This window comes from Pagrus pagrus (assembly GCF_965226575.1).
Source record: "Pagrus pagrus genome assembly, chromosome: 1".
Lineage (NCBI taxonomy): Eukaryota > Metazoa > Chordata > Actinopteri > Spariformes > Sparidae > Pagrus > Pagrus pagrus.
The window spans coordinates 13381313-13506913 of NC_140185.1; the positions used below are offsets into that span (position 1 = coordinate 13381313).

The 125601-nt window shown below is 40.0% G+C and overlaps 2 protein-coding genes across 2 annotated transcripts; one reads left to right on the top strand and one right to left on the bottom strand.

Annotated features, from left to right (window-relative positions):
- Nucleotides 1–43480: 43480 nt before the first annotated feature.
- On the bottom strand, nt 43481–101301 carry kcna4 (potassium voltage-gated channel, shaker-related subfamily, member 4). Its single transcript, XM_084356730.1, has 3 exons — nt 99823–101301; nt 95672–99509; nt 43481–45074 (listed from the first exon to the last, which is right to left on the bottom strand). Exon 2 carries the CDS (start codon nt 98869–98871, stop codon nt 96790–96792), a length of 2082 nt encoding a protein of 693 aa, XP_084212856.1. The 5' UTR covers nt 98872–99509; nt 99823–101301; the 3' UTR covers nt 43481–45074; nt 95672–96789.
- An 11822-nt stretch (nt 101302–113123) lies between these two features.
- Nucleotides 113124–118026, top strand: LOC311271646 (gonadotropin subunit beta-1-like). Its single transcript, XM_084377422.1, has 3 exons — nt 113124–113218; nt 115830–116013; nt 117751–118026. The coding sequence occupies exons 2-3, from the start codon at nt 115855–115857 to the stop codon at nt 117952–117954; spliced, it is 363 nt and encodes a 120-aa protein (XP_084233548.1). The 5' UTR covers nt 113124–113218; nt 115830–115854; the 3' UTR covers nt 117955–118026.
- Nucleotides 118027–125601: the final 7575 nt, after the last annotated feature.

Sequence of the window (125601 nt, forward strand, 5' to 3'; positions counted from 1 at the left end):
CATTAATGTCAAACCAACGTGACAGCGAGGACGAGTTGCAGTACTATTTTCTACACACTTTGTTCCCTGTTGTGCTGCGCTGTCAGACAACTATTCATATTGAAAGTAGTTGTGACAGCTGAACTTTTACTAACAGTTACATTCCTTGAATGTTTTACGCACGCAGGTGGTGTATCGTGGCACAAGCATGGACCAGTGCGGATGTCTGGAAATGTTAAGGAGATGTTTTGTAGTCTACTTTGAACTGCAAAAGTGTAAAATCTCTTTATATCTCACGGTCACGTGATACAGTATGTATAAACCCAGCCACAGTCCTAGTAGTCTGGACCAATTTGCTCCCAGGGCAGTTTTATCAGGTTGAGTGCCAAGCAGTGATGTAACTTGGAGCTGACCTCACTAACACTTAGTGGCAGCGAGGGAAGCCTACACGTTCAGCCAGCGAGCTGGATGAGACCTGACATCACTGTATTAACCTGTCACGGCTAACTCTGTACATTTTCAAGCTTCAGTCAGTCTCTACCATTAAAGACCTGAGTCAGCGGTGATATTTGGCGTATCCACCAAACATATAGGATCGAGAGCGTGCAATGATGGAAGCAATTTATATATCATTTTAATAATTGATATATTACCATGAATGATGCCATGAATAGCTCTATTTGGAAAGAACATATCAGTCTAGAATTTGCACAGTAGCACATTTTGTGCATGAAAAGCCTGCATGGCACTCACAAGAACAAACTTCCAGTGATCCAAGAACCCTTAGATCTGCTCAGTTATGTGATATCAGATATACTTCTCATGTCAATGAGGAGTTGAAAATTCCTTTTGGATAAAGCAGCAATAAAGTTGTAGCATGACGTGCTTGAGTTCGTACACCCACGTTGCCATGTTGATGCTGAAACAATATATTGTTGAGCCCTAATTTTGTATATAATTTATAAAAGTTGCTGACTGTCCACTCCTTTTCTCCGTTGGTTTGTTCTAGCAGAGTGTGTGGGGGTTTTGGGTGAGAATTAAGATTGATGGATGGATTGCAGGCTGTAATTGACTTTTACTATACGGCTCATTATTCGGAGTCTCGGTGACTGTCCTCTGTGATTGTAATCTTTCATTTTTTTATTTTACTGTAGTGCAGTGACAAGAGTAAACATGTAAATATACATATGTTATGCCTGTTTATGTAACAGCTAGTGGCAATAGTAAAGAATATGGCATCTGCGTCTGTACCCCTAGAAAAGGAATCCACTGAAGCGTGAGAGGTGAAGGGTCCAAGTTTAAGATACCCAGCTTTATGCTTTATTTACTTTGAATCATGTATCACTGGTCAAATATACACAGATGTAGAAACTACCAGGTTGAACTTTTGTTTGACTTTTTACAACAAGCCTTATTACAAAGGAGGAGAGATCCGAACAGAAATGTCACAGTATATTCAAAGGTTGAGCCAATCATCATAGTACACAGGAGAGAGAAAAAGCTCAATTTATTTCCTTATTGTGCACGTCAGTGACAACATGTCGTGTACACAGCAGTGCGGTCATCTTAGGTGGAGGTCAGAGTGAGAGCATTGGTCCAGACACGAAGTATCAGTCATTGTTTCACCACCGGACTTCATGTATGAGCAATTTAGATGAAGTCTGGTGGCAAAAGTGTGCTGTGTAAGTGCAGTAGGATACCTGTAATTTGTACTTCAGATAGTTTTTTAAGGGCACAGTGGTTGATCTTGTGCACTATCATGTAAAATCCCCTAAACAGGTCACCTCTGTGCTGTCCTGGTGGCTCAGATCTGCTTCGAGCCTTTCATGCCTGTTACTCACCATCTATTTTGTATCTGTGAACTATTTAATGAAGCGGAACTACTGAAGAAAATGTCTTTTAAAGAAGTGCCACTGGGCTCTTAAGAGAATGGTGGTCTCCGGGGAAGGATGTAGGAAAATCTGCTTGAAGAACTAATTTCTAGTGACTTTACTTTGTTATTTGTAACAGTGGCATGTCATACTGTTAAAGAAAAAGAAGTGCAGCAGTGTGTTTAATTTTCAAAAGCAGGACCTTGAAAGCGGTTTGAAACAGTGGGCTGTGCCACCAAGAAAACCTTGAATAAAGCTGCCATGGCCGGTTTTAGCAGGGTAATAGGGATACAGAGCAAGAACCAAAACAGAGGAAGGACAGAGGGAGATCTGGTGGAGTTCAGAGATTTGATATTTGATTCAAATGTACAAAGGCTTTCGAGATGGTGAGGCAGGCAAGGGTCAAAACCAGGGAAGCAGTCCAGCACCAGAAAAGATATCCGATAAGGAGCAGGCTTGAATCCAAAGTCCAGTGAACAAGCAAAAGGTCAAACACTCAGGTCAGGAAGGCAGACGCAGGCTCCAGATACAGGTCTCAGGGTAGCAAATCAATAAAATACAAGTATATATATATTTAATGGTTTTCATCATCAAATTCATTGATTTTTGTAAATAATGTATACTACTGAATTTGATGCCAATGCTCCAAAAACACCTGGTTCATTGATAACTGGTGATAGTATCATGATTGGGTATGAAAGGGGCATCCTCGAAAGGCTCAGTCGTTCACAAGCAAGGATGAGGAGTGGTTCACCACCTTGTGAAACACATGATTGTATAAAGGATATAACGACATGGGCTCAGAAACACTTTGTAAGACCGTTTTTATTTATGTTCAACACAGCGTCCTGACTTTTTTCAAACTATTAGGGATTTTTTACATCTTATTCATATTGTTGAAACACGGCTGAAAAAGAGACTATTGTCTGTGTTACATACAGTTTGATAGAGATGATCCAATACCATTTTTTCCTTCCCGATACCAATTCCAATACCTGGGCTTTGGGTAGCATTTTGGGTAGCTTAGAGTATCGATCCGATACCAGTGCATGTTAAAACAGAAAAAGAAGATTTTTTTTATCTGTATACTGCTAACCCTGTATGGATGTGATATGATTGCTATCATTGTTTGCTGAGAATGACTGCCATACAACATTCTTTCATTATCTATTTTGACAGTCAGTCATAACTGAATAAGAAAAGATAAAGAAATCTAGGAATAAATAATAGTTCCTTTCAAAATTGCGAAAGTGCAGCCACTTTTTAAATAGAACAGTTTGAAAGAGTACTGCAACTTAAATAAATCTAGGAATAAATAATTCCCTTAAAACTTACTCACGGACCCTGCTACTTCCCAGTTAGCTCTGTTAGCTCTACTTAACATTACACACCAGAAATCAACTTCTTCTTCTTCGTTGCTCTAAAAACAGTAGTAGCAGCTTCCTGTGTTTGCTTTTAGAACAGGGAAGAAGAATTGATTTCTGGTGTGTAACGTTAGGCAGAGCTAACGGAGCTAACGGGGAAGTAGCAGGGTCCTGTTTCTAAATTACACGATATAACATCGGTGCATCAGATCGTACTTGCTGATACGATACCTGCATTTTCGGCAGTATCGGAAGCATTTCCGATACTGGTATCAGAATCAGAACAACTCTAAATTATGACATTAATTTTACTTGACCTGGTGTTGGATGAACAATTGAATGAGTGAAACTACATCTTCAGCTTTAAAGCTGATTGAGTATTCACTGACATTTTTTACAGAAGGTGGTTTTGTAATTGATCACTCATGACAAGATTACGTAATTTTAAAGCTCTCCTTCCCATTGTTCTGATGTCCTGTTTTTGAAACTGTAGACCTGCTTCTCTTTAAGATTAATATAGGATCCAATGAAAGATGACAGGTATCAAATGAGATGCAGCATGATGATATATGAATTAAATGCAGTGTGAAATTGAACAACTTCAAACAGAAATGACTGTGGCTGTTAATCAGGATAGATTTAAAGAACCATAACAATGTCTTCGGATGTCTTAGCCTTTTTTAATCTCATAATTATAATTTTACATTACCGTTGCCTCTTCTCCAAAGCACACCGTAGTATTTCACATTTATTTCATGATGAGCTTTTCAAACCTTTGAGGTTTTCCCTGGTTTCCATTTATTTCTGTAAAATATGAAAAACAACTTTTAAAGTCCTGAAACTTGCTTGAGGCAATCCATCATAGTGAAAAGCAGATCTGCTTTTCTTGTTTGTTAAAGTTAAATTCTCGCTGTTTGAAAAATAATTGCAGACATTTTAAAATCAGTATGCCCCTGCAACTGCATTGTGATAGTGAAACTTTGATAGCACTAAAGGCAGCACTATGCTAGAAAAGATTTAGTATGTCTGACATGTCATTCAAACAGAGATCAAGTGCTAGTGATGCAACATGTCAACAGATCCATCTGTATGACAACTGAGCACCACCCAATGATGAGAAAGCTCTCGAAAAGCATGTTAGTGGATCTCGAGTTGGAACTGATTCCTCAAACTATTTCAAAAGGTCTATAGAATGAGCTCTCATGTTTATAAGGCACAACAATGATGTATTAAATGTTGAGTTATCGCCTAGTATACTGTAAAAGCTTAAACTATACTTAGCTGGTCAACAAAAATCTCATTGGTTTTATATCAAAAGCCCACTCTTTTCACTTCCTGGAAAATGTTTGTGTTTCTGATAAAATAAACTTATCCAATCAAATGTGATTTCTGGCGACCAGCTAAGCTCATCAACTCCACAACTGTTAGCTCGAGGGTTGCAGCAGAGTGATGTCAGCTCCACATCAGGTTTGCCATGGTAGTAAGTGTTACACGGTGTTTTGGACACACAGTACGCTGATTACATTACTTGCCTATTGCCCCCACCGTCGTGTTGCCTTTTTTAATCAATACTTAATCAGAAGACGGAGTTACAGTTACTCATTTGCTCCATGAAGCAGCAGAGTCGCAGCACAGAGTAGCAGGAGACAAATTTGACTTGTAGTAGCGCAGAGCGGAGCTGACTGACAAGATGATGAGGGAGGACCTGCTGTCAAAGCGAAAAGCAAAAGTGCCTATTTGGCGATATTTGAATTTTAAACCCCATGCTTATAGGAGCCTGATAACGTTAATGAGGGAAAACGAGTCGGTCACCTCACTGAGAAGTTGGAGTTGTGCAGCCTGTCTCCTGCAGCTCTCAATTTTTCATATTTCCGTCAAAAAATGCCAAAAATGACTGTTATTTTGCTCTGTAGATGCATTTTTGAGAAATAACAGCTAAAATCACTGAACACATTGTATTTCCTGTGACTAGCCTCATTCAAAATAAAAGGAAACTTGTGTTTCACCAGTTGAATGCTTTTAATAAGAAGCTGCAGCAGTTTGAAATGTTTGGTTTGCATTACCAGTAAATTAATACAGCGCTCTACAGATAGTGAGCAAAAAGCTTTGTGTACCGGGTAACAACGGAGAATCATGTCACCACGGCAACCCTACTCCATATGGCATTGTATTTGATAAGCCATGCCCATTTTTGAGAGATCCCACTCTGTTAGTAACCTTTCGTACCCTGCTTGCATACTGCATTTCATTTATAAACACTTCACATTACGAAAGATAAAGACGCTGCACCTGTTGTTGCAAATACGACTTTGAAGCAACACAGATGAGAAGTCCTACAAGAGCGACAGTCTGGATGAAATCATAACGCCTTCTGAGCCCCGTTTCATCAGAGCCATCTCCACGGCAACTGATTGACCTCCATCCCCTGATTGATACCATGTGATGTGGTTGAAAGCTCGGGTAAAGTTTGTAAACGGTGCTTAAAGTGGTAATCTCAAAGAATTTCAGAAGCGGTAATTTCAGGTGTTTTTTAGAGCCTCACTGTTTCCCAGAGATCCAGTGTCGCCTGTGACGTCTGTCAGTTGGCAGTTGGCAGCTTTGCCACGCCTCCATAACAACACCACATGAAAGCGAAAAGAGAACGATGTCTTCTGAGACAGTAATTATAACACTTAGTATTTACTGAATAAAAAATGGTTGTTATAACTGTAACGTTATGTACATAGTTTTTCACTGTCTAACACTGGGCTAACTTATTCTGGTCATTATGATGCAAACCACCTCTTGCACCTCTCTGGCCGACCAAACACTGCTGGGTGAACGCGTCACTAACTGTGCGCCACTTGTGATATTTTCCGGGCAAGTCGCCACCAACACCCAGTGTACATCTTTGGTATTACAGCGAATGCAATGGCTTTCATCAGTGGGCCATAGGCTCAATCATCATTGTGTTACCTCATTCGGTGATAGATAGTGACTTAACAGATATTTATTTACATGAAAATCTTCAAGGTTATTACTTTAAGTTGTAGTTTTGCGAGTCTAGGAGAAACATTTTAACATTTCAGGTGATCTGCAGTCAACTGACCATTCATTTCTATTTTACACGACAAATTTGGCCCCAAGACATATAAAAAAGAATCGCACTGTATGTACTGTATCTCTGGACAGTTGTCTGGCTATTCAGTAGGGTTGCAACTTTATGAGATTTTGACTGTACAGCCCATCTCAGAAAATATCACGTTTTCAGGGTAACACCTAATCCTAACCCTTAACTGATATACACTGCAACACCACTATTCAGTCACTATTCTAAAACTGAATGCCAGCTGAGCCAAAAACTCTTTTTTTGTTCAGGAGTTACAAATGAATCTGTTCGGCAGCCTAATTATGCTAAAGAAGTTTCACTTTATTGATTGCTTGGAATGCATCTGTGAAAAATCTCTGATATTCAAAAGCAATCACTCTTCCCTCGTCAGTGTTCCATTATTATACAATCTTGTAATTGCTTTGGAATACTTGACTTTCCATCATGAGGAGGAGGTTGATGTTTTTCTGTCCATGTGAGGCAGTCTGTGTTAAAAACAACAGTGCGGTGTGTCTCATGTTTCAGATTACCTTTCAGCAGTGTTTAATCAGATCTCAAACATTGTTGTGTAACTCAGGTCAGTTTCAAGACAATCTGTGTGTTTTGAGAAACTTCTGACTGCTGGACATCTGCCTCCTGTCACTTCAGCATCCCCTCCTCCCTGTCTATTTTTGTGGGGTTGGAACATAATGTCATACACAATATTACAGCTACATTACAGCCTGATTGACCGTTTTTATCCTGCTGTGATCAAATTAATCTGGATGGGTCTGAAACAATGAATGATGATATAACCATCTGGGCGCCGGCCACTCGTCGTTCCAAAAATCAATTGGTATTTGGCCAGAACAAACGCCTGCACAGAGAATCCAATGTGGTGTGACGGGACACTTCTGAGTTAACAGGCTACTGAGGCAGCACTGCAGAGAAAATTGTGTCAGTTTATGGGCAGCTTTGTATTTTTAAACTAATAATAGTAAATGTTGTGGTAGTGCAGTTTTCATATGTTGCACATGTATGGTGACATTATTCTGCGGTACTTCTGTAAAACACAAGCAAAGGGGGCAGAGAAACAGGCTGTGAGCACAATACACTTCTTAATGTATTGCTGCACTACAGTTTCTTACTTTGACATACAGTAGATATGGATGATAAGACTATTTATTGGGGTTGTGTTTCTGGCCAACTGGAGAAGACTCTTCTCTAATCTCTATTAGCGACTCTACTTTGGTCACCAGCTAGCTGGCCGCTAATTGTGTCTGCGATTTGGTGCTAAAATAGGTAGTGTACAGTGGATTTATAAGGGATTATCACTACAAACAGCTGCCTCCTGCTCAGTGGTGTACTGGAAAATAAATTTAGCCCTGCTGGGAACAACCCTTCACACTATAACAGGTGTTTTCAGTAACTCTGATCAGACCTTTGCTCAGGCTGATGTTGGGCTGAGCGATGATGAGTGTAACAGCTCTTTGTAAACCAAGGTTAGAGCAAAAAGCAGAGAAAAGAGGCAGGTAAAGAAAAATGGTCAGCTTAACTCAGAAAACAGGCAAGGATCAATACCAGGCAGACTCGGAAGAGAAAGGCAAGCTTATCCAGCTAGAGCACAGAGAAAGAGACAGCAGTCTTTTGTGCAGTACGCGTTGTTGAAACGGTTTTATGTCAACAACAATGACACCCGAGCTAGCCATCATAACCATCATAGATATTGAGTTCTGAAGAAGTGATCCCTGCTCGTGTGCAGGGAGTAGTAAACAACTCTGTGCTTTTGTCTTTTTGGGAATTGAAACGAGTCCAGGTTGGTTCTCTCCTGGTTGTCGCTCACATTGTGTCAGAGGATAAAGTCAAGTCTTTATCAATTCTCCCCTGTCGTAGGATTGGGCAATATGATGACATTTTCCAGCCAGGCAGCCACTGTCAGTCCAACCACCAGCAACTGATGATATATTGGTGCACGTGGGATTAGAAATAAATACTGAGTACCAAAACGTTATTTAAATTCATTGCCAGTGGGGAGAACAGTGTGCGGCAGTTTTTTCCTGCATTTGTCAGCCTTTGGTCTACGCACCTGTCGATCTACAGGTGTGAAACTTTGGGATTAAAAAGTGGATTTTGGGCTTTCAAAGCTGTTTAAGTATCACAGAGACTTGATGCTATGGCTGCTTCTAAACTAGCCAAATAAAATGACCAAAAATAAATACTGAAAAAACAAACTACAGGTGGAATACTTTGCCAATTGCAGACATGTTACCAATTACCCAGCTCTCCCCTGTAGTGCTGCTGGAAGCACTAGGCTGCAACACTGAATCCCATTCATGATAAATAAGAGCCCATGAATAACAACCGCCCCGGTTTGTGTTTGGTTGTGTGAACGCCGACGGCTCACGATGCTTATTCTGTTTGGTTCAGTAGAATGATTAGTCTGTTGGTGATTCAAGCTGTCCAGTACAGAGTGCAGCTCAGCAGTCATGTATTTGTGACACAGTGTATCATGTCGGAGCTGACAACAGCACCTCAGTCACCAGTGGAGGAAGCTCCACTGCTGATGGCTACTGATTCAGTCAGTGACAGCAGTGTCTCAGTTCACTTTGAAGACTCAGTTGTTAAAAATTAATTCATACATGTACTGAACTCCTCAGCATAACTCAGATACAATTCCCTCTAGTACTGTTTAACTATAGTCAAACTTAAGGCAAAACATATGTAAATGCAAAATGATCGATTCAACAATACCCACGTTTTATTAGTGTAGTGTTTGTCTTAGCTTATAGATAAAACATGGAGTGATACATCTGTGCATGAATAATCCTCCACCCAGGCCTAACAGTAACTATGTCACGAGTGCAGATGTAATGTTGGTTTTACCCCGGGCTACCTGTCTTCTCGGCTGATAGGCACTGACTTGTGCTCAGTTGTTCGCCTGTTTACAATTATGATTTTGGATCAACGTTTTATTTATTCGTAGTGACTCACAGTGTTTGAGGGGAAAATTTGAGCGTTTTGTGCAGCACTTTACCAAAACATCTTAGGCATTGTGATTTTTCTGACAGATCTAACTTATTTACACGTCAGGGAAAACACAGTGTTTGAATGAATATGTCTAATTTAAGCGTGAGCACAGTTTTTACAGTTGCTATTTCTGGACCGCAGTAAAAGAGGCATTGTGTTTTGTTTTTCTTTGCTTATGTGTTTATGTGGGTGTTTGTTTATAAGAACCAAATAGCTTCACAAATATTGCAAATCATCACTTCTGCAATGTGCTAGTTTGGATTCAAGGTTTGAGGTTGATGTTAAGTTCTGATCGCTTCAATTCGTTGTGGTGTCATTCTCAGCTGTATATATTTAACCTGTTTGTGTAGAACATAATAATTTAGCTTATTTATTTGTTTTTTGTGTGTTTTATTATTATGTCTTGTTACATGTTTCCATAGCGGTCTAAATCAATATGACTCCTAATCAATTAGGTATTTAATTGACCAATAATGTTCCTTTGTTATAACTATTATCTAATTTGATTCACTGAATTGAAACTGAAGTTATCTGATATAATATACTTTAACCCAAATGAAGTCAACTTTGTAATTCGAGCAAATTTTACCCTCATGTAATGTTATTTTCTTTAATCTAATCTAAATTATTCTACTGTAACATAATGTAATTTAAACCTACATGGATTAGTTGGATACTTAATTAGACCACTAATAAAACTGTGATGTAACCGACATAGCCCTTTAGTAATTGATGTAAATTCATCAAAATCAACACAAATATAGTCTAATTGATTTCTATCCTTATCCCAATTTAAGGATACTAATAAAAATCTGAAAATTCAGACTAGGAGTGAATCTAGGATGAAGATTAGACCAATTTTTGGTTTTATGTTTAATCTTGAGGGTTGAGGAACTAAAAGTCCTCACACTGATATGTTTAACACTGTGTTACTTAAATGTGTCTTTTTCCTCTCAACGCTTATGCATGAACAGTGCATAGGTTTGTGTGGAAAGAAAACACTGTGCTCACTTTGCAGACGCAGCTTTTGCCAGAGCCGTGGTGCATGTCTGTAAAAATAAACTCAGGGGAAAGTGGGAGGGTGGGGTGGTACAGTGGTGAGGCTGCCAAACAAACGTGATGAATGAAAGAAGAAGTGTTGCTCAGTGTCCGTCAGGTGTTGGACTGAACTGCTTGTTGAAGTCATCGGAGTGAAATCATCCTGTGTTGAAGTGCATGAGTCAGATGCCCCAAACTGTGAACGCTGGCTTTGAGACACCGACAGCCGTTCAGCCAGACAGCTGGAGCTGGAGGTGGCTGTGTTGGGGAATCGTCCATCCTCACTGCGCGACACTTGGGCGGACTCTGACAGATAAATGACCGGACGTGATTAACAGCTTGTCATGCTGATTCTGGGGCATGTGGGGCACCGTCGGCGCCTGCAGGACGACTCGCTGCACAGTTGGAGAATTTGGTGACACGTACAGTACTCGGTTGTGACACGAATAGGCTCCAGAGTATAATGTTTCATGATCATTCTGAATGTGAGTCCCAGATGAAACCAGTTGTTTTCATGCACTGCTGGGCAAGAATCTGTGCAACTTCTGACCTATATAACAACTGCAAATCACATCATTTTGAACGTGTTCTTTCTGAAGCAGATCATATTTCTTAGTGTGAAGATATCAACACGTCGATATATATTTTAGAGTAGTTATACTTTGTGTTTAGGACTTTGGATTTCATTACACATCTGGCTATACTTCAGGCTTTAACATCGTCATCAATCTTTCATCGATGTTAATGGAGCGTGTGCAGTGGAGCTGTCAGCTCTCTGGCTGGTTGTTCCATTTTTTGTACCTTGCGCAGTAAGTGTTAAAATTATTGACTGCATCTCTAAATGTGCAACCAGATAAAACAAGACCAGACTCAGGTGCCAAACTAAGCGAGCTTCAGAGCCCTGTCAAATTTAATTGTTTACATAAGCTATTTAGAGCATTTTATTGCATTTGGAGGGATTTGCGAGCGTGAGGAGAAGGCGCAGCAGTGCATTCACCTGTTTACAGATGTCGCCAGCTGCACACTTTTTTTTTTTTCCAACTGGAACTTTGCATTATGTGTGAAACTGAAAATGAGTTGACAGGTTTTCATCAGTTCCTCATCATTGTTGCCACAAGCTTTGGATTTAGTTTTAATGGTGTGTCACAGTAGATTTCTAAATCCACAAGTGAATCAAACCAGAAAAGCTGCATATCAAAGTGTGATTTAGGTGGAGCTGAGATTCATTTAAGAGTATCATCAACTGTTTGATCATCTCGCAAATGTGTTGTTTGAACCCGGAATGAGCGTTAAATCAGTTTTCTTTTTGGTAAACGCTGGTAGGAATGATGACATCCACCCTGCACCACAGACAGAATGGATTGCACTTTTGTCCCCAGCCGTCTTTGGGACTTTCTCCCGGCAGGGTCTGTGACGGTTGTTATATTAAGAGCTTTTGTTTTCTATGTCACGCACATAGAGATCCTAAAGCCAAAATACAGGAAAAAAATAAAAATAAAACGGAGCACATGAAGGCAACCAGCCGCCGGTGATCCCCAGATCATCCCACTGTCACTATATACTAGTTTGCCCTCTCTGGTTTTTCCATTTGTTCAAAACAGCAAACGAATGCTGTTATTGTTGTTGTTGGGGGAAGAAATAACAGGGACTTAGTCACGCTGCAGAAAAAAGTACCTAAGGGGAATCCACTTCATCCAACAGGCAGCTCAGCTTCAGTGTATTAAGAGATGAGGAGGATGAGTAAGTTTGATGGGCTTTCACAGTAAATTCCCTTAGTTCTCTTCCTTCAAAGATATCTTCAAACCTGTTTGGGGGAGAAAATATTTTTTACTGCATAATTTCTTTTTAGATCAAACTCTTCTGTAAGCCTTTGCAGCTTTGTGGCAGAAAGCTGGCACTTCAATATGTTACAGAGGGTGTGAAGTGAAAAAGAAACATCCGGGTTCGTTCTAAATACCACTGACATGTGTGACTATGTTGATATCTCAAAATCCAGCGCTGGAACAGACCCTTTCTCAACAGTATGTGGTGTGGCCGGCTTCATATGTTGAGCTAAGGGTGCTAGTTTTAAATAATAATAATAATGTTATGTTTATTCAATATTCATATTTTTTTGCAGCTGTTAACACACACCATGTCCCACAAGCCCAAGGCCTACACTTCTGCAGGCTATACATCACGGCTTGACAGAGGAGGCAAATCTGTGAGGGAGTCGAGTGGAGCAGAAAATACGATTATTTTTCAAATTGGAGTTTTGTTGATTATTTTCTCGATTAATCGATTAGTTATTTAGTCTATAATATATACAAATTTGAGAAATGTGGATCATTGTTTCCCAAAGCTCAAGATGACGTCTCAGAATGTCTTGTCCCACAGATATTCTGACACCAGAAAAAAATCACATTCAGAATTGTTTTTTTTTCTTAAAACATCCCTCAAACTGACCTAAACATTATCAAAGTGGAACACGATTGACTTAATGGTTGACGACTAATTTATACATTAATTAATTATTGCAGCTCTGAAGTCGCAGGCTGATGGTCAGTTCAGATGTGTGTTTTCTCAATGAATGATGATAAGAGGAGTGGATTTTATGGATATGGACGAGTTTACAATTCAACATTAACACTGGATCTGTTGTATTCAAGTGTCCCAGTGAGCTGTGACAGTGTGAGACAGCATAAACAATACCAGGACCCTAAAACTAAAGCAGCTAATCAATTGTTTTGTCATTTATGCCTTTGCTTTTCCAGCTGTGACATGATGAAATGCCTCATGTCAAAGTGAAGAGATAAAAAATTTTTATATCTACAATAATTCAATATTATTTTGCAATGTTATGAAGACATGATGATTATGATTAACAAAATGAGTTGGCCTTTTTATTACGGTTTAGTTCTGAAGGATTTTTTCTTTTCTTCTTTGCGTCATAGTGGAACAAAATGAGTGCTGTTGAAAATGATTTTGACACAGGCTGAGTTCATTCTTGACCTTGTAAAAAAAAAAAAAACCTAACTCGTGGTCCACCAGAAGAGCTTTCAACTGCATTTCATGATTTTACTAATTTGAAGTGAGCAAACTCCATCCGCTGATTACAACCATGAGATGCAGATGAACGCTCCATTAAAAGGAAGGAAACGGGCCAATTACAATTGATTTTCAAATAAATTGGATTTTTTATGTGACTTTTGCATAATTTTTCCTTAATATAAACACTCTCATCAATGTTCTGGTAAAGTCTAGTCATTCCATTACAGTAAAAGTGAAATCAAATTAATGAAAAAAAGCATTATTTTAAACCCCAATCACCATTTTAGATTTTGCTCTTTCCATGTCCAAAATTTGAATGAAACATTTCCAAATTGGGGACATTTGCAGAGTTGTTCTGCTCTGAGGATTCTTGTCAGGCGTCCCGGTGCTGGACAGCGAGCCAGCCAGCATCATATTGAGCAGAGGAGGCAGGTCCATTCATCACTGGCTGGTGCAGTTCGCTCTGCAAATGATACATTGGCAGCTGACAGATGTGGGTCAGTTTTATCGGCCAAAATGATAATCATCGTCTGTGCCGCCATGAGTCTGATGTTGTTGGACTGAATGAGACGCTCCGAAGGTGATGAGGTCCCCCCAAAACAAAGTCACACACTGTATGCACCAACCGAAGAGCTATTCTTAGCAAAAGGGGGATATTTTGACATGTCATAGTGGGAAACACAGAGGTGTAAATGTAAAATGAATGATGGCTGAATTTTATTCAGCTGCTCCAGTTTCAGTCGCACTGTCGTGGCTTACTGGCAGTAAAGAACGGAGCAATCATTAATGTTAATAGTAAAACGTATTCTTACTATGATAAGTCAAAATTCTGCTGCCGTGAAAAAAGCCAAGTAGGAAATGATTGTCAAATTATTTTTCAGGCAGTGTTGGGCATTGCAATCGGGGGCATCGTGACTCAGGTGAAAAACAGGGAATGGAAATAAAGTTGAATCTCTTTCATGCACAACTACTGTAGGGCTGCATCCGATGATTATTTTCATCATCGATTAATCTGCTGATTATTTCGCAATTAATCGAATCCATCAATTGTGTAGTCTACAGAATGTCTAAACATTTTTAAAACGTCCCAGAGCTCAAAGTGACATCTTCAACTAGCATATTTTGTCTGACCAACAGTCCAAAACAAAGACTCCTCATTTACTCTCAGAAATAACAAAGCAAAGCAGCAAATCTTAACATTTAAGAAGCTGGAACCAGCAAATGTTTGACTTTGCTTTGCTTGAAAAATGATAAAACAATTGATGGATTATCAAAATAGTTGGCAAATCATTTTCTTACGATGGATTAATTGACTATTAGTTGCAGCTCTGCACATGGATCTACCCTTTTGACTGGTAAGAAAAGAAAAAAGCTGATGCTCATGAAGCAAATTCAAACCAAAGTCCAGAAAACCTGATCAACTTGCTCTTGGGTTCACTGCCTGTATAGCAGGAGTGCCTTGAGTTGTAGTTAGGTCTTGTAATATTCAACTTAAAGGTCACATTTGCAAGAAAGTTGATTTTTGAGTCTCTACCCAACTTGTCAAATACTGATGCTTGGGGATGGTGGCCGAGCCGACCTACTATCCCCAAGCGTCAGTATTTGACGAGCTCGGAATGAGACTAAAAATATCTACTTTCTTACAAATTGGCCACTTAAATTTTCAAAGATTTTATTTGAAATCCACTCCAACTGAGATAGGTCCAATTATAGAGGCACACAGCAGCTTTTAAGGTGCTGCCTGTATCTTTCTGTCATAAATCGGATACTGATGTTTGTTACATACATCAATTTGAAAGCATATCTCTGTAATGTTATAGTCAGTGTTGCATTCATCGTTTTCTGCTGAATGAAATGACAACAACTTTGTGTGGGAGAGCCAGGCAGCTGTGAATCAACACAAACTCAAAGCCTATTAGTGACGTTGAATTTTCCCCATTGACAAGTTTTTGCTTTGTTAACTGCAGCTAATTCATCTTTTGTGTCCGGGCTAAAGACACGCAGCGTACACAACGTACACAATGCAAGCTGGCAGATTATCCCTCGTTTGAACAGGACGACAACAGTCACTTTACAAAAAACACTATGAAAAACAAAGCATCAAATGCCCCCTGAATGCCCTTGCTTGAGGATTTGATGGAAAAATCACGAGCCCGTCCTCAGTGTACAAAGTTATGTGAGGTGCACTGCAGCTCAGTCTGGACGGTTAACTAAGCAGCTTTATGGTCGAATCTCTGAGTCTGTTGCATTATAGGGAGTGGAGGAGGTTGTTCAGATACAGAGGAATGTGTAGGAGGACTTCGGTATGGAAACATAATGACACAACCTTGAAAAGCTTTTGTATTTGTTTGAAAGACTTGTTGCTGCAATGAAGATTTCTGAGATATGTGCCCTGAAAAAACTGCCAGGAATTTTAATGTTTATGATACGAAAGATAAAATTAAAACATCCTCCAGTGTAATATTGTGAATCTCAGCAATTCCTCTAAATAAGCTGCTTTTTTTCAAACGATGATTTGTGTTCACGTGCATGCCTGCTGCAGACTCGTGGGACGGAAAGTCCTCTCTACGTACACCTTTTCTGGTTTGAATGTGACCTAGTAGTGTGACAGAAAAATTATCATACTGATAATAACGTCGGTGAATGCTGTACCAGCACAAAAACATTTTAACAACACATATTTCTCCCTGAGTTGTTTGTGCTTTGTCTTGTTGCATCTTTTCATTTAGTGCTCGGTAAAGCTGGGAGTAGCAGTGAGCGCTCATGTCACTGATGTTTAGTCCTTGAGTGGAGAGTTTGTCAGTACAGTGTACGTCACTCTGCCTGTTGTTGTGTTCCTCTAAAATATTTCTTTTACAGCTGCTGTTTACTATTTTAAGTTCTTCACTGGACCATTAAGTGAGGGACACTTATTTCCCAAACTGACCCTCAACATATCAGTTTCCTTTTCCCTTGAAATTGTACTGTATTTCCTCCTTACAGCAAACATGCAGCAACATATTTAGAAATCAAGACAAATCAAAATCAGCAGATCCCATTAATGCTGATTAACGTTTATGCTGTGCCATAAAACACTATGAAAACAGTCATTTAGATATGTTCCCCATTTTTTCTCCTCAGATGACACTAAAAAGCTTCATGTGACACTCACTTACTTAAATGTCACACTGTTTATGTTTTTAGGCGATGGTGGCCTGATATTGCCAGTGATGAGATAACAGAAAAGGGCATTAAAAGAAAGAGCTGTAAGTTAGTTACCACTTTCTTATTTCTGTTGCAGTTCTTGGAAACAAGGGTAAGTGGAGTGACAGTAGTTTTGCAATTCTATTATCACATAGAGAGCAGAAGTCACGCCCCCTTACGTTCCTCGCAGTTTGTCATAAAACTAATAAAATATAAGCCTGTGAAAATACGTATTTATAAAGACTACACAGCCAACAGTCGTGTTAGTGGCGTCATCTTGTTGAGCGGTCACCAAACCTGTTATTTAAACTACCCTTTCACATAACTACAGTTGTCAATATGACCAGTTTTATAGTGATTTTCACCTTTGTTAGTACTTTTGATAACACTTCTGTGCCAAGTTGTTGATGTTGGTGAGGTGTGTTGAGCGAGACAGTGTAGTTCTCTGAGCGGTTTAGCACAAAACTAGATGATCCTTTATTTACGACAAACTGCGACTTTCATGTTTTGCAAAAAATATCTTTTGAATTGACAAACATTATATGTGTAGTTCATGGCACAATTGAAATGGGATCAAAAAAAGATTTGTCTGTCACACACAGCATTTGTCTGTCACCACATTCATACATATTTTATTTTAAATAAGGTCCCATGGTGTCCACTGCAATGGCTGTGACTTTGGTGCTCTATTAGCACCTGTGCTGTTACAGTTAACTGTACTCTGTGATGTAACAGCATTTTTTGACGCTGTTGGCTACTATAAATGCCAATCAGTATCCTTGAGTCCCAAGGTTCCAAGTCCCTCCCTACAGGAAAATGTAAATATGTGAAAGCAAATAACACTCCACCTTCTGTTTCATGCGGACTTAAAAGCTTCATATTGATCTCCTGAAGGAATTATTTGATTATAACCCTCTTTTTCATCTGTGTCCACTGAAATGAGTCATTTCTGTTGTTATTTGTGGTTGGGATGGCCAAAGAGACGGCTTCTAAACACAAACAAGGGAGAAAAAAAGATACTGTTTGAGGTAATGAGCATATTTTAGAGGTATTGCAGCTCTGACCACAACCTATAGAGAGACATGGAAGGTAGGATGTGCAGTATCTTCACTTTTACACCCTATTCATGCTTTACTTCCCCCCCAAACCACCTCACATGTACCATATGTCAGGCATGAGTAAATTAATACATTTATATGTTCACAATGCATTACAGCATATCGTACGCATATGTTTATATTCATTATAACATGCAATCAAGCATTGCTTTACCCCCTCAGTTTTAAATCAACCTACATCTAAAATGCTTAATGTCATACTAATGAATGCAAACAAACTATATATCATACAAACTGTCTACAGTTTATATGTGATGATTCCCAGATGAAAATTTTAAATTTAAGTGTGAACAGTCACACTGCAGGTGAGAAGACAAGAAAAGGAAAAATCTGAAGCTTTAAACACATCGAGCGCCTTAAAGCAGAATCAGTCCAGAACTCATTAGATGGTCCATGCATAAAGCAGGAGAGACATTAATTCTTGTGCAGAGCCGGTCTGGGGACCTGGACTAGCACGGCATCACTACATCCTGCCAGTCTGTCTCTTGTGATGATCAATAGCAGTGAACAGAAGGCAGCTGGAAGCTTGCTCCTCGAAACTTCTGTGGCGTGCCAACTCATTCTGGTTGGCATTCCTCGATTAGTCTTTAATGTCACTGGCCTTTGTTAAATCCTATTCATCATTGATAAAATAAACTGTCAGCTGAGAAATCGTAGGCCTGCACAGTGAAAATGAGGACATTTTGGATTATTCAGTAGATACTTATTTATGGTTAAAAGCAGGAAGTTCTCGGTGACTTCAAGACATTAAAGGCGCCTTTTGGTCAGATTTAAAGCACTCAACATCAGATGAATGATGCTGTAATGCATTATAGACTATACAGCTATTTATTTTTGGTTGTTTTTTTTAAAAGTAGTCTGAATTTATTCGGGGTATTAGTATTAAAACAGACTGAAATATAATACTCCATTGGGGTGACCCATTTAATCTTTTTATTTACTTTGGGGGAGTAATCAGCGGCTTCGGGGGTCCTCCCCCCATTTTTTTCTTCGTTTACCAGAAACATTGTCTGACTTGTGCTAATCACAAGTGGGCTTTTACTGTAAACCGCAGTTATCAGTTAGCATGCTCACATTGCTTACACTCCATTCACACCTGGTATTCAAAAGTGATCTGTGTCTGAATACATTATCCAGATAATAAACGATTCGATCTTACCTTTCCGTTTACACCTGGAGTTTTTAAAAGGTTCTCGTTATCCTTATAAAGATCGGATCTCTGTCTTCAAATCAGCCCCAGACTCCATTGAAAAATGACCAAGTTTTGTGAGTATTTGAGTTGGGGGAAACTTTATAAACTGTGTAAAAACTTTGTCCTGGGGTGTTGCAGAACCATCAGTTGCACAGGTGAGCTCACTCTCTAAAATTGATCAACAGCTAAAAACAAACATTTGTATCAATTCTGCGATCCGAACACCATGAGAGCCAGACTACCTCCAGATGTGGTCTGATCTGATCACATATCTCTCACAACGCAATTACCTCTTTTATTAACATGCAGTGTTCCTTATCCGAATGAAGTGTGTGGATAGATTACATTTTATTACCAGGTGTAAATGGGGTATTTGACTCAACTCAGTGGCCTGAACCCTTCAGTAAAGCTGCTGCTTGGATGTTGAAGCATTGCTTTGACTAAAAGTCGAGCTAAATATGACAAAGTAGAGCTGTCAGGCTGAGTCTGAGATCGCCACCATGCAGACGATAAAGAGCTTATATTGGTAACAACATGGCCTTTTCCTCTGGAGCCAAACTGTATATTTTTCATTCGCCTCCCTGCAATGATAGCGGAGCAAAGCAATTTCTCCATTTTTCAACCATCCAACCATATTATTCTCTGATGTGTAATGAGCATCACGGGGCTCATGAGGCTGCCAGTGTGGCTACAGACCTTTAGTCCTCTTTCTATGTAATGGACAATTATAATGGGCATTTCAGGTGCACTCACTTTCAATTCCGGATAAGTGGTTACAGGAAACAAACTGTGGCTTTGTTAACAATTTACGTAATCTCTGACTATTTTATGTTGCCGTTGTGCTTGAATCTGTTCTTGTTGTTGAGTGTATAGAAAATGGTATTACACGTATACCAGGGAGGAATGATGGCGTTCATTAAGACTGTAGCAGCTTCAGTAACCTAATTTAACCACATTTTAGCAGCTTTAATATTGAAGGAATATTGTTGGCAGTAAATTGTTTGCAGATATATCCAATATTAATGTTCTCTCTGATACACTGAAGAAAAAAATAATCTGTGTGGCATTACATGTCCCCTCCAAAACATATTTGTTGATGCAGACTATATGGACACAAACATAAAGCTCGGTCATGAAGCTGCTTTTGAGGTGGTTTTCCTGGTCAACTCTCTGTTCTTGACTCCAGTCACTGTGTCTTTTATGCTACAAGGGTTTTGCCCTTGTGCACAGATTCATAAAAGATAAGATGAGATGAAACTTTATTGATCCCTGTGGGGAAATTCCGTCACTGCAGCAGTGGAGAGATGGGTTTCAACGGGAAAAAAGGAAAAACCAATACAAGAACACAACTAGAATATAAAAGTGAGCAAATGAAATGATAAAAGAAAAAAAAAAGAAAATAATTTATAAAGTTCATAAACATTTGTGGGGTTATGCAAACACGTTAAAAAAAATTTAACAGAAGACTTTTAAAGTAACAAGTATGGGAGAGAGATTGATTTAACATTAATGGATTTATTTGCAGTTGTTACAAATGTCTTCGCCGCTTACATAAATATTGATTTTGGGTATATGAAATGAAAGTGGAGTATAAAAGCAGCATATCATATAACGTTTGGTCACATTGTTAAATCAAGCCCAGTGTTTTCTCCATATAGAGGACTTTTAATAGAGTTTTTGCAACAAACGCAGAAAGAAATAAAAAAAAAATAATAAAAAGCAAATGTGAACACAGCAAGAATAGTTTATCATTGCCAAACAACTCGAGAATGCCTGCATTTGTTTATGTGCATGATTTAGAGCTTCCAGCCAGCAGGGACTTGGTGTGTATTGGTATTTGGCTGAGTCTAGACGGGGAGGGTCATGTTCGCTGCAGGCGTACAGCGCACTGCAACACTCCCTCCCTGCTCTCTGTGTCTTTCTCTCTGTTCCTGTCTCCCTCTGCTCTCGTCTCACCACCTCTCTCTGTCTCTCTCTCTGTATATCAGCACATTCTGCCTGAATAAGAGGATGATGATGCTGAGTGTGTTATGTTGAAAGTTAACATTTCTTTACGTTGCAACTTTAGTTTGACAGCACTGTGCTTATGGTCTGGTTAGGTTTAGGCACAACAACTCACTTGGTTAAGGTTTGCAAAAGATCACGTTTTGACATGAAATACCTTTTTTGGTCGCCAAAATCACAGCTGGAAATTCTCCAGTGGTTTCACAGTTGTTGAAATGCAGTCTTGAACTGTGGTCACCGGCTTGGGGCGGCCTTCTCGTCTGTAACTCCACCACCATCCGCTCCACGTCCCGATATAAAAGTCACATCGAAGACATCTAATGTGAAGGTGATATGAGACGTATCGTACAGTTTTCAATATGGTATGTGGTACATGGCAGAAACGTGAGAAGATTTTTAAAATTAAAGAGATATATATTGTGTATTGCAATATAGCTTGAAAAATTGCAACATGGTTTTCATGGATTTCCAGCCCGAGCCCAACACATTCTGATTTGAATATTTATTTTAAAAATGTTATTATAAGCACATTTTATAGTTTTGTCAGTGCTGTCTAGTTGTATGTCACAAAGGTAATTGTGACACTTTTTCTTAATTACCTCAAACCTAATTTTTTCTTGACTGTATATGCATAGATACTGACATACCTGCATTAATCTTATGTTATAGCCAAGTTATGAGTCTAGCTCTGTTTGGGAGGGATGTTTTGCTCTTGAATTATCATTGTATGAGTTGTTTATTTTCTGACCCAATGAAAGTACAAAGATTACTCCATGGGCTGAGTAATTTGTTGTCTGCTTAGTTGTTGATATGGATGACAAGGAGCAAGCGTATCAAGGGACAGAGTTTAATGTTTGTATCAGGGTGATTTCATTTTGAACATTGAACAACTACTGTGTCCTGTTTTTCTCTCTCCCGGAAACCTCTCAGCATTCATACATTTCACTGTCAGCCTTTGATCTACTCTCTGCAGCACCTTCTGCATTAGTAATTCAGTACACAGTAGATCATTTATAAACATTAAAATTTCAGTACCTCTAACTTTTTGGCCGAGATGTTTTTGACAAATATTTGCATGCAGGTGCACAGGAAGAAATTACTGTACATAGGTTTGAAAAAATTCTGAATTATTACATCAAACAAAATAGTTGGACAAGGAATCAGATCTCTAGACAGTTAAGCCATTCTTACATGAAAAGAGACAAAAGACTTTGCATTTTCATATTAAACTATATTAATTCATCAAAATATAACTTTTATCTTTGCATGAATGAAACTGAACAACATTTTCAAAAATTCAGTAAGTAGCATGTACGCTTAAAATAATTATTCAGTTCAATACAGACAGAGACTGCACTCGTAGAAAGAATGATAATTTGAGACAAAGCCCTCTTGTGGCAGCAGTTGTTATGACACGAGCAAAGGAGGAAGTCAGGTGATGTCATTAGACATCAACAAAGTCAGCATGGGGGGGGAGATGGGTCAACAAAACACCAGACTGTAACAAGGAAACAACTTTTGGTAAGAAAAGTATTTGTATCATTACCACATGCTAACACTTAAGCTAATGCTAACTTGTTAAAAGCACCTAACTCATTGCAAACAAAGCAAAAAGCTTTTCTTTTTGCCTGAGCCAAGAGGCTGCAGTATAGGCACACAAATACACTCCAGGGTGTTTGACTGACATAGTCACAAAAAAATATTAAACTTTCACATTGAGAGGGTCGCTTTAATATCCCATTTCATAGTGTTTTTTAAATAATATCCCAAATGTTTCTCAACACAGACATATGGAGTCTCCTGGAGGAATGACAGTCCTGTAGGTTTATGTTGTGGCCATCGTTTTGAATTATTCCAACTTTGTTTCTGAGAAATCATTTTCCATCAGTTTGTTGTACGGAAGCCCATAACGGCAAATCGTGCAATCATTAACATTGTTTTCTTGTGACAACATATTCAATTATTGCATTTTCTTGAGAAAATGTGCTTTGTTATCCTGAGATAAGGAGATAATTTAACCTGTTACAACGAGAAAACGAAAGGTTGTTCCCTCTCATGATTTATAGCTTAATGTCTTGATGCTGTAGATCAGCAGTGCCATGTAATTAATATGCATACTCTATTCGCCTATACCACTCAAACAGCCACCAAAGTGGGTAGTTTACTTTTCTTATGCCAACGAGAGGTTGTAGCCCACTGGAGAGAAACACATCTGCTTTGAGTAAATCATTGTATGTTAGTCTATTGTTTCATTCCACTCTAAAATGTCTGTGTGGACATGAGGGCTTTATTTTTAATATTGCTACAACCATCCCTATTGTAGCCATAATCTAAATACTTTCATAACAAATCAATAGATAAAACATTCAAATGGCAAAAGTTCATAAAAAACTTCATGGTTTGCTTTGGAGCTCCCACAGCCACCTCACAGAGCAGTGTGTGGTCCACTGTGTCATTTTCTCACGATAAATTATCTTGTTTTCTCTGGAAATAATAATTTGTTTTTCTGTGACCATGACGTAACATTCAAATTTAACTTCACAGGAAAAGGGAGGAAATAAAATATTTGATCCATGACCATTTAGGGCTTGTGTAGTCATGGCAGATGGCTCAAAATACTATGATACCCATGAATCTCCGCCAATGTTGCTACAGAGAAGAAGCCAGTCAGAGGCAAGAATCGGAAATTGACTAAATTACTAACAGAAATTCATCCAAAAGTGACTCAGTGACTGTGCTCAATGTTTCTTACCAAAATGCACCTTTGAAGTCATGTTTAGCTTCTCCACTTGTTTTATGTACGCAGTATTGTAGCCTTGACTTTATATGAAAGAACCAGGTATTTTCACAGTTGCACATCTTTTGTACTGAAAAGTTCATTCCTCTCCAAACCGTGGAAGTACTCCAACTGCTGGTCACCTACCATCGTCTATGCAGAAAATTAAAGAGACTTTTGATTTAGGAACCTTGAACACCCAAAATAAACCAGTCTCAGTGGAGGAAATGGCACTCTTCACCTCCATCTGGTCTGTTATTTCTGTATATCAAGACACCTCGCCATGAATTATCACTTACTTAACCTACCTTATCTCTTGAGCCTGATCTGTCTGTCAGAACTACACATCTCAGCTAACATTTAACTCGAGCAGCACTATACCTTTGTTTTTGGAAGTGGAAGAGGTGTGAAAGCTGCTTCGTCTTCAGGCTTGTACCCCAGTTATCAAATGGATTGTTGAAAATGGTGTTATTAGAGCAACCGCTTTTCTGGTACCATGTGAACATCATTATCGATAAGAGCTGATTTAGGTGATTACCCCTGGTAATTGGTGCTGTGGTTTGCATGTAAATATACTTAGAAAACAAAGCTCCTCTGAAACTCAAACCACCTTCAGTGTTTCAGGTAATGGCTTGTTGACATTTTGTAGTTGCAAGCGGATATATGATAATAGGAGAAGAATTTGCCTGGACCGCAGTAGGTGCAGATGGGACATTAACCAAAGTGTAAAGCTGGCAGCAAGTGTTCATTTAAATTCTCTGCGTTGTCTACATGCAGGGAGGAAACAGAGCAAAAGGCCACGTCATGTCGCTTGGAAACAGCATCTGTGAAAGCCAGAGGTCAAGAGTCTTATGTACCCGAACATGTGGTGAAAAATAGCTGGGGGAGGCGATTTTAACATCACATATCATCAGACCTTAATTAGTAAAGTGGGCTTTAGGGACTGGGCTTCCCATCTGCCTCGGTTTGACATACCTCGTCCTTCACATTTCATCGAGAACAAGAAAGTTTGAGTGGCTGCCTGTCGCTGCATTACTGTGAGAAATCAAGTTTGTCTGTCACATGTGGGCCTGCGATTAATAATGCAATTTGTGTTAACGACACAACATCTGCCCCGGGTTGCTGTATCGTTAGCTCCAGGTGCACCTGCTGTCTGTCATCATTTATCCTCCTGATCAGTCCTGACTTCAGTTTAGTCACAGAGAGGGAAAGAAACACACTGTTCTTTGTAGCCTCGTTGTTTTCTATCTAAAACTGTGCCAAATAACAAATGGCGATCATTTAATACACACACCTGGTAAATATGATATTTGATATTAGACATGATGGATAATGAAAAAATGAAACAGGTGTACACAGAAAAAGGGCAGGAAAACAGATAAAGACAGGAAGTGGAAAGAAAAACATGGCACACATGGATATTACCAACAAAATAAAACAGGAAACTAACTAAAAAACCCAAACCATGACAGATATTGATTTCAAACATAATGTCCAGCTCTAGTTATATTATTAAACAAAAACAGAAGTTTCCAGAGACTGAGGAAATGTAATTTTTGAATTCCTTTCTTTAGCCATGGCTGTGGGCTGAAAAATGTATCAGAACATTATTACATTTACAATATGGCCAAGTGCAATATCCAGGTCTCAGGAGCTGCAACTTTCTGATAAATGTGTGATTTATCACAACATGCTATTGTAAATGAAGAACTGTGGTTGGACATAGTGAAAAACACATCATTTTAATATTTTTTTTCAGCAAAAATTAAATGCAGAAAATACCATTCCCACTAAAATAATGACTCATATAGCAATTGCAATACATCAAACACACACGTGTATTTAGCAATGTGATTCACTTGTGTCTTCCTGCTGCTTCTGATCTTGTGTTTTCCTGTGTGTTTTCGTACTAGCTTTAGTTTTTTACCTGTTAGATTCATGCTTTTAGTTGCCTGCGTCTTTTTTTGCTAAAACACGACAGTCAGTAAAGTCACAATATCATGCAGCCTATACTTTTAGATAATATCTGTGACACTATCTTCAAAAACAACACATTATTCAAATCATTTCCCTGCTGAAGTTTTCTCTGCCGCTCAGACGATGGGCTCTCCTCGCTCCACTTTGCGGCTGCACGGCTCTGTTGGTGTTGCATCATCAGGGGAGAAACTGTTCTATCCACCTAGTGCTCGGCGGGCCTGCAACCATCACAGTGTCTGCTCATGTTGAACAAAATGGACAGAGGAGTATCTAAAGGCTTATCACTGGCATTGTATTACCCAGAATTCCTTTTGCTTGTGTTATGCTCATCTCTCTCTCGCTCCTGATCCACATTTGGCATGGCTGGGTGGTCATTTTGCCAGGGGAGAATTGGAAGAGATTGTGTGCAGCCCTTCAGTATGTTCTCCCTTCAAGTCTCTGGATGTTTCTGTGGAGCGCAGAAGCAGCTAAGCAACAGTCTAGTGAGAGGTAATTGCTTCCTGGTGATGAGATGAATTGACATTCGCTTTTTCGCAGCGGCGCTGTTGATTTCCACGTCTGCCCTCTCCGCCGTACGCAGATGCCAAGTCAGGAGAGTGTGTGACTGAAATGCATCACCTGATTCTTGAATTAATACAATATATGGGTCTGTGACTGTGGACGTCTACTACGCACTACTCGGATTGAAACAGAATTGCCCATCCAAAGTGAAGGAGAGTGGTTTCTCCTCGGCTGACGCACTCTTTTGATGGGTATCTCTTACCATCGTGCCTCAGTGCATCTGAGTGTTTCTTGCCTCCAGACGCAGTGAAGAGAAAAGAACACATCCTGCAGAACTGACAGGGTCTTTTCTTTTTACTGTCAGAGCTATTTGTAAAACAGCCATTCTTTGGTGACAATTCTTTGAATATTAACAGAGTGCACTTCATTTTTTTTACCCGGAAATCTCTGCCAGAAGCTTTTACTCTACATAGTGAAAGTTGAACGCAGGTACCACCAAAATAGACTGACAGCTTCTCAGGGGTTTATGGATGTGGAAATTCATGTGGAGGCTGCAGGTTGGGAAGGGAGAGGAAGAGGAGGGGGAAGGTTAACTTCAGACAAACATTTCTATAACATTACCTTCGCAGCGTGGCGTCCGTCAGCTTAGTGATCCCCCCTTCTCCTTGCCAAACGCTGCTGTCACTGCTGTTGCATGTTGGCGGCTTTGCTGCAAATATTCATCAACAGAGGCTGAAGCTGAAATGAAATAAACGTCTTTTTCTGCCTCATCAGTAAGATTCAAACTGAGTGTGAGTTACGTAAGCACTGCTAAATTTATCAATGCTCATTTTATGCAAAGCCTGAGCTCCCAGGCGCAGACTGTGTGATGTTCAGAATGGGGGAAGGCTTTTGTTTCCCTGTGAGCCATTTGATTTCTATTTTTGTGCCTGAAAAACAAGATTTTAAAAAGGTCATGCTAATTTTAGCCCTGTTTTCTTGAAAGGAACGGAGACGTGTGGCTTTTTTTTTTTTTTTTTTCTCTTTCCACTCAAACGCCCACAGACAATCAAAGCAGACTTCTGACAGTTTACAGCTGTGGTTGCGCAGGGGATTACAGTCAAAAAGTGAATGGCAGGCACATGCTACGTCTGCTGCTTTCTTCACTTTCTCTCACTCTCCTCCTGTGTGTGTGTGTGTGTGTGTATGAAGCAGAGAAGAAGAGTGTGTTTTTCTGGCGTGTACCTTGAAGGAAAAGCATCTCTCAGTCTCTCTGTTTGCCACATTCACAGTGAAGTCTGAAAGTTGTCAGATTCAAAAGTGGAGAGTCCCAGATCTCTCACAGAGGATCTTTGTAGAGAAACAAGGCGGCTTTCCTGCTTTTTGATACGGTGTCTCTTCCTCCTCAATGAAACACACACAAACACACACATTTGTCTTACTACACTTCTGACGACCTCTGCTGACAACATTCACTTTTTAAACCGTAAACTAAACCCCTGTCTTTTCCTAATTCCATATTAATCCCCATCCAAACCTCAACTTAATCCTTATATTGTCAGTTGGCAGGTTATTTTCCATTTCCAGCCTGAAAATGTTTGTCACTTGTTTGAGGTTAGTTTTCATCCGTCCGTCCGTCATTTATATCCATTAATCCTTTTCAGGAATGTCCCAGTGGACAAGAGGTGGGGTAAACCTTCGATGGCCAGTCTATCAAGGCTAAAACATACAGACAGACACGCTCACTTAATCTGCATGTCTTTTTACTGTTCATGGAAACGTTAAGGAAAGCCACACGAGCACCCTGGGGTTTTGATCCTGTGACTTTTATTCCTGGCCACTGAGTCGCCCTTGATTCAATTAACTTATTTTTCTATTACATTTTCTCTAAGTGAAAATCCAACAGAGAAAAGAGGATGTTATTGCACTATTAATTCATAATAAAATAGCCTTTGGAGTACATTTTGTTTCTGAAATTTAATGTATTACTTCTATTCATACAGGAATCCTGCAGAAAAAGTCCTAAAGCAAATGTTATTTTTAAAGTAATAGGACATCGTTAAAGGGCAGACGAGTAGTTTTATTTGTGGCATTAATGAAATATTACATGGTAGAATAAAAAATGACCTCCAATTTCCAGTTTGTCAATTATCCAGAGCAATGCAAAAATCACAATGCATTTGTGTGTGTGTGTGTGTGTGTGTGTGTGTGTGTGTGTGTGTGTGTGTGTGTTGGGCTTCAACTAACAATTATTTGTGGATTAGTCTGTTGTTTATTTTCTGTTTGGTCTGTAAAATTTTAGAAAATGGTGAACAGTTTCAATCAGTGTCACTCACAGAGGAAGATGATGCCCTCAAATTTGTTTTCTTACAACTTAAAGATTTTCAGTTTACTGTCACGGAGGAGAAAAAGAAACCAGAAAAAAATCACATTTAATTAGCTGGAATCAAGTTTGACTTTTTCTTTTCTTAAAAAATTACTCAAACCAATTAATAATTCATCAAAAATAGTTTGTGATTAATTTAACAGTGGACAAGTAATTGATTAATTAGTAACCCCACTTTTTGGCATTTTTAGAAAGTAATTAAAATATGACAAAGTACTGAACAACTTGTGCTTTTTAATTACTTTTAGACCAATGATAGGCAGGCCTCTTCATTAAAACCACGATGTAAGTGAAAAACTGTAAGTATCCCGTCTCAGTTACTAAAAGCCTTACAGTGTTGCATAAACTGATATAACCTAAGGGGTAACTCAGACCTTTTTAATGTATTCTGAATATTTTCTTGTACTTAATCAATAATGTAAATGCTGCTGATGTTTCCTTACATTCGTCCTTACATTTATCCTTACAGTGAAGTAAAAGACCTTGCAAAAAAGCAGAAACAATAAGCAGGATAAAGCTTTAAATTGCTTCAGGGAAGTATTTCTTGGAGTATCCATAATTAATGGCAATTTGATTACATTCACTGAAGTCATTGAGAATATTCAGGCCCCACCCAACACTGTTCATAACAATATTTATGTGGCTTTATTCCTCAGACTGTCAGAACAATGTTTACACCTGATGGTGCTCTAAATCTAGCTGCTCAGTATCACCCTCACTGTAAATATTACTGTTGTTGACATTTTTTTTCTCTCACCTTTACGCATGGTTGCATCGAAATCCCAGAAACCATAAAAAGAATCGTCCTCCTCTCGCTCCCCTCAACAATTCAGTGACTCACCTCCCATTTATGAAGCCTACATCCACCCTGATAGTACCACAGCCGAGTTTTACATATGAAACTGTCCCTGTTTCTCTTCGGCTCTGCTGATCTGTATATTTCGTATGATTCAGAGCATCACGGATCATTAAACATTTGCAACACAATCAGCGTTCCCACGTTCAAAATGGAGGAGGGGAGCTGTGCTGCGAGGAGCTGCTGGATCCTGATCAAGCCTCTATGCTCGGGATATGTTTTTGCTACGGACCACACTGCCTGTTACCATGACAACAAACAGAAATTTCCCTTCATACACTTCACCCAAGTGCTTCTCAACACTGAAACCATCCTCCCCTCTCTTCCCTCCCTTATTATTCCCCCCGAAGTTACTACCCCGCTCGTCTGCTCCCAGCATCCTCGGGAGTTTGGGGAATACACTCCAATTGATCTCCTGCAGACGAGTGGAGCGAGACCGATCACATGACTAATTCAGATGTCAGCGAGATCACTGCCTTTTCTTCTACCTCTTTCCGAGCCATATAAATTTCAGAGCAAGCTGCTCGGGCAGGTGACTGAATCGCACAATCTGCAACAGAATGAATTGAGCTGCTATTCACCGTCGTGTCAGAGTGGGAAGGTGCTCAGCGGTGACCCAGCTGTGCGACCACTTCGGGCTATCATGCATCAGCGTCTGAGGAAGCTGTGTAGGGGAATACTCTGCATGGCCTGCAGTGAAGGGATGAGCATGTTTGGAAAGGACACAGTCAATCACCTGTTTGGTCTCTTCCACCACACGAGCAGAGAAAACACATTTTTGTTGGTGTCCGAACAGAAATAGACTCACCTCCACCTTACCTTGGAGACAGCCTGCGATGATTGGCAGCGGGGATACACTTACGCATCGTGGGAGGCCCCGACACCGAGGTGCCCGACCTGCTGGCTACAGATGGGGCCTGGCCTGTTTTGGACATTTTGACCCTTGACCTCTTTCCATTCTCACACCTTGAAGTGTCAGAGATGGATGAAGATCTGTCAGAGGCTCTATTCTGGGTCTGTGAGTGCAGCTCTGAGCATCTGAGATGTGACATTTTGACAAGGGATGGTACTTTATGTCTTTTAAAAATATTGAGTCCCCGAAGGTTAGAAAGTGGAAAGTAGAGCCTGGCTAATATATTGGCCTATCACAGATTTATTGGTATCAGCATACATGTTTCCCAATATGCACCAATATGAAAACTCGTTTTAGAGACATATAATGAAGGAAAAGATGCTTGGGATAATTTATAATTATTAAATCCCCAATAAGTTGACTGTTTCAGTGCACTGGTGCCATTTTTTAAAGGTGCACTGGGGAATACATTTTAATTATAAGAGAAAATTCTTCATTGACTGATTTTTTATTCCAAAACAAACTAAATAAACAATCTCTCGTAGTTTTCATGAATGAATAAACTGAATAAACAAACTGACCTTAAAGGACAACACAATTTCATACTGTTTTACTTTGTTTATATGTGGAGGACCCTGCCACCTTTCATCTCCAAAACTACATAGTGCCCCTTTAAGGTTTCTTGTTACAGCTCATTTATGGCCAGCGTTAGATAAGCATACGGATACGGAAAGCCCACTGTCCATACTTGGAGTAGTACCTTCACTAGTCGTGGGCGACAGTGAAGCAGCGTAGTCAATAGTTCAAGCGAGACATGACCTCAGGACAAGAGGTTTTAAAAATGGTGGAACTTTTTGAAGAGAGGTTACGCAGTTACTTCACCCAGGAACTACAGAACAGCTGGGAGGCGACTGGACGGGATTTAAATGTGGGTTGGACGGTTGTGCGAGAAAAGTGGAGGTCCATGCGAGACTGATTGTACCCTGAGAAGCGCCCTCTAGTGCTTGTTTCGCTTAACATTCATGCCAACATGAAGGACGCACATAGACAGATCTATTTCTGTACATAAAGGGAGCATAAATGAGCCCTTAGACTGTAAAATATCCTACTGCCGTTACATATAGCGTTTGATAACCACATTTCAGGGATCATCGGGAAAAATGTTTGTATATCAGCCAATATATCTACCAGAATTTTTTACTTCCCAATAGCTGTGTCGGTATCCACCCCAAAAACTGAGTTTGGCTCTATTTGAAAGCATTCAAACACCATGAATATGTGTATGAGTTTTCTTATTAAACCATAAAAAAAACATCTGGCAGTATCCGTTTCCTCGCTGTTGGTAAGGACGCTGCGAGAAGTGAGACACATTTGGATTGAATTCACACTCAGGACAGTCTTATCAGAGTAATAACACCTTATCCCGACAACACAAACTGTGATTTCTTCTCACTTTGTATGCGGAAAGATTTGAAACTAACAAGCTGCTTAAGCCTCCCAACTTCAAAGCAGCTGTTGGGGCTGTGAGATAAATCCAATAAAAACTGCTGATGGTTTGATGTAACTTGGCTGATTTGGGATTGCGCTGCTGTATCTCTCTCTCTTCCTCCAGCTCTCTTTTCCACTCACTTCTTCTGAGAACTGATCTTATAAGTCAGTTTGCTTGCATTTAGTGAACTCATCTTTTTTTATATTGGTCTAACTATCGATCCATCCATCTGTGTCTCTTTAACTATCTCTGTTTCTATTTTTCTACGTAAATCTATCATCTCAGACATAGATAAATATGACAGCAATACTGAAAAATGCTACATCTATCCTTTACAACACATCTATCCAATGTCATTGACTGTCAAATTTAATAAATTGAGAGTGAAAGGAGTATGCCAGGGGAGTAAGTCCAAGGTCAGCGCCACTGGATCTAAGTGCAGAAGCTGGTAAATGTTCCCCTGGGGAGGTCACTGGCCTGAGTCATGCTGCATTTGTCTGGCAGAAGGCCTACTGACATTTTCTTGATGTAAAAGAACCGTTTGTCTATAGCAGCAAACACAATTGTTGCTGACAACTTTTCCATCCGCAGCCCTGCGACAGGAGTGCTGTTTGTAAAGGAGCGGGCAGGTACCTTCTGGGATCTGGGCGATTGGGTTTCAGGGTTCAGCAGCGTGCAGTGCTGCGGGGTTGGGTTTCCATGCAGAGGGGAAACTGCGAACGCCAAATTCACTGGCATGAATGTATGAGAGGAGCCTCGGACCATGTGCCGAGATATTGTTTCCTGTCAGGTGTTGTCTTACACCTCTGAGTGATGAGGTCTTTTCCTGGAAGACAGTAGCAGACACTGACAGGAGCCGCAGACGCTGTGACAAGTGTGAAGCTGAGACGGCGCTGTGGCAGCACTCCGACGTGTTTTCCTCTGTCTCTATGTAAAGTTTAATATTTAACTAACAACATTATTCTTCCTGCTCAGCCCCAAACGCACTCAAACAATTTTAACTGTGACTCATCTTACACATAATTACATTATTCTCACTGAGACTAATATTTTAGGGATGAAGTATTACATTTTCTCAATACAACTGAAAACTTTTTAATTAAGAGCATTTCTGAGGGTCACTTCCTGACTTAGGATAACTGTAAGAGCCTTTGGATTCATGGCTAATATACTCTTGAATGTGAGACAGCAAACTGTACTGTATGCACTAACACTGTGGAGTACCAGTGTTGCACAGCACTACTCATGTGTAACCCATACTCATAACTTGGGAGGGACGAAATTGAAACTAAATGGTGGGCTGCTGGCCAATAGTGCTGCAACTAATCAATTACAGTCTGGTTTATAAATTGTCAGAAAATGAAGAAAAATGTCAATCAGTGTTTCCCAAAATTGTTTTGTCCACTAACCAAAGATATTCAATTTACTTTCATAGAAAATAGGTGGCGTTTAATTTAATAGTTGACATCAAATTGATTCATCAATTAGTTGTTGCAGCTCTACTGGCAAAAAGCAAACAGCTATTGTGTTGTGTTGTGTTGTGTTGTGTTGTTAAGATTAAAAATGAAACCAGGACTAAACAACTAATTGTGCCTGCTGCCCTAATTAATAATAATTAGGGATTTTAAAATTTGAAAGAGCATTTTTACCTCATAGATATTAAACATTATAAACCAAATGAAAAAAGTGGAAACATTGTAAAACACAATGTAACAAAATTGAAAATGCAAGAATGCACATTGCCCCGACTGTTTACCTGCTGTCCCTCAGGATGCTACGATATAAACACACACAAATAAGATAATAATAACAAAAAATGGGGGAAAAAACAAACAAACAAACAGAAAAGAAAAGAAAAGAAAAGAAATGGAAGAAGTAAAACAGTTTTTCATCTGTCTCAGACTGTCTGACTTATTTGTTCACATTCATAGTTTATGTCGTGTGTTTGAGTCCAACCAGAGGAGCAAACAGCCAATGACATGTTCCGCATCGCTGCTCTTTCAGGTTGGCTCACAATGACGAAGCAGCCATCTGAACGAGTCGGTCTGGGCGTGAGGCAAACATTTAGTGCTCGTCAGTGTCTGTGGTTGCTTTGTGCATGTGTGTGTGTGCACGTGCGTCTGTGATTGTGTAAGATAGACTTTTCGTACGTTGTCTTGTTTTGTGGAGACAGCTGTATAGGGTGAGCTCCTATATATATCTTCAACGCTTTCCCCCTCCGTGACCTGATCTCAGGGTCGTACACAGACCTTTCAGGGTCGCCGTCATGCACAGCAAATTCATGACAGACACATTTATTAGTGTCTTAAAGGTTTGTGGAGCATTAGAAATAATAAATAGTGTTTACTATTTGTTGTTTTCCCTCATCCGTGAAGGTGAAGAGACTCCATCCTAACAGGACTTGTGTGTGTTTTGCAGTGAGGAGGGTCCAGCACAACCTGGCTGCAGTCTGTCCATCACCAGCTTGATGGATGAACTGGTGTTTGTCCAAGAGTCAAGTAATTGCACCACAACGGACCCATTTAAAATATTTAAACGGTGTCGAACATGAATGGCCCGGGAGTCAAGTTTCAAAAGCAACCACCGTAGAAGGCCACTGTGGCTGAAAACTTTCTGTCAGTGTGATACTCAGCCCTCGCTGACAGAGCTGATTCACTCTGAGGGACACAAGTGATGTACATAAACATGTCCCAGCAGTTCAGCCAACAGCAAACTGTTTGTAGATGCCAAGCTCTGCATTGCATGACTTTATTATTCAGTTTTTTAGCACAATTGTTGAGAGTAATTGCTTTGTATTCTGAGTTAAACAATAATAATAATTTATATAAGATTTTCCAGCAATAGCGTTGTGATGTTGAAGTACTGGTCGAGCAAAAAGGATGGTAAAATTTTTATCTGAGAAACCACCACATGCCCGGAGAGGAGGATAACCTGCTTTACTCTGTCTTTCTAGATTATAATCACACCAAGATCACAACCCTGTAAAAGTCAGAGGAGGGCAGCAGGAAACCTCAGACTTTGTGCAGTCAGAGCTCATTATTCATATCCTAATTTTTTTCATCTCATTTTTTTTCCGAAGACTCAATTTGGCTGCTGATAAGGCCAGTGACACCACCCTGACCCGGCGGTTAAACAGCGTTGTGTCTTTCATTGAGGGTATGAAACTCGTGTGAATAGGCTAATTTGTCACCTAATTTTACTGTTGAGCTCCGTGGCGACGCCGTCATTACTGCAGCGACACAGTCGTATTGAACACATTTAGACTGACAAGGGAAATCAGTTTGTCTGCTCCCTAAACGTAGACTATTCGAATCATCAGTCCAGAAGCTCCTGAATTGTCAGTCGAGTCACTGACACAGCTTTTATCACCTGCGTCATCGTACAGAGAGCAGCGCAGCATAACAGCATGGAAGGATATAAACCTTTACCAACGGGAGCCTCAAAATTACCTAAATTACCTCACTGCAAAGATAACTGTGATGGAGAAGGAGTGCGGCGTGTTTGTCTCTGTGTGCTGCTCTGACGCTCTCAGCCTTGTTGCTGAATGCCAGTGAAGTCCGATGCTGTGAAGACCTCATCTACTGCCGTAGGTGTGATTGACACTGCTGTCAGCAGCCAGGACAGATATTCTGCAGTGCGAGAGCTTTTTATCACTAAACTTTGATCAGGACAAACACTTTTTATTTCTCTGTATGAAAATCTAAAGAAATCACATCACAGATAATAAACAAGGCGTTAATACATTGAGTATTAAATGCCGGCGTTACGAATACATTCAAATTTGTGCAATTCGTGTGTGTTATGTCAACATTTCTACAACATGTGTGATATCGTGTTCATATTCCATGTATATGAACTAACTTTCACGTCGGGAGGTGGAGGGGATGGTGATGACGTGACGGTGAGGCGGCTGCCAAGCCAGAGATAACTGTGTCAACATTTGTAAGTGCTTAACCAGTGGATATTTTTGACCAGACTTGGGATATTTTCAAGCTGTATTAGTGGCAACAAAACCTGATATCTATGAAGAGACGTCGGGACAATTTCTATCCCTGTTTGTTGGAATACAACCACGTAAGCCAACACGCGATCCTCTCCCAACCCTAAGTGTTCTGTGCCTAAGCCCAATCAGATCATAAGTAAAGTTGGAATATAAACGTCTTTGCAGAAACGTCTGGTGAGTCTTTCAGGTAAAACAACAGTTTTGGAGGCGATTGCGGTGCAGCTGCTCTGCAGGCTCACTGGCCTGTACTGACACTGAGCAGAGGATTGAATCATATTTTTCTTAAGGTCATAAAAAGGTGTATTGAAGAAAAATAATATGATAATGTTGAGAATTTCTCAAAAACAAATAATATATATGGATAGGAAAATGCATGAACCAAGTACATGACAAACGAGCTTACATGTGTGGTTTACACATGGATCAATGTATGTATAATAGTAAAAGCTACATCCCATCCATCAGCAGGTCGTCTTTGACAAGAAAGCACGTCTTAAACACTTCTGTTTTCTGACTTTTTATTGAATATATTATATTTTTCTTTAATCAACATTGCACATATTCCATTTTCAATCACATCTCATATTGCTGTCTACAAAATGTTATGAATGTAGAAAATCCAGAAGTTGGAAGGTTTACCAAAAAATAAAATAAAGAAGAAAACAAAAAAAAAAGGGGGGGAGAATTAAGGTCAGAAGTGACAAGCTCCAGAGATACAGTGAGAGAGAGAGACAGAGAGAGAGGAGGAGAGGAGGAGAGGAGCACCCTCAGGAAAAGAATACAAACATATTTTGGGTTAAGATGCATTTTTTTCTCAAAACAAAGCATCATGCAGAATAAAAGCAAGGCTGGCCAAAACTCACATGGATATTTCTCAACACCTGAACTGTAGAAATATTTTACATGTTCGTAATAGTTACTGTCAGTTTCCCTTTGCTGATTGATGATTTCCATCCTTTGTTATGAGTGACAAGGCGAGGCAGATGAACAGTTTGAATATTGAGCGTACACATACGTGAAGCAGTAACACTGAAACAAATGCACCGCCACCATCGTCCCCCCAAAAAAACAATAAGTCGCCGTCACTGACGACTGTCCGCACTGCGTCTGAACAGCACGGCAGCTGTGCAGCGACATGTAGATCGTTTACCTCTCTGCAGGTGAGATGCTTGTGAGAATCATAATGACTACTGTAGAGAAACTGGATTATAACCTACATATAAATGTGACCGTGGCCTTGGCTGACCAAACTGCACCAGCTTGCATAGACACCTGATAATCATGGGTTCGAATCCCATCTTTCAAACCTCCCTCGCATCTTCTTGTGTTTGTTTTGTCTTTGTTCGTGTACTCTATTGTTTTATTCAACACACAGTGGCCCTCCTTCATCAAGCGCTCAAGGAGTAAAGTTGAGAAACAACAACAAAATGACCCAAAGACACTTGACGCTTTCTCACCCAGTATCGGAAAATTGATAAACCAGAGACTTCTTGTACAAAAAAAATGCCCATTTACACACAGTCAGAATTATACATGCCTAATGATTCTTGGCCTGTACGTTTGGAGGCTTGTTGAGGAAAATGTGCCATGCCCCACATGTAGTCTGATGAACGTAACATGACAAAAGGTCTGCATGTGTCACCACAGTGCACAACATCTAATCATCCATTAATGTTCTGTGCTTTCAAAACGAGCAAGTCCGTCGTTAAGACTGTCAGCCGGCTGTTACATTATACTTTTAATGTAAAGTTCAAGAAAACACATCGAGACAAACGTGAAGCAAACTTGCTGCAAATATAGAAAGCACAACCAAAAAAGTGTCTATATTTTGTTGTGTTTTCTGTATTTGGGAGTATTTTCTTATGTCGGAGTGCGTTCAGCTCACGGGGCATTGAGCATGGGACTTTTTATCACCAGGAGCATTGCATTGCGATATCAAGAGCACCGAGCGTTCATCACAGAGCATGAGGAGATAACGTTATATCCATTCGGGCTGTAACTATAGTTAGATTGTAATTTTCTGATATATCTTAACCAACAAATTGTTTTGGCGGTGAAATGTCACGAAGTAGTGAAAAATAGTAATAATAATTACTACACTCCAAGAAGATATTCAGATTAGGGCTGCAACTAACCGTTATTTTCATTTGTTAGTTGATGATCGGTTTTCCCAGAGCCAAGATGATGTCCTCAAATGTCTTGTTTTGTCCACAACCCAAAAATATTCAGTTTACGGTCACAGTTACCAGAATTTTTTCACATTTAAGAGGCTGGAATCGGCCTTTATTTCTATTAAAAAATGACTCGAACTGATTAACCTATCGTTAATTTGATAGTTGACAACTTATCGATTCAGTGTTGCAGCTTTATTTCAGATTGTCTCACAGTCTAAAACTCAAAGATCTTTAGTTTAATATCATTTAAAAGCATCAAATCCTTTTATTTGAGACGCCGAAACCAAAGCAGTTTAAGTATTTTTTGTTTGAAAATGATTTAAATGAAGATCAAATTAGTATCGACGTAGCATTGCATCTTTTTTTTCCATCCACAAATAAAGTGATATCTCTTTGACGCACTGACTGTAAAGCTCATATAGCTTACTGTCATTAGCATCGGCATGTCGCTTTGAGACGCCCACAGTGGACAGCAGCTGTCCTGAAGCAGGCAGAGGTTGCTTTGCTGTGACTCTGACCACAACACGTGACACCCTATACTACACTGCGTCAACATAGGTGGAAATACTAATTGCCCTCTAACGATTAAGCACAACATAGTCCGTCTCCTCACTGCTCCGGTACAATACGAGCCAGAAAGTGAAAGGTGTGCCAAATAATAGTTAGATTTGAGTGATATTTCATAATGAAGGCTGTTATCATTTAATCAATATCAAAATCTCTGAATGAATGAGTGATCTTCTCATAATTACCCAAATGACAACTTTAAGTAGTGACCATTAAGTATTTCTCAGATCAAGCACCGCGTGGTAACCCTGTTAATAACCCATTCATTTGAGTGACAACGCTGTCTCCACCGAGGCCTTTCAACAAACATGAACTCTGCAAAGCATGTTATGTGTCTCCTGTGTGAGACAATTTCCCAACTACAGATGTGACCGGGAAAACACTGTAATCATTGTATTTGCACCAAAGAGCACTAATACTGTTCTGCAGGAGGCAGATGGTGCAAAACAACCCAAAATCCAGTCAGTCACACAATAGCACGAGTGCTAAACAAACACAAACTGCGTCACTGTTCAACAGTTTCAGAGTGCTCCTCATAAGCCACCTTGTTTATAAGGAGATTAAGACATAAAACGAGTTCCTGGTGTTATCTAACGCTGTGGATTCGACAGTAAACACTCTAGTTTTTATCCTCAGACTAATGCATTACTTTTATTTGTGTATGTGTCCGTGGCACAACACATCAAACTGAGCCGTGTGGAGACGTCTGCAGCGCTGCCGGGGTGCAGTGTGAAGATATTGGGCTTAGCCAGGTCGTGTTTTTAAAGATGTCCCTTTTCGGCTTTCGGAGACAAAGAACATTTAAAAGTGAGATTTTTTAAACCAAATTCAATGCATGAGCAATATATTCAGATGTGCTAGTAGTTTCTGTATCAACACGTCTATTCTGATCGCTGTGGGCAGTCACCAGGCAATCTTCCATCAACTCTGGCTACTTTTTATTTGATTAGGCCAATAAAAACACAATTTTAGGCAGATACGTAGATACTTTTGTACCATTTGTGCTATTTTCCTGAGAAGTATGATTGAGACCGACTGGACACTGAGCTCAGCAGGCTTGGCTAAACGCACACTGACTGACAACTGATGATAAATTAAAAATAAAATGACATCTCAGGTTATTACAACTAGAGTTGTAACGATTAGTCAGTTTAAGGGTTGCAACAGTACGAGATTTTCATGGTACGATATGAATCATGGTGAATATCATGGTTTCACGGTATGCAGCATTATATAATTATTAACATTATTATCAGTTGTAATGAAGCAATTCAAAGGGTTGCTTTATTAATTATTCAACAAAAGATTATGTAGTGACAGACATGACTCTTGATAGATCTATTAACTTGAAATATAGATATTTTAATAACACTGATATGGTAGAAATCAATACCTTGGATAAGCAAATGTACATGATATGATAACAGTTTTTATACAACTGCATACCTTGAAATGTATAAACCGCTGCAACCTCAGTTGGCTAATTGATATGTTTTTCATCTATTTCATTGATCAGTTAACCCTTAAGGTACCCACTAGAAGTGTGCAGCAAAAATGGCAGAAAATGCTGTTTTCAGCCTCCCAAATGTGAAGTTTACCTGCTTTTCTCTGTTTGATATCATATTAAACTGAATCTTTGGGTTTTGGACTGAAAAAACTACACATTTGAAGACATTAACTTGGACTTTGGGAAACTGTGATGGACATTTTTTAGACCAAACGAAAAATTGATTGATCCGGAAAATAATATAATGAAACTAATCATTAGGTGCAGCCCTGAAACAACTAGGATGAAACTATTTTCCATTTTCTGTGATACGTGACTTGTAAAATCTAACACCTGATCTTCCTGGTGAATATTGTAATGTTTAATCATTTCCAAAAGATTTGGTTTAGATACCTTTCTGTTATTGTAATCTTGTGTCAGGGATTTTGCATAATTCTTCAAATAAATCGGGAGAACGGAGGAACGTCCTGAGGCTCCTTCCCAGCACCTATTATATGGAAATTAACAATTATCTCCAGGATCCAATTGGCCTGTTTTGTGTCAGCCAAATCTGGCAACACTGTAAGCTGTTTAAATTTAGCACATCATTGGTTGTTTTTCCAGAAGAAATCCCCTGTTATTGATTCAGGGAGGCATTCATCTTAAAGTTAATCTTGCCTACTTGCTCTGCTGAAAGCACAGAGGATCGGAGGAGTTTCACAGATGTTTAGGCTTCAGAAATACGTGAGCTTGAACGGAAAAGCAGTTCTCACACAGAGATAGCCCTTCTTAATGTGAACTCAATCCCCAGCTAGATTTATCTTTCTAATGAGTCCAGTTCTATTAAATGTGATGGGTTGTTTTCTTAACTTCATAGCTGAAAATGAGTTGAACAGTATTGGGTGAATCAAATCTTACTTTTCCTCTAGCCAACGGTTATGACAGCGGCTTTAGCTCGTGTTTAGAAACATTATAAATGTAGCCCCGGTGAGTTTTCCAGATCATAATTAAAAATTTCTCATCTCTACGCTGCTCTCTGCTTTATCTGACGTCCCCACACAGACTAACTATTAACCTCCCTAACAGTTATCACAGAAGTTATTATTACTGCAGGTCAGTTCAACATCCACAAGAATATCTAGCCGTACTAAGTCAAAGAAAATGTAGAGTAATTGTTTAGTCTGCAGGATACTTTTCCACTCATCCCTTTTCATGACCTGGATGACCTATTCAATTTATGCATGTGGATATATGGGGAATTTTCTATCTGTTATATTCAATCTGCTTCAAAATCTGCCTTTATTATCTTCTTTCTTCACACATTACAGCCCGCTGCCCTTCTCTGGGTTACTCCTGATCTCCTGATGACAGCAGATTTAAGCGCAGGCCGCTGTATCAGTGCAACTTGACATAATTGCAGCCTCCAGCCAAATAAATTGTGTTAATTCGTAGATTGAGGAAATGGGTTAGAGACTGTCCTGTTTAACAGATTTCTCTGTCTCCTTTGGTGCTTGTTTGTTCTACTTGATTGGACCCGGTGGCCTCAAGGATCAATTGTCAGGCTGATCCTGTTCTTGTTCTCCCCACTAACCTGTGGGCATATTACTCTTTGGCTTAGCGTTTTATGTGTTGCTTCGTGATAATACCGAGCTGTTGCTGAACATATCACTTGGTGGATTAATTTGTCTCTCACAAGTGTATCTGCAGTGTTGCAGCACAGCTTCTGGCCAGTGTTAGCTTTTGTTATGATAGTTTCTACATCGGGCCAGAACTGAGGCCTCAGGTCGGAACAGCTTGTGCTTGAGGCCCATAATCTGACAAGATTAGTGTAATAGAATCACTTCTGAAAATATAATTCTACAGACAGGTGATATTTTCATTTAATTTACCTCTAAAAGGAATAGTTCCCACATTTTTTGGGAAATACTTTGTTCTCTCTCAGATACCACTCTCATGTCTGTATAATAACTATGTAGCTTCAGCCGGCATTTGCTTATTTTAGCTCAGCATAAAGTCTAGAAAAGAGGAAACAGCTAGCTTTGGCATTTCTAAAGGTAACCTTTAAAGCCCACCAATTAATGTCAGAATGAGTAGGACTTTCCAAAAAAAACAATGTAGGGACAGTCCCTCTCAATCATCACAAATGACCAGCTCTATAGGACTCTACAGGAAGCTTTAGCTGTGTCCAAATGTACAGTCTGTTCCACTTTTGCAGACTTGCAGATTTTGTCTCGGGGAGTGCGCTGGTTTTATAACCCACAACTCTTTGCATTGCAGACGTGCGAGCATTTCTCTTTTAATTGCCTGCTGAAAAAAATCACATAACTTATTATGAATTCGTAAAGCAATCGCTTAATTAAACATTGCTTCCTCGCGTTGGCCAGAAATAATATTCAACCACATCGTGATGCAGAAATATAGACGAGAGGTTATCGAATGCACAGCACATACAACCAAAGTCCACGAGGGCTCAGTCCCCAAGAGCAGAGGTTGGACATTTAAATTCAGCCTTTAAAAATATAGCGATCAAGTGCCAGATTGTAAGCATGTATCCAGAGTCGTTAAGCCAAGCAGGAGGGGCCAACTTTGAAAACTTTGTTTGAAAACTGCAACTAAAAATCCTACTCATTCTGCTTCAACATGTTAGATCCTGTTAGTTCAATAAATATAAAACATAAAGTCTAAAAAAACAAGTTGTGGTTTTACTCGGGGTTATGTGCTGATTGAATTACATGTCTTTATGCTAAGCTAACTGGTTGTTGGCTGCAGCTTCACATTTATTATACCCACGTCGATCTTCCCATATATCTTGTGACAAGCAAGCAAAGCAAAAGTACATTTCCCCCAACTGTGCCTTTTACATCAAAAGTTATATTAATGTCTACTGTTTGTGCTTCACTACTGGATTACTGAAATCACTGTCAAGCCTCTTCTATTGCAGCTTGCTTACTTATTGTCTTACAATTTAATGAATGATGACATTGAGAGAGCAATGTGGTTATATTTAATCTTATTGTGCTGATTTGATTTATCTGTTCAAATAACAACCGACGTGGATGAATTGTCGTAAAATGTCTTCATTTTTGCATTTTGCCCTTGATTGTGTATTCACGGAGCAGCTGAACAGCACTGATACTTCTTTACACTCATCTTTACGTGAACTTGATTTTGACAGTTACATTGTGATTACTGTCATTAATTTCTTTCAGTTTCAGTTTTCCTTCTTTTCCTTTTCTGACATAACGTTTTAAAGAAACAACACGTTTTCATGTGTGACAGTTTAACTTGGCTGCTGTTTTCTGTTTGTCCTGATAAAACGTTTGGTTTGTATGACAAACTTAGTTTCTCCTTCGCAGTAAAAACATCCTCCCCGTAAGGATTTCCTAAGTAAACTATTGACATCTATTGTGTGGCTACAGGTTTTTCTGACACTGAGGAACATTCAGTAAACAGCTTTTCTGAGGGAAACTATCATTGAGGTAATAACAGATACAAATTTTCGGAAAAAGAGCAAGAATGTGAACTTTGGATTTTCTTTAGAGGAAAAAGACACTAAGCTCTAAAGTCAAGCTGTGCCATTATAGTTGACACAGTATGTAAAGGATGTTTATTTGAAGGAAAATAAAAACACTGTCTTCATTAAAATATGTGATATCTCTTACTACTACTTCTAAAAATGAAATAAAACTGGCATGTCAGTGGATATTTCTAATCGTTAATATTCACGGGCAACATCGCAGGTCTACGAGAGGTAACAAAATCCAACACTTCTCTGGCAAAGCTGCACCAACAACATTAGCAACTGCATATTTCTGAATGCCAAATCGATGAGTTGTAGGATTTTTAATGGGCCGTATGTATAAAAAAGAAAAAGAAAAAAAAAAGAGGAAGAAGAAGAACAAAACTTCCAAAAAACATGACAATGAAGAATGTTGGAGCAGCATTCGCAACAATATGAGGAACATGATCGTATCAGCTCGGACAAACCAAACACAGATGATAATGGTCGATGGTCATAACAGTCAAAGAAAGTAAAAAGTCTCAAATTACTCTATCTGCAACACATCTTAGGACACACAAGTATAAATGTCTGCTATTTACATTTTTTTTCCTATTCAGTGTGCATCTATATCACAACATTTTCCAGAAGTTCCACAACATACAATAAATTCAGGGTTTCACCTTTGGTTATGTAATTATCAAGGCTAGGTTTAAAAAAATATATAACACACGTCCATGTTACTTTTGCATACAGTTAAATTCAAAGTGAAAACATATCAACAAAGCAGCTGGTCAGCTCTAAATTTGCATCTGAAAAAAACCTAAGGTATTTCATCTTACGTCGATGATTCTCGGGGCGGCGAGTTTCATCCGCTGTTTTTCTGTGATAGAAAGTGAGTGTGGCAGATACTTATGGTGGTGTTTATGTGCCTGACATCTTTGCTTTAGTGTAAGTGGATCTTAATGTAAGAGGATATTCTTCTTGTTGCATTGAGCCAGTCAATATATATGTCTCTTGTTTCTCCCCCAACCCTCTATACACTTTCTGAATGAGGATTTTCATGTGGTATGACGCGATGTGAATTTGTCGCCAGCGTTTGAGTGAGCAACTCAGGCCAGCCTTGTTTGGTTGACAATATGAAACAAGATAAAAATAGATTAAGTCGTACTGCTGACTGCACATAAGCAGAGAGCAAACTCACCATTTAGTAACCAATGACACCTACGAAGCCGACCCAACTAAAACATTATGTCGACGTTACAACCAAACATTATCTCTATCATATTAAAATATTCACATCTGTTCCTTACAAGACACTTTTTTCACATGTAAAGAAAACATCTTTGAACTTTTATAAGTCTCTTAGTTTCATCACTTCATACATCTGTATATGTGTAGTAATTAAGGCAATCATTTTGGGCCACGACTTACTCATTTGCCAACTCCAGTCTCAACCCTCGAGGGTTTGTTTACTGTTGTCGCGCAGTAGCTCTCTCATCCCCACTCGTCCAAATGCCGAGTCCCGTTCAATTGTTGTTGCTTTTTCAAGTCTCCGCTCGTGCTCAAGACGACCAGTCACAATGTTTTGCTCGTTCTCTGCAATTTTCCTGGAGATGTGGGGGGGACACTCCCTCTCTTTGTAACTGGCAGCGCTGCAACACAGAGAGAGAGAGAGAAATAGGAAATGGGTGTGAATCTGTCATCATTCTTTAGAAAATGGCACCCTGAACGTGCAGCAATTTGCCCCATCGCCACGCTGATTGCACATATTTTCCTTTCCCACCCGGAGGTTGGGCAAGATGCATCCCGCTAAAGATAATCATCAGGGTCATTAAGCTGCCGTTCCCTCTGAGCACTCGGGGAAGGGATAGGTCTGAGGTCTGTTCAGCACATTACAGCAGATTACAATTCACACACATACTTGTTCACAAATATAAATATAAATATTTACCACTTAACATTCTGTCAGCCCTTTTGTTTAGCCTTAAGCACCTAAAAGGTTGTTTTTTTAATGCCTGCACAGTTCCATTAAATGTGAATATCTCTTAATATACTAGACGTCATAGCACTGAAAAAAATCCACTTAGAAAAAAAAACACATTATCATGGGCAGAATTTCATATCCGCATTTGGTGTCTTTGGTAACTTTGGGGATCTCCACTAGAGCTGTAGACCAGTCAAAGCCATTTAAAACCACAGAAAAATGAGCTATGTAGTACTGACAGGATGGATGACAGGAGGAAAGACTTGTTAAGGAATTACGATTACTTTTGGCCCAGTTGCCAGGATAAGATGATGGCAGTTACTGTTTCTGCAACCCACTGATTCATTCACATTTGACCGTGTCATTGGTGACAAACCATACTGACGTTTAAATGATGTTTATGATCTGACTTGCATATCTGGAGGTGAAGGGGATGTTGGTGGAGTTACAGGCAAGACGACTATCAAGACACTGACCACAGTTTGAGACGGTGTTACACCATTTGTAAGCGTGACACCACTGGAGATTTTTAAGATGACCTCAAGACAATTTTCTGCCATGTCTGTGGCGACCAAAGACCTTGGGACCTTTCTTACTGTTTTTGTGGCTACCAAGCAGCTATTTTACGCCAAAGCATGATCTTTTCTTAACCCTGATCAGGCATTTTTTGTGCCAAAACCTAACCAGACCACAAGCGCAACGTTGTCACAACATAAAATAAAACATTTAACTGACAAAATAAAGAAATGTAAAGTTTCAACATATCTGCGGTTTGCAGAAATGTACATTCTTAACATTTATTCTGCTGACTGGGTAAACTTTAATGTGCGATAGTATAGAATTTCCTCCAAAGACGACAAAAAAATGACCACATCATTCAACACCTGTTTAGGGTAAAGTGACACAACCCTGAAGCCGCTGTACTAATTATGACAGGAGTAAAGGAGGAAGTCAGGTGATGTTAAAGAGATCCACTTAAGAGGGAGGTCAGGGTGGACTGACAGATCGACCAAACAGCAGACTTTAGTTTCTTTTAAAGCATGAGCACAATCATAACATAACCATAGCCAAGTGTTAATCACCATAACCATGACAACGAAGGTCCCTTTACCCTATCGAAATAGTTATTTAACCCAGAAATGATCGGTCCCGATCCCTTAACCGAGCTGTTTTTGTGTCTAAATCTAACCATACCATAATCAGTCTTAACGATTCATAAAACAGATTTGCTTTTATGTGTAATCCTAGAGGGAGGACGTGTTGGCAGCAGTATTAATTCACTTGTTAAAAAATGGTCAGGTAGGTTCAATACTCAGCCATTTTAAACACAAACAATAGTAAAAACAATGGAGCTCAAAGTGATTAGAATTTGAAGTAAGTTATTGACAGTTGAAACCACTTTTACAAAGCTGAGTCATATTCAGGTAAATACAAATTAGCAGCATATGTCGGCTGTAAACACTGAGCTTCAAACAGGCCAAACCATCTGTGCCTAAACTTCAGGTGCACCGGTGCTAAAGAGAGAAAAGCTGAACAGAAATGGTTTAATTTGTCTACAGATGAATCTTGGGAAATCATGGCACTCTGTGGCAAACACAGGAAAACTGCAGCGACCGTCAACATGACAAAACACATAGCATGAAAACGGCTGACAGCTGCACTCAGCCTGATCTGACCCTCCTCTGTAGCTGTGTTTGTAATGTTGAATTAGCGTACATTTAAATTCCTCCTTCATGAAGTGTTTATGTTATTCTGGCGACCCCCTGCAGGGCCAAACATTTCACAGAATAACTGTTCTGTGTCATAGCTATTTGTGCTTATTAAGATGCAGACTATTAGAGACAAGCGTCCTCTTTTAATAGAGCAGCTGTTGTATAATTCTCCACCTCAATAATTTCAGGATTTCCACATAGTCTCCCTGGAGTTGCCCACATTCTGTATGCAATCATAGCTGCAGCCGGCACAAGGCAATTACAACAAACACACTGAGTGTTTTTATCTAATTCCCTTATTAAGACTTTCCAGCTGAACCTGTGCTTGTTTACATTTCAGGTTGTGCTTGTTTGCAGCACTACTTCAGTACACACGGGCAGAGAGTCCTGTATTTACCCTCAACCACCCTGAACCTGTAATGATAAGAAAATAATATAGAACTCAAAAGTCGGTAGCGTCCCTGAATATACAGAGTGTGGCGTGTTAGACTGAAGTGCAGCGATGAGGTGAATTCATGTGAGCTCAGAGGAGATCCTCGATATTATTCAGTGTCTGTTACCTCACTCTTATTTAACTCTGGGGCTAAAATGTCACTCTGAGAAGAGAAAATGAAGAGAGTTGTTTACAGGAGAGCACAGTGGTGTCCTTTTTCTCAGGTGTTGAAAGAAAAGCAGCTCCTGTGTGTGTGTGTGTGTGCGTGTGCATGTGTGTGTGTGTGTGTGTGGAGTTTAAAGTAGGCAACCTACAGCTGGAGGGAAACAGGGCCATACCGGGACCGTGTACTACGACGCCGGAATTCACACTGAATGAAATGTAAGTCGTTGGCGCTGTGGCCACATGAGGACCGGTGACCTGCTGTGATCTGAGGTTCAGCAATGTTAACACTGTGCAGTAAATTATAGTATAAAGACATCAAATTGCACCTTCCTGCGATTTTATGAGCGGATATCACAGCAACAAATGAAGTTTAATTTCATTCTAATGGAAGGCTGTAATATAAGAGTGAGTCATTTGTTGTGTGAGGAGCTTTGTTGCAGTGAGTTTACTGAAAGTGATTAAAGGAAACAGGGTCTCACAGCTCCAGCAAAATGCTAGCCAGAATCGCAAAGTTGCCACATTTTTATTGTTAATAACCACAGAATTGATTGTCCTGTGTAATAAAACCCCTTTCAGTAACGAAGACAATAAATTAAAATTGCCATTAGACAGGAAGCATTGAGTCCTTTATATAATGAGCGAAGTGTGGACATCAGGATGATGAATGAGCGGTTATTGTGTCTGACTCTCATGCAGGAGATTAGCTGTCATCTCACCTTCTTAAACCTGATCGTATCTTGATCTGGTTTGATTCTGGTTTAATTCAAGCCGGCATCTGGGATGCACAATATATATTACAATATGATTATTATAAATGTATATTATCGGCTATTTATCGGTATCAGTGAAATTCAAGACAGAAGATAGAGCCGATGATATGAAGCCATTTTGCTTTCATTGACTTAATAAGCGTAGAATCTACACACTCAGTAAGTGGTGGTATGCACCTTTAAAGTAGGTTGTGATCCACCAATAAACATAGAGAAGAAGAAGAAGAAGAAGAAGAAGAAGAAGAAGAAGAATCCATTTTTGCTCACCACAGTTTAGCCTTTTTTACCCTCAGATCAGCATAAACTACAGGATATGAACCTTAAGTACAAAAATGTTAAATTATCGGTTATCTCATCAGAATTGGCAGAAAACAATTTATATTGTGCATCCCTATCTGGTGTGTATTCATAAATGTGGCTATTGTGGCTCTCCGGGTTGTAGCAACTTTGCCCTTACTACTTGTGTTGTGGATATTCTTAGAAATGAGGTCTTGTACAATGTTTGTAGGGTCAAGCTGCAGGAGCCTCCTACAGCTGATGAAATAAACAAATCTTTACATGAATCACTTCCAACACTTTGTTTTGGAGTAAACACAGAAAGTAGAGGCCTGAAACGACCCTTATGGCTAACTGCATAGTGATCTACAGTAGTGGGAAATGGGCAGCTGTGGTTCACAGAGCATTGCAGCGGAGGCAACACACAACACTCTCGACAATGCTTCGACGTGCTCATTGGACTAGCCGAATTGTTGATCCAGCTTCATGTATAGAGACTGATTCAAAACAGACCTTGATATTCAGTCCAATCGCCAGAATAAAATGTTGTAATTTTTTATCGACCAATGTGTTTTTTCTGGACTGATACCAATACTGATTATTAGTTATCCAGGAGATCGATAACTGATAATTGGAAACGACACGCATTTACAGGAAAAATAGAAATCTTAGTCTCAAAGTCGAGAATAACCAATGATAGAATGTAACCAACTACACTGACACCACAGAGTGGAGACCACTAACAGAGAAAGGATGCTGCATAAGAGTCAAAGTACTGCATTCTTAAATTTATTTAAAAATGTGCACAAAAAACTAAACGATAATCGGAAAAATGCTGAATATCGGCCCTGATATTCGGCCAGACCGATAATCAGTCTACCCTTACAATGCACTGACTTTCATGTCAGGAGGTGGAGAGGATGGAGGCGACGCAACATCTGGATCAGATGGCTGCCAAGCGAGAGACCGCTGTTTGTGACGTTTCAACATTTGTAAGCAGTAAACCACTGGATAATTTTTACGAGCTGTCAGGATATTTTCCAGCCATGTTACTGCCGACAAGACCAGCTTTCTCCCAAAAGACACAACAATCTAGTGCAATGAGAAGTCCGCCCCCATCAAGGGGGCAGTTTGTAGAAAAGTCTCCTCAGAGATCTTCTGACAGTCTATGTTTGACTTCCCAAACCTTGTGTCTATTCTGAATAACTAAAGACTAAAATGCGTACCATAGCTCAAACATTAGGAGCTGAAAGAGAGCACTAGTGAGGGCAGAAACAATAAAAAAACAAGATACAACAAGAGAAAAATAGTCTTATCTGTTGACTGAAAAAGGTGAATCTAATGGAAAAATCACTTGTTCCATATCCGTCTATCTTTAATTCATGTACCTGGCCCTCCAGCTGTGTGCACACCTGGATGCTTTCACTTCTGTGGCCCAGCAGGAGACAGGATTGTTTTCAGTGCCACCTGCAGAACTCCATTCATGCCACAGCCTGTCAGTCGAGGCCACTGCCTCCTCAAGGCTACGCCGGGAGCACCAGGTTAAACCTGTTCAGATCTACAAAGCCACCTGCTGCCCAGAAGCTATCACCATTCACAGTTTAAAATGCTGGGGGCTGTTTTTTTCCATGGCACTGGATTTAAAGTCATTATGGTGTTTGCAGAAAGAGCCAGTTGAGACTGAATGAGACAGAACCTGCAGGTTTGATATTATGTGGGGGACGATTAAAGCCTCAAAGCAGCAAATGATATTAACATAACTGCAGGGGGTTGATGGAGTTAATACATTCAAATGACTCAACAGTTATTTCACCTGATTTCTGAAACTCTCTCCGCTGTTTTAAAACAAACAGCTTACATTTTGAGATTTAATTCAAGACACCTTCCTCCTAACTCACCCCACATGTTTTGTCTCATCCAGACCTCTGAATCATCAGCCAAATCTTATTTGTTCAGCAATTCATATCGGTCTGTTGTTGTGCCCCTGACAGCTGTCAAAGAAGCAACTGGCTAATCAGAGCATCATAGGCTGAGATATTACTAAATTGCTATATTCCTGAAAAATAGCAGCACAACACTGCGATAGCATCTATATTTATGACATATACACACATTATACAGAAATAACATCTCTTTAAAGGTTCCATATTATGCTCCTTTTAAGCTTTATACTTTCATTTTGGGAGTTGACTACAAAATGTTTAGATGCTTTAATGTTTAAAAATTGTTGCTGCCTCTGTCTTAACGCTCTGTTTTAGCTCCTGTCTCTTTAAGGCCCCATCCCAAAAAGCCCAGTCTGCTCTGATTGGTCAGCTCTCACTGGCCTGAGCAGGCACCGACCACCATGTTTCCGCATCAGGTCTGCTGGTGTTTTTGAAACCACCACCGGGCATAGTGTCGGGCTGCGTGCATCACTACGTTGATTCAGCATTTCGATTCTTGGCAGTGTGTATATAGCACCTAAACCTGCTTTATAGTCGCGATGTGGAAATTTCACTTTCTACAATATGGAATCTTTAAAGGATGAGTTCACCCAAAAATGAACTATCTACTCCCCCTCAAGCAGATGGAAAGCTTCTTGGTCCACAAAAGTATTTCTGTCTGGTGTAATCCAAGTCTTCGGAAGCTCCATGATCCCAAATTGATTTAAAATTACATCATCTTCACCCAAGCCAAAATCTTTACTATACCTGCTAAGCTACACCATCTGAAGTGGATGCATGAGCTGAGCCATGCGTTGAGAATGAAAATAATGTCTTTTCAGATCAATTAGGGATCTCTGGGCTTCTAGAGAGCTGGATTAGCTGTATTTAACCTTTTCAGTTTCTTTTTTTTATTCAGCTCTTCTAGCTCCTTTGCAGTCGACGAGACAAGAGCAGAAGTCTGACTACAGAGATACTAAGTGTCTGTAAAAACACACTCATTGCCTTTGGACTGACTTTTCATCACTTTTTCTGACATTTGAAGGTGACGATTACGATATCACTGCCGACGATGACACATGTGTGATAAATTAATGGCAGCATGGCTGCTATAAATATCCACAGCTGCACATGATGTCTTTGAATAAGGACAGCTGTTCTTGGAGGACTGCAGTGATGCAACACAGACAATAAAAGTGTGCTACTTTTTGATGGGTGCAGGTCTGTAGCCAGAGCATTACGTATAGAAACAGGTGATCCAGTGCATGCCTAAATCAGGGTTATGCATCCGTGCCATACTTTCACAATGATTGAGGCTTATTCAACAGAACCACGCCTATAGACGCCCGGCTTTAGATCTAGCTGTGCAGACTTTCATCCACCTGGCCCAGCAGAGCTAAAATGTTTTCCACATGGACGGTGCAGTAATGTCTGTGCCTCAGACCGGAACAAACTCCTCAAGAGGGCAAATAGGTGAGAACAATGGCTGTAAATACTATTACTGCTGTGAATCAAGTTGGGAAATGAGACATAACAGCTTCTCATTACTCGTTACCGTCTCCCGCACATCAACCCTGCAGCCTCCTGCAACCTCTGAGGTGGGAAATCTTTATTGCAGAGGACAAATCTGTTTTTATACATCACAGGCCACATTAATCTGACATAATTTCCTTTTGGTGTGTGTAGTGTTTAAACAACCTTTCCATCTGTGACAGACTTTAGCAGACACTGTTTTTTGTACAATAAATATCACTGTTTTTTTAATATATGTGTGTGCTGGACAGAGAGACTCCCATACTTAATATTGTAGACAGTTAAAGCTGCAGCTATTCATCGATTAATCAATCAGTTGTCAGCTATCACATTAATCCGCAACCATCAATCAATCAGTTTCAGTAATTTTTTGAGAAAACAAAAATCATTATTTCCAATTCCAGCTTCTTAAATGTGAATATTTTCTGGTTTCTTTCCTCCTCTTTGACAGTCAGCTGAATATCTTTACATGTGAGGACGTGATCTTGGGCTTTTGGAAACTCTGATTGACATTTTTCACCACTTTCTGACATTTTATAGACCAAACAACTGACAGATTAACGGAGAAAATAATCAACAGATTCATCAGCAATGATCAGTTTCAGCCCTAGACTGGGGGCTTAAACTGTGAAAATGTCTCTATGGTTGTACATCGTCTAAAAACAAAAAGAAAGACAGAAAAAAAGAATTTTACTTCAAGACATACTGGTGCAATGAGGCATGTCCTGTGTCAATGGCCCCTGACTATAAGCTCATGTCTTTAGTACTGTGTCATTTGAGCTCTGCTTTCAGTTTCACACACACCTTTTTATACAGCTCCACACAAAAAACTCCGGGTCTGCTACAGGTAGGAAGTGTAAACACTCCATTTAATTTGAATTAAACTAAAACTGCATGATTATGACAGATTGCACTTAAGCTCTCCCTCCCTGGAGAATATCCTCTGTGACGCTCTGATGTTTTTGTTAATACGCTCGTCTAAATCTTCTTCTGATCTGTGTGTCACAAACGCTCCAAGCTATCATCATCAAAGCACCACAGTGTTACCCAGGCAGGTCACCTGTTACTGTTTTCAAAGGAAGCCTCAGTGCAGCCCAAGAAAGGGAGACAGTTTTATAACAGGCATGACTTTGGCTGTCCTTTGCTGAAGATTTCAGACTTTATTTGTTATCATGGCAGTGTTGGTGAGTTGTTGGAGAACAGGAGGTCAGAGGATAAACAACCATGACCCAAAAAAAAAGCTGTAGGTGCTGCTCTTTGGTGGACGAGCTGGCCACAAATGTTTACAGGCCCCTCAGGAAGTTTTAAAATCACAGGATACTCCTTTTTTTTGAAGGATTAACAAATCTCTACACTAACAAGGAATTTAAAATGGACCTCACTGTGGAAGGTAATGGTATGATCCAGATTATAATCAGTTCGTACAAGGGAACAAAAATCTTGATGATATCTGCACAAAATAAAAAAACTGATGACAAATAATCATTCAACTAAAAAAGAATACAAATATTTGAGATGAGGATTGTAAAACATGGAAAATACATCAAACATTCACCTCATACACATCAAATAAATCACATATTTTATAGCTGCCATAAAATATTAGTGTTTTGGAATATACAAAAATGTGCAAAAGATACTAGGATATGACATCCCTGTGAGCTACATGGTACTCTGTCTGAGTAATTGTACATAAACTGAAGAAAATGCACAATCAATGGACAGGTAACAAAATATTTTACTAGCCATTGGGGTCAACCTGATCCCCAGTGCAAAGAGATACATATGAAATCTTCATAATGGAGAAAAATAACACATCGATTGAGATCGCAAGAAGCTCAGATGGAAGTAAAGTAGAAGAAATGAACATTATTCAGGACCCAAAACAACAACAAAGACTAAGGAAGGAGAGCTGACTCACTGGATGAAGCTGAGGGAATAGGTGAACTACTAAAAATGTAACTCCAAACAAAAAAACACCTTCCTCTTTTATCTCCTTGCATTATTTTGGCTTCTTAGGAAGTTATGTTTTCGCCGTGTCTGCTGGTCGGATGGTTGGTTTTTTAGCAGGATTATAAAAAACTACTCAGCGGATTCCCACGAAGCTTGGATGGACCCCATTAACTTCTGGTGCTGATCCAGATAAAGGGACGTATCCAGGAATTTTTTTCCTCACTTTCTTTAACATTGTAAGATATTGCAAGACATTGCGAGACCTCTTCGATAATTCTTCAGGGAATAATGTGCATATCTTAATGCGGAAAAAAAATCCTGCATATTAAGGTGGCTGGTGTCTGTGAGTGAGTACAATTTCATGCAGAGCCAAATAAAATCCAGATCTAGCTGATTTAAATATGTTTTATTTGATAATGGATAAGGCTTGACTGAATTAAAGGTGACTGTTGGCAGAGGTATGCACTCTGAAATTTTAGTTGTAGCTTTGTTTGTTTCCATGTCTCATCTGTTGGTCCTATATGTTAATAAATAATTAAATCATCAATAAAAACTAATGTGAAAAAAATAAATGCATTATGTAGCACATAAGGCGACGACTGCACTGCAATTCCCTCAAATGCCTGTAATCACACAGTAATTACCAATCTGAACAAATGACTCACATCAACATCGGGTGATATCAGACCACTAAATTAGGGGAGTTCTGCTCCAAACCTGGACAGAGAAATAAAATAATCCTGCAGGGACTGACTTCAGGAGAGTGCACATGCACATGTAGCCTTGCTTCCTGCTTGCTGACACTAATCCAAAGGCAGCGGGGATTTTCTGCCTCTTGCTGCTTCTTGCCTCACACCCCTGCAGGGCTCTCAGATCCTCACTGGCTTTCCCAGTCACACACATGCATGCAAACATACACAGACGAACACACGACGGACTATAAATATTCAGGCCAGGATCGGCGGTACGTGCAGCACTATGTACACCGGGGACGTAACACACAGCGCTCATTTCAACCCTGCCACCGAGCTCTCCGTCAGCACTTTTATGTGGGAAAAGACTCGCACATCTGCTCATCTGATGCTGTTCATTTAGGCAGACTTGTCCATAAATGCGCTCCACGGAGCCCAAACTGGAGCGGTCCCATCGCTGTTTTTTTGTTGGCTCGCACAGCACTCATTAGATGTGTTAGCTGCTGCATGACAAGCCAAGCTTCAGGTGTTGCGTGTTTGTTTATGTTTGTGTCTGAGGGTGAGAGGTGCAGTTTGGAAAGCACATGTGCAACACAGCGAGTCACATTACACCATGACAGACTGTCACGGCGAATTAAAGGCAGGACAGGAATGGAGGCAGTGGTCAGGAAACATCATTAATGCTGCGATGCTCTGGTCCACTATAAACAGACGTGTAGACGGCAGAACTGGCTGAATGAGACCAAACTAAATTTTTCCTTCCTGGTCATTCTTTTTCCCTGAATGAAAAATTCTCCTATCGTCCAAATGTACTGTCTGTCTGTGAGTTACATAACCATTGTACAGTATATGTAGCGTGATACGAGACAGCAGAAGCAGCTGAAAACTGGGTTAGTGCCAATTACTTCAACGCCAGCAGCCAAGTAATCTATAAGTTTAGATGTTTTCCTTTTCAGTGACACTGATAAAAAGAGACAGCAGCTCTTATCTAATCCTTTAGCCCCGCGACTTACTGACAGAACAAATGGTTTAGAGTCCAAAATGTCAAAGTTGGGACTGTTTGCAGTCGTGGACACACATCTTGACTGCTGAGATTAATAGGCTGGAAGTGAAGAACAAGAAAATGCAGATGCAACTGACATGCCACACTGGTTGCATTTTGTTTTTGTACTATGAGATATGTGTTGGTGATAAGTGTGTCTGAATAACTGCACGGGCCAATCCTAATTAATATCCCACAGTATGTGCATTGTAATTTAGAGTATTGAAGGAAGCAGTGAGCGTATTTTTAGCCACGCTTTAGTCTCCGGGGGACGGCAATGTCGGTCGGTCCACTTCTGTGGTCCAGACTCAAATACCTCAACAACTATTGTATGGATTGCTTTAAATTTCGCAGAGTTGGGAAGTAACCAAGTACAAATACTTCTCAGGTATTTGTACTCTACTTGCGTATTTATTTTTCTGACAACTGTTTACTTTTGCTCCCTCACATGTCTGCTCCTCACATTTACAAAACAGGCTTGTCGGGAATTATCATTATTTTCGTTTTGTCATTGTGTGGCGTCTTCCCAACGTCACAAGACTGATTTCAACCTATCAGTGCTGTTTATATCAAGCAAGACGAGAAGATGTAAAAGATGCAACAAGACAGAAACAGACACAGAGGGAGACTGGAATGGGGAGAAAATGTGTGTAGTGACAAAGGCTCAGGTTCAGTTAGCTTCAGTTAGTGGTCAGTAGAAACGTCCCTCAGAGGGACACTTCTTATACTTTTGTACATTTCAGAGCCTGTACATTCTTGAGTAAAGATGTTGAATCAGTACTACTTTTACAAGAGTCTTTTTTACTACATTTTTAACTTGATTCTATGTAAAAATGTTAATTATATGAAAGTGGATGTTGTTACAATAATGTCAAGGTGGGTTTGGTCAGATTTGGCCATTGCACTAAACCACAGGGTTAGAGCGGCAGGAGCTGCATGTTTCAACCATCCATCTATAACCTTTAGCTCACTGTTCAGACTTCTCTGCTCATTTAACTAGTTTTCACTCACTTACCAACACCACCAGAACACCATATATTAAGTCACCAGAACATATAGTGTTCTGGTGACTTGATATGTGAATATATGTTTTAATGACATTATATTTGATTAAAACATATATTTTAAAATGTTTTCAAATCAGTGACTAATCTACAATCTGTGTGCATAACCGCGAAAAAAAAACAACAACAACAAAACAAACACCTGTGTGTGTTGGATATCAACCAGTGTTGGCTATCACTGCTATATATATATATATATATGGGGTACTTAACATTGATTAATTTTTCCCATGATACCAGTGCATTATTGTAATTGATCACACTTCGTCTGTTACTTATTTCATGTACAGATTTTAACTGTGGCCGTGGTACATTAAGCACAATTTCATAATTTGTGTGAACAAAAGCAGCGAGCCGTTTACCCAAAATGAAAACTGTCATTATCTGCTCATCCCCGTCAGTCACGTCGTACCACCTCCAAACCAGCCTCCTCCATCTCGTGCCCCCGCAGGCATTTCTCACATGTGCACTTCAACAGTGACTTAATGAAACGCCTACAATCACTTACCAACAGCAGATGTAGATGCCTGCCAGTCGTGCTGCCAAGCATGAAAAATTACCATGTTGCTTCCCTTGATAACAGTAGCTGGAAATACATTCCCCAAGTTGCAAACTAAATTACAAACTAGAGCTCGTTTTGCACGACTGACTCATTAGAGTTGTGTTTGGAATATTTGATTTTAAGCGTTAAAAAATGGCGGGCCATTAGATGGTGGCTAATCTCCTGCAGCAGCTTCAAAACTACTGTGGAGGATGGATTCAAAACACCTCAATGTGGGAAACAGACAATGGGGTTGTTCAAATATATTTTACCATCATCTCTTTTATTTAAGGTCCCTTTTCATGTTGCAACTAAAGTGACGATTTTAAAAGAGAAGAACAACAAAGGAGAAGCTAATTTCACTGCTGACAAAAAAGCAAATGTGTATTTATCTCATGTTTAACACATTTCCCATGTGTATCCATGTGGAAAACATGACACGAGTTTTTTTTATACTTCACATGTGCAATGTGAGACATCACATGTAAAAATAACATTGCCTCATGTCATATCACACATTAAACACATTTCACTGATTTGATTTTCTAACATTTCTATTTATTAGAATTGGTCACAGGTGAAAACGTGAATACCTTACTGTTGCAGTAATCTAAGGGAGAAACCAATGTGAAGAAAGATACAAAAGAAGATCCCACACATTTTGCTAAGTCTACTTGTGATCCCTCATTAAGGCATCATATGTCTGTTTCATTTGTTTAACTTTAAAGGGCTGAAGAGGTGAAACTGATATTTAAAGCTTTAATATCTAACATTTATGGATTGAAATGAACAAAACGACTCGACATTTGTTATGTATTTTGTTGAGGTTGTACCAAACTACTCTAAATATTTCCAACAATCTTCAAACCCCATAGAAATCCTAATTTTATTCTGTCACCATAATTTCCGGGGAAACATCGGATAATGCTGAGAGTGAGGAAGGAAGTCAGCATACGTGACTCAACGCAATGTGAATAAAACTTTGATAAATTACCTCCTCCGTGAACATTTCTGCCTGAGTCACGTAGATAGATTTTCATCAGCAATTGTGGTTGTTTAACAATGAAGACAACAACTCCTGTGATCCCACGCTGCTTCATAACATCAACAAACTTCATTCTGCGCATTTAATTAAAAAAGCAAAGATTACAGAAAAATCGGAATAACACAAACTAAGTGTTGTGTAGCAGAAATCTGCTCTCTACACATTGGGAACCACTGCTGGAAGTCTACATGGGTTTTTGTGTGTCCTCTTGTTTAATTAATCGTCTGAATGAATCATCCTCATTCAGAAGATTAATTAGACCCATGACTTCTTCCGGGTTCAATAGTCAATTCTTCATTCCTTATCCCAGGTCAGGATTTGATCGGCTCTAAATTAGTTTGTTGCTCTGACCAGACGGATCAACACTTGCTGCCCAGTTTGCTAAATTAAACCGCGCTGGATTAAAATTAATCCAAACTTCGAACCAGGACTTAATTGTATTTTGAAAGAGGTTTGGCCAGTACACCAGTAACAAGCAATTAGTTGGAAAACTGCAGCTGAACAGCGTGTTTATCAACAGACTGTCTGATCGGTTTGATTTATCAAGCGTGGCCAACAGCCTGAAACCTACTGCAGGGGAGAGACAGATCTATCTCATTACTCAGTGTACGGTGTTAAATGTCTGATTGGAACATCAACATGAATGTCAGACAGGTTTAAACACTTCTCAGAGTTGATATTTTGTTTTAAATTCACTCCTGCTTCGTATTACCTTTCACTGATTAGCAAAGCCACATTAAACAGTGAGATTTTTCAGGGATTGTGGTTCGATGTGAGGCTTTACAAGAAAAAGAAAGGCGTGTTACAGCAATAGAAAAGAAGTTCAATGGAGCAGTCATGTTGTTTTAATTCACCGCCTCTCGACTCTCCGTGACCACCGTTTTACACCACTTTTCCTCCAAATTTAGTTTTCTTCTTTCTTGTCACTGCCAACCTGGCCTGGGGAGGATAGACTACCATGTGCTTACTCCCATACACATGGAGCTGCCAGCCGCCTACCTGCATGATTTGCCAAAGAAGCACTACAGACACAATCCCCAACCATCGTCCTACCTGCAAACACTGCCAAATGTGTTTGCTGTAGCACTGGAGGAGTCGGAGTGATTAAAGTAGTGTGTGCATCCATGTATGGTTAACTGCGGGAGTGGAAATCATGTTTGCCTACGTCTGATCACTTCACAGTGATTGAGATAAAAAATCTTCGGTATGCACGGCTTTATAAGAATGACGCAAATTATCTACAGCAAATTATCCATGTATATTTCTATTTTTTTGAATACAGATGGTTTAAGTATTTAACCTGCAGAGTTCTCTTCAGTGAAGGACTATCGAGTGGTGAAGGGATGACATATATTTGTAGGCCAACCCGGAAGTTAGCATCCCCCTGGTTCCCACAATAAAACGCCTCTGGGATTTTTGAATTGGATTTTGGATTATCACTGAAAATAATCTCTGTGGCAAACACAAGTGTATGATACTGACACATTTTGTTCAGCATGATAATCTTCACAGATGATCACCACTTTTGTGATTTTCGAAGCGTAACCTAAATCGCTAGAAGTAAAAAGCTAACGGCTATAAACAGACTACATCACGGTCAGATGACTTAAACAACATCACCACTAAGCGTCTTAAAACACAAGTCGTAAAGTTAAAGTTAGAATAGTTTGTAAAGACGGACTAGTGACTAGATGAGTCTCCTTGTTCAGTGTGATGACATTTAATGTCTATGACAACATCTGTAGTCTCATTTAGCCACTTGTTAGCAACCGCTGTTTTTAAGACATGTAAGCGCTTTATAATCAAATTGTGGGACATTCAATGATGTCTTTTATGTCGTAGAACAACACGTGTAAATATCTTTAGCCTGTGGTAACCACAGACCTTATTTCAGGCATTAAACAGAAAAACCCATTCAAAAAACTCATTGACTTTGGGAGGATGGAACCAGAAGTACCTGGATGCATTGTTCATCTTTTTAACAGGAAGTAAAGGCGCCATTCATTTCGTATGATGAAAGCCTTGATGGCTTCATGGATCTGGTACACCATGCTAAAAAAATCCATCATGTTTTTTGAGAGGAGAAGGTTGGAAAAGCTGTTCACAAAGCGGTCTTGTTTATCTTATTTGATTTCCAGTTTATTGTTGTGTTCTCCTATTTGCCATTGTGATTTGCGCTTCAGGGCTCCATAAGTACTTTACCAGAGTGTCAGAGAAAGTCATACTTTGCTGTTCCTACTTAGTGTTTCTCACTGGTGATTACTTTATAATGAATTGAGCGCCAGTGCTGAGCTTTGCCTTAACACGATTTGATGATTTTGGCCTTGTTACCCTTTTGCAACAAACCTCCCCAGTTGCCTTGGCATGAGCAGAGGTGTGGCTTTATGAGACCAGACATCACATTACTGCCCACTCATCATCTGCTCTTGCAGAGTCATGCACAGACATTTTGAGAGTCACGCAGCAGCTCAATTAAACAAACACACACAGAAAAAAAAGAGAAGGACACTTCAGCCAAAAAAGGGCAAGAGGCCAGCGGCCTGAGCCAATACAGACACTCAACTCTGAACATCACACTACAGTGCACTACACATTCACTGACTTCCAGATAATTACCAGCCATTAGCAGAAGAACAGTTGATTTGACAGCTGTTTTTAAACTGCTGCAATGGCCTAGAAAACAAATTTTATACACAATTGTAGTTGTTCAATATGTTCAAAAGCTCCAGGTTATTGAGTTCAAATGGACCATACATGAGTTAAAACAGTAAACTCTATTATCCAAAGTAAACTCAGCCTCTGAAGCTGCATTAGTACCAGTGCATAACCCAACCACAATGGCTCAACTTTCACATTATAGACTGGTTAATAAAATGGTTACATTGGCATTGTAGCCATGTTTCATCTCGGTCAGTTCCTTAAGTCTTCCCATTGCTGGACCACAAAACAGTCTTGTCAAACTGCAGAATTAATTCGTCTGTCACATCTCCCACAGCGTCTCCAGTCTGCCCTATTTACTTCCTTTCGCAAGAAATCTTAATGAGCAATGTCACTCTGAAGTCTTAATAGTGAGTTTCTCTGTCTGTCCCCTCATTTGCTTCAAGTGGAAAATGTAAAAATATGCAACCTGGAAATGCAGTTTAGGCGCATGGTCTGACTTTTTAAAACATCTTGGAAACATGGCAACCACCATCTTTTTCTAGCAACAATCAAAGGCCTGACACAAGTCTTTCCCACCAGTGCTGGCTCTTTCCCAGATGGCCGACTTCTTAGTGTCTGCTCTCCAACTGGCTACTTTTGTGCCTTTTCTAAATGGGAAACTGTGGTCATGCATCAGACAGATCTAGAGAAAAAGCAATATTTCCTATTTCCTAATCCTTCCAGTTTGAAAACATATGTGCAAATATGACCCTCGTGCATAACAGTGTGTGCAAGGCTAGAACTTGACATATTTTAGTTATGACAAATCTGTACAAATGCCCAACGAGAACATGAGTGCAGTGAGTCACACGTTGGCCCTGTTCACCTGTTTGGGTTGACTCAGACCACCTCAACACTGCACTTGGCAATTTGCAAAGATGAATAATGAAGCAATAATTCACAGCAGACCACAGCACAGTGATACTGAATCTGTGGTAGTGTGACATGCACACAGTGAATTGTTTAGTCGTTGAATGATGTGTTACAGTTGCAGTTTGAAGCTAAAATTAGCTCTGGTCACATCATTAACCTGGGGGAGGAGGATTTTATTCATCTGTAATTGCAGTCATAGCCGTCAGTTCTGTCTTTTTTTGGCTCATGACCCTTCAAATGAAGTGAAGTTGTGACCCCTTACACATGCATTAGCCTCGGCGTGGGCATGAGTTGTGAGTGGTTAAACCAAAGAGTCCTTTTTTCTTTCCAAATTGACTCATTTGAAGATTTTTGCAGAGACCTTTAAGAATAAGTTCACCCAGGAAAGAAAATTCAGTCATTATCTACTCACCCCCATGCAGATGGAAAGTCGTGTGAAGTTTTATAATCCACAAAACATTTCTGGGGCTTCACAGCAAAACAGCATTGCAGCATTCTTCTAAACAACTGAAGTAGATGGGGACTTGTTTTAAAACATAAAATGGCTCCATACACCTCGTCCGCCGCAATCCACGTCTCCGGAGGCCCCGAGATCCCAAAATGATTTGAAAAGACGTTTATTTACACCCAAATCTTTACTTTAGCTGCGAGTGTCAATGGGCACAGTCTAAAGTGGGTGCACGAGCTTGTGCATGAGTCAACGGAGTAAATGTTGTCTTTTCAAATCAATTTGGGATCTCAGGATTTCATGAGACTTGGAATACATTGGAGGTGCTGTACACTGTAATATCTGACAAAGTGACTTCACTTAAAAAAAATCAAGCAAATCGATTACCTCAAAATGACCAATTAAAGTAGACCAATAATTTTAACTTGGCAAAACTTTTTAGCTCATAGCAACTTCAATTTAACAGTCCACTTTTCTCGGTAGCTTGACTTGACTTTTATAAAGTAAACTATTATGTTTACAAGTCCCCATCTACTTCAGTTGTTTAGGAGAATGCTGCAGCGCTGTTTTGCTGTGAAGCTCCAGAAATGTTTAGTGGAGCCCCATTCAGTTCCATGACAGGATGCTCAGTGGCGCATGAAGCCAAAATTGCTCAACTACAGCGTGTGCATGAGACACTTCCACCAACCCAGCTGGCAAACTTCGGGTTTGGCGGCTGGCTAACTTGAATAGAGATAAAATCAATTAATCGTGCGGCCGTTTTAGAATTTCCCAGTTTTATTGGACTAAATGGCTTAACTTATGATAGTCAAAGGAGTCTTTCTAAGGGGGTCGTGATGCTCAAAAGAAAATGATCCACTGTTTTACAGCCGCTTCTTTCACAATATAAGCTTAAGGGAAAAGTCTTTTAAAGGCTGTAATTACGAAGTTGGATTCAAAGCCTGCTGCTCTTCCTTGGGGCTTGGTTCAAACCCCCAAAAATCCATAATTTTAATCACCGTAACAGTGTATTTCAATTGGTTGCCTGTCGCTATAACATCCAGAAGAAAGTCAGAGGATTTGATTAAACATAAATAAAACTTTGAACATGACTTTGTGGTTTCTGTCTGAGTCAGATCGTTGTTCAACAGTGAAGGCAGCAACTCCCATGAGCCCACGCTACTTACAAAAACAACTGACTGATATGTTGGTGTGACATAACACTTTTTGTAATTCACTGTGTTCATTGTGTTGAGTGTGTTGCACTCAGTTGTTGGGTCCAGTGCGCTGTAGTATTTCCTACCTGACGCTGATTTCTTCACTTTCTTCTCAACAGTGACGCATTACTAGTAATAATCATGATGATACTCGGCTTGTATTTAATCTGTTCATTGCACTGAAAGCCTTTTCTCACCCATATTGGGTTACAGTAGTACTCACAACAAGAGGAGAACTTACCACCATGACTAATACATAAACCACACAGTTTTTGAGATGCTTTTTTTCATTTTGACAGACTATTCAGCGTTGTTGTTTTGGGTGAGTCAATTGAACATCTGAGATGCTGATTATCACTTCTTATTGCTTAAAAAGTTCAGATAAAGATCCTCTATTGTGTCAGCTGATTATGTGAGCTGAGGACAGTCAATTATCCAGCAGTTCTTCCATCACAGTGTTTTTGTATTTGCACTTAATGCATTGTGCTTCTTTCGTTAAAAATTGAGGGAGATACAGCTCCTCACAAACTCCTCAGTCTCTTTGAACTGCTCTGCGGTAGATCTCCTTCTGCTCTCATTTCAAAAAGCCTCTTTGATTTCAATGTTGAGGTTTATTTTCTTCACAACCCTTTCTACCTCTTTCTCTGCTGTACACTATTTAATTCCCACCACTCCCTCAAGAGCTAACTGCCTGATACAGTACCTGCGTCAACATTTAGCTGAACTTCTATATCCCAATAGTATGAATACAATCAGTTTGGCAGTAACAGAAACGCACTGCAACTCTGGTCATGCTATTGTCATGGCAAGCTCAAACCTGAAACACAAGAAGAAACAGACTTGAAGATTTCCTTTTGTTCTATTTGGTAAAACTGGTGGGAAGTTGTAATGTCAGTGTGCCTTTGCACTTCACTTGCCAGAGAATCAAACATTCGCCCGTCTGACGTCTTTGGGTTTGCGCTTGTTGTTGAAGTTTTATCGTCATCGATCTTTTCTTTGTTTGTTCAGCCACACACAAGTGAGGTGAAGAGCGAGTCTCTTGCATTGGCTCCTGCTCTTTTATTGGACCAAACACTGCGGGATGATAGAAAACGTGTCGCTAACTGTGAGCTACCTGGGATATTTTTCCCGGGAATGTCGCCACAGATGCCCAGTTCTTAATACCACCGATGTAAGTACTTTCGTCAGTGGGCTCAATCATCATCATGTTCCCTCATTCAGTGATAGATAGTGACTTAAAGCTGTCATAGGCATTATTTTCTAGCTCTATATTCCAACGGTAATCACTGTTATAAAGTGTTTAGTCAGTAACCCATGTCTCTCCTCCCCCTGCTCATGCAGTAAAAGACTAAATAAATTTTACCAGTGGTCCATGAGTAGATCTGGTGAAATATCATGTGTTACATTAAGTGTTTCACAAACTGTATACGATGCTGAGCAACTCCAAAGCCTCGTAGTGAGTAGGATGCAATCGTTTTTTTAATATTGAATCAACCTGTACGGAAATTCAAACATTTTTGGCTGCTCTGCTATGCTGTCAGACTTTGTCTGTCTTTGCAATGTAACTGAACATTGTGAGCATTTTGCGACACTGTATGCGTAAAATATTGTCAAAAATGATCAGCTGTTGACCGCCATGTGAGACTGAAATTCTCCAGTTTGGAGCCAGATATCGGTAAACTTACAGTATGTCGCCATTCTTCCCATTAAGATGGCAACAGAGACGATGATGAGTGAGTAGGCTATAGGCTATTTTGCCAGACTGTCATCTCATTAAGCTGCAAGTTGTAGTAAACTGTTGTAGTAGGGGATGGGGGGTTTTGGGGATGGTGGGAAGTAAGTGCTTGGTGGTCCGTGAACAGGCCAAGCGATGAAAAGCACTTGAAGAAAAGAAAGAGGCACAGAGAGCTGCCTCGAAAGAAAGCAGTCATGCAAGTGTAGCGATGATGATGTAGAGAGGAGGGAGGGAACAGCGCTCACAGCAGCTTTAACAGACATTTATTTAAATGAAAATCTTCCAGATTATTACTTCAACGTCCTGGTTTCAGAATCTTGAAAATGAAATGTTCTTTTTCTCCAAATAGAGAGAAATGCTGATTAAGTGCTGTGGGTTGATACATCATGTAATTACCCCTCTATAGAGGAGTTTTTAATGTCAGTAGTGGAGTTCTTTATATTCACGCCTTCACATGCATGAGGGATTTGCAAGAAACAATGCATAGAAAAAATCTAGCACTAGGTTTTTTTTTTGTTCGTCAGTGATATCAGTCTCAGTGTTTACTGTTCCCTCACTGACAGCTGTGTCAGAGCTGTATTAAGTTACTGATAATGCAAGCTGAACACTTCTCACTGCGCCTACGCACTTGTTTTGAATCTGTTAGAGTAAATGCAGAGGTTAGCGCTGACCGTGATTGTGTCTGCCAAACAAGAAAACAATCATTTTTGGCACTCTTCATCAGTAACTCAGTTTTAAATATGGTAGCGGGTAATGGAAAGGGGAGGAGCAGCCACAGTGAGATGTTGGATGAGGAGCTGCAGGCAGCAGGCTGCACACCTCCAACAGCAACACTACAACTTGACTGTGTCCTGCTGTTCTGCAGACAACGACTCACGCTGTGTGCAGCATGAACTGTGGTTGATTATTGCATGATAGGAAAAACTAAATTATTGAATGACGTCTTTTATTAAAACAACGTGATTTTGTTTGGTTGCACTGCAAACAGCTGCTCTTTTGTTATGTTTCTGACAACTAACTGCTCAGTAAAAGTTTGCTGCCTTCAGAATTATGGGACCTGTAGTAAGTAGCGCCTGCTGTTACTGCTGTTAGCCAGAGAAGTCGCCAAATCAGCCAGGACTGAAATCTTGAAGGATAAAAACTTAAGGGGCTCGATGTAACAATTGGTAGCAATTCATATGTATTAATTACTTTTTTATTGGCATCTGTGAGTGGATTGTAAGGTGACATGCAAAATGACACCTTCCTCATCTCTCTCAGTTGCCTATAAAAGCCTGTGGACCATTTTTTTTTTAAAGTTGTTTACTGCTGCTGGACTGTTTATTTCTTTGGATTTTCCACACCAGTCCAAAGGATGTGACTCTATGCATGTTCTCGAGTGCCTCATCGTAGTGCCTCTCTCAGCTCTGCTCACAGAGAGCAACAGCAGCTAATGTTAGTTTTAGAAATGGAGTCTACTGACATAAACACCCGGCCTCCAGCACATGCAGAAGGTCCACAGTGCCCCTTAAAGACAGCGACAAAGGGCAGGTGCTCCAGTCATTTCATCGCTGTATGTTACATCAAAGTCAGTGAAACCACGAACCATCCCAGCATAACAAGATGACAGCATTTCTTTTAACTTCTTGGATTTGGATTTTAGTAAATATTTTGTTGTATCAGAGTTTTATCTGGGAAGAAACAGCATCAGATTGCTCTGTTCTCTTTTGTGGTTACACACAATGCACTTTATGCCGGAAAAAAAAGAATTTCATCATTTTCTTTTGGCATGAAAGCAGAAAAGGGAAAATACTGCCTGGCATCTGGTCACGACAGCAGACTCAAACATTTGGACTTAATTAACCAGAGAGAAAAGGTGAAAGAGGCAGGAGGAGAAGACGGGCTCTGCAAACAGCTGATGAGGACGACTGAAAAAGGTCTTTTTCTCCTTCCTCCAATATTGCTTGATTGGACACTTGAGGTTAATTGCAGTGGTATAAAGGTAACCGTGATTACTGGATTGATTATGGGCTGGCTTCCCGGACTGTCATTAAGCCTCCATTCTGGACTCAAAAGTGATTCCTACAGTGGAGGATTGCTTTTGAAGAGTTATTTCTGCAATTCAGTGTTTTCATGAAAGGGAGACCTATGGTGATGATTCCTGACTGATGCAAGCGTGTTTTCATACCTCTCTGGCACCTCTCTCCTTTCCTTTCTGTCTGCTTTTATGATTTGTACGGTTATGCTTGTGAAATTCAAAGATTAAGTATTTGCTTGACTTTGATCTATGGAGGAACATGAAATGCCCGTTCTTTAGCTGCTAAAACTCTCCAGTACTCTTAAAATGAAGTGCAGGTATGTGTATATAATTGGTGTTTCCTTTCCATTGCCTTCTGATATTGATTATCTTTAGGGCAAAAATAAAAAAACACCCTCTCCCATTGTTTTCAACGCTTGGACAACAGTATACAAGTCAGACTACACCACTGTCCCATTGTCCATTTTTCTAGCCCTCCAGAAAAACAGCAATGTTATCACCCCACAAAGAACAGAGTGGCTGAGCTCTCATACACGAGAGCAAAGAGGCGTGATTTTCTACACTGGCCAAAGTTAAAATAAATTGAACTGTTTGACATCAAATATGCTGACCTTCCACAACCCGTGAGATTCTGACGCTGAAAGGAGGAGGAAGGTATGATAGCGGCAATTTTACTGTAGAGCCGACTTTCGATCACAGCAGAAAATATCAGAGAGGATGAGGATACATGTTAAGAAAATTAGGATTGTGATTGTGTAAATTCTGATGTTGTCCGTAGCGTCTTATTGAGCTCCCCAGCCTCTCTCCTTAACTGCGTAGTGGCAGCCCAGTCGCCAGAATAAAATGTTGTCAGTTAACATTTCTGCAAACCACTGATTCTCATACTTTCGTATGTGTCGTAGGGTTAGGGTCATTTTTTATGATCTAACTTTCATGTCTCTAGTTGAAGGGGATGGTGGTGGAGTTTCAGGTGAGAAGGCTTACAGGCCCCACAGTTTGAGACAGCTTTGCAACATTTGTAAGTGTGAAACCACTGGATATTTTGGACGAGGGACTGCAGCACTTCAACATTTGTAAGCGTGACATTACTGGATATTTTTAAGAACCGTCTCAAATTCCAATTTCCTGTTTGTGCCGACAAAACCTGTTGTTTTTGACAAGACCCCAGGACATTTTCCAGTCATGTTTGTGGCAACCAAAACAGGCATTTTAAGCCAAAATATGATCTGAACTGGTTTTTTTTGCCGAAACCTAACCAGACCATAAGCACAATGTTCTCACAATTAAAACTAAAAATTGAACCTTAAGAAAAATAAAGTGGCATTGTAAGGAAAGTTTCAACATATCTGTGGTCTGATGGGGGAAGCTCTTTATTCAGATACATAAAGTAGAAAAGCAGTTCCTGCTGTCCTCTGACCAAGCAGTAGAAACATTTTTGTTTAATGTTTTAACTCACACACTTTAACTATAAGATAATTGTGTATTTTTTACATGACTGAGCTGGTTTCTGCCTGGCTTGATAAATGTGATCTGTAACTCGATAACTTTTCAGATAAACACCTCCAATTACACAAACACGCCAGGGACAGACTCTGAGTTCTTGTTATCTGCCTTCTGTTTACATGTAATCAAACCTCACTATGTGGAATTGAAGTAGATAGTCGGAAGGCTTGTTGACGTCAGCTGTCAAACGTTACAAATGATCCGATGCTGTTCTCAACTCGACACCAAATGAACCTGTAACATAATTTGTATCAAAACCAACAGAGAATAATAAGCTGTCGCTTAGTATTGTCGCAGTGTTGTTGAGGGACAATGTGACATGATTCCAATTACAAGCTGCACAGAGAGTAATGGCTCAATGTGATACCTTATCAAAGACTGGAAATATACTGTGCCCATTTACAATGAGACTGAAATCACCCTGCGAGAGCAAAGACAATTTTTTTAAATGTGTTTTAAAATGATTTGGAAGATTCATAAAGACGCCCAAAAGAGACTGTGAAGGTTGTGATAGTTAGGAAACAACAGGCTTATTTCTTAGTCATAAATCATCATCAGTCATTGGTCCCTTATGCAAATGTCGCATGTATTCACAATTTCACATGTAAATTTAATATTTTCACGTGTGGTTGGCTATTTTCACATGAAATCACATAAAAATGTTGCTACGTCACATGTAAATCCCACATGTGGAAATACAATGATCACATGTGAACTGGACATTTTCACAAGTGATTGGCTTTGTTTCACGTTGGAATAAAAAGTTCAACAGAAGATATTTACATTTCTTACATAAATTACATATGTTCATATGTGATTTTCTTCTTTGTCACATGTGGATTACAATTTCGACATATGGAAACATTAACTTAAATATATGACTGCAAAGAGCAGACAGACGTGGTATTATGAAATGACAAGTGAATAGGGATGGGTATCTTTAAGATTTAATGGTGCTACTGATACAGCTTACCGATCTGCTCCTTGGTCCTTTTGATATACTTTAAGAGAAAAAACGGAACTAATGAAGAAAAAAATGAACATTGCTTTATTTTCCTGTAACAAAGCTTATTCGTAGGATATATGTATCTTCTTTATTTACCTTATATAACCAGGTAAAAGTCTCATTGTGATTAAAATCTCTTTTGGTGTATAAAATCGCTAATTATGAAATTATGAATGACCCAAATCGGCATGTATGCTCTGCTGATTAGACCCTGACAAAAACCAAGTAGTTTGGTAAAAAAAGGTCATTTGCGAACATCATACGCGCGACTTAGGCTCGTAACTTAGCAATGAACTGACACTGCTGATATTCTATTGATAGCCTGTGACATTTGCTTACAATCTGCATCATCAGTCTTGACTGAGTGTCCAGGGATGCTCTGAGCGCTCTGATTGTATTTATGATCATATTTTTATAGTGAAACAATCAAATGGCTAATAGTTACATTTAATCATTAACCGTCTTTGTATAATTTAGTTAACTCTGTGTTGGCTCTGCTGGCACCCATAACATACTTGAGGTAGATGTGGCAACAAGGGATGAAAAACTATAAGCTAAGCACTCCAAAACTGTGCATTTCTCCACCTGTATGTGTGTACTTTCACTAGATGTTTGTAAAGACATACTCGACTTGTTCCACTTGAGCATTGTCCGCATCAACTTCAGCGAAGTGTAACTGGACTTTTAAGTGCTTGTTTCTGTCCGACATTGTCACTAAGAGCAGAGTCTCTGTGTGTCTGTGTGTGTGAGAGACAGGCAGAGAGAGCTGCCGCCGCCCTTCACGAGTGCGACACACACACAGATCTCTCCTGTGGATTCAGAATGGTGAAAATGCATCACAGACGAACGTCTTTATTTCTCCAATATCGTCAGCAGAACCAATAACGTGAGAGCTTAACGACATTACGGTCTTTAATAATTTAGACCCAGGGCCAGTTTAGTACAGGGTTTCAGTACCCATCCACAGGATTGAAGAAATAAAACTGGCAGAATTTAGGCAATTTAAAAGGCTAGAAAATGTGCCCACAGTGTGTGTGCCGCACACATGCAGTAAAAACCTACAATAGAAGCAGAGAGAAAAATCTGCATATAATACTGACGTATATGTTTTTTTTCTTTCTCACACTCTGCCTCTCCATGTGCCATCTACAGCTGAGTAGCTGCAGAAACAGTGTACACCAAGACGACAGGACAAGCACTGCATTTAAATAGACACGGTGTAATATTCACAGTATAATGCATAATTCAGCCCCGCACTGTGGATTAAACCCTGCTCCCCAGCTGTTACAGAGAGCCACTTAAAAACAGCATGTAGCACGACAGCCAAGACCCTGAACTGTTACAGATACCACGAGGCTCCTTTCTGCTGTTGTGTGCAGTTGAATTTCTCTCCAAAATGTGCAGCAGATTGAGTCACATAAGAAAAATCACTCTATATTATTATTTTTTTTCAAGCCCTCCTGTTTGCCAGTGCTCTGTTTGGAAAAACTCTGCACTCCGAAACACACACACATTTTCCAAACTGAGGGCGAGACATGGGAAAAAAAGTACAGCATTACAGAAAGCGCAAATGTTCACACACAGATGTTTTTTTTATAACACTCACACTTACCAAACTCAAACACATGGCCGCACAAGGAAGCACAAACACACACACACACACACACACACACACACACACACACACACTGTTGAGGATAGTGTTTTCCATAGACAAATAGCCTCTATCAGAGATTCCAGTCCCTGTTGCCATGACAATGATTACATTTAGCCCAAACAGAGGTTTCTCTCTTATGACTTACGGTGCCCTCCACCCCATCCTCCGGGAGAGTGTGTTTTCAACATAATGCATGGGAATGCAACCCAGGAACAACATTACATGGAGCCAATTGATCAAGTGTGACACATGCGGAGAGCCTGGTGTGCACAGGGACACAACAATGGACCAAAAGGGAAAAACGAGACACAAAAAAGTACGAACTCTGCCAACACTGAGCAACTTCTCACACCGGCAGTGTCGTCTGAAGACATCATACCTGTCACTCACATCTGAAGAGTCATGAGAGGACACTTCAATTATCCACATCTGTTCAAATCTAATTAATTACTCTAAGCTGTAAACGATATGGAAAGCCAATAATATAAACTGACAAAGGCGACAGACATTTCATTGTAATTGTTTAGGCATTGTTTCCATCTCAGGAATCTATTACTTCAACTGGACTTGCTGGATCATATTTATCGATGCTCCCTAAAAACTGAAGTCCTGCATCACAGTGTCTTGTGCCTGATTTGGTTCTCGTCAGCTTGCATTGATTGTCTTGTTACTTGTAACTTCAAACAGAGGTGATTTTTTTATTCTTTGTGATCACCGCTGTTCGTCTGTGAAACCAAACGTGATCGTTGACTTATTTTGATCTAAATCATGATCTTTTCCTAAACCTAACCAGATAGTTTTGTTGCCTAAACCTAACCAAACCAGGACATAAAACTAAAAAATAATCTCCATAATACCTGAAAACAATAAATGTAAATCAATAAAAACCTCTGACTACAAACATGACAAGAACTCCGGTCACCTGCATGAAATCTGTGCTAGATCCATTCGATCAGCACGACTTGCTGGGTAAGTAGTCTTTGTCCGTCTATATACGATATCACCTGACTAGCAGAAAAATTCCCATCTAACCACCCAATCGGTCTTACAAGTGAGATTATCACTTTCCAGGCACATAAATGTGGGGTTAAATACACATATTATGAGAAAACAACGTCCACCCAGCACGGTCATGGAGGATGCACAGCTACATTCTGCAAAACCACGCCTATCCGGGTGAAAGTTTTGAGCAAGACTGTTATCATCTCTCCAGTGCACAGCAACACTATCACTAACGCTGCCCCTGGTAGTTTTTTTTTTTAAAGTGCCGCTGTCAATCAAAACACCCAAAACAAAAGCTTAACCTCCTGGAAATATCCAAAGTGTTAGGAGGTCTATGCATTTCTGAAATATTCTTTAAAGGGTTAGCTTGGATAACCCCAACTAACCCTAGTTTGGATTTTGTGTAGAGAAGCAGCAGGAGTACCGGTGCAGAACCAAGGCAATGCACTGCTGTGGACGAGGGCAGCAGCAAAACACAGTTTAGCCACATAACAACAGGCCCACCTTAAGAAATAAACGATCAATATCAGTTTAATTGTACACTATATTTAGAATATTTTCACTGTCTTATCTTGCCTTCAGACAGCGCTTCCTTTGGGGAACAGAAGCTGTTGGATTTCTCTTTTCAAAGTCACCAGACTCCTTTGACAAAAACACAAAGTTTACCTCGCAGAACACAGGAGTCGCTGGTCTACCGCTGCCTCGATCGCTTTTTTGTTTTTTTTTCTTGTTTTGTTTTTTTGTGACTTTAGTGTTTAACATGTTAGGACAGATCTGACAGAACTCTTTGAGCTGAAAACTGTGACACCAAACAAACAAAATACAGCACATACTGGTCATGTGAAAGAGTTATTTGAATCTGACACTGTAAGACATCAGCAAAGTTGACCTAATTTATGATTAACTTTGATGTTTCGATGGTGCAAAATGCATCACCCAGCGTGCCAGAATCGCCAGACTGCCAGCTTGTTTTTTACATTTTTTACTTTCTACTAACCTAATATTACAGAGGAACATCTGACACATTTGTTCTGCATAACTGAGCTTTCTGTCAATGTTTTCATGAGGAGAATGAAGCTTCCATGCAGATTTCTTTTGGAAATTATTTGAGTCTGGTAGGGAAAGTAAAGGGAACTAGCCTGCAGTTTATATCAATGGTTCACATCTGTTCAGTTAGTACATCTCCCTGACTGTGTTTTCATGGGCTCTTACTAACTGTATGTAGAGTAACAGTCTCAGTAAATGTTTATATATACAAGGAATGATGCTATAGTTGTGATGTTTTAATAAATATGTGTTTTTTTACAGCTACACATTTTAAACCAATCTGTATTTGGCTATAATTGCCCATAAAAATGATAACAGACTTTATATCTGGTAAAACATGATATCACGTAGCAGGTGCATTTCTTAGTGATACACTGTAGAAATAACATGGTGTGTAAGGTGGTGGTGTATCATTTAAAGGGGCTTTTCAGTTTCCAAACACTGAGTTGAGTCCTAGTGTTACAGGACTGGAATGAAAACACCTTCCTTTTTAATGTTTCCGTGCATAATGTATTTTGTTCGTATTTTGTACACGATCGCGCTCGATGCAGCAGCCACCGCTCGAATTAACAAGCAGAAGCAAGGTGGAGTCTTTTAGAAACAAATCCTGTCCGTGGCACAGCAGGAAATGCTGCACCTATTTTTAACCACAAACACGCAGTTTTTCAGCTGGGACACATGGGAGGGCTCCAATTAGCTCACAGGAAACCCAGAGAGGCAAACACTGAGATAACTAATAACATGTCTTTCCCCACATGCTGACACACTGCACCAGAAGGAAAAAAAAAAAAACGTGGAGAAAGATTTCATTATGGGAGGAAGAATTCAATGCGGATTATAAGATGGTTAAGTAATGAAAATCAACACTACATATGTGACAGCACAAGTACAATACCATGTATTACAGTGTGAAATGTCTCATTTAAGCAGTCACATGAATTTAGAAGGCAGCTGAGTCCTTCACTGGCCTTTTACAGTAAACAGTTTGACAGGAAGAGAAATGTTTTTCTTCAGCTAATTTATTTATTTAGAATATTTACAAGTCTCTCCCTCACTTTTTCCTTCATTCATTGGTTCACTCGCTCACCCCTCTTTGACCCATTCATTCTTTGACTGTCTTTCTCATTTATACATCCACCCTTTTGTTCATTCATGCACTCACCCTCATTCATTCATTCATTGATCTTCTCTTTCATTAAAAAAAACGTATCTCTTGATCCATTCACATATTTCTTCATATTTCCCCATTGATTCATTCACTAGCTGATGTTTGAATACCAAGTCATTCATTGATTCATTCGTGATCTAGTCTTTATTTTCTTCCATACACTAATTCATTAATTCATTCATACATTCATTCTTCAGCTCTCAGTCAGTTATTTATTGGTTGATTACGTCCTTACGCACATAGATTGACTTACCATGCACTCATTCATTCATTCATGCATTCATTCATTCATTCATTCATTATTACCTTCTTCCTTTTATACACTGATCTTTATCATTCATCAATTCATTCATTCATTCTAAAGCTTGTTAAGCTGATTCATTCATTCATTCATTCATTCATTCATTCAATCATTCATTCTTCAGCTCCTTTAGTGATTAACTCATCAGTTATTTCATTAATCTATAACTCAAGTTTATTTATCAATGAAAACATTTAGTCATTTGTACCCTGACAAGCAGGTTGACAGTTCCTACTGATTGATTTACAACTGTTCATTTACACTCACTCACTCACTCACTCACTCACTCACTCACTCACCTTTCTACCCTCTCATGGTTGTTGACTACATCAGTGACTGTAGCTGATACAGTTACCCTCTTGTCTCTGTTTAATTCTGCTGAATTGTGAATGGAGTTTGGTGTAGTCAGAGTTTTCTCACAGAGGTTAAAACAAAAGTCCTACTTCTGGGCTCTCTGAATGTGTTCGACCCTTGCACAAAGGCTACATGCAGATAAATAGCTACAGCATGAGAAGCCTGACTCGCTAAATCAGTCGCCTCCATTTATAACCTACTGTGTGACCGCACCTTCGGGTTCAATGCTGCACACACTTGATACTTCCTTATTTACTTTACTGCTGCAAGCAAATCCACAGATCATTTAAAATGCATTCAAAAGAAATGAGTCTGATATCAAATGTCACTATCATTAATAGTGGGGTAAGATAGCCAAGAATTTTAATTAACAAGAATGGTCTGAAAGAAGAGATTAAAGTGAAGGGATGATATTATCTGCACTGATGGAAGATTTACGTAATCGTCAGTCACAGTGAAAGAGGCTGTAAGAATGTGGTTCAAGTGAGGCTCACCTGAGATTAAATGAAAGCCTAAGAGTAATGACACGAAATCTCACTCATTTTTAACTTGCTCTGTGCGATGATCCGTTATCTGTTTCTTAACCATTGAGAGAAACAATCCACTTATCAGTGTGTTTCATTCAGTCTCAGTCTGATGAATAATTTTGAGACATTCTCTGTTTTTCTGTACACAAGATCGTGTGTGCAGAGGACCTCTGGCCCACACAGAAAGATACTGTGGCTGCAGGAAAAATCAACAAATCAAAACATTTGTTAGTAAAAAATTAAATGGAATTTTCCATCAGTGCTGTGGCAGCAGCTGAAATCTGCCAACTGCAGAGTCTAACGTCTAATGAAGAGGCAGAAAACCATAGCTGTATAAAACCAGGAGTTGGCTGGAGGGAGAAAGGATTTACTGTTAGTGGCCTGAAAAGTAAAACAAAAATCCTAAAAGAGGACGTTGTGGTTTTTCTGCATAATCCAACAGACGTCAGTGAAAGCCTTCCAAAATAGCAGCGTGGACCTAGCCCAAGGAAAATGAAACTGCAAAGTCCCTTGAACATAAAGATGTTTTTCACCCTGGGAGGAGCGAGCGAAGCCAAAAACTGGTAACAGTTGTCCGCTGGGAGAATCTTTTCCACATCCTGTTTTTAATAACACCTCAGAGCATTTAGAAAATCAACCACCAAATATAAAAACATAACTCTTTACAAAAGCAGCCCCGTCTTGGCAGCGTGCCTTATCATTAACTGATGTCTGATCCATAAAAGATTAACCAAATATGATTTAAGCCACCGAAAATAGCGTTTTATCCTTCTGCTTCCTTTTCATAACATGCAAAGACCTCAACTATTCACCTAAAGCCTGAAGAGTGGGATTCTGTACCCACTCTCATACATTTAAAAATGACTTTATCCGCATATGCTAATGCAGTGCCCACTAAACTTAACTCCGAGGTTATGAATTTACATATATCAGCTCAGAAACTAGAAATTAGCCACAGCTCTCACCTCGAAGAGAAGCCATCAAGAACATACTAATTGGAGCCAAATTGGATCGGCTCAGAGAGAGACGAGGAGCAGAGAGGCACGATAACAAATTATCTGAATGAGAGGTAAAGGAGCATCAATAAATTAAAACCGACCTACTGCAGTAAATGAAATCAAAAGGAAAACAGGAACTGTGGGAGGGTGTGCGTTGTGTGTAGGAGTGTGTATGTGTGTGTGATCAAAGAGGGAAACGGGGAAGGAGGGAGGCTGCAATGTGCCACTGAGGGAAACAGTCGAGCAGCTCCAGTTTACATTCAACAGATATTTTCAGAAGATAGACGGAGAAGTTATTTGAGCACACGTGGCAGCTAAAGTGACATTTTGAAAATCAGCGGGTCAGTGCGACTCAAACATGGTACTGTCCAGATGCTTCACGTATTTTCTTACAGTATCAAACAGTGTCTTGAGCATGTATCTCCACTCTATGGCGCTTACTTAATCTGGACATAAAACTGATCAGAGGACATGTTCCAAATACAGAGTGGGACGTTTCGCTCATAATTACTGGTAACAAAGCTAGAAAATGTAAAAAGAACATCCAGTTTGCACAATCAGCATTAATGTAGGCTATAAGAGACGGCATATAGGTTTTACTGTCAAGACAACATCCTTATCCCTAATCGCACAGGACTAGTATTACCTGTGGACCTCTAGTCTTTTGTAATATCGCGGAGGATATTAATTCCATGCAGATGTATTTTGCCAGACAAAGAGGTCCTGTGATAATATTAGTTCTGTTCGAATCGGCACGCTGGTGATTTGGGGTTGTATATCTTTGAAAACCACGATTTTCTGTTGTCAGACGACTGAACAATTATGAAATTTGATCGTGGCTCACAACACATTGAACAGCAGTCAACAGCTGTGCTAAACTGATGTTTAAAAGGACCAACCAAAAGTTGTAGTATTCCACAAAGCATCTGTTACCTGATCAAAAGAGCTGCATTTGTATATTTATGTTTGTAACACAGGCAGAAAGTTTGTGTGTATGTGTTTTGTGTGTTGGTTGTTCTGTGTGCTCTGAGGCTTTTTCGTAGGAGCTGGGATTGGTTTCCGTGGTCAGCTGGAGGTCCTGCACTTCACACACCTGCAGCTCATCTAATGATCAAGCGTCAGCTTAACAACTCCGGTCGTCTCTACACACGCTGCCAGATTGTTTCCACATTACTTTGTGGTAACTACGGCTGAACCTCTCCATCTATTTCTAGTGTTCTTTGTACTCGTTTGCCAAGCTGCTGCCTTCTCGAATAACTTTTGTATCTCCTCAACGTTCTTAGAGCCAGTGCCATCCTGAGCTCCAGCGCCACAGCCACTCTGCTGCCCAGCTACCTGCTCCTCAGTTCACAGCCTGATGTCTCTGGCTTCACACTCACCGCAGCCTTCACCTGAGCCTCAGTCTGCCTGCACCGTCAGCCCTTATGCTGAGCCTGAGCCTACCTTCACCTATCCCACCGCCTAAGCTTGTTTTCAGCCTCTAATAAATTCATTTTATTTCACCTACTCCCAGTCTCTGTGTCCACTTTTGGGTCCTGCTACAATCAAACCATAACAAATAAAGTAAAATACAAATTTGCTTATCCTGTGCTAATGCACCGCATGAAACACAAACCTGAGATGGTCATTTCTAAATCACATTAGGGTCAAATAGGGCTCTTGTCACCTCCAGGTTACATTTATATAAAACTAATTTGCAGTAAAACTGTAATGATTAATTTCATTAGTTAATCTGCTGATTGTTTTCTTGATTAGGGGGCTAATCGTTTAGTCAATAAAAAACATTAGAAATGTCCATCACAGTATCCTAGAGCGCAAGCCAGTTTCCTTAAATGCCTTTTTTTTGTCCGACCAACGGTCAAATAGCAAAATGTGTTCAATTCACTTTGAATGTAAGATCCAAAAAAGCAGTGAATTCTCATATTTGAGAACCTAGATCTATAAAAAGTTTGTGGTTTTGTTTGAAAGCAAACACATTCTCTTTCCTTAAACCAATCAATTAATCAACAAACAACTGTGTAGCAACATTATCTTTGAAAGAAACATAATGAGAAAATGTCATTAATTAGACAAGGAATGATATTTGTTTTCTTACAATATCCTTCAACTTCAACTACAGTATTATTAAAGCAATAGTTAGATATTTTGGAAAATACACTTTCTTGTGAAGATTGAGACCACTGTCATATCTATTCAGTAAATGTGAAGCCACAGCTATCAGCTAGTTCGCTTAGCTTAGCGTAAAGAGAGCAAACAAAGGGGAAACGGCTTGCTTGGCTCTGCACCTCTTAGGCTCACTAATTAACACATAATATCTTGTTGTTTTTTATTATGTGTATGATCCCGAGGGTCAAACCGCCACTTTGTAGTTTCACTGGGGGTTATGTGCCAGACTTTTTCTTGGCTGGGACCAGCTAACTGGCCCTGATGTTAGCATTATATGTATCATACAGGCATGAGACTAGAATCCATCTTCTCGTCTAAAGTAAAAAAGCACGTTTCAAAATGTCAAGGCTTGTTCTTGATGGTATGTTGAGGCATTGACTGCACTTGGTTAAAACAAGGGAAAGATTTCTTGGATTAATGCTGAAAAAGTAGAAAAGCGACTTGAAGCATGAGACAAAGGGTGTTTAACAGAAATCACAGTCTCTCTTTAACCGAAAACCAAAGTGCTTTTGTTGCCTTAATCCAACCACTCCCGGGACTCAAACCCTCGGCTCTGGAGTCAGAGTGCTGCACTTTGTGCTCTTAACATGCGCCTCAACATCCCCTTCACGATTTCTGTGCAGTACAAACATCATTGAACATGATCCAGGCAACAATTACATTTCCCATCACATTATTTAGAAAGCAAATTACTACTGCACAGCATCATTCCATGGAGATGGGGTTGAAAAAATAGACATGGAGAAAAAGGACTTGCTGGAGACAAAGCGTGTAAGAAATGGTTGGTAGATATTCCAGTGGCAGTGATTCACCCGTTGGCCAGCTGCTGCTTTGAATTAATTTCTATAAAACGTTCTCCCTTCCCCTCAGCTCACTATTTCTGTTTACTGTGGCAGTGCCCTGCAGAGAGAGGCGACAGAGACAATGCACAACACCCGCTATGATGTTTATTTTATAAAGCTGCTTTAACCTCGGCTAACCAGTGAACACTTACATTATTAAGGTGCTAAACAAGATGAGGTCCAAGATATCTAACGCAACATGATGTGAGAAACAGCATAAACACTGAAAATGTCCCTGCACACATATTGCAAAGATTCAAGGCTAACAGTTTAAACACACGACCACAAAACCAACACAAACATAGTCAGCGTGCTGTTTCAGGCAAACCAGTAACTGCTGAGTAAATCACCCACATAAGCCGTCCAACCGCTCATCATCTGTACCCAAAACAAGGACCTCCTTGCTGTGAGATGATAGTGCTAAACACTGAGCCGCTGTGCCGTCCCACCTACACAACTGCATTGTGTGCATTCACACACAAAGAGGAAGATGAACCGTGAAAGGGAAAAAGTTCCTCCAGTCGCTGACACAGAGATGAGCTTGGACTCTGAGGGTTTGGGTTTTTGTTTTAGTTTTATTTTGGTAAAATGTATCATCATGTTTTCCTCTCCACTTCCTTTCTTTGTGTTTTTCCCTCTGCCTGTTTTGATTGCCCTATTAGTCTCACCTGTCTCGTTTTAGTCTTCCCTCCATTATGTATTTAAAGGGATAGTTCGGGCCTTTTGATGTGGGGCTGTATGAGTTACTTATCCCTAGTCAGTGTATTACCTGCAGTAAGTGACTGTCAGCTCTCCCCCTGTGTGGAGAAGCAGCACGTAGCACCAACAGGGAAGCAGAGCATTGTACTGCTGAACAGCACCGACAGCAGGACGTATTTTAGCCACGTAGAGGAAGGCCCATCTAAAATATATATATATATATATATACACACACACACATATACATATATATATAGATATATATATAGATATATATATATAGATATATATATATATACACACACATATATATATATATCCATTTAAGTATACACTTAAATGAACACTTTGAACATTTTTGCCATCAGACAGCCTTTTCCTTTGGGACTACATTCACTAAACCGTACAACAGCCGTATTCCTACGCACAAGCACAGCTATGATTGCCTGTATTACGCGGATGTCTGACGACAATATAAAGCACCAAAAATGGTAAAAATATAGCATACAATAACAGATATAGTTTTAACTGGGCTTTCTTTTGAATTAATTCACCATTTTGTACTTCTGTATACCCTATATAGTTAATTTAAAGTATCCCACAATGCATTGTGAGAAGTAGTGTACAACCTATGGTCACTAACCAACCATCTTATACCATCATGCACTGAGCTGGGGAAAAAAATGACCCAAACCGTGTCTAAAAGTATTTTTTCATTTGACCGATGTTTTACCTGCGTTCACTGCCTGTGTCCTCATGTTGTCCTGGTTTGTACTTAGTTTTGTTTTAACCCCGGGATTACTCCTGTTTGTTGCCAGCCTTTTTTGCCTGTCTTTTGTTACCTGCACTTTGGATTTTGGATTTATGGACTACATCCTCTCCAGTAAAGCTCGCTTTGTGTCTGCATTTGGGTACTCACCTTTGTTTGCCAAACCTCAACAGAAGGTGAGCATGAAAGATTTCAATGTCCCGGACAAATGGGAGAAATCCTAGTCAAATAATTCTCAGTGTTCATTGAGCTCAACAACCCAAAGCGTTGGTATTTGACAACGTGCGAGGGGTCGGAGTGCTTCCTGGACTCAAATTCAGTTTGGAGACGGCTCTCAAAGAGACAACTCTCTTTTTAACTTAACTTCAACTCTCTTTTAAACCCAATTTGAATTCCATTAAATGTGGAGTAGAGAAAAATAGTTGATTTAAAAATCACCAGAAAACTCCAAGGCTCTCTGTTTATCAACGAGGCATGGTCATGTTAGACCTTAAAAAGAAACTCTGGCATCGAGCCTTCGTCAGGGAGTCAACACAACGTTTTTTTGTTTTCAAGGTCTAACGTGACCATTAATAAGGGCATCTTTTGAGTTTATGAGACAGTGCCTTGGAGTTTTCTTGTGATTTTAAATCAACAATATTTCTCTAGAATTTACTCCATCTTTATTACAATTCAAATTATGCTAAGAGGGAATTGTTGTCACAGGACATTATGACCAAAGAGATTGAAATATATTGAAATATGTTGGACTATGTTGGAAACTCAAAATCGTCGATAAGAAAGTTATTGTGACAAAACAAAGATTAATCACAATGTGATGAATGAACGGGGAACACATGGAAGAAGCTGTCACCTCATCAAGTGTGCATCTATGTACAAGCAGCCGATTGCAGTCTGACAGTCCGTTTTAAAATTCCTTTTGTTCTTCATCCCCTTTTTCATCGTTATTGGGCACACAAACATCATTATTTCCCGACTCTTTCACTATGAAACAAGCACACAGTGAGCGATATTGTTTACGCCAATCTGCACTCATCAGTCTCACCTCCAGCCTCTTCCTCTCACTGAAACTCTTCCGAGTATCTTTACATGCGAATGAATTGGCGCTACATCGTTATGTTACATAGTAACTCTTGTGCACAATTACAAATACATGTATAGAAATAAAGTGTGTGCAGACCATGAGACTGACTCATCTTCATGTAAGCGAGTCGAGCCCCGCCGTCCTGATTGGTCGCGTACAGCATTCACATGCGTGCGCAGGCGCGCACACACACACACACACACACACACACACACACACACACACACACAAATGCATATTCCCGCATACACACAGTGAGATACACCCCAGGCCCTTTAGAGCGAGCATTAGTCACTCCACATAAAAGCATCTAGTCACTCCAAAGCAGGAGAGCAGAGAGAACGAGTGGGAGACGAGGTCTGTGGAGGTCTGGTCATGGCAGCCATTTTCCAACGCGTACAATCACTGCTTGGGCAGGACAAAAGCCGAGAGAGCTTTAATGTTAGCGAGCCTGGCTCAAGATTACATAACAGTGATCGATACAGGAGGAGACGCCCCCTGATCCAGGCTCATCTAGGATTTGTGTTTTCCATGTCCACACTGGCCTGACTGACCATGGGGTGAAACTTGAGGTCATCTGACTGTAATAGACGTTGACTCCACACGTGGCACTTACATAACTGGATATTACCTATCAACATTAACAGTTGTCCAGAACTAGTGGAAAAAATACTTAAATTAAAGGCGTTAATTCAGCTGGACAGCACTTAATGATCTGAATTTAAGTAATTAATTTCTCTCTGCTGAAGAGCACTTCAAATGAGCTATATACCGTGCGCCTGTAAGGCCAGTTAGATAATGGTGATATGCTGCTTACTGACAGTGCTATCAAACTGTGTAAGATGGTAATCATTGGAACGTTTCGTCTAGCTGCTCGTATCTGACAGACCAAGAGAAAAATGGAAGACGATCACACAGGTTTTGGAGAAAAGGTTGGAGGAGGAAGAGGGATAGTTGCAAGTGTTATAGATTTCCAGCTGCAGTCACACAGGTTTTTGTAGTAAAAGTCCGAAGCAAACAGTGCAGAGATTTTCAGTTAATGCATAGTATATATACAGTGGGAGCGCTCTACTCTTTCCTACACTGGCATCCCGACTTAATGTGCCCGCCGGAGAGTCAGAGTGACAGGCTTACCGGACAAAAACATGGTTAATGTTGTGAAATGGTCGCAGTTTGGTAAGGTTTAGGCGACTTAACTACTTAGTTAGGTTTCAGGAAGGATTTAGGTTCAAAGTACAATTAGCTATGTGAGTTGAGTTATGTTATGTACGGTACATGACATTATTTACGTCCATTTCATGAGAAAGAATCAGCCAAGTTTTGGTTTTACTTTGGACACTAACAGTGGTATCCTGGGTTAAAGTCCTGACTTCCTCCTTTGCGCCTGTCGTAAGTACTACGGCCATATCCAGTAGACAAGGAGCAACATTACATCACATTGTATCATGTATCTGTCCATTATTTACTGTCCACCAGGGACTCCAGAGAAATATCTGAGCCTTAATCTTGATATTTCTTCACCAGCTTGTTATTAATTTGTTCTGTATGCTGTTTGTTGTAGGACTGGGATTGTACAGTTGTTAATTAGGGTTTGATTGTAAATGAGATTGATGGAAGAAATCAATTTGCAGCCCAGAAAGCTTCATAGAGATGAGTTGGTCCTAATTCTGTGCAATCTCAAATACATACATACATTTACATTAAAATCAACATAAAAATAAAAACCCATTAGTGGATAATTCATTCCAGTTAATAATATTCTTTATCATTAAATCAAAAACTCTAAAAGTGGAACGTCCAGAAGGCTCAGTGTCAAAAAGATTAAAAAAACACACCTCCACACTGCTGCTCTCACACATTCCAGTCTGATGTTTACAAGAAATAAATCTTTTTTTACATAAAATCTGCTGTAGGATGTTTTGTTGTTAAAGTTCAGGCTGCATGAGATGTATGCTGTAGCTTAATATAGCAGGACTACATGAATTATGTAATTTGACTCATCATTAGTTAGAGCCTCTGTAAAGGCTACTAAAGCCTCTACAGTTTTATATACACTTATTTCACCTGCTTGTACGTATTTCAACCAACAGCAGTAATAATAACACTTTCACACTTTCTTTTGTCGCTCCTGTCCGAACATGTCTGAAACATGTTGCTGGCACCAAAAAGGTAAAACACTAAATATATTGTCTTTGTTCTGTTTTACGCAACGTCCCAACTGTTTGGAATCAAGGTTGTATAATGCAGACAATGGCAGCAGGTTAGTGTGACACCATCCCTGTGTCATCATGTCTGGTTTGTCCTACGAAGTCCTTGGTGCACCGGAAAAGGAGAATGTGTCTGTTGTCTAATCTAGTGAAGAGAACCTTCAGGTATTTTTAGACTGTTTTAACAGCACGCTGTCTGCCTTTAATTGCAGTTCTGACCACCACTGATCCAACGAAAACAAAGAGGCAAATCAGATGAATCAATAATGAATCAATTCATTTCGCATTCATGTTGCGAGTCTTGAGGTTTGAGATTTTAAAATTACAAAGTCCTTAAGTAAAGTACCTGAAAATTGTACTCAAGAACAGTACTCGAGTAAACTGTACTCACTATAGGTTCATTTCATCACTGGTTGTTCGAAATTTCGGCCCCAAATATCTGTTTTCAGTCTCCTAGATTTTCTGCTACTTGGTATCGGTTGACCCCTAATTTGTACACCTAAAAGCCAAATTAAGAAAGTAACTAACAATAATATAAGACATAAAGTACTAAAGAGTAATTTCAGCTTTGATAAGACAAACTGATACGACTCCAGTGGGCCACATGTAACACAACATAAGCAGGAACAGGATATGAGCACATCTTTCCAAACAAAGCGAGAGTTTGTGTGCCTACATTTTCATGCATAAACCCAATATTTGCCTTACATTAGGTGCGTTTCACTGCGACAGATAACATGCTTGGACTTTTTCCAAATAAGAGCGATATATGTAGATCAAGCAAACCTAATGAGCAGCACTGAATGACCTTGTGTAGTAGCATTTTTGATGCCTATTTAGAGAACAGCATTTGTGCAGAGACTCTTGGACACAGATTTCAGTTTGCCGTTCGTTTCTTTTTCTCTCTGTTTTATCTTGTCAAACCCAGCTGCTTATTGTTGTATATGGTCAAGGTTTCCTCCGACGGTTCACAGGTTATTTATTCTGAATTTCAACATCTAAAGAATGCAGTGCCCTCGTAGCTCACCTGATAGAGTGCCCACAGTATATACTAAAGGTTGAGTCATTACTGCAGTGACCAGCCGGTGCCCTTTGCTGCATGTCTCCCCCCCTCTCTCCCCTCCCTTTCCTGTCTCTCTTCGGCTGTTGCTACCCAAATAAACAAAAGCGAAATTGGCATCTTAAGACAATTTGGACAACTTGATTCTGTTTTACAAACCTACTTGACATAATTCTGACACTTCATGGTGACATATTGTATCCACGAACATCATCTGCTTTTCTCTGCACTCTGGACCAATTAGAGGCTGACAGTTTTTTGAGAATCCTGTGAGTTACAGGAACATAATGCGAGTCGTTCTGTCCTACTTTTTTTCTTTTTTATTATTTGATGTCTTCTTTGATTGCTGGTTGGTTGCAGCTATCGACCTGTGCATGACGTGCACAACACAGGGTCAGAATGAGAATGTAGTCACTCTTCTGCCATTGGGATAGGACAGGAGTTAAAATCCACATCTGTGTCGACCTCTACAACAAATACCACAGTCACAGAAGCTGCTGTGTAAATTGTATTGCTTTATTAGTTTTGTGTGCCTGGTATCTATCCACTCTTGTCCAGGACACACACTCAGACCATGCGGCTCAACCAAGAAAAAGCAAAAACTGCCACAGACATCTTTAGAGATTTAAATCTTTACATTACATTTTAAAATAGATGACTCCTGAAGAGCACGGATGGCTATCGAGTTCACACACCAATGCTTTTCCGGGCACATGCTGATGTTTGTGTGTGTGTGTGCGCGTGTGTGTGATTCCCACAGCGGGATCAGCATCTGCGGCTCCTCAAAAGTTTACAGGACCGGCAGGGCGCCCGTCCTCTGCTCACCAGCTCATCTTCACGGGGAGCGGCAGAGAAAACTTTCTTATGGTTGAGCAGCTGCTCCATTTAATCAAATCTCAAGCTTGTTCATGAAAAGCTGCAGCGCTGTGGGGTTTTAGGTAGCACTCTGGAAAATAAGGGGGGAAAAAGCCTAAATTTGATATGACAAATCTTTGAAATGCTTACCTTTCCCTATGCCATAACAAATCTGTAATCCTCTGTTGGCCCAGATTGTCTGAGTGTGACGGTAAACTTAATCAACTTTTTGACCACACAATCCTCTGTGTACACTACAGGTAAACTGTATATAAAAGCAGTATACCTTATCATGCTGTAAATATTGATCTTATTTTATATTTGCCATCATTTTGGAACCTACAAAACAAATCTACTTTTCTCTTGTAAATGCATAACATGAAACAACTGCTGTTTTTTTAATAACTGTAAGCCAATAGCAGCTTATTTTTCCTGTGGGTGGAGAAACCCAACACGGAGGCACATGTGTAATTAGTAATGCAATCTATACGTCTAGAATGAAGTAACATAATAAAGCCTGGGATACAGTCAGATTAATGCAGCCAATTAGAAAGCGAGGATACAACGGAGGGTGCAAAGAATCAGGTTGCTATCCTTCAATGGAGGCACATTATGTAACAGCTGCATGGAAACCGTGAGCTGGTTTAAACTTACACCGGGGCTGTAATCCCAAAGGTGCTTTATTAACTGCTCTCGTCAGACTGGGCTGTGAACATTTTGTTTACGTGGAAAATGGGAGGTGACAAACAGTCTTTGTCAACTGCATGATGGCCTGAAGCAAGTGAGATGTTACCGTGGAGCAGTGAGTTAGTCGATAAAAGAGCAGGATGTGAAATTGACTGTGTGTAATCTATTTAAACAGATATCAGTATATGAATTCAGAATCTGTCGCAAGGGGAAAAGATTTGGGTCCTTTCAGAGTTATTTGTAGTGTGAGTAGTATTGACCAATCATGCTTGACTGGGCTTTGGTCGTCAGTCCATGTGGAGAGCAAAAGAGGCTGAACGCATTGACTTTGAATAGCATTTCCTTGAACCAATCAGCTGCAGGCTAATGATGATTTAGCTTTTGTGTGGATGCACAGTGCAAACTTCTGCACAACTGTGGATCAACAGGTGTGAAGGAGAAGACCAAGGGTCCAGAGTCAGAACAAAAAACTCTGGCACATTGTTCACCTCGCTTGAGATCAGGTATACATTTTTAATAATAATAATGTTTTGGTACAAAGACCTCCATCAACCAGGTGGTCTTTGTACAGAAACGTTATTAAAACTAAATATATATATATATATACAGTATATATATAAAAACTTGTTTCACTTTAAACGTTGCATGAGAAACAGGTTTTAGGAGGAGAATTAACCAACAAACAAACATACTCTAATTCCGGTATTGTTGTATAACTGTAAACTCCAATAATGTTAGCATTAACTCTGATAATATGCCACACAGGAGGGGAAAACTACAGTGCATGTTTCCATGGTGAACAAGGCTTTTTTAAGGTAACCTGTAACCCTGCACGCTCGTGTAGTAAGTTAATGACGTGCTCATTTGAGTAACGCATCTCTAATGTGGGTAGTAAGCTAGTTAGCTGGACATGCTAACGATTGCAGCTTAGATCAGGACATATAAACACACTTTTTGATCGATTTCTTAGAATTTTGGGTTTGGGGTTTTAGAAAGAGATTCTTTAAATCAAAAACCTAACGGGCCTGCGATGCCTAAAGGTTGTTAAGCTACAATTGGATAATATCTGTTCGCGGAGAGGAGTTTAGTGACTGTTCGTCTGACCCAGCAGAACCAGCGCCAAAAAATGCTGCTCATGCTCCCTCACCTGGTCAAGAGCCTGTTATCTTTATCTCAGAACTGTCTGTCTGGCTTGGACTGCAGCCCATCAATAACCAGAGTCAACGGACCTCTTGAGTTTAAATTGGTGATCCTATCTCATTCTCTTTGAACCATTTGTTAATGATTTTACAAGAAGGTAGCTCCAACCGGCTTATTGTTTCAAGAGGCGACAATTATCGTAAATACTCACATGATGACAACAGCTGGGATCGTCTGTTGTGTGTGTTGGCAACGCAGACAGCCCTTTATCTGGCCTGATTAATGTATTGGCAGGACAGTTGACTGCAGAGACATTCCAGCTGCATGGACTTTCACTCTGCTTTTTTATTGTTTTCTCTTCATGTTTGGCAACTTCCAAGGAAAATATTTTTATCAGTGAGGCATGACTGCTCATCTATGATTATTTACAACAACTACTTAAAACAATACATGCAGGATTCCTTTCTCAAACAATCAGGCGTTATTAAGTTGTTCGTGTCTAGGTTATTATGCTTGATTAATGATTTCTCTACAAAGTCAGTGGGGAAAATGGCTGATATATCAGTAGAGAAACTGTGAGAACAAGGAGAACTTTCCTGGTCACATTCTTAACACTTAAACCTTTTATGTGTTGTATTTTTAGGCAGCACTGTGCTGATAAAGTGATGAAATCTCCTACGTACAACAGCCAACATTGCCATTGTGGGTGCCATTGTGCATTCAAAAGGAAAAAACATAGAAAACTTCAAAAATGGATCCACACTGGCGTTGAGTTGTCTGCAGAAGCAGATTTAATTACAACACTCATTCATAGCAACAATAGTGTGTGGTGGAGGTCAGAGTGGTGATATCACATTAAAACTACCCTGCGGAGATTGTGACCACATGGAGCAATGTTTTAATGTGTTTGTGCCTCCCGCATGAAGATGCATGCACAAGCATGCAAGTGACACAATACACATTCCTCCGATGGTTTCACACTAATCCGCTGACCAGCGGGTGGTGGTGATGTGGCAAGAAAAGCAGCAATGTACCAGCGAGTTAGCACACATGTAAACAGTGCAGGCTTCAGTAAATTTAAACATCAAGTCTCACCTCTGGTAATACTGTTATACTTTTCTTAACTTCCAGCACCCGACACTTGTGCATGCAAGTTTCACGCCTTACTATTGTACCGAACGTATAACATGAACACATGATGAAAACCTACATGTGTTCTTTACATAGCTGTGCTATCGAGTTGTCAACAAGTTTCAGCGTTGAATGTGCCAAAAAGTAAGTCACCTGAAAAATAACTAACTAAATGATAATAAAATTAAATCATCACATGGTTGATACATTCAGTTGCCAGTTTATTAAGAACACCTCACACAAAACTAACTCAACAATGCGGCTCTCATCGAAAGGATAGCGCGTGTTGTATGTCCTGAAAAGGCAAATGTGTAAGTGTGAAACCACTGGATATTTTCAATAAAATGCCGGGACATTTTCTAGCTGCGATTGTGGCAACACCTGGCCGTGTTTGTGGCGACAGAACCAGATAAGCCTAAACATGATCTTTTTCTGCCCCTTACCAAGTGTTTATTGTGCCTAAACCTAACTAGACCAGAAGAACAGGTTTCTCTGTACATAAAATTGAAAGTTGAACATGACGTTTCAACATATCCCATATAGTTTGGGTTGATATAAGGTTTCCACTGCACTGTATTCTCTCCTTGTCTTTGTTTGAGTGCTTCAGTCCAAAGACATGCAGGTCAGGTAAACGCCTAAATTCCCCTAAGGAGTGAAAATGAGCGTCTGCATTTATGTTAACTCTCTCTGTGAATATCTGGCAATCTGTCCGGAGCGTTCCCTGCCTCTCGTCCGCTGTATGCTGGGACGGGCTCCAGCCCCAGCCCCCTGTGACCTCAGCAGGTATTAGCGGCTGTAGAAGATGGATGGATGTCTTGGCTGCAGGTAGGAGTCATTTTCTGAGCATCTAAATGAGCCATTTGTCAGCAGGGTCAGCGGTGACTGTGACCTATGGTTGTCAGCACAATTTGGCTTCTGTTATGCAGAGCAGGTTGTTTCAATCTGGACGAGTCGACTGTCACTTAAATAGTTGACTGCGGGGCGTGAGGAGCCTAATTCAGTGAAACATTTAGTAATGTAGATGCCAGTTTGAAAGCCACAAAGGAAAACCTGAGCACTGCTCGGTAACATTTAATCGACAGTTTAAAAGAGCTGATTAACTCTGAGACATTTCCGTTTTCTTCTGGTTTTTAGCACTTGAGCCTTTTTCCAGCGTCAGCTTGTGACCATTACAGCTGTGTGAAAGGTTACGAGTGAAACTGAACAAAACGCAGTGTATGAGTATGGAGTCACTGATTCCATTTTTTCTATATTTTGGTATTTTAGGTAAAGTTTTCCTCTTCGATTACAGATTACATCATCTATCATGAGCTACCCTGCAGGATTCCCTCCTCGTGGAAACACTCCAGAGAGGCTGCACACTAAACAGCCACATTTAACGACAATAGTTTAGTGTTAAAATTGTGACTTTGTCCTGGTCGAGCGCTACATTTTCAGAAAACGAACATTCTCCAATTCTCTATTGTCTTAATAGAAGCTTTGTCCGAGTCTAAGGCTGTAAAATTCAAGTTAGATGAATGTAGGACCATCACACCACAAAGCAAACACAATGCATCCTGTGGAAACAACCTCTAATCTCTTTGCTATGTGTCTGATAAGTCTCATTTCCACCGCTGTAACTATCCCCAGGGACTATGACTCCTTGGAGGGACTCAAGTCTAAATTAAGTTTCGGGAACATTATTTTACCCCCCAACACAGTCCCTGTTCAAGGGGGGTTCGTATTATCCAAACAATATGATGTAAAATCGTACTACAAGCCAACAAGGCTGCCAAACAGTCGACCGCAGTTCGAGTCACACCACTGGATTTTTTTAATGAGACCTGGGGACATTTCCACCTGTTTTTGCGGCAGCAAAAGCAGCTTTTTTTCAAGGGAAGTCAGACCATCTTGATCCGTGATAACAAGCCAACAAGGCTGCCAAACCACAATTTGGTTCACACCACTGGATGATTTTAAGAACGCCTGTGGACATTTCCACCTGTTTCTGTGACGAAAACCTGTGTTTTTTAAGGAGAACTGTGGACATTTGCAGCTGTTTTTTGTGGCAACCCAAACCGGCTACATTCGATAGGAAGTCGGACCATCTCCATCCGTAATTCTGGTGACCAAAATAGGTATTTTAAGCCAAACAATGTTTTTTTTCCATACCCTAACCAGCTGGTTTTTGTGCATAACCCTTACTAGAGCGTAAGCACAGTGTCACAAAGATAATTCAACCTACACAAATGTAAAATTGCAACATAAAGAAACATTCAGTTCGAACTTATCTTTGGTTTTCGCAGAATGTACTTGAAATGTAATATTCCTGGGTCTTTAGATCTTGGTGGAACTGCAGACAACAACAGGCTGAAGGAGCCTTGTCAGCAGTTACAAGGACTAAAAGTTCTGGGTACTTTGGGTGCAAACATGGCTTCAGTTTGTCGTGTTAAAGCAACATTATGTAGAAATTGGCATTTAGTTCAATTTGGCGCCCCCCGCAGTTTCTGAAAGCAACACCGCTGTCATAAATACAAATCCCAGGTCTGTGATGTAATGTAGGTGCTGACTACAAACAAAACTAATTAAGTCATAACAATATTACGTGTTGAAAACTTGTAACTTTGAGTAAACATGTATGTAACGCTGTGATGCTACACTCTCACTGAAGTCACAGTGCAGAAACAAGTGGTAGGTGGACGGATGGATGAGACAGACACACCATTCACCATTTGAAGCTTTGAGTTTGAGGTTAAAAAAAGGTTACATAATGTTGCTTTAACATATGAATACAAATTTCCAGACTTCTTGGTTAAATAAAGTAATAATAATGCATTTTGACAGTGTATTAAAATTGGGTAAAAATGCAGGAGTCACCTCAGGGCCCTTCACTAATTCAGGTACAACAAACTAATTACACAGATAACCTGGGAGTCTTCTGGGCCCTGACAGTCTGCGGTTCTGCGTAGATACAAATGTAACTCTGACCAGTCGAGTTTATTCTACAAGAAAACCTGAATCACTGTGATTCACTGTCTGTACAGCGCAAACATTTATCAATGACGAGTCCATCCACAATACAGTATAGTACTGTAGCTGTGTCAATACCGGTTAGAGCTGAGACGTATTACTTTTATTTTCAGTAAATCTGTTCGTTCAAATCAGATGATTAACCAGCGAATTATTGAGTCCATATGAGACAAAAGCACATCACTGCAAACTGTTTCTTCTGTCTGACCAACAAGCCAAAAGCCCCAAATATCTTCAACGTCCTCGTATGCAATAGAGTCAAGCAGCAAACTGTCACACAGGAGAGAACCAGCAAAAGTTTGGTGTCTTTCACAGATAAATGCCTCAGACTCTTAATTGATAATCAAAACCTTCTTCTGATCAACTCGCCTCATTTACACCCTATTCTTCCTATCATTACATAACCTGCTCTGACATTATGTACCGCACGCTCACTTTCCTTCCACCTCTCCTCTATGTCCTTTGACAGGCATGGAATACTTTGGGAGAAATAACCATAAATAACTCTCACTTTGTCACATGGCCCGGCCATATGGTCTAAATCTGCACTACAAAGGCTCGCCGTGCACGTGACAATGGGACGCTATGAGCAGTCAAAACCATTCAGCTCGGCTCCGTGGCTCAGGATGATACAGGCTGTTTTCACAGTCAGCTCAGCAGCTACAGGCCTAAGAATATGCCTGACCCACACACTTTGCTTGAGAAATGTTTTGGATTGCGCCTCTCGCCATAAGCCACATTATGTAAGTGTGAAGTGTGAGAGGTATCAAGAGGAGCTGGCCAAGTGCCAGGATGGTGTGTGCGCGCATGTGTGTGTGTGTGTGTGTGTGTGTGCGGTTGTGGGTGCAGGTGATGAAAATATCTTGTATGAATAGTTCTTCTGAGGATATGAACACACAGTGCAATAAATTATTATGCGCTGATGCAGTGATTATGTGCTGAGGAATGCTGAGAGGCACTGGTGGAGTGAGTGGCAGCGCGGATGGATCTGAAGCATGAATACAAATGTGTATTGATTCAGACAAATGTTGGCTTATTTGTGAGTACACTCTGTAGTACATTTTGATGCATTTTATCAATACTCAAAGCACTGCTACGTACGTCAAGTTACATTTTGGCAACAATCATCCTGTTTTCCTCAACTTTTCCCCAACAGATGACAGTTTCTTAGGCCCAGATTTTGTGTGCATCATGGAGAAATGTTGACGTATTTCAATTCAATAACTTTTGTTCTTGTATAAGTTTATGTTTTCAATATATGCTGTATATTTTGCGATCCCATCTGCAAACTTTGCACATCTTAAAGACCCCACCACACCTGCTTTTAAACATCAAACTATTTTGCTTTCAATAATAATTACCTCTGCCACGGAGGTTAGGTTTTCACCCGTGTTGGTTGTCAGCAGGAAAGGCTGAACAGATTTCTTGGATGGAAGCTGGGTCTCGGCCCAGAATAGACCCAATTAATTTTTGGTGCATATCTGGACAAAGGTACTGATCCAGGAATATTTTCTCACTTTTTAAAGCATTGCAATTACGGTGTTTTTTCGACATTTTCGTTAACTTCTCTGGCTGCATGGATCTTGATGAAAATAATCAGGCGTATTTAGGTGGCTGGTATCTATGAGCGAGTACAATTGATGTGGGTCGTTTACATTTTTGATTGATACGGAGCTGTCCAGTTTGATGTTGGATTATTCTTGATTGAATTAAAGGGGGACTGTTTGGCCTTGGCGGAGTTATGCACTCTACTGAGTGCCATCCTACAGTAGTTCCTCTCTGATATGTGTTGTCCACAAATAAGGCTCATTAGGTAATTAAAAAATCTTCAAATTACATTTACTCCTCCCTGATTGAAAATCCTGAATCTATGTACATGAAGTTTAACTGCTGGACACAAGATGCCTCCGACTTCACTAACAGCCCATTGGCAGTGTTTGTGCACCGGAGGATTCAAGTTTCCACATCACACTTTGCATATTTAACAACGACTGAATCCAAACTAGTTGTGATGTCTCAAAATCTTGCTCGTATCTACACGTCTTAAACTGAGATTAAAGGTGAGCACAGACAACTTTCGTCGAGAAAACAGCCTTTTGGTGTCGAACTCTGCAGACTGAAGTTCAAACATCCAACTGAAGCAACAAAACACATTTTTGAATGGAAGGAGCTTTAAGGTTTGCCTGGATGCCTGGAGACAACGTGTGTTGATTTAGGCGGCAATAAAGTTTCAGTTTTCACATTTGAAATCATACAAGTCATGGTTTAGGCTGAAACAATATATCAAGGCTTCACGTGTCACAGTGTGCTCATGCTACACCTGCTGTGGAGGGTGAGAATACTGTCAATAAGACGAGTGGAGAGCAGTGACAAAATAAGAAAAGTAAAGCCAGCTATCTTTTGATGTGAACACAGTCAGGACTGTCCAAAAAAAGCAGGAAGTAACAAACTTCTGTCCTGAAGCTTCAGCACAAGTACTGCATGTGTAAACTCTCTCCAGACACTAATGATGAGACACACAATCCATTGTGGTAACCTTTGGCATACGTTCTCAACAGCCTGACCCGATGTCCCCTTAGATTAGATAATTACAACTATTATGAATGAGATGTCTGGAATATTGTTGTATAATAGACCTGTTAGATAATAGACCTGAGTGTAGGATAAACGTTGTACAGGGCAGGAGAAACATGAACTGACCACATGACGGCTGGAATAAGCGCCAGCGTCCATCTACAGTATTTTACGCACTATTACGCACGCGTAATTACGTGTCATTCATTGGTCTGAGGGAGTTGGAAAATAAATGTCAGGGTGGAATACCATTAAACATGCTGTATATCTAAATATGGTTCGTTGTAAGTGTTGCATTACTGTCCCACTCATCATCACTGGATAATAATCACTGTCACAGAGGATCTGCACAGGCTACATACCTTGGAAGACATCCACATCCCAGATGGTCCTCTGAGCTCGGAGATAATCATAGTCCTCATGAGAAAAAAAGAATATTTTGTGCACGAAGTCCAGCGGACAGAAGATGAAGTTGCTCGCAAACTCCACTCCAAGGAGTTTCCACGACAGAGTCATTTTTGCTATAGCTTTCCATCTGCGTCCGTGTAAAGGGATATTGTCATTTTGAGGTGGTTTAAATCAAACTGGGGGAAACTGTTGTCGCCAAGGCCCCCAAGCCTGTCCGTACAAAACCTGGCGGGGCGAGTCATTTCTCCAGCCACTTATAACTCTGATGGTTTCCTGTGCTTAGCTCTCATGGTGGCTCAACAACACAAGGCTTGTTTTGGCCGGTTGTGGAAAAAGCATATTCATGTAGATGACGTAGAAATAACTCTAGCCCTGGTTTATTTGATGACTGCTAAATGCTATGTCTTATCAATGAGCGTTTTGTTAATACTAAGTGTTGGAACACTAACAAAAGTCTTTTATCTGTCTTCGGCTTTTCCTTTAATGGAGTCCAATTTTTATTGGCAGCGCATGAAAGATGTTATTAATATCCTTAGTTTGCTCTCTTTGAGGAAGCAAGTCAAACATTCTTCGGCTAAGTGGTCAGAGGACGACTAAATTATTGCCATTTGCATGGCCTACAGTTTCTGTCTCTAAAATAAAAATCAGCCAAACCCAGCGCAAATTCTACATTTAGTGCAAACAAATTTTTAAACTTTATTGCATAACAGCAAAACGACCGTCCCTACCCTTTCAGTTATCGACAGATGAAACTCATAAAGTGCGAATGCATAGCCTGTCTCGTCTCGAATTTCGATTTGATCTCAGATTTGGAAGCCCGCACAGGTTAGACGATTCATTAATTAACCGATTAGACAAATACTGGTCGTAATTGTTCCTAAGTGGAGAAGATTTGGAGAAACTATTCTGAGATGGAGAGAATGAAATATTTCAACCTGCCAATTGGTGACGTGTGTGTGCGTGCGTGCGTAAAACTTGTGTTAGGGGGGCCACCTGCTCTTGGGCACACTGTATCTTTATAGGGCGAATTCTTCCACAGAAAAAAAGGAAAATAAAAGGACACTACTTGTAATCACACGTCAGTCTGAATGGATTTTGAGTTAGTACTGTTTTTCCTGCCTATGTCTGTGCCGTTTCCTTTACTGGGGCTCTTGTCCAGCCCGCACAGCGACTCCGTCACCCCCTCCTCCATCTCCATATACTCCGCTTTGTCACCCATCGAGGAGCCAGAGGGCGAGCCTTTGAATTTCCTTAGAAAGTCCGGGAAATACGGGCAACCCGGGGGCATGCTCTCCACCACCGGCGTCTGGTCTTCATTATCGGTCTCCCTGTGGTAAAAGTAGTTGAAGTTGGACACTATGACCGGCACCGGGAGCGCGATAGTTAACACGCCCGCGATGGCGCACAGGGAGCCCACTATCTTCCCCCCGACGGTGATGGGCTTCATGTCACCGTAGCCCACCGTGGTCATGGTCACCACGGCCCACCAGAAGGCGTCGGGGATGCTCGTGAACTGGGAGGTGGGCTCGTCCGCCTCGGCGAAGTACACCGCGCTGGAGAACAGGATGACACCTATGACCAGGAAGAAAATGAGGAGGGCCAGCTCCCTCATGCTGGCGCGCAGGGTATGACCCAGGATCTGCAGCCCCTTGGAGTGCCGTGACAGCTTGAAGATGCGGAACACCCTGACGAGGCGGATTATTCTCAGGATGGCAAAGCTCATCGCTTGCTGCCCGTTGCCTTGGTGCTGCGCCAGGTCCGTGCCGAGAGTTATGAAATAAGGCAAAATGGATACAATGTCTATTGAGTTCATAATGTTTTTAAAGAACGCCGGTTTGCTCGGACTCGCGAAGAAGCGGACTATAATCTCAAAGGAGAACCAGATGATGCAAACCGTCTCCACGATGAAAAACGGGTCGTTGAAAGGAGTAAATCCGTGGTCAGGCTGAGTGGAGTTGTGTCGTGGCTGCAGATACTCTTTTTCATCCCTGAACTCCGGCAGCGTCTCCAGGCAGAAAATGACAATAGAAATAACTATAACCAGGACGGACACCACCGCGATCCCCCTGGCAGGACTCGAGCTCTCCGGATACTCAAAGAGCAGCCAGATCTGGCGCTTGAACTCGTCCTCGGGCAGAGGCTTTTCCTCCTCTTTCACGAAGCCCTCATCCTCCCGAAACTTGAGTATCGCCTCTTCCCCGAGTTCATAAAACTTCACCTCCTCGGAGAAGATGTCAAACGGGACGTTGACGGGTCTTTTCAACCGCCCCCCTGACTGGTAATAGTACAGAATGGCGTCAAAACTCGGTCGGTTCCGGTCGAAGAAGTATTCGTTCCTCAGCGGGTCGAAGTACCTGATTCTCTTGTCGGGGTCTCCCAGGAGGGTGTCCGGGAACTGAGTGAGAGTCTTGAGCTGAGTTTCAAACTTCAGCCCCGACACGTTGATGACAACTCTCTCGCAGCAGCCGCACTCGCTGTAAACGTTTTCGTATCCGGACTGGGGGCGCCGGTCAGTGATCGACACCGTCTCCTCCTCATCATCCATGTTACACAGAAAGCTCGACCTCTTGCTGCCCCGGTCGCCCCCCTCCTCCTCCTCCTCTTCCTCGGCTCCCTCGGCCTCTTCCTCCTCTATCATGATGTCCTCCTCGGATCCGAGCAGCGCCAGCTCCGAGTGGCGCAGGTCCCCGCCGAGTGTCGTCCGGCTGCGTCTCCACCGTCCGACGCCGCGCTGCTTTTTCCGCTCTCTGAGAACTCTCTGCTGCTGCTCGGGCTCCTGCTGGTGCTGTGGCGGCTGCGAGGAGGAGGTGGAGGAGGAGGAGGAGGAGGGGCGCGAGGCGGTGCCGCCGCTGCTGATGTTGGCGTTCGTGGAGGAGGCGGCGCGAGACTGATGCTGGCGGTTGTTAAGGAGATGAGCGCTGGAGGAGGAGGAGGAGGAGGTGGAGGTGGACCCCCCCACGCCGCTGCCGCCGCCGCCGCCGCCTCCTCCCTCCGCACCGGACCCACCTTCGGCAGCGGCCGCCGCAGCCGCCGCTCTCGACTGGGCAGCCTGGCGCTCCCTCTCGCGCTCCCTCTCCCGTGCGCGAGCTTGGGCATATCCGTACGGCAGGTGACTATTGCACCCGCCGTCCGCACCCACCATGGCAAACTCCATTTTAAGTCAATGAGCGGTTCGGTCCGCGAAGCGCTACGGAGACCGCCTCGGGGCGACGTGGATGCAGGCCAGAGGAGAAAAGTTGCAGCTCAGCGCGCGCAGAGAGAGAAAATGAGGCATCAACGGGTTTCGACCAATCAGTTGTGGATGTGAGACTGTCAGAATAACAAACACACCTCAATTAGGTCCATGTCGAGAGCGGTCCATGTGGCTACTTACATGGCAGGAGATATTAATCAGCCTGTCTTCCCGCTCAGGCGCAGGCCTCCAGGATTTTATGACATCATTACCATAACCAAAATATGTAAGGGCCGGTGGCACAGCCTGTTACGCAGACGCTCCGTGTCAAAACTTGCGGCGCCCTTTTATTTGTTGAGCGTTATAAATCACCAAGTCAACAAGCGACACCAAAACAGTCTCTCCGGTGCCCATCAGGTGGTTAATTTCTCCACGACCACGGCTTGCGCCCAAATGCGTCTTTTGATCCTCCGTGGTCACTCCTGGTTGCCATTTTATGTGTTGAGATTTAAAAAAAAAGAAGAAAAAAAAAGAAGAAAAAAAAAAGCTGAACCTTTGCTGTTTTTATTATGAAGCTCCGATGAATGTGAATGACTTTATTCCTCTGACGCTCTCTGGAGCTGCGTGAGAAAGACAAGAGAAGAGAAAACAGCAGTTGGTTTAGGCGAGGGGGGAAAAATATGAATTCATGTTGATGTCCGTTGTTTTGGCGACTGCACAGTCCAGGATACTACGCATCTTTTGCAATATAAGGGCGGTAAAACTTGATTGGCATATCATTATTATTAGCATTATTATTATTGTTGTTGTTGTTGTTGTTGTTGGCTGAGCACAAAGGAAATGAATGCATGGATATTTATGTTCAGAACAGAAATTACGCACGAATCTTTGCACATCAACACAGCCCCCCTTCACCCTGACATTCATACTTACATGTGAAAAGGGGCCAAACGAAATCGCCTCAGCCCCCCTTACAAACAAATCTGCTGGAGGAGGAAGAGGAGGAGGCGGTGGTGGTGGAGGAGGAGGAGGGAGGCTACGTGAGGATGCAGTTCTTCGCTTTTGCCCAAATTCCCTCTTGATTTTCGGGGGGTAATATCACAAATCCCTCGTCGTATCCAAGCAGCGACCATATCATCCACTATGTGCATCCGTGCTCTGACGCACTGAGGAGGACACTTTTTTGGCTGCGTCTCGACGTCTTGTCTCAATTCAACAGGATCTATTGCCACTTCAGCCCCCGTTTCTGCTGCATCGCTCCTGACACACTGGCAGCAATAATCATTGAGGAAAAAAGGGAAAAAGAGAAGCAGGTGAGCAGGCAGCGAGTTGGCATCAATGACAGCTCCGCACGGTCACGGCGAGAAGATGCGAGGGTGGGTAAAAGTTTACCTTCACGCAGGCGAGGGGAAATGGCCCCATGGTTGAGTCTGAGCATCGCACATCTGTCTGTCTGCCGCTGTAGCCCTACCTATACTCCGGTATCCTTCCCATTGTGTGTGTGATGATGGAGAGGCTCGGTGAGAAAGTCGTTCATGTACTGCAGCGCATGCAGGCGGTGCTCGGTCCTCCCCCAGTGGATGCAGCCGGTCACTGCGCACCGTGCTGCAGTCTCACACCCGAGCCTCCTCTGCCCTTCATCCTCACTGCTGGGTGGCAACCGGTGTCCTCACCCACAAAATGAAATGCGTTACTCTCCAGTCATTCCTGAAGTAACGTCGGTGCGTGCACCTCGCTGGTAGTGGAGCGCTAAGCGACCAGTGCGCTTGCAGTTTTAAGGTGAATCCATCCTCCCAACCCACCAAGTTATTGTTTAATTTTGTCCTCTTTTACCTATAAATTTTTTTCTGGGCGATGGTGCCTCGACTTTTCCTTGTGCACACCATATGACAAGATATAAAGATGTCACCTGCACCTGCACAAGGTCCCAAATCTGAGTTTACATTCAAAATGTTTGAGTTTAGAGCATTGGGAAAACTTTTTCTCCCATGATTCTGCACTGAAACACTAGTTTAGAATCAGGCCTATCTATTCATTATCACATATTCGGCCCCCACAATAGCCAGTGTTCAATAACCAGTCGATTATCCTAGATTAAAGAGGCATTGTGTAGTTTTGGAGAAGAATTCCAACTATCACTAAACTGTATTAATGAGGCAATAATACAAACTCAGTAATATTTATTTTGTCTGTAACTGAATAAACAAGCTGTTCTCAGAGGAAAATAAGGTCCAGAACACTGTTTGAAGCTAAAAAGGTGGCAGGGTCCGCCACATATAAACAAAGTAAAACAATATGAGATTGTGTTGTCCTTTAAGGTCAGTTTGTTTATTCAGTTCTTCAGTCATCAAAACAAGGAGAGCTTGTTTAATTTGTTTGTTTAGGCATTTAAAAAATCAATCAGTGAAGATCTTTCTTATCTGATTAACATTTCTTCTCCAAAAGTACCTTTAATTGATCTGGACAGGAAAATTAGCCATCACAAGTGTCAACTGTAAAACATTTGATATTTGAGTAAGTTAATGCCGCCCAGTTTAGAGGTGAATTAATCTATTTGTTCATTTTACAGTGTCCGCAAACAGTTCAGTCAATAGAAACCAGACAGAAAACCACTAAATATGTGTTGAGGCTGCAGATGTAAAATCAGCAGCTGCTCAGACAATTAATGGGCTGTTACAGCACAATACAACAGGACTTTATTGTCTATCATAGTGGAAATCCTCAGCAATATAAAACACTGTAACATTCCAGTACAACATGTGACAACATCATCTGAGGCATGAATGACATCAGATCCACATTTACAGCCAAGCAAGTATTACACTGAGAATTAAGGACTTTTTCTTGATATTCTTTAAAAGTAACAATGCCCCTCAGTGTTGTTGCAAAGGAACATTAATGCTATAAAAACTAAATGGAAAAAAACATTTTACTAGTGTATCTCTCTTACAGCTACAAACCCTGATCCAAATATAAACAAGAGAGTCGCCCCACCAGCAACAACTTTCCAAACACAGTGAGAAGATCTGCTGTCCATCCTAAATAGAGAGATATGTTAATACAGAGTTTATCGTTCATCACGAAAAAACAGTTTCCATAAAAAACTATAAGGCATTGCACCACACTGCTGAAAAACCCTCATGTCAAACTGCATCGGCTTAAGAAGGTAAGAGATGAAAAAACATTGCCAGAAAAGTTGGGAGGTAACTGTAATACTCGCAAAACTGGAAGTTCAGATGAAGTACCTGAAAAGGATCAATGTTGTAATTGAGAGAAGTATAAGTTGAAAAAAGCTTAATATTTGAAAAGACATAACAGGGTGAAGGTAGAAGGGCTCTCTTTGCTTAAAGGCCGAAAACTTTAAGTCCTATTGCTGAAGTAGCAGTAGTAGTACCTGAAGCAGTGGTAGTAGTAGTAGCAGTAGTTGTAGTATCACTAGTAATATAAGTAGTAGCAGTGGTAGCAGCAGTAGAAGAAGGAATAATATTAGTAGTAATAGTTGTAGTAGCATAAGCTGTAATAGTAAAAGTAGTATTAGTTGTAATAACCTAGTAGTATTAGTAGTATTTGTAGTAGTGGTAGTTGTAGTAAAAGCTGTAATAGTAATATATATATCCGTCAAAGTATTTGTACTAAGAGTATTAGCATCAAATAGTACTAGTAAGTCTACTAACTAAGCTTGACTAAGCTTGACTTTGCTGTATCATGATGTCATTGATCTTTCAGAATGTTGCTGGACATTCAGCAATATTTCTATTTTTTGGAAAAAACATAGGAAGTCCTCAAAGGACAATCAGAAGCTCAAAGGCAAATGCCAGAACCTGAAAGTCCTCATTAGAACAAATATCAAGCTGCAGGTGAACGTTGAAAAACACGTGCAGCACTTCTTACAGGAGTGTGAGAACAATGGCAAGAAAATACAGGCTTGGGAGTCAGACAAGAAGATCGTGCTTGAAAGGATAAAAGAGAAGGAACCATTGTGTAAGAGGCCAGAAGATGAAGAAGCCGCTCTGATTTTATAGTGTGAAAGAAGAGACAGTAACACCTGAGCCATCATTATGGAGAAGATACACTCTGTGGTTCAAAAGGAAATGCACAAATGATGCCTGTGCGAGTGAGGTTTGAGTGTGGACGTCCCAGTGGAGTCGTGCTTCTGGCCGCCTGATACATGCAGGTCTGACTGGGTCTCCTGCTCCGGTTCAACCACTAGCATTGGCCTTTAAAGAAAATACATAAATAACATTCTTGGGAATTGAACAGCTGGACAAGCTGAACATTTTCTGTAGCACAAAGTGTGAAGGAGCTGAAAAGTTGCAAAGAACATACAGAAGAAGAAGAATATAGATTAAATTCCAGAAGAATGCTGAATCAGCATTCACACTAATAAGGATGGCAAATAATAGATAGTGTGTGATGTACTTTGTACATCATAGACAATAAACTGAACCTACTTGATTATAAAGTCAAGTAAAGTGGAGACAGTTGGACCCCCAGCAGTCAGCGGAGGAGGAGGGGGGTTGTCTTTGAATTGCCTCTCTTGAGTTTGGCCTTATCTTCTTAGAGAGCTCGGGCTGGGGCCATTAGGACATGTGACACTGGGCGAAACCACTGCTCCAAATGAATGAATGAATAACAATGTTACAAAATCACAATTAATAAAGCCAATAGCATTACATTTTTTTTTTTTTATTAAAAAAACTTGAGTTGAGTTACAGCAGTAAGCACAATGTCTTAGTTTACATAAATGTATAAAACTGTTCCTCTTAAGATGTCATGGAAAACTTCCTGTGGAATAAAGTTCCATATTATTGACATTTTAAATAAAACAATAAATGTGTTGAAATAACGTCTTTATGTATACCGAGTCATTTTGTGGGGGTTGTGACGCTGAAATACACGTATCCACCGTTTTACAGATGCTTCTTTCACAATGTCACATTCTGCAGAGTCCACCATGTTTCAACAGAAAGGACAAACTAAACATTGGCTCTAGGGCCTTTTTAAAAAAAAAAGTAAAAATCATGGCTATCTTCGGCGACATTGAGATGACGGGTGTTCAGTTATTCGCAGTCCGCCACCTCACTGCTTCATGCCCTTAAATCCTCCACACTGGACCTTAAAGTGGCCGGACACTTAAGCAACCCGTCTGCTCGGGGTCTCCGTCATCATCAGTTCACCAACAGCAGGAACAATGATGTGTCTAAAGAGCAGAGTGTAAATATACAGCACATAGGTCTACAACAGTCTTCAATACTTGCCTTCTCTAATTTAAATCATATAATTTAAAACTGTAGTACGCACACAAATTCATATACTGTATAATTTAATGGTCATTTTCGCATTGTAAACTACAGTAGCTTCAATGAGAAAAACCAAATCACAAGAATTAAATTCAGCTAATGTACATTTCTGCAAAGCATTAATATGTAGAAACTCTACATTTCCTTTTGTTGCAACTTTTTCAGTTCTGTAGGTTCAATTTTCAATTCTATGTTGTGACAGTGCTGTGCGTAAGGTCTGTTAGGTTTAGTTACACAGACCACTCAGACAGAGTCAGGAAAAGACCATGATTTGGCTTAAAATACCTGGTTTTGTTGGCAGAAGCACGACTGTAAAATGTCCTGACATCTTGTTGAAAACATCCAGTGGTTTCACACTTACAAATGTTTAAATGTCACCACTGTCCCCGCACCTCCTGATGATATGTGTGACACGTACAAATTTGAAGGTATCGGTGGTTTCCAGAAACATGAAAGGCCAACATTTTACTCTAGTGTAGGCTGAATAGAAACAGCAGGATATTTGACTTCCTGAGTTCTTCATCTTACAAATGAGACGGACGTGAACTAACCTGAGGTTCTGAGAGCAGCAGAGAATACAGTCATTAATTTAAAGACTGTAACACAACAAGCAGCCTAACAAATGACTGTGCTCAGGTATTAATTAGTCAAACAACGCATTACTATTGAAAAAGCAATTAGGAATGCATTACTTTTCTGACTAATGACTGAGGCACTATATTGAATATCATGGTGATTTTTCATTAATGAGCCACATTAACTCTCTTTTATATATATGTAGGTATATGTCTCAGCCAAGTGGAAATAAGGACACTTAACAAAAGGGAGGACACAACAAGCAATAGGCTGATTAATTACAACATGTGATGAGGCCTGCAAATAACAGCCTTTCACCACAAATTCAACAGAGGCAGAGATCTAACACAGTTAGTCAGTTAAATAGGTAAGCTAATACGACATATTATCATATATTAGTCCGTAATCTTTATCATTTTTTAGCTTCAGAAGCTGATTTTTCTGTTGGTCATTCCCTGAGAAGTCAAAAGTGCACATAGCCTTTAACAACTTTTAAAACCAGGCATTTCAGTACCTGGCGAGGTAACTGTTGAGTCACAGTTATTGATCACCCAATTGCCACCACAGATTTATTTGGATCATTTTGCGCTCTGGGAAGGTAAAAGTCTTATTCATTGCACCTTTGAAACCTCCCAGGTTTAATTTGATTGTGCAGATAATTGGTTTTTCTGCAGGTACCACTGCGGGCCTGGTGCTGGGATACACAGCAATCAGCAGCTATAGCCCCATTCAGTTCAGTCCATTTGATTCAAACTATCCGTTTGACTCAAAAACCCTAATTAGGACAAGACCAGCCTGTTATTCCAGACGAGGAAAGTGATGCAATATTCCTCTAAGGAATCGTTCCCTCAGGTAATTTTAAAATCTCTAGTTGTGATATTCCTGCAGGGATATTTTTGGTTGTGCAGTTTCCTTCTGAAATGAATTATCCGATCACTGTGCTTCTGTCTCATAACAGGAAATCTGTAACAAAATGAAAAATCCAATGCAAAGGCTTATGCTAGTGAAATAATCAGTCCTGCTGACAGTGCAAATATCACACACAGATTCTTTAAAGAGCTCATCTTCACACTCATCTCTCTCTCTCTGTGTTTCAGATTCTTACCAAAGACATTAGAGGAGCTCTTTCTAGTCTGCACAACATGTAGGCAACCTACCACCCACCACACACACAGCATCACCTCTTGCACTTCATTGAGCATCCACCTCAGTCAGCACCAGGGGGAGTTGTGAGGTCAGTAATAATAAGAGGTGATAGAGTGTGAGGATAGAAGGAGCCTTATTACACAAGAGTTTAGACGCACTTTGAACTGATGCCAGAGCTGCAATACAGCTGCGTCTGCTGACAAATTCCTCCTGAATCTTACTGAAGCATACATTTATTTACAGTACAGAGGTTTAACCCAGGATAATGTTAAACTCTGCGTTGAAAAATAACTATGAATATGTTAAAACAGATTTCATTGTCAGCATTTGAAACTGGCTGTTGAAGTCAGAGAAGTTGGGGACTTTTGACACTAAAGCGTGAGAGTTAATGAAGCAATGATAACCTTTAAACCTTGTCAGATGATGGAAATTCATGTTTTGCTTCAGTGAGCAGAGTTCATGTCATGCATGGCAGTAAGATCGAAATCAGTATCACGATATAATGAGCATTTGACCTGCATTTGGTGAATGTGGAAATATAAAATAATCAAACTTGAAGAGGAACTGATGAACCATCAAAATCTTTTCTTTCTCTCTGTGCAGATCAGAGCCCCTGAGTAGCGAGAGTTGCGTCATCAGCATTTTTTTAAAGCAATGGCGGGTCGTGGAGCCTCTCAGTAGTTCCCCTAAAGTTAGCTGCAAATACTAGCAGCCCAGTTCTGGAAATCAATTAATAAATCAATAAATCATGTGTAACCTACAAACTGCCAGACATTGTACTTCTGTCTCTCAGTATTCATGAATTTCAATTACCCACTCTTTCTGGAACTATCTGAAGTCTCCCTGAATCAAGAGACGATTGGCATTTTTAACTCTCATTTGACGGGTCTCTCGACACAAGGACTCTGGCACAGATGTGCTCAGAGACGCCGTTACATCACTGCTGGGTGCGGTGACATGTGCAACCAAAGCACACCTCTAACCACACCCATCTCTGATGCTGCGTGTGACCAGAGGTGAAACAAGCGTAAAACTTTTTACCAGAGAGGGCAGTCAGGTGTTAGAGGGGAACAACCGATTTTAAACATCAAAGTCTGTTTACAGGTGTTGGTGAGCTCTAGTGTAAGTTTATGCAAAACAGATATACAGAGAGAAGCGGCTGCATAAAGTCTGTGAAATTGGCTCAAGTGATGTCACTTCAGTAACCCTCAGTTGGGTCTCAGCACTATTAGTTTGCAGCCTGCTCCTCACTTCTACTCAAGGCTAGCAGCTTGAGGCCACCTTTCACCGTGTCCTGACTGCATGCAAGAGTTAATTGCCGTTTTAAAAAAAGCGTTAACCATTAAATATTCATTCTGTTACGTCATGGAAACAAACTAGCTGCAGATCAGGTTAGAGACTCAACCACTCAAGTAAAAGATTAGTGTTGAGATGTGTAGATGACATTTTAACTTTATTAATCCACTGCTTCTTGACCATGTCGTGCTTTCAAAGCAAGCAACAGGAATTAAAACAGAAACAGGTCATCGGGCCCAAAACAGCGCTAATGAATACATATTACACAAAAAAATGGCATTAAAAGACTTATTCAATAACAGAAATCTATGTAGGGGGATGTAAGGGTTAAATAATGTTGGATTTTCCTTCTTTTTTTTTTTTTTAAGTAAAAAGTTAGTTTTTTAGTGGCTGGTCAAACATTTCTGAGATGGTGGGGTTGTGTTGGCGCCATTTGGGTGAATTCCCTTTTAAGAAAATCCTGTCCACAGTCCTTAAACACCACGGAAAATAAATCCTGATGCTCTGAATTCTGGGTCATAAGATATTTAACAGACAGATAGATGAAGAATAGACGTGGAATGAGATTGGATATAAAAATGTAAAGAGAACAGAGAAAGTGGAGAACAGTGGAGAATCATCAGCAGTCGATACACATAAACACACCTACCACCTACGTCCACACTCAGCCTGCACACAGAAACATCTAGCAGCACAGTCACCAAACAAAAGTCTCGTCCTTGGCTGCGCTGTGGAGGCGTTTTGTTTGGACCTGATGGAAGGAGGGTGAAAACGTGAGTGTGAGGTGGTGCGGTGCGTTCAGGGGCCTCGGTGAGTGGTTTTTCCATGTGACATGATGATGTTAAAGGACTGATTCTGTCGCTGACAGTGATCAGGGGCTGGTACAGCAGCAGATGGAAGTGGCAGAGGAGGCGAGGCTCTGCAGAGAAGGGAGCAAGGTGTGACTGACTGAGTGGGTTTGTGGATGCTGTCAGTCCTGTTATGGCAGCGTTTACGGTGTGTTGATGGAAAAAAGAAGCGAGAGGACTCAAAACCAATGACCCTTGACTCAAATCTGTGATGTCAGCTAGATGTACGGCTCTGAGCTGTTTTATGTGCAGTTTCATACAAAGCTTGTTTGAGCCGTTACACCCAAATGAGTTTTATTTTTATGGCAAGGCTTCGAGTTATGAACCAGAAAATCATGCCGGGCACTCAAACTATCACCTCGTCCATCATTTCCAAATTGATTCCCAGTGGACGTTACAGGGCAAGCTTCTCTTCTTATGGCTGTGGCAAAAAGAAATAAGATGATCCCTCGGACATCTGCTGTAATGCATTTTTCGTGTTGTTTTCTTCAAAAGAGACAGTTCACCCCAAAATAATAGTACAAACTTTTCCTTTTAACTGTAGAGCTGTTTCCAGATTGTTTTAGTGTGAGTTAGAGAGTTTTGGATAGATCAGCCGTAGAGATGTCTGCCTACTTTCAAATATAATGTAACTAGATGGCTCTAGATGTGTTGCTCAAAACGCAATCAGTCATTAAATCAATCAATCAATCAATCGTTATTTGTATAGCGCCAATTCACAGCAAAAGTCATCTCATGACACTTTCTAAATTGAGCAGGTCTAGTCCATACTCCTCGATTAATTTATTCATAGACATCCAACATTTCCCCCATGAGCAAGCACTCGGCGACAGTGGCAGGAAAAAACTGCCTGCGGCCATCAGTCTCGAACGGTTGAAAAACACAAGTACATTTGAATAACTCAACAGTAATGTCTCTCCCCAGAAATCATGACCCCGTTACTTCAAATAATCCACAGCATAGCACAGCATATTCATACCAATGATCGGAGGGAAGAGTTAATCTACTCATGGATAGAGACGTGAGCTAACTGGGCTAACAAACCAACAAACGTTTCAGTTACATCATGCTGTCATGAGCATGAGCGTCTCTGTTCTCTCTAACTTCACACATTTTTTCTTTTTCTTTTTTTTTTTAAACTTGTGTGTGACCCAACAGACACTGACTCAAAGTATATCACTACATATCTCCGCACCGAAGGACATGTGAATCAACTCATGGACGAGAGGCTAGCTGACTAAGCTAACTCAGGTAGCTAATGTAACAGCTCAGCCAAGGACGATGCCATTAATGTCTACACCCTGCGCTGTCATGAGCACGAGCTTCTCATCCATGACTAGATGCACTCTTCCTTCTGCAGGGTGATACAGAAAGAAAGTAGTTCCTACATGAAACTGCTCACAACAAGGTCTGTGGATTAGCTCGAGTGACCGGGCCATGACACTCATGTCTTGGAACAGACATTGCTGTCGAGCAGGGCTAAGTTTAAAGGATCGATTTTCGATTCAAATCGATGTTCATTTGAATGAACTGATTTCAGTCACAATCGATATATTTTGAGGGAGGACAGACACATCTCAAAAATATCTAGATGTATAAATAGCGATGCAGGTGAGAGGAAAAAATATCTAGTTTTGGATTTTGGGGTGAAATGTCCCTTTAACTTGCTGCAGCACAAATTGGCTATTTTTAGGACCATAATACAAACTTTAACTAAAACGCCTCACCTCCCCTTTTGTTAAAAGAATAAGGTGTAAATGTAATTAGCATATCAATGCAGTGCATAGACCGATGTAATTGTTTCAGCTCCACACTTAATAAATCAAGTTTCAGTACAGAGGCGCTAATTTTAAGAGGAATTACCAGCTGTAATTCAGACTAGTCAGAAAATGACTAACAATGTGTTCTACTCTGAATACAAGATTAATCAACTATGACTGGTGTTCATTAAGGACAGAATGCATTCTAACAATGATGTATTTCAGCTGAGGATTCCTAAAGGAAGCGGTGCCGTAGAGGACGAGGGTGACACTCTATAAAAGTCCTTGTTACGCAGGTATGGCACTTCAACAGGATGCTGGGAGTCCCTGGCGGCTGCAAGGGCAGACGGAGCAGCAGTTGAATGAGCCGTGGCTGCTGCCCAAGTACTTTTATTGTACAGTCACTGCAGACCGTCCGGCTCGTGGTGCAGTGCTAAAACTTTTTACTGAATGCAGCAGAGGACCACAGAATTGCTCAAAAACAGGCAGTCGCAGGTTGGAGGCTGCAGGGAGGCAAGCTGTGGTGTAAAAAACATTTACACCAGTTACTAAACAGTTACTCAAGTATTGTACTTTTTTAAGGTACTTGTACTTTACTTGAGTAGTTCCATTGTGTGTTACTTATACTAGTGGTAAAAACTGTTCAGATCCTTTACCTACAGTGAAAATGTTGCTACGAAAAATGTCCACTGTGACTGTTTCACTATGATATATTATATCATTAGATTAATGTAACTAATGCATTATTGTAAAAGCAGGATAATCTTGTTGTTGTTGTTGTTGTTGTTGTTGTTGTTGTTGGTTGCGGTGGAGCTCACTTTTAACAGGTTTTGTATACAACAGTAGTCAATGTTCCAAATATCAATATAATTAAAATGATTTAAAATTATTAGAATTGAAAAAGGAAAAGCATCACATCTCTGAAACTTGGACCATTGAATGTTTTTTTTTTTTTAGAAAATTGACTAAAATGATTATCAAAATAGTCGTCAATAGATTAATTAATCGACTAATTAAACTCTAATTTGTAAAGTAAAGTTGTGAAATAATTATACTGAAGTGCAATATTTCCCTCCGACAGAGAAGACTCAAGTAAAAGTATCTCAAAGTCCTTGAATAAATGTACTTCACAACTGCTTCATACTTACATACCATTACTTTCACCTTTTTACTGGACAGATTTATCTGATAGTTGCATACGCAGTTCGCGACTTTACAGAGTTTACAGACTGAACATTTGTTGATCCTAAAACATTTCATGTGTTGAACTAACCAACAGTATACAGAATATATTCTTCGCTGAACCATTCGAATGAATATGGACGTGATAATGATCCAGTAACATACAGTTTATTATAATATAATACTCTAAAAGGGGCCATTCTACATCATTAGCACTTATTTGACTTCATTGCAGAACTTTGGAGTATTCTGTTCAGTGTGGGTTTGTGACTTGATGAAACAAAATTGCACCTCGTTAATAAAAGAAAAACATTTTAGAGAAAGTTTGGAGTTGTAAAGTACGATTCACACAGACAGGTGATTCATACTGTATATATTTGGAGTGACAATGAGGTTTACTGCAGGTGTAGACATTGATGGATCAGTTTATAGATCCTGCTCAGAGAAATAATGAAAGTCACTGTCTGAAACCTTTTTGTTCTTTGGATCAAAAAAGTCTTGTTGTTTTTTTCTGTAATCAATACTCGTGTCTTGGTGTCCTAAAATCAGACTGAAAACAACACATAGATTGTCCCAATGCTCACTGGGACGGTCTTATTGTTCACCAAACAAAAAACAATGCCAGAATGCCCTGAGATGCAATTAATACATAAAGATAGTGTCATATATATTATATATAGACTTTCAAATGTTACATTTTCTGGCTCAATCCTTCCTTTGCTGATGAAAACTCATTCAAGTTTGTCTGCCAACGGTCTTGTGCAACTTGCTCCGTCAGCTTAATTTGTTTGATCAAAGATTGATAAAGTTAATCTGATGGAAGTTCAGAAGAAAGCTTTATCTGATGACTCATACAGGATCTGTAAAGGAAAGATCACTTCAAAAACATAAAAGTGAACTTTATGACAAAAACAAACTCTGACAAAATTCATATACACTCAAAAAGTAGTTATTTAATCCATACTTGCACATAAACCTCATGTGTTTATCAATTACGTATGAAGTCAAGGGGAACTTCAACAGAAACTAAATCTTTTATTCAAGTGTTTATTGCGTTTTCACCGTGTCTGTTTGTTTATTGGTTGCTGTGTCACCAGGATTACATAAAAACTACTGGACAGATTTCCACAATACTTGGGTGACGCATGGGTCTCGGCCCTCAGTCAAGTTTGATATTTGATTAGGCTTTATTAAATCAAAGGGGACTGTTGGGCCATGGAATAAAAGTAATGCATTTCAAATGGGTTGTTTTGCCTCCTGTAATAAATCACATATCAAGTTGTTTAATTCAAACACATCGACTCAACTATGCATGAAATGTGACCCTTTACATTGAACTTGTGTAATCGAATTAGATGGAAAATTTCCAAGTAATTAAAATACTGATTAAAGGTGCAATTGTAGTTTTGGGGAAGACAGTTTAATCAGGAGAAAACGATCTTCATTAACTGATGTTTTGTTTATACCTAAACAATCTAAATAAACAAACTCAACACAAGTTCATACTGTTTTACTTTGTTTATATGTGGCGGACCCTGCCACCTCTCTAGCTTCAAACAGTGTTCTGGGGACCTTTTTTTCCTCTGAGAGCAGCTTGTTTATTCAGTTATGGACAAAATAAATATTTCTGGGTTTGTATTATTACTTCATTAACGTAGTAAATATTAAAATTCTGAGTATGAATTTCTTCTCCAAAACTACGTAGTGCCCCTTTAAGGTAAATTATTTTTTGAGCGTATATTTGTATATAATCTATGAACTTGAACAGAAGCACAATGTGTTTAACTACCATTAACAGTCTGGCAAAATGACACACAATGAATGAAGATGGAGCGTGGAAAATTAATTACAGTTGCCTGTCAGTGTTCTCCATCTCACTGTGGGGGCTGGCTTTTCTTTTCTTTCTGTGGTACATCTAAGCCTTCCATTCATTTTTAGTCCAAACAAGATTTCTGTAGATATCAACTCCTCCTCTTCATGTGTAGGGGGAAAGGCCTTGAGCCTGGGGCCATCTCTGAACTGTCGAGGGAAAAAGACGAGGATTTGCTCTTAAGTCCAGACAGGCAGGAAAAATAGCACAGAGCCCAAGGTCAAATGGATTAAAAGGATTTAAGAGCAGAACTATTTAAGTGAGAGAGGGGAGAGCCACAGGTTGAAAGCTGGTACAGATGTTCAGAGAGTGACAGAAGAAACAAGGTTCAAAGCAACAACTGTTCTACAGGTACGTTCACAAACAATCTGCTGAAGATGTGCTAATGATTCTGTTGTAAAGTTGTAACAAAATTATAAGATTATACAGAGTTATGCCACTGATTTAAACTTAGATTTTTCTGTGGAAAAAGATGATGAAACAGTCAAGTTACTAGAAAAAGAACCAGTGTGAAGAATTCCCCTTTGTTTGAATAATATTTTTATGTATACACTACGTATCGACAGGTAATTTAAAAGTATCGTATGTGCCGATATGTGTATATATATATATATATATATATATATATATATACACATATATATATATATATACATGCATTCATACATTTTATTTCCTCTGTTTTCCCGTGATAACGAGTTAATTTCATTTGTTTTCTCGAGATCTCGAGTTATTATCTCGAAATAACAACTGCCGTTTTTTCGAGATAACAGGATAATTTTCTCAAGATCTCGAGATAACGAAACTTTGTTTTCCCGAGATAACGATATATTTAATTCGAGATCTTGAGAAAACAAACTGATAGTGTAGTAAATCATTGGAGGAAACATCATTCAGTGTAGCAATGTCAGAGGAGCAGGAGCATATCGATCACCGCGTCACATATCTTTTCAATCAAGGTCTGACACAGGCTGAAATAGCATTATGCTTTGCTATTACAGATAATATACACATTAGTGGGCAAAATCTAAAAAGACGGTTAGCAAGGCTTCAGCTATATTGGCTGGGCAATCTAAGTGAGCCTGATGTCGTCGTTAACTACATAGCTGACCAGCTACGAGGTCCCGGGCGTCTCCATAATCTCAGGCCTATCATATCACAGTCATTATCTCGAGATCTCGAATTATTAAATTGTTATCTCGGGAAAACAAAGTTTCGTTATCTCGAGATCTAAGTTTAAATCAGTGGCATAACTCTAATAAAATAAAATGTATGAATGCATGGCCCTTTAGGGCTTCCGTAGTTTTATGTATGTATATATATATATATATATATATATATATATATATATATATATGTATATATGTATGTATGTATATGTATGTATGTATGTACGTATATATATATATACATACACAGTTTAGTAGATGGAAAGTTAATTGCAAAAAGTGTCTAAACTGTGTAAATGATTATTGACATTCTCCTTATGTTCTGCTGGCATTGTTAAATGATATTTTCGAACATGCAACTTGAAGAACATGTAGTAAATGACGTACATTAGTCAGAACAGCTTCATATTTGATAGACATGTTTCTGAGACATCCTAGACATAGAACATGTTTCAAAAGACGTATTGCGATTGCATTTTTTATATGTTGTAAAAAATTCTCAAATGTCATACTTGAGTAAAAGTTAAGATATATTAAAATATGGCCTTTATAAATGTGAAGTAGTAAGAGTAAAAAGTCTTATCTTATGTTGAACGTACTTAAGTATCAAAAGTACAAATAAAGTAAATCATACATGTATAGACTGTAATCTGTGGTGCAGCTGATTATCAGATCCAATATTTTGCATTTTTCTAATCATCAAAATCAGTGTTTTTTAAATCTGATTTTGAATAAAATAAATGTAAAAATCTGCAACTGTGCCTCCGATGCAACATGCCACTGCTAAAGTAACTCGTAACTCAAGTCGTCAAATAAATTTACCAGAGTAAAAGTACAATATTTGCCTTGAAAATGTAGCAGAAAATGGAAATACTCAAGTAAAGCATAAGCACCTCAAAATTGTACTTAAGTACAGAACTTGTGTAAATATACTTAGTTGCTTTCCATCACTGCATGCAGCTTGAAGAGGAAGTTGTAAAAATCCGTTTTTATCATATTTGACAGACAAGTTTGTGAGACTTCATAGAAAACCTCCGGGTTCCTCAAGGACGTCATCTTTTCAAAAAAAATGTGTTTTTGCTTGAATTCTTAAACTTTATCTTTTTATGCTTTTGACACGTGTCAAATAAAACCATAAACTATGTGTAAGGTTACAGACGTGGGATTTGGGTGAACCAACCCTTGGAGTGACTATGAGGAACTTTCCATTTTTGTTGATTCTTTGTCTGTGAACAAAAGAGAGACCGCAGGATGGATCGAAATGAGAGAATGTATTTATATGTGATTTTATATGTGGTCAGACCTGAGCACAGGCATTAAGCATAACTATATAAAAATAGCAGTATTTTCTCTGATGGTCTTGTTTGCTGTTACAGGTCATTAATAATCATCAGAGGAATCATGCAACAGTTTTATAAACACTTAAAAGTTCCTGGTAGTCACTTTAACTCTTGGTATAAACACAAATCTGAAGGTAAAGAAGTGAATTTCAGTTATTAGAGGGACTCAAAAAAACTATTTTGGTTTCCATTTGATTTACACACTGATTCAGATTTGAACAGCTTAGCTGCTCAGGATGATGTTAGAGATAAACCACAGATGATTTCATTCAACAAGATACGAATTTAAGGAGGCACAGAGGTGAAGAGGTGAGAGGTGAATCACCTCCTGTAGATATAAAACCACCTCTAACATGACAACACAGTTCCTCGCTTGAATCCACATTAACCTGTTGGGGCCTCTGACATGGTCTTAAAGTGTCTGATGTGAGACCTGATCCCCTCTTGTGGCAGGCGTCTGTGCTGCACCCGTCAGAGGATGCAGCTGGTTGTCATGGCAGCAGTGCTAGTGCTGGCGGGGGCAGGCCAAGGCTGCAGAAACGACTGCCATCCAATCAGCGTCAGCATGCCGGTGGAGAGCTGTGGCAGCACCGCGTTCATCCACACCACCATATGTGAAGGACAGTGCTACCACGAGGTAACGGATCATTCAGACCTTGAACACACTGAGTTATTCGGACTTATATTCATGAGGATGTTAAACTTCACTCTGCCAGCTGATCGAGCTCCAGAGTATTTTTTCTGTCTTAGATAAGCTTGAGGGAGTTTTTCCATTTAATTGATTTCACCTCAGTGGAGCTTAATACAACCTAAACACACTCAGTAGATTATCAATTAAGGAATGTCAATTCACATACATTAAATGGCAGACAAGTGTGTTTTTTATTTATTTACCACATTTAATAACCATGCTTGCATCCTTCTAGTTTGTATGAGTGCAAATTAAGGGTATTGCCGGGAGCACTTTATAATAACCATCATTAATAAATTACAGATTTATAAAATATTAAACTTTAGATGCTTTATAAACCATTTATTGAGCAATTGTAAAGGTTTATGAACAACAGTTGCAACTTATCCAAATAATGACTATAGATGAACTACATAGGATTTATTAACTATTTACAAAGTATGATAAATATCAGTTGAAACTTTAAAGGAGCACTTATAGTGTTGGAGAAGAAATTCAAACTCTATATCAATAAGGTAATAATACAAACTCAGACATATTTATTTTTCCATAACTGAATAAACAAGTTGTTCTCAGAGGAAAATAGTTTGTTTATTTAGTTTGTTCAGGCATATTAAAAAAAAGTCAGTGAAGATCTTTCTCTTCTGATTAAAATTTCAAAGTGCACCTTTAAAGTAAACAATTGTTTAATGAAAGGTTTGTCAAGCATTTATTTTTTGTTAACAGTGAAATAACTGTGCTCGGTCAGTTTTCCCTGGTAACGATGGTTAACGATCATGAACTGACATGCCTCTGAGTTAGCTGGACTTTAGCTATATATACATCATTTTTGCATCTGATGACCAAAATAATGTTTTTCATATCTCTGTTCTGCTCGCAGAGAGACTGAACAAATATAGGGAGCTGAACAAAGTTTATGAGACTGGAATTGAACTCATTTGATTGCATGTCCATTAAACTATGACATAATTGTGGATTAACATCCATTAACTGATGATCTATTAAGTGTTAACTAATAAAATAAAGTCAGGAACTTCATCTTTTCATAATCCTGAGTCATTAATCAGTTCAATATTACTTAATTATATGATGTATGCCCTTTCTATAAAGTGTTAAAATTAAAATTCATAGCATTTAAAACATAGTGTGTTTCAAAACCTGCCAGTCACGTACAGGTCAGAGCAGGTTATTTTCATTTTTCAGTGTTAGACAGCCCTTTGTCTCAGTTTGGATTGAGCTGCTGTTGGAAGGCTGAAGCTTTTTATTTAAAGATATAATATGTAACATTTCTGTATATTCAAATGCTTTGAAATGACTTCCCTTTTTATATATTTTATTTATTTTTGTTCAAGGTAAGTGCATTTTGTTTGGTCAGAATAACCTCATGGAAACATCAGCTGATACTTGCGAGAGTGAGGAGGGAAATTGGAAAATGTGACTAAACATTGATAAAACTTAAATATTACATTATACTATACATTGCATCGTCCGTGAGCCTGAGTCACGTCAGATAGATTTAACTAGTGGCAGAAATAACATACTGTGCTTTTAAAACGTAAAATGGCTTGTATTAAAGTTCTTGCTCTTTTTTGTTAATATTTGTCATGTTATCACAAATCACGAGGTTGCATTTATATCCATGTTCTTCAATCATATGCTGTCGTCTGTTGGTGTCCTTGACAGGATCCAGTCTACATTAGTCATCGTGACTGGGCTGAACAAAGGACCTGTAACGGGGACTGGTCCTATGAGGTGAAACACATTGATGGTTGTCCGGTGGCCGTCACCTACCCTGTGGCCAGGAGCTGCGAGTGTACGGTGTGTGACACTGGAAACATGGACTGCGGGCGATTTCCTGGAAACATCCCCAAATGTCTGCCCTTTTAAAGAAACCTATCGTCTGTTCTATGGTTACTTATCATCTTTGGTAACTTAGTACTTATAAATAAATAATAAACAGAAAAAAAAAATGAATGAAGTCTTTGGGTTTTGTCTGTCATCATGGACACAGGAACTAGGGGTGCTGATGGGGCTGCAGCACCCGCTAAAACGGCATTGTAAGAACCTTTTATTGATTGTCCACACTTCCTTTGATCGTCAAGCCTAAAGTAACTTGTCAATTTGCTGGTTAATCTGCCAAGTGTATGAACTACACTGCAGACTGGAGTGTCTGTTTACTGTGACTAACGAGCAGATCCATGTTACGTACGCTCCTCTCCACTATGAGATATCTATATTCATGTATAACATTTGCCGAATTAACAAGAAGGATCAAAAAACTAAGAATTTATCGTAGAAAGCATAATACAAAGATTATAACATTTGTCCCAACTCAAAAACACACAAAATTGAGAGATTTTATAAGGGAGTCTGGGGAATTTCTCTCCCTCCTCATCTCCTTGCTGTTGTCGACTGCAGTTGGTGTGGCTGCTTTGAACTACAGTGTAGTATGTTGGTTTTCACATGTGCTGTTTTCAAATTATTATACAATGGTTACACAATATACAAACATTTTCGTTAATAACTATTAGATATAAGTTAAAAAACATGAATGTCACACACCATATACAACGTCATTATACAGACCAACTTCTCAGCACCCCCAACTGTGACTGACTTCCAGCGTCCCTGTCTGTCATTCATTGGTAAAATTATGTTTTCCTTTTCTATCTTGTACGGTTGCAAGAACAGAATTGAAATCATAGGTCAGCTATTATCAGCAGCACATTTGAACCTCCTTTGTTCCTGCTCTGTTCTGCAGTTAATACCTCAAACACAGAGGAAATGTCATAAGTCAGTGCTTAAGAAACTCTGTAGTGAGATAGGAGAGAAGCTTTAAAGTATTAAAGGCCGACTGAGAGATTAAATGTCTCACCAATAGTTCTGCCTCTGGTCCTGACCAAAGTCACTGATCCCCAACATTCAATAATCCTGAGATCCAAACTTTCAGGCTCAGATGGGGAGGTCATCCTGGAAGAAAAAGAGCCGGCCTCACCTCTTTTTTGACAGGTGGAAATGAAAATATAGAGTTTGCGGTTTTCCAAAAGCTCCACTAAAGTGCCTGCTGATCAGTGGCTCTCTACAGGATGCACTCAATTTAGAAAGAGCTCAGCAGGCAAAACCATCCTCTCATCAGGACTCTTACAATGCAGTATATTGTTTGGATGAGGCAGCCGCAATGTCAGGAAGATAATGTTTAGGATATAGTAATGTGTGCATGCATAATGCAACATCAGTAATGCTCTTGAGCCATTATTGCAATAGGACTGTGTGTGCGATGATGATCTTGAAATCAAGACATAACTTGTCAGTAAATTTGCCAATGGTGCGTTTAAGGTGTAGGTGTATCTGTTTGATTAATTCAGTATTAAAGGTGCACTATGTAGTTTTGGGGAAGACATTTTAATCAGAAGAGAGAGGTCTTCATTGACGAACTAACTAAATAAACTGCGTTTTTCACAACAGAATAAACTGAACAAACAAACTCAACAGAATTTCACACTGTTTTACTTTGTTTATATTTGGCGGACCCTGCCACCTTTTTATTTTATAGTTCTTGTGGTGTTTTTCTGTTTGTTTGTTTGTTTGTTGTTGTTTTTTTTAACATTGGAGAACCGAGTCAGGCTAGCTGTTTCCCCCTGTTTCCAGTCTTTATGTTAAGCTAAGTGAACCGTTGCTGAGCTAAAGGTTTACAATCATAAGAGTGACACATCATTTTGTCGACTCTCAACATGTGTATTTCCCAAAATATTGAATTATTACTTTAAAATAGGTGCACAGTACATTTGGTATCTTTACACACTAGTTTTCTCCATACCAATAATTTCTAAAATATTGGCCCATTGTTCCCTCGTTAGCAGTTTTCAGACACAATTGGTGATTGGCCCTGAGACAAGGACATGTCATCGGGGAGAGGGAGACAACTGCTTATTCAGCTGCCTTACACAGCAGGACATAGCAGCCTTTATTTGAATTATTTATTTATTTATTTATATATTTATTTGGCTTGAATAAAAATATGAAATATTCTTTCACTTGGTACAAAAGTCAAACCACAGCAGTAAAATAAGTGTTTGCTTTTGCTCCTCTGGACTGCATCAAACGGAGGAGTTTTAGTCCAGAAACTATCCGAATCCAAAACTCCACAAAGGCAGAACTAATGAATGTCTTTGCAGAGAAATGAGAAGGAGAATAAATCATCTCTCCACCCTCAAGTCCACTGCAGACTGTCATTGTTTCTGTAACACAGCACAGAAAAGGCTTGCTTTTAGCCAAAAGCAGGTGCAGCCTCCGAGACTGCAGATTGATCTAACATCTTATTAATCCAGAAACACGTGTGGACCCGAGGCCCCGGCTAACGACAGAGAGCTCAATCATTAACCGGACAAGTGGTTAATTAATACCTACAGTGTTGTGACTTACCAGCTTTACCCTAACTTGATCTTTTTTAGTGTGGACAGGTGCTGATTCAGGCTCACTCTGTAATGTGTGGCAACATTAGTGCGGTGAAGGAATGTCATTGAGAAAATCATCATGTTTTAATTTGTTTTAGTTTTTAATGTTTGCTCTGAGGCATAACAGTGATGATCCTGGTGGGAGGGAGCAGGACTACTCAGTTACATCTCTTTTTCTAAAACGTGGGAAAAAGGGAAACAGAAAGAAATGTTTAATTTTATTGCTTGTAAAATGGATTATTAAAGCTCAAATATGCTAATGAAAGGAATAAAATAATGACACTATGGGCTTGTTGTGACAGTTTAGAAACTTTTTAAGCAGCCCAGTCACCAGAATAAAATGTTTTATACATATCTTAACATTTCCAGTAAATGAGACCACTTTGGCACCACCATCTGCTTCCTGTTTCAACAGACAAAACTGTTTGACCCTCGGGACATTTTAAAGCATGTCTTTGTGGCAATAAATGTGGATATTATTAGTGAGATGTTTTGACATATTCCAGCTGTGTTTGTCGTGACTAAACTACATTATATCAAGTCAAAACATGATCTTTTCCAAAACCTAACTGATTGATTTTTGTGCCTAAACCAAACCAGAAAACCTCAAGTTTAAATTGAAACACATCAAAACACGAGTTTTCCTAACCCTAACCAAGTGGTTTGTCCTCAACATTCCCAGACCGTAAGCACAGTGCTGTTGCAACATGCAGTCGAAAATTGAGTATAAAGAAATGGAAAGGACATGTGTGTGGTTTGCACAAACATGCTGTACACTGGCACTATTTATTTTGGCAATTAGGTTGACTTAACCTGGAGTGATTTCAAGTCCGTGCAACTGTGGAAAAAACTTCGATATTTCAGCCAGCCAGTAAACTGCAGGGGTCAATGCCAATTCCCTAACAAGTGAGACAATCAATGAAATGATTAATGATAGAAAAGGGATTGGGGAAAAGAAACAAGATTTTTGTACCTAGGAAGAAAACATATGAGAGAGGGAGCTGAAGTGTTTACTTGACAGACAAGGGCTCAGCTTTTTGTTTGGAGGCTGAGAGGAAAAAGAAGTTGAGACTAGATGCAGTGATGACCGACCCTGGAGGCGAAGCTGACCTTAGTTGCTTGTGGTGGAGGAGTAAAAGCTGGCATCTAGAGATAGGCTGTGACCTGAAGGTATACAGTGTGTGAGGGTGCTGCTCTCTTAGCCTGTACTATATCACAACATCAACATTTTTTTTATTTTAGTACAAGCACCCTGAGGCACACAGCCAGTTGAAGGAGAGCAGGATAGATGTGACACGAGGGAATCTCAGGAAGATGGAGATAAAGTAGCTCTTTTCTAGAAATATTGCCAATTAAATGGCATGAGAAGGGCACAAATCTCCAGCAGTGCTGAATAATTCCCCAAAGACATCATTTCTATCACTTACAGCTTCGCTTAAATTGAATTAATCGATCCCAAACCCTCGAGCTAAAGCTGGAAACCGATCTTTGTTATCTCTGTCAGTTTCACAGTTATGGCCAAAAAAAGGACAATAATGGCCGTTCTCATATCTGACTTGATGCCAGCCTCTAATCATTGATCTTTGGCCGGTAATGTACAAGTAAATCTGATGTTTTGCTTAAGAGATATAAGCAGCTCACAACCAACAAACCTTCTTGCCAAAGCAAAACAGACAAAAACAGGAAAAAACATTCATTTGGGGCTGGAGGTTATTATTATTTTTATTCAATGAATTATTCATTTGTACACATTATTTGTTTGAGTTTCTGAAAATGGTGAAAATTGTTCACATAGCCTTAGCAAATCCTGTTTGCTAAGTCTTCAGCTTAGCAACCAGGATTGAATCAGCAGTCAAAACCCAACGCTATCATATTTATCATGATAAAACAGCACATTGTCACATTTTAGCCAGTTAATATTTGGTATTTTTTTAAGTTCTTGGGATCAAAATGTCGGTCGGTCCACCACTTTGGTCTGTACTGAAATATCTCAACAACAATTCGATGGATTGCCAAGAAGTTTTGTTCAGACATTCATACTTCCCATCGAAATGAATTGTAATGACTTTTTATTCACTGCATCAAGCCAACATTTTTCATTGTCATTCAGGAACAAAAAATACCTGCAAAACAAATGACTTTCCCATCAGAGTCAGCTTCTCTTTGTTAAAGTGCAAATTAGCAAGTTGGCCTGCTAACATGTTAAACTAGGATGATGAACGTGATAAATACTATACCTCGTAAACACAGCCCAGTCACCAGAATACAATGTTGGCATTTTACATTTCTGCAAACCACGGATACCTTCACATTTGTACGTGGCATAGGCTTTCCTAACTTTAACCAAGTCATGAGCACAGCATTATCACAACAAAAAATAGAAAAGTTTCAACACACACAGTTTCCAGAAACGTACATGGCCAACATTTTTTAATTTGGCTAAACAGTTGTCATCGTGAGCATATTAACATGTTAAAGTTAGAGTTTACCTCAAAGCATAGCTATACTATACAATGCAGACTTTATGTTTGATAAGTAGTTGAAATGATTAATCAATTATCAGAACTGTTGACAGAACCACTGAATTTATTCAAACAAGAGGGCCATCCATCTGATTCTTGATACAATATACACTTAACTGCACACACACACTTAATAGGAGTGAATGATGGGACAGCCCCATCACTTCATCTTCTCCGTCAACATCCAGGCAGACCTTCGACCTGCTCACCCTCATGTTCATAGATTTTGTTTCAGGCTCGCACACACTCACACACACACACTCGTACACACGCTCTTCTGTCACTTCTCCAGTTCAATGTGAACACTGCAGGCTGGATGTCTGCTGACAGATTTCAGTTCGTTCAGGTCACTGGTGTCCTTTAATAGCGGCTTGTTTTTATCCCGCAGCTCCCTGGAGGTCTGCGCTCTCCTCTCTCTAATGACTGCTGCAGCCAATATTTAGATAGACATTTTATCAAGTTTATAGACAATTCTGTCGCTCTGCTGGAGGGAGGAAATGGACACGGTCATGTAGTGTCAGGCTATGATGAATTTTTCCTTGAGCTGAAATTTTTAAAAACCTAAGGACAAAAGATATTTTAGAGGGTCCAGAGTGAACGATTATCACCACTTTCTTGTATTAACGGCTGTTAAAAGCACCCAGGGCTCTAAATGTGCACATGAATTTATACTTTATAGGAATTTGCAGGAGAAAACTGTTTAAATTTGGAGGGAAGTTACTTTGCTGATTTGTCTTTTCCTGCATCTGTTTCTATAAGTTCTTTGAGTATGGTATCCTGTTCTGGCGGCTTGAATTTAATTAACATGTGATTTAAGCCAGTGCTGGTGTGTGCGCTGAAATGTTTAAGAATTAGAGCTGCAGTCATCCACAGAAACAGCAGTAATTTATTCATTCCCACAGCAACTGAGCTGCTTTGTGTTGGCAAATGGAATTATGTAGCCTATTAACAAGACTAAGAATCTACAGCCATTCTAGTGGCTCTGTGAGGCTCCGTTAAACCTCAGAGGTGCTTTAAGCTAATGTCAGCATGCTAATGTGAATGTTAGTAGTTTTGTGGGTATGTTGGTCATAAAAAATTGATAATAAAATGTAGTGGGGAAATTACAATTTGAAACTGATGATGGTGCTCTACATAAATTTAAAGAATTGCCAAAGTTTTTATAATGAATCTTCTACTTTAGTGCTCAACAGTGGAGCCCCCCCAGGGCTGTGAGCTCAGCCCCCCTGTTCACACTCAAAACCCATGACTGCACTCCCAGACATCAAGAGGCCTCTACTGTTACGTAGCAGAGCATCAGTGATATTGATGAAGTGAGATGTCTGCAACAACAAAAATACTTGCCGAGGTTTAGGGAACTGAAATACTTGGTTATGTTTAGGGAACTGAAATACTTGGTTATGTTTAGGGAACTAAAATACATGGTTAGGTTTAAGGAACTAAAATAATTGGTTAGGTTTAGGGAACTAAATACTTGGTTAGGCTGAGAGAACTCAAATGCTTGGTTAGGTTTAGGGAACTAAAATACATGGTTAGGTTTCGGGAACTAAGCTACACGGTTAGGTTTAAGGAACTAAATGCTTGGTTAGATTTAGGGAACTAAAATACATGGTTATGTTTAGGGAACCAAAATGCTTGGTTATGTTTAGGGAACTAAAATACATGGTTTTGTTTAGGGAACTAAAATACATGCTTAGGTTTAGGGAACTAAATGCTTGGTTATGTTTAGGGAACTAAAATGCTTGGTTATGTTTAGGGTACTAAAATACATGGATAGGCTTATGTTGATGAAGATTCTCAGTCATCCAGGTCATGGTAAATCTAGGTGCTGTATCGTAGGCAACTGGACTTGTTTCAGTTTCTTGAAGACGTTTCACCTCTCATCCAAGAGGCTTCTTCAGTTCTAACTGAAGTTCTAACTTCCACCTAGATGGTTAGGTTTAGGGAACCAAAACGCTTGGTTAGGTTTAGGGAACTAAAATGCCTGGCTAGGTTTAGGGAACTAAACTTCATGGTTAGGGTTAGGGAGTCAAAATGTTTGGTTAGGTTTAGGGTTAGGGGAACAACACTAACACAGCGATATCAGAACATGTGGACCTTAACCACGTTGCTAGTTTGTCTTAAAACATGACGTGATGATTCAATTCCAAAACATCACATATTCATTGTGGAGACCTTTTAATACGTGGAAATCAGGTATTATTTGAAACTCAATGAACTCAATAAACTTCTCTCCAAAATGCCCTGCTGTTACTCCAAAAATCAACATAACAGTGACTAATGTGCTTAATATTCCTGCCAGCAGTCAATATGAGAGAGTAGGTGTTTTTGGAGAATCTCCTCTACTTGGAGCTGGTGCAACACTTACTTTGCCACTGAAGAAATATTTCAACTTCAACTTAAATCTGAGTTTGGAGTAAAACTTCAGCCGCTTTGATGAATGGCTTGTTTGCATCGACTCGCTCTCTGCTTTCATCGACTGGGTTTTATAAATATTAATAAGCTTCATTTATATGTAGCCTTTTATAAAAGAAGAACCATAAAATGCATTATGGAGA

Bases quoted from the DNA above. Each gene is read 5' to 3' on its own strand.
- kcna4 (XM_084356730.1), bottom strand. From the start codon at position 98,871: ATGGAGTTTGCCATGGTGGGTGCGGACGGCGGGTGCAATAGTCACCTG.
- LOC311271646 (XM_084377422.1), top strand. From the start codon at position 115,855: ATGCAGCTGGTTGTCATGGCAGCAGTGCTAGTGCTGGCGGGGGCAGGC. The intron at 116,014-117,750 runs GTAACGGATCAT...TGTCCTTGACAG, and splicing joins AAGGACAGTGCTACCACGAG to GATCCAGTCTACATTAGTCA.